Source organism: Delphinapterus leucas, chromosome 17 (assembly GCF_059928025.1).
Source record: "Delphinapterus leucas isolate spDelLeu-1000000601 "Yukka" chromosome 17, BTC_Dleu_Yukka2, whole genome shotgun sequence".
Taxonomy (NCBI): Eukaryota; Metazoa; Chordata; class Mammalia; order Artiodactyla; family Monodontidae; genus Delphinapterus; species Delphinapterus leucas.
Genome location: NC_143145.1, coordinates 85142489 through 85285169, shown reverse-complemented (window position 1 = coordinate 85285169; position 142681 = coordinate 85142489). Strand labels below are relative to the sequence as shown.

At 50.6% G+C, this 142681-nt stretch overlaps 1 protein-coding gene and 1 long non-coding RNA gene across 2 annotated transcripts; one reads left to right on the top strand and one right to left on the bottom strand.

Moving 5' to 3' along the window:
• Positions 1 to 41845: 41845 nt before the first annotated feature.
• On the top strand, positions 41846 to 118807 carry LOC111165824 (uncharacterized). The gene is made up of 3 exons (XR_016388572.1): positions 41846 to 42429; positions 113013 to 113480; positions 114100 to 118807. It is a non-coding gene; the product is annotated as an uncharacterized LOC111165824 (long non-coding RNA).
• CLXN (calaxin) lies at positions 56181 to 65787 on the bottom strand. Its single transcript, XM_022556803.2, has 6 exons — positions 65632 to 65787; positions 61444 to 61602; positions 60616 to 60720; positions 59798 to 59949; positions 59424 to 59528; positions 56181 to 56799 (listed from the first exon to the last, which is right to left on the bottom strand). Exons 1-6 carry the CDS (start codon positions 65687 to 65689, stop codon positions 56740 to 56742), a joined length of 639 nt encoding a protein of 212 aa, XP_022412511.2. The 5' UTR covers positions 65690 to 65787; the 3' UTR covers positions 56181 to 56739.
• Positions 118808 to 142681: the final 23874 nt, after the last annotated feature.

Sequence of the window (142681 nt, the reverse complement as noted above, 5' to 3'; positions counted from 1 at the left end):
AAAGCAGGCTGCTCTTCTCCTGGCCCCTGGGGTCTCCTTGCTCGAAGCCCCTCCGGTGGGTCTCCCTCCCGCCTCCTGCTGCCTGAGCTCAGCCAGCGAGGCTGGTTGTCCCGGCCACCTGGTAGAGCCGCAGGGCCACTTTCACACGAGGCTATTGCCCTGTACACACCCCGCAGCTGTCTGAGACTTTCACAGAAATATCCAACTTGTTATCTGCTGACTTCAGTTGGATGAGAGGGGGTTTGGGACCACTGTGGACACACATTCGCTTCTCAGGTGTCCACTGAAGGGAACGCACAACCTGCAAGTTTGAGCTATGTTTTATTCGGGGACCTTCCTGAGGACATAAGCCTGGGAAGCAGCCTCTCAGTAGGTGGGAAGGACCGCTCCAAAGAGGTCAGGGAGGAACCAGGATGTAGAGGAGTCTTTGGTGAAAGAAATCTAGTCAGACAGCAAAAGATTTCTGCTAATCCCTGAAAACAGACATCCCCAGGTAATGATTTTAGTGCTTTTCTAGATATGGGAAGGTGCGAGAGTCTGGGCTCATTGGAATTATTCTTGAGATGTGCATCTTCACTTTCTAGGGCCAGTATCCGGAGCACAGAACGCTTCCTATTTTTCTCCATCCTGGGTTCCCCTCGGGAATTCACGCACCTTTGGGGACCCGACGGCAGGCAGCACGTGGTGTTTACTGGAAGGGCAGAGGCAACATTCTTTGTCCGCACAGGTAAAGGGGCATCAACAGGACTGTAGGACAGGAGTTTTGGGGGCATCAGGCCTGGTTCGGGATGTTTGGTGACTGTCCCCATGGAAAGTTCTTTAAACCATACCACGGAGGCACGTGGGGAGAGTTACACTCATTTCACCTCACAGGAGAATGAGTTTGGAGAAAATAACAGCCCTGGCGTGAGAAAACTGAAACATTGTTCAAGGATGTGGCAGGTCTGTTTTCTGCATTTTCCTGTTGGCGTATTTTGGTTCACACAGGCGGGGTGTTAGGACTCTGCCCTGTTGCCTGTGGGCTTGCGTTTATTGAGCCCACTGCCTTGGCACTGGGGGGCCTCGCGGGGTGCAGGAGGTCAGGGTCTGGGGGTTGTGAGTTACGAACCTTACTTCATGCTAACGGATCATTTGTAGCCTCCGTAGAGAAGACTCACGTTGCCCACATGAGTGGACACAACGATGGCTCCACATTGAACTTGGGCCGGAGAAGCTGACCAGGAGACTAGCCCTCAGCGTGGCTCACAGGTCCGGCTACATTTGGGAACCGCTGATGGGGGCAGGCCGTCTCCATCCTGGAGCTGCTGGGGCGCGTGTGCTGAGGGAGCCTGACCGCTGCTATGGTTTACGTGCTTGGTGTCTTCCTGAATGTCCGTCTGCCGTGAACAAGTGGATTTGACTTCCACTTTGCAAGACACTCCCTGTGTCAAAAATCATTGCTGCTTCCCATTCGGTGCCCCCGAGGGTCAAACTGAATTTCTCCTGGGAGGGGGAGAGTTTGAACCATCTGAATATTTTCTGCCCGGTGGTCCTGAAGCCTTCAAGGACAGGGATGCTGTGACGGCCAGCCTGTCCTTCCCAAGGCATGTTGATGGCCAGATGGGAGGTGGCCAGAGGTTGTGGAAAAGCCCCCAATGGCAGAAGTGCTGTTGGGGGTCCGATCACGGTGGTGGGAGTGATTTCACAGCCAGTGGCCAGCCTCTCCTGCTCAGCTCTTCCCGTAGCCAGGTGGGGACACCTGGCGGGAACACGACACGGGCTGGTGTTGAGGCTAGGCTCTTCCAGAGTGAACAGAGAAGGGAGTGGATTTCGCCTTGAATTCAGCCTCAAGGGGTGGGCTGGGCTGGCAGGCCAGCCCGTCTCGGGGGCAGAGGTCCGGGCGTCAGCAGCATCTGCCGGGCGGCCAGGGGCTGGACCTGCCGTGCCTGCCCATGTGCAGTTCCCAAGGCTGCCCTTTATGCCTTCGAGGCTTTCTCCTTTCCCTCAGAGTAGCGTGTGGCCACCCCGTGCCGCACCATTGGCCCCGGGCCGAGCAGCCCCTGCGCCCGTGGGGGCTGGGCACTCGGAGAAGCCCTGCGGATGAGCCCGGCTTCTCCGAGGACCCAGGCTGCCGGCTGGCTGGACGCAGAGCCCAAGGTGAGTGTCACTCCCTGGGGCTGGACACGCAGTTCAGTGTCCAGAGACGGAAAGCGCAAAGTGACCTGTTCTTACGCAGCATGTAGTCCGCTGCTCAGGCTGAGGTGTTAGTGCTTTTAATGCCTCACTGTTTTACACCATTCGATGTCCACCTTCCCAGTGAGAAGCCACGACCTGTATTCAGCCATTTCTTCCCGTGGTCACAGGTGAGACGACCAGTTGACCGAGGACGGATGTGGTTAGAAGGGCTCGTCTGCCACGTGGCTTCTCGAGAAAGACCGTGCTTTGCTCACCTCCGTGGGAGCGTTGGGACCCCAGACGGTAAGAACACAGGCCCTCCAGCTCTTGTGCGTCCGCGGTGGTTGTGGAAGCCGCGCTGTGAATTTCAGCCGCGCGCACGCTCTCTGGCCCTGCTCCAGGCCCACTTTTCTTCCATCCCTCCCCGTCCACATAGGCAAGTGCACAGATATGCAGTGGAGGTCGGCACCCAGCAATGACCTCTGATGTCATTTTAGTAAATCCCTGGCCTGGGAGGGTGCTGGTGCCTCACGTGGGTCCGTCTCCTGCCCAGAGCTCGGCCGAACCTGCTCAGGACAGTGTCCCACACGGGCTGTCTTTCCAGTTCTTTTTTTTTCCTAAAAATATATTTCAAGCATCTCCTCCTTCAAATCTAAGGGGAGTAGCAGTTACATTTTTTCACAGTGTGCACGTCTTAGTTGTGTTCCAGCTGTGGACGATCTCAGAAAAGAGCACCACGTCCTCCAGACGAGCCTGTGCCTTTGTCACCCCCTCCACCCACTGGCTGCTGTCCTGAAATTACTGCTCCATGGGTGTCAGGTTCCCGCAGCACCAGGTCCGCACCTCCCTCTCGGCATCAGTCACCCTGGGAGGGGTGTGCCTTGTTTTCTCTCTTTTCAGAGGTGAGTTAAACACCCGGGAGCAGCTCACCAGGACGTTAAAGACCATCCTTCTGGGGTCATCAGCTCATCACCCGCCCACTACCACCTTTTTTGGTTTTCTTTCCTAGAAAGCAGCCAGGGGTGGGCAGCCAGCCATGGCCCCGCGAACAAGTGGGTGTCCACGCTGGGGTCCCGGCTGCCGGCACAGTCACCCTCCTGCAGCCTGTCCCCAGACCCCCGTGTCCCCGGCAGGCGCCCACCTCTGTGCCACCACTACATCAGATCTGACAGGGTCTCGGTCAGGTTCAGGGTCTCAGGGCCGACCCGAGGGCACCTGAGCGCGTTCGTGCGAGGGTCCGACCAGACGCTGGTGTGCGCACTGCCTGAGGAGGTGCGACGTGATGCCGGGAACCATCGGTGCCTGCGTCGTTCCTGCTCGGCACCTCCCCTGTCCTAACGGGCCGCATACACGCCCTGACTGCGTTCGCTGTCAGTCCCACTGGAAGTTCAATCCCACTGGGGAGAGGTCTTGTCTCTTTGGCCACGGTGCCCAAAGCATAAACCACGGCAGGCGCCCGGGACGGCTCTGGACAGAACAGATCCTGCCACATGGTACCAGGACCGGTGGGAAGGACCAGGTGACTCTGAACAGGGTCCAGGCAGAGGCTGGAGGATGGCTTTCTCAGGTGAGGGCAGCGCCTGGATGTCGTAGGTTGTGTGTTGAGACTTCTGGGGACGGGCGGGGCCTGGGGGGCTTTTCAGAGTCAGTTCTGGGGGGACATTGGCAACACCTTCAGCGTTAGTTGGAGACACAGAAGCTGGACGAAAGTCCCCTCAGGAATTCACGACTGAGAGGAGCCAGGGGTGCGGGCGGAGCGAGATCCCAGGAGAAAGATGTTGCTGTCCATTCAAACCTCCATCGCACCTGTGGCAGGCACAGAGGTCACGGGGCTTAGACAGGGTGCCCCCCACCCCAGGTGCTTATGGCCGACGTGGGAGAAATAGATCAGTTACAGCCAATGACTGAGACGCAGCTCGAGAAGAACGTCTCATAATTCTGCTAAAACTCTGCACCCACCTCCCAGAAGATGCACCTGTGAATGTGGATTTGCAGGCTATATGGGATTTCAGGGCCTCGGCCACATCCTGAAGGGTGTCCGGGCACCTCGGGGCTGTGACAATGCAGCTTAATTCACGCTCCAAAGGCGCAGAGCAGCCCTGGGTCTCAGAGCCTCCTCGGGGCAGAGGGAAGGCCTGGTTGGAAGAGCTTGCTGCGACCAGATGACCGGCCAGGTGCCACCCTTGGGGTGGACACCGCGGGGCATCCGGGGGAAACGGCCTCGGTGGTAGGGGCTCCACCGCACACAAAGGACGCCTCTGCGGAGGGCAGTCTGCTGGGCCCACTTGGTTCTTGGGGGCTGCTCGCCCACGGTCCCCCCTTCCAGGCGCCGGGCTGGCTCCCTGGAGACCCCAGGGCAGCATCTCAGGCCCGGGTGTCCCGCGCTGCCTCTGCTCACCCTGTGTTCCTGGCCTGGCTCACGTGGCCACTACGTGGAGGGGCCCAGCCAGGCGGCACCTAGAAGCCCCCGTTCGTCCCCTGCCGTCCTCAGAGCCCGCCCACAGCCCGCCTGCCCTCTTGGCGTGTCCACCAGGACACCTGACGGGAATTTCAGAGGTGGCCCCCCCCCCGGAATTCCCATTTCAGGAAATGAGGCCACCACCCACTCAGCCCGCTCGAGCAGAGACAATAGGGCAGCCGTGAGCCCTTCCGTCCCCTCCCTGCGCGCCCAGCCGCTCACCGACCCGTTTCCTCTCCCTGCCAGTCCCCCCACGCATCCTCACCGCCTGTGCGCTGCTGTCCGCGGACTCACCCCGCCGGGCCTGGCCTGGCCGGCCTCCGCCCCCGCCCAGGGGTCTCCCTGCTTCCCTCCGGCCATCCGCACCTCACGTCCGCACCCTGCAGAGGGACCTTCCGAAACCCTCCCTGATCACAGACCCCGCAGTCGGCCCACGTTTCCTGACGGCACTCGGCCTCCTTGGTGGCCTTTGTCCTGGCTTCCGAGCTCGGCACAGCCCCCGCTTCCCTGCCCAACCGCACGCCCGTTTCCTTCCCCGGAGCATCAGCTGGTCCACCTCAGCCCCCGACGGCCCTGCTCTGCCCGGCCCTTCGTGTCCCCAGGAGCCACCTCCTGGGAGTGCTGCTCCGAGCCCCCGGGGCCCCCGTCCGTGCTCTGCCCGGCAGCTCAGCACGTTCTTGCTGACTCTGCTCCGTTAGCATCTGCTCCCCGACGAGCATCCACGCACGCGGTCCTATGCCAGCCTGGCCCCAGGACGGCACCTGGCCTTTCTAGAAGGGATGGCGAACGCCCCCCGGAGGCCCACGTGCCCACCTGCTCGCCGGCTGCAGCAGGCTCCTCCTGTGGCTGGCTGCTGGAGCCCGAGGCCTCTGAGGAACCGGTTCCGGGGCCCCCAGGACCAGGCCCCACGTGGCCATGCGGTGGTGGCTGGTGTGGGCTGCAGGGTCCACACCGCCACCGGTGGGTCCGGGGGGGGCAGGCAGTATCTGTCTCCTCCGGCCCCCAGCAGTCAGGACGCAGTCCAGAGAGCCCAGGAGAAGCCCCCCTGGCTCCAGTCCACTTTGTGAGCAGGTATTTACATCTGGGGCTTGTTCCCCACTGGGGTGAAGTGCTGACAAGGGAAGACCCGAGTTTGAAACTGGGCGCCAGCCCTGTGCGTGTGCTCGTGTGCACGTGTGCATGCCTGTGTGCATGTGCATATGAGTGTCTATACATGTGTGCGCGTGTACATGCCTGTGTGCATGTGTGTGCATGTGTGTATATGGGTCCATGCATGTGTGCGCGTGTACATGCCTGTGTGCATGTGCATATGAGTGTCTATACATGTGTGCACGTGTGCGCGTGTGCATGCGCATATGAGTGTCTATACATGTGTGCACGTGTGCATGCTTGCGTGCATGTGTGTGTACATGTGCCCATGTGTGTGTGCACATGTGCTCATGTGTATGCATGTGTGTGAGTGTGAGCACGTGTGCCACGTGATGGGTGAGGACTGCGGGGAGGGAAGGGGAGTGGACAGCACAGGAAGCGGGGCTCTGGGCACTGAGGGAGGCCAGGCCTTGACGAGGGGCATCTGTGGGCGTCTGTGGGAGCCCGGGGGAGGACATAGGGGGACGGGGGAGAGAGGGGATGGCATAGACCTTGTCCTCCCCCCTCCCGCATACCTGTCTCCAGCTTCACCCCCCTTTCCCCTGGCTTCATGATCCCCAGGCAAATGCTTCATGCTTTGTCTACCTCCTCCTCTCCTTCTCCATGGACTTTATTCGATTTTATTAATCACATCCCTGGAATGTAATTTACAGTAACTCATTGACTCAGATCTTATCAAACATGGCACATTCTAACTTCACAGATGTTATAAGAAGGTGCAGTTTAGAGCTCCTGAGGTGGAGTGGAGAGGTCTGGGGTGGACACCGGGGGCTGCCCACTCACTCTGACCGGTGGTGAAGCCTCCAGGTGGGGTCTGCTGGCAGCGATGGACGGAAGGGCCCAGAGTCTCATAGGCGAAAGGCTTTTGCCACCAGTGGGCTCTTTAGAATGTCCAGTGAGCGGAGAAGATTCCGGGGGCTCCCAGATTGTTCCAAGCAAGATCAGGTTTCACCGTATCCCCTGGCATCTCCTGTCCACGTGGATCTCGCACAGTCTGGTTGCTGAGCCACCCCCGGCGCCCTGCAGAGTCGTAGACTCAGCCGTCTCTCCAGCGAGCCCTGATCCTGTCCTGGAGATGGCATTTAAGGCCAAGGTCTGGGGCCACTGGGGAACCTCTGCTTCTAACCCCTCTGCCCCCAGAGCAGGAAGAGTTGTCCGCAGTGACCCACGTACACATGCTTGTCTATAAGTGTGGCTGTGGGTGACCAGCTGTATCGTACCGAGCAGAATGGGAGCTCCTGCTGGCCTGTCCAATTCCCACCCCCGTCACCTGCAGCCTCCTGAGATCCGGGCTCCCACGGTCTGCCACCGGGCTCCTTAGCTGTGCTCCCCACACTGGATCCACCAAACTCCTGCAGACGTTTCGGCCTCAGGGTTTGTGTCTTCCCAGCTCTTTCTCCTTCTCGTTGGCCCTGATTCCAGCCTCTTTCAAATCAAGCACCTCACCCACTCATGCTCCCCACGTTTCCCGTGACTCGCTCACGAGACGGTTCACTTCTCCAGCCTCTTTGACACTCCCTTCTGCCCTGCAAGCTTGTGGCCCTGGAGCTCTCCGTCCAGTGCAGGCCCCCGGCCATGGCGACTGCAGAGCCCTGACACATGGCTCATCCAAACGGAGCTGCTCTGTGGGTGTAAAGATGGTAAAATGGCTCACTTGTAATCTTTCTATTGGTTACCTGTTGAAATGGTAATACTTTAGACACACGGGGTGAATAACACTTAAAGCTGATTTCACCTATTTTGTTTTAGCTGTTTAGCGAGGCTACTGGAAAGCTTAGGTTACACCCGTGGCTTGTGTTGTGGCTCACGTGAGATTCTGCTGGACAGAACTGCGTCCATCAGGCCAGACACGTCGGCCACCTCCTCCTTCGATACTTCCGTTCTCGGTACCCCCTCTGCTCGAAACGCACTCCCAACCTTTATTTATTTATTTACTTTGGCCTAAATTGCTTATCTTTCTAGGTTAAGTCAAGTAACCCCCGTTTGAGTTTCCAGAGATTGCGTGCTTACCTTCATCGTAGCACTTATAGCACAAAGTATTTTAACATGTTTGTCTTTCCTGTGAACAGGAGCAGGGATTGTTTTGTTTATTTTTATCCCTCACACCTGCTGCATGCACCTGACAGGCAGCAGTACGTGTTGCAGAACTGAATTGTGGAGTACAGCCCCAGGTCTTAAGTAGGAAGCGGGCAGCCTGCTATCACTTTGAAGGTCGTGAAAGTTAAACACCGAAGCAATTGAACTTTACTATCATATTAGCTCTGACGTGTAAATACATACTCACAGACTCATGAAAAATCGGTGAGAATTGATGATCCGGTGAATGAACTAAGGCGTAGGTCTTGTTTCCTTATAAGTAAGTCAGGCACCAGCATTTGTTGAGCGTCTACATTGTACACGGGGCACTCACTGGCGGATTTCACCTATTTTTTGCAATCCTTCCGCTTAGAGCTGTAGTCAATTGTGTGGGCTGATTATTCCTTAAGATAATCTTAATTCCTTTATTATGTAAAGCCTAGTTGCTATTATTTAATAACTATGTAATAAAATTTGGAATTCTTGGTAAGGTAAATGTCCAAACATATGAAAAATATTTAAGCATACAAAGCTGGTATTTTGTTAAAAGTCGCAGACCGCTAGGTGTGCATGGGAGTCTGCTACAAGGTGGGCCTCGCTGCCACTGAGTCTCCTGTGAAGCACCTTTGCTTCTCTCCTGCCCGTCCTTCTGCCTGAGCTTTGGACGAGCCCCTCCAGCTTTCTGACGGGGAGTCTGCCTTCCGCCACTCCTGTCCTTTTGGGGCCAGCCTTGATTTGGGGGGATAACAACCTCAGACCTCCCCCATCACCATATTTTGTTTGGGGATGGGCAGAGGGCTCGAGTGTGACCCGTGCACATCTGACCCTGAACTGGCATCGCAAACTCTGAGGGTCAGCTTGGGGCATCTTCAGCTGTTGTCCTTGCCGTTTACGCCGCCTTGAGTTGGGTTTCTGTCACGTGCATTCAAAGAAGGCCCGTGTCCTTCAAGCACAGGGCCGGGGTCGCAGGCAGACAGCAGAGCAGTCAAGTCTCAGGTCTGCAGACTCGGGCAGTGTCCTCGTCTCTAAACGGGGAGCAATCACAGAAGCTGCTTCACAGGTTTTCCTGGGGGTTAAAGGAGCCGATGGGTGTAGGTGCTCAGCAATGCCGGCTGCAGAGGTGATGACGGTGGTGACATTCTGATCACTCCTAGGGCCATTTCTAGGGTCTCTGAAGACCCCGAATTTCCTGGTCCAACGTGGAGACTGTTGAAGCATCAGGCATGTCTTTTATAGTTTTTTGTCTCCAAGCACCCCCGTATGCCGAGAATCAAGGCCGACAGCCCATCAGCACGTAGGTCTGGAAGTTCACGCACACCGCAGGTCGAGGCTCAGATGGCGAACAGTACAATCTTTAAAGTCCCTATGATGATTCTCTCTGCAAAATCCAAGCCCAGAGCGATATTTCAGTCATACGGACCACCTTCTGAAGATACTGAGTTGTAAAGTCTCACAAGTGACCGATGGTTCTGGCCTCTGTAACGAAAGGTTTGTATATAAACTGCCGGGTGGGTTTTGGGGACGTGAAGTCCAGGCTTTCTCCTTTTGCAGGGTCCCACCCTGAAGACAGGCAGCCGCTCCCTGCCTGAGGATGGGTGACGGTTAGCATCCTCTTTGGGTGTGAGGTCTCTGCAGTACCGGGGGCTGGTGCAGCACAGGGATGAAGGACATTTTTGCTTCAAAATGTCCAGTTAGACAACAGCTGCCTTATCACAGGGGAGGCCCGGGGACTGACTGTGGGCAAGTAGCTGTGAAACGCACCCTTTGGAGACAGAACCGTTGCATCATCCCTGCTGACGGCAACCTGAATGAAAGCTCTAGAAACCGCTTGGTTTGAGAAAGACCAGCCCCCTCCCCAAAGCTGCTGAACTGCCTCTTTGTCTTAAGTCTGTCGTCTTGATAAAGCTAAGCAGGAATTCAGACTTTTCGAGAGTTTCGTGTTTTTATCTTTCGAGTGATTGGAAGCCCTCTGGAGTGTACGCCTGGCCTTGCTCTTTGAAGGCTCCACGAAGCCTTTCCTCTGCTTATCTCCCTGGGAAATGTCAGCTGGATTTCTCTGGGCTCTGGGATCCCTCAATGTCCGCCAGGCACCAGGAAGAACGTCCAGCGCTGCAGGCTCTGGGCTCTGCTCTTAATCCCGTGGGGCCGGGAGCGCCAGCCCCGAGGGGCTGTGGCAGGACCACGTGGCTCCGGGCCGTCCCCGGGTTTGGACCTGGGCTAACATGGCAGCATCGTCCTGTGACCCCCTCATTCCTCAGCCGCGAGGTGGGTCCCTGGCAGACGTGCTGGATACAGCTCCCGATTTCAGGGCCAGCCCGCTACCTGGACGAGGCTTTAGGGACATTTCCTGATGAGCAGAAACAAAGGGGGACGGAAAGAAAATACACACAGGGGAGTTGAGACTTTGGCAAAGGACAGATGCTCTTCTCAGAGTGAGAAGGAGACAGCTACCATTTCCCCTGGAACCTGCAGTGACACAGACACTGGTGCATCTTTCACTTTCCAGACCAGGAGTGTGTCTTCTCCCCCCGTGGAAATGCGAGCAGAGAGCGGCCGGGCAGGAGTCCCCAGGTCCACGCAGCCCCGCGTGTTTCTGTGTGCAGGACACAAGTTACCTTACTCCTATGCACCTCATGCTAAAAGTTAATTCACTTTATCAGATTCTGTTTTCTGCTTTTTAAAAAATGATTATTAATACAACTGTTGGGACAGAAATTACATTTGCTCAAGCTCTGAATTCATTTAAACTTCACGAAGAAAGTCTAGAACTAAAGTGAGAATAAAATCACAGTTTTAAAATTCTTAAGACAGTAGAGCAAATAGGGGATCTCCTGGAAGCTGGGCCCTGGTTTCTGAGACAGAAACCAACTTAGGGAAGAATGAATGACAACAATTGTGCATGATTCAGATGACTGACCCTTGGTGTGAGAAGTGTGGTGAATGAGCCTCGATTTCAGTGAGTGCCTAAAGCATGAATGAGGTCCGCTGGGTGAAGCCCCAAACGGAGGAGGTTTCAAGTGCAGAGGGAAGGCTGCTGCTGTCTGTTTTACACTTGATTCCTCCCTGGTTTCCTTTTCTTTTTTTTTCCAAACCAGATTACTTTTGCATCCTTACTTGACTCTCGGTTATGGTAACAATGCTTGCAAAAATACAATTTTCATTTTATAGAATACTTCCACGTATATTATTTACTTAATTCTTACAGGGGTTGTATAATGCAGGTAGTTTTAATCTTATTTGACAGATTAAAAGCCAAATTCAAAGAGAAGCGCAGGTTAAAAGCGCAAGACACAGAGTCGTACACTCTTCACTTTCTGGGCTGGTCAGGGGATTTGGTTGTTCAAGGCCTCCGTTTCCGCATCTGTAAGGTGGGCGTCACAACACTGCTTCCATCCTGGGCAGCTTAGGGGCGGTGAACCAGACAAGCGGCTGCCTGGCTGTCCTTGTCCACAAGCGTCACCGTCCTTTAAGAAGATGCCCTGCACGACTTCCAGGTCCAAGGCTGGGCTCCTTCCGACGAGGTGCTTTCCCCCGACCCCCCGCTTCCCTGTCCTGGACCCTGGGGCCGACCTTCCTCTTCCTCTGCTCTGGGAAAGGGTGTGTGTATCTGTGGCAGCCACACCCCTCTGGAGACTTTTGCTGCGAATAACTTGTGGGATAGACCCCACAGGCAGCAAGGCAGGGTTTTGAACACAGGCGGCGCTTTTAGGACTCGGGGTCCCTCCAGGGGCTTGGCTCGCCCTGTGGGTGGGTGGGCTTCCCGTCGCATCTGTGTCCTGGCCTTGGGGGGAGCCCAGGCCTGGGTGGGGTCAGAGACACCCCACCTGGACATGTTTATGTGGAGACGATTCAACTCCTATCCAGCGGCTTATGTCCTCACAGATGAGGACGGTGCACAGGGACACCTTAGCAGCCGAATAATCGCATTTCGCTCGGGGCCTGATCTCAGAAGGGATCCGTTTCCGCTGACGTCAGAGGAGGAAGTTAGGGAAACGGGGAGCACACGACGCACACCCCTGCCCGTCTGTCCCCCAGGGTCCTCGCGGGGATGGCACAAGGCTGCTCCCAGGACAGACGCAGCTCATCCGCGGTTTCTGGAACCGTCCCCCGCCAGCCCATCTCTCCCAGGACTCAGCTCTGCGTGGGTGCTGTTTGCACAAGCTGCCCACCTTCCACACGGAGGGAGGTTAAAGCCGGGTCACGGGAGGGGCTGGGCCTTAAACCTGCTTGCATCAGAGCAGTGCCGTCCCCAAAGTGTGGAGGAGAGCGGTCGTCTGACCTTCCTGATGCCCAAGGAGAACGGCGGGAGGTGGAGGCTGGCGAGCCTCGCTCCTCCAGACTCGGCTCAGGCCCGTCCAGCCCCCGAGCAGGGGGGGTCGTGTGCCCAAGCTGGTGTGCGGGGTGAGATGCCCCAGGCCCCCTTCTCCTGCCCAGCCCTCGCCCCAGCCTGAACCCTTAGGCAGTGACGACGGCCCTCTGACCCTCTGTCCCTAGATCTGTCCGCCTTGGCCCCAAGCCTGGGGTGGGCAGCTTTGAATGTCCAGCTGTTGGCATGGTGCCCGGCCCACAGCTCGTCCTGGAAGGTGTGGACAGAAGGAGTGTGTCCAGCCAAGTGACCGACAGGTGGCCCAGGGGGATGAGGCCACCTGGCTGGTGTGGGAGGGACCCGCCTGGCTGGTGTGGCAGGTAAGAAGGGGCTGGCACAGGCGCAGCCATTCCTCTGGGGACCTGGTCCCCTCTTCCTCGGGAAGGTGACAAGAAGAAGGTGTGGCAGGTGCCCGTCGTTCGAGATGTCCCTTCCGCTGCCCCCCCGGCCCACCACTAATCCCCACACAAACCCCTGTGAGCTTTGGTGGCACCCTGGCATCCTCAGGACCGCATCTGGGCCGTGGGGAGTGCACGTGTGTGTACGTGCAGGGGTAGGTACACGAGGCGAGGCCATGGGACAAGGGGAAAGTCGCAAAACTGGTGAGTTTTCACTTCTCTTCTGATTCCTCTGCTTTCCTCTGACTCTGGGCCATTCGTGGGTGTGCAGGTGTCCCTCTGCCCTGGCGGGACTGTGGCCCCTGGAGCCTCGGGTCAGGCAGGTTCCCTGCCTCTCCTGGGTCTGGCCCACTCGGTGGCCTGGGGGCCTGTGTGGGAACAGGGGCCCCGCTGGGCGAGCTATCCCCCCGATTTTCCCTCCGTCAGGGCTGGCGTGTCCACCGCACGTGTGATTCTGAGAGCTCTGTCCCCTCCTGTGTAAGCAGCCAACATGCGGTGCACAGTTACACAGAGGATCTGCACAAAGGCTCGGAAGACGAAGCTCGGGCTTTGCATGTGGATTGCTTTTCTGATGTTGTAGCATGTGACTTGTGCAGCTGCTGTTATATTTAGAAGGTGATGCCACGTTTGCAGGACCCTCTGCAACAGGGGGGCTGTAAGGAGGTGCATCCAGGGAGAGGTGGCGGTGTCTTAGGGTGCGGGTGAGGACAGAGGGACACACTGGCGGTGGTCCTGGGTCCTGAGGAAGCTGATCCCCTCCTGCCCCTGACGGGACGCCCGAATCATCTTGACTCCACTTTCAACTTCCGCCCTTTCTTGCTGGTTTCAGGTGGTCAATAGCAGAGATCCAAAATTCATCCCAGAAGTGCCAGGAAAAAAGCTGGGGGGTGTGCTCACTGGCCAGTTCATTGCCGTCTGGTCACGGCAAGAATGTGGGCGAGGGGTGCAGTTCCAGGACTCTTTCAGACTTCAGGATTCATTGAAAAGTTTAAAATCACACGAGAAGGCTGCTTATGGGAAAAGCCTGTCTCACGCCGATGCCAGCTCCAGCCGGGAGCCGAGGGGAGCCGGGTCTTCCTCACACACACGCGGGGGGGCGGGGGTGTCCCGGACACTGTGCTTCTGAGGACAGACACAGGAGGCAGGGTGGGTGCCGCGCTGCTGTGGAATCCAGAATACAGGCTGCTGTGTCGGCTGCTAAGTCTGTAGACTGTGGTCCTGCAGGCGGGAAGGGCCGTCCTCCATCCCCGGTGGGGTCGGCGGGGGTGTCCACACCTTGTGATGACGGATCGAGCTGAGTATAAAGGGTTTCCCCCTCCTCCCTCCCTCCTGCCCAGATCCCGGGGGCGGGTGGCCGGAGAGGGAGTCCCGGGGCTGCAGGTGGTGGGACTTTATCTGCTTCCTGAGTCAAGGACAGCAGGTGGCCTCCTCCTGCACAGATACTGGAACCCAAATATTTCTTTTTAAGGAAAGCTTTCAAAGCCAAGCCGATTTGCTTCCGTCCCCCCGAAGGCCGGCGCCCTGTGTGCGTTTGTTACAGACTTTAATCCCACAGCCTCACGACAGCAGCACAATCCCTCGATTTGTTTTGGCTCAAACTTCCCCCTCAGTCAATAGTCTGAATCTTGGCAAAGAAAAGGGAGCCGGAGTCCAAGCCCTACGACTCGGAGTTTGCCACGCGAGGAGATGTGAGGTCTGTGTGCACAGCATGTGCATGCGAGTGTGCGCGCACGTGTGAGTGTGCCCACCTACCTACCCCCTTTCAAACAGCTCTGGAAGCTGGGTTAGAAAATGCCTACTTTGAATATCTTTGGGGAAACGTGGGGGACAGGATGGGGAAGGACTAGGTGTCTACACTGGCTGCAGCAGGAGCGACCCTTGCATCAGGCTGGCGGGACTGGGCCGCCCCGAGCAGGGGGACTGAGGCGTCGAGGGGAGAGGAGGTCCACACGCTCTGGGGTCCTTCACTCCTGCCATCAGCTCTCCAAGTCCCACTGTCACCTGCCGACCTCTGTGCCGGTCAGACGCTGATAGGGACACGATTGCAGCCGATACTGGAGTGGTTCCCTGAGCACTCGATTGAGCCACCGGATCCAGGAGAGCAGAGACGCTGTGGACACAGTCGCCACTGGGATGGAAGTCGGGGACGCTGGTCCAGGCCCGCCTTCATGAGGACCAGCGGCTCAGCCAGACTCAGGGACCGAGGCCGCGCAGAAAGGCGTTTGATGGAGAATTGACGGTGTGACAATTACGAAGGCCTTGGCTTTTTAGTGCCTCAAGTTATCAGCAAGCTTTTATTATCTGGACTGTTTGCACATGCCAAAGTACCTTTGAGGGAGCAAAACAAAACTTGCAGAGCTGAGGTTTGGTGCGAAATTACTAAAAGTGAAAAATACTTGGGAGTTTTAGAAGACCCGTCAGAAAGCGGTCCTGTAACAACTGGTTTTATAAACCACTTTTGATCAGAAAGAAACAAGTATATAGAAATCCCAAGAATAAATTCGTTATTTTGAAATAATTTAAGGTCTCCATACCTACTTCTAAAATGTATCCAAATACAAGAAACAATGTCCTCCAGTGAGATGAGAGGGTCAGGAAGGATTTCAAAACACCCATGGCTGAGTAGACCCACTAAAATCAAAGTATAAAGTGAATAATAAAATTACTATTACTTGCATTCCACTTTAAAGTTAAACATTCTTTAACATGCAAGTAGACTTGGGTCCCAAAACCAAAATTAAGTGGCGGACCCACTTCTCTTGCTTTGTGAAGCTGTTTTTGGTGGTGCTTGTTCTTTCTGATTGTAAAAAAGTAACATGTACTATTGAAAGTTTAGGAAAAGCAGCATCAAAAATAAGTTCAAATTCACTTCATCATTTTGAGAAAATGCACATTAGTCACACTCGGGGGATATTAATTCTGGACACACACACACGCACATTTTATTTGCGCCGAAGCGTGAACAAGCATGTGTATGTCTAACTATGGAATAGGAGTCTTGCTTTGTCCACTACATCAGGCACAGTGTTTCCCGGGTCACTAGGTCCTGCTGAAGGCCGGGAGTGGGAAGTGGAGAGTCAGGACTCTGGTTTGTGGTGAGACGGAGGCCAAGCCCCCCCTCCCCACTGCTCTGCGTCCCCTGCGTCCCAGTGTCCTTGTGAGGGGGCCTTGTCCGTGGAGGTTGTGGAGACGCGGTGTGGTTGGGCGTGAGAGGCTCAGACCAAGCCTCGGACACTTGGTCTGGACGCTTGGCTGCGGCGACAGGGTCAGGGGGCTGCACCAGGCCCACCGTGTTGCACGGGCATCGTTCACTCTTCCTTCTCCAAACCCCTCTCGGTTTCTGATATTTTTCTCTAAAACAAACAACATGCTCACTGCTTTGCTTTCTTTACTGACCCAGAATGGATTCTGACACAAACCCACTGCAGGGAATCATCTTGGCTGAGCGTCCTCAGGTCACCTGCGTGGACAGTTCTTGTGTGATGACCGACTCGGACTAGCCTGCTGCCTCTCGTTATATTCCTGACCCTGCGTTTAAACGGCCTCACCCCTCTTCCACAGGGCCTGCTGGGCTGCTAGGGCTAAATTCCTGCGATTTACACCTGGTTTCAGAAGTCGGTGGTGAGTTTTCTAACCCTGTGGACACACCACCGAGTTGGGGTCAGAGGTTTGTCCCGAGGGGAGTGCTGTGACCCCGTGGAATGGGTTCTGCGGCCATGAGGGAGACGCTTAAAGGCCTGACCCAAAGTTTGTGCGCCGTAACCTTGCACTTTACTTTTCAGACAAGGATTTCCGGGACGAAGGAAATCCAGTCAGTATCTACCATGACTTGACCCTTGGAACTGTGTCATCTGAAGAGATCCGAGTCTAGTATGAGATTCTCACTGATGGTGAAACAAACAAAGGCTGAAGCAAATAGATGCTTAATAATATTAACCAATTGATCATTATTAATTAAGAATATTGATAAGAAATCCTAAATAACAATAAATAAAAATAATTGATATTGGTAATAAATAACATGCTAAGCACTGTTCTTTTGAAAATAATTATTCTTTTCATAAACTTTTTATTTTAGAAAGATCTAGTCTTAAGTTTACAGAAAAGTTTCCAGCTGGGTCTGGATGACCCCGTAGACCCTGCACGCGGCGCCCCGTCACTAACACTGAGCTGATATTGGCGCGTTCTTCTCTGAAGCCCGTACTTTATGCAGGTTCCCTTAGCTTTTGCGTAATGCCCTCCCGTCTACAAGACCCCAGTTGCTCAGACGCCCCTTGTTCGGTGGCAGCTCTGGGGAGGGCTGGTCAGGTATTTTTGTAGACTGTCCCTCTTTCTGGATTTGTCAGGTGTCTTTCTCATGATTAGGCTGGGGTTGTGGATTTTGGGAGGAAGACACAGCAGGAAAGGGCCCGTCTCATCCCGTAACACCAAGGGCACACCTGCGGGATGACGGACAAGCCGCCCCTGAGGTTGAGCTGAGTGCATGGGGGGGCGTCTTTGTTGGGTTCTCTGCTGTGAGGTTAACTCCCCGAGTTCTGCACTTTCCATCCCGCGCTCTCTGGAGGGAACTCACTCTGCAAAGCCCACGGGGAAGGACGGGGATCTACTCCACCCCACTGAGGGGGAGGTACCTGCATAAACTCCTGGCAATTCTTGTCTATGAGGCGTCCATCTGTTCTCCACTTATTTAGACCTGCAACCACTTTTTTACATCATTGGGGGTCACGGACGTTTGGTTTCTGCTTTGAGTTGTTCTGTGGTTTGAATCGTTCTGGCCACTGGGACTCTCCACGGGCTCCTGTGTTTCTTTCTTCAGAGCCCGTCATTGTGTCTTTTGTGCTGTCTTTTGTTGTTTTCTCACTTCGCATGTCCTTACTCTCTGGGACACAAGAAGCTCGTGGCCTCGAGGCAGCGTTTCTGACGATCTCTGGCTCTTTCACTGAGATGTGAGAAACCAAGGTCTGGGCTCTAGGTGCACCCGGTGCTCCTGGGAGGTTACTGCTTCCAAACCCTCAGCTGCAGAGTAAGGAAGTGTGAGCGTGTAGTAACCCATGTCTGCAGACACACATATTTCTATATGAAACGGTCTGCATCTCGTTGAGCTAAACATGAGCCCATACTTAGGTCTCAGTCGGTCATCCTTTACCGCATGGAACATTCTAGGCTTCTCCCCTTGTTTGTCCAGTGGTGAGAAACCAGCCCCACATCTGCCACCCACACTGTTCAGCTCCAGGCTCTGTGTGTAGCGCTTTCAGAGCTGTTAACCTGTCTGGGCTTCACTTCATCAACCAGAGCTCAGTTCTGTAACCAGAGAGTGTCTTTTACGTTTTGTCTTACGGTCTCCGCTCATTAATTAGGTGAATTATGTGAGCGCCACTTTTTCCTAAGCTCCTTTCACTGAAGTTGTTTTATACGTTCTTAAAACACTTAGATTTGGGGGGTCACATTCTGTATTTTGCCCTGAGATTCCCTGACCTCCTAAAGAGGTTTTTCAAACTTCGCATAAACGTTGCCATGTGAATGTTCACTCTTGGTGCTATGAAATTAATTCTGTGGGTTTTGATACGTGGAGAGGATCGTATACCCGCCAACATGGCACCATGGAGAATTCGTTCTCCACCTCACAGCACCCCTCCCAGGATCCACAGTCTCACCTTCCTACGGTTCCTCCTCCCAAACAGCTGGGATGACTGACTTGCTTTCCGGGGCTGTAGGATTACTGCCTTTGAATTGCATGTAAAAGGAACTCCAAAGTCTACAGTTTTCAAGCTGGCTTTTTTCACTTAGAAACTCGAGTTTCATCCATGTTGCTGTGTGGGTTGATACTCCGTTTCTTTTTATCACAAGTAGTATTCCCTCGGGTGTTTGCACCACGTCACCTTTGAGGAACATCTCGGCTGCTTCCATTTTTGGCGATTATGGTTAAAGCTGCTGTAAATGCTTGTGTGCACGTTTTTGTGGGCTCAGTTTTCAATTCAGTAGGAGAACAGTTGCTGGATTGTACATAACACTGTGTTTACTTTTATGCGAAATTGCCAGCTATCTTCCACCGTGGCTGCGTCGCTTGCATCTCCACCTCTGTGACGTGGAATTCTTGTTGCTCCACAACCTAACCCTGGGTTGTTACTGTTAGTTTTTGTTTCTTGTTTTTTTTTTGGTTTTAACCATTTAAATATGTGTGTAGTGGTGTTTCGCTCCTGCTTTAATTTTCAGTTTCCTAATGAAAAAAGATATAGAACATCTCTCCAGCACGTATTTGCCATTTGAGTATCTTCTTTGGTCAAGTGTTCAGTTGTTTGTTTGTTTATTGTTGAATTTTAAGAGTTCTTTGTGTACTTCGGGAACAGTCCTCTGTCAGACACGGATTTTGCAAATATTTTCTCCTAGTCTGTGGCTTGACTTGTTATTCCCTTAACAGAGTATTTTGCAGAGAAAAGGTAATTAATGTTGATAAAGTCCAGTTTAAAACATTTTTCTTTCATGAATCATCTTGCATGTCTATTGGGTTTTGTCTCATGTATGTTAAAGCCCTTTTACTAGGTCCATAAGTATTTGGGATTGCAATGTTCCCTTGATGAACTGAGTGACTGAAGAACATTCTTTATCATTTCTTGTGAGGCAAGTTGGCTAGTGATGAGTTCTTTCAGCTTCTGTAGGTCTTAAAAGTCTTTGTTTAGCCTTTATTTTTGAAAGGCTGCCCTCCCCTCCCCTGAATAGAATTCTACGATGACAGTCTTTTGTTTCAGTATTTTAAATATGTTGCTTCACTGTCTTTTGCTTGCATTGTTTTTGGTTAGAAATCTGCTCTCATACTTATCTTTGGTCCTCAAAGTAACATGCCTTTTTTTTTTTCTTTCTCAGTGCTTTGAAGATTTTCTCTTTATCAGGCAGCTGGGGGGCAGGTGGCAGCTGGGCCTTGGTCCTAATGGCCACACATGGCCACGGGAACTGGGGCATCTCGCGATCCGCGGCCTTTAAATTCAGTGAGTCGTGGTGTGTGCAGTGCACGTGGGGCAGCAGTGGCATCTCCCTGCTTGGTCGCAAGGAGGAAACGCTCGCTCCCCCAGGACTGGAGAGGAGCCCGAGAGAACTGGGGGGTGAAGCTGCTGGGCTTTGGGTGTGGGTGCAGAGCTGTGCCCTCTCTCCCCATTTCTTTGCACTGCCTCCAGGGATGCCATTTTGTTTAACTGTATGATTTTGGAAACTAAACATCCCATGTAAAATTGGAGTCTCTTTTATCCCTTTTAAAATATTGAATTTTGAACCTCTAGCATCCAGTCTGCGATCTGTAAATACTATTTCCTAACAAAGGAGACCAGAGTTTCTTGGAGGATCAGCTGATTCCAGGTCTGGGGCAGGAAGAGCACGAGGTGAGGCCAGAAGACGTTGGTTGTCACTGAGGAAATCAAGGACATAAAGTCCCCCGGGATTGTATTGAGGGGCCCAGGGTCCAACCTGAAGATGGATGGTTCTTGGGTGGTTTGGGGTAGTAACTGTGACAGATCGGACCTTACCAGGCACTGCTCACGCCTTCTCCCCGACACCTGGGCTGTGACAGAAAGTCCTACTTGTTCTCTCAGTGGCTGAGCTTACTCCCCATCCTCTCTTGCCACCTGTGTCCCCAGATTAGCCCAAGAGCCCTGAAGGCAGGGATCCATCACTGGACCCTACATAGTCACTCAGCATATATGAGCTGAATGATAAGTAAGTGCACAGAATAAGCCAGGATGCCCTGAGATAGTGACACCGAAGGGTCGAAGGGCTCTCACTCTTCCTTCAGGTCAGGGGACCCCTGGAGAGTGTCAGGGAGAAGCAGTCCTTTCCCTGCAGAAACAGTCACACGTTCACAGCACAGACACAAAGCTCCCTCTGCACCCACGGAAGGGTCAGGACTCACTGTGATCTGTTCCCAGCATGGACCCACCAGCCACTTTCATAAAACAAGAGTCACTGTGGCAAAGCTCTCCTACCCAATCAAGCTGACACGTTAAAAAATTACCAAAAGTGAAAGAACCTGTGGAACCGAATCTCTTATGGTACGATTAGAAAGCATCTTATAAAAATGTCATACTTTACCTTATGTAGTCCATAGTTTTGTCACATTTTGATGGATAGGTTAAAACTTGGAGACTCTTTAAGTAACAGAAATCCCCACTGATCTAGTGTATTTATTTTTCTGCAATAAGATTTACTTAATTAAGCCTAAAGTTAAAATATGAATGCTTGTCCAGAAAGTTTTAGCAAGTTCCATTTCAGCGAGGTTTTTTAAGCTACAAAATGCTCATGTCTTAAGTACATTTGTAGCCAGCTTTTCAACACACACTTAGAAAAAGGGTGTGGTGTAACCCCCTAAGAGAAGCAGACTCATTCAGTCTAAATACACCCCATTCCTACTCTTTCACCCACATCTTGCCCAGCTTTTTCCTTTTTCTTTTGCATCCGATGGTTTATTGCTTAATTTTGATCTTGAGGTGTCAGCTGTGTCTGACAGCTGAGTCTTTCCATGTGCAAAGCTGAAAGCGTATCTCGTTGCCAGGTTTGTACTCACAGAACTTTATCTATTGAATGCGGTCTAGCTGCTGTTAGCTGCTATGGAAGTGACATCAGAGAGAAGGGGCTTATTCACATCCCAGAGGCTCAAAGTAGGACGATTACACGAAGCCGGATGACCCTTTGGGTGTCTGTGCAACACCCAGCAGCTGGGCCCTCGGGTTTACATTTCATTTACATCAAAGGCCTAGCCAAACCCAGAGCGATGTTCCCGGATGGATGGCTATCCTTTGATAAGGGCGTGTGGGGTGTGTCCTTGGCTGTTACAAAGTGTGTTTCAGTGTGGTTTTATGGAAGAAAATTGTATTAGAACATTAGAGGACGTGGTTTCAAGTCACATTAGAAGATTGTGACTTTTCCGGTTAAAGCTGGTGAATGCCTTGGGCGGCCCTGAACCCAGGTGGGAGGTGCTGCTTCGGTGACCCGTTCACACAGAGCAGTGACCTTGACCTTCACCCACTCAGTATCCAGGTCACTTGTGTTGGGTTCTCTGTCACAGCGTCACCTACAGACAGGCCCGGGAAGACGCACGATGTGTTGAAGGAGAAAACTCAGCACGGTGATGTCCCGCTGCTCTTTTGTTTGGGGGAGGGGCGGGGGTCAGATCAGCGAGACCCCCCGCCCCAGTGCCTGAGGCTGTCGTGTGTTGGGGGGAGGACGGAAGCCGGTATGAGACACCTACCTGCGCGTGGCTGCCTTTGACAGAGGGGGAGGGTCTCCTGAGCCTCACGACCGTGCCTGGGCCTGGGGGTTACTCCCCCCGCCCCCCGACTTGTCCGTCCTGCTCTTAGAGGCAAACTTTGAATCTGCACGAGATTAGCGACGTGCAGTCCGAGCACTGAGCCATGAGGGTTGTTTTCTGACTGTTTCTCTCATGCTGCACCTCCGTGCTGGGCCCAGCAGTGCGGCCCCTCACGTAGTGCCTCTGCCCTCCGGCCCTGCGATGCTATGGGAAAGAACCAACATTCTTCCCGTTATTTTAATTTTTTCTTTCATGTTCAGCATGAAGATTATGTTAGCTTTCGTTTTGCCTTTGCAAAATGAGCCTTTCTGTTTTCCTTCAAGGAAGATGTGTTACAGTTGGAAGTAAACTGATTTCTCATCATGTCGCCTTTCTTTTGAGAAGGGGGACTGTGGAAATTTTCAGTTATTTATTTGCTTGGGCAACTTTCAGTCTTTCCTCTTCCCCCCATGTCTCCCACAGAGAAGGCTGACAAACTCTAGGGAAAAGACACATAAAACTTTTCACATTAAATTTCTGAGTTTCCCCTACACTTAAAAATCTTAGGATTGTTATTCTTCGTGGGTTGATGGCCAAATAGTTCTTTAAAATTATAGCCTTTGCTTCCTGTTTTCCAGGGTTATCTGAAATCAACTCCTCAAATATAGACCAGTTGCAAAACACAGGCTTAAATTAGTCGGCTCGGGGCCCAGGGACGGTACTGTCCCAGGCAGGTGGCCCCGCTCGTGTGCGCAGCTGCCGGACCACGTGGAACGGCACGTGACCTGCCGAGGGCTGCGTCTCTGGTCCTGAAGCTGCAGCCGACTCCCCCCACCTGGAAGGGGGGCATCCCCTCCTTCCTTGACAGTCGTCCTGTCTGGTACAAAGAAGGAGGATGTGGGAGTCCCTTCCACGTGCTCCCTGTGACGTGACCCTCCCTGGGCTGGAGGCGTCCTGGGGGTCCCCTCCGTGATATGTGTTCGTGGGGCCTCCTGCTGTGTCGGTGCCACGGGCAGGACACGTTTCTATGTCACTAGACGCCCCCATGCACAGTCTCAGTCCCCGTCCAAATACAGTAGCTGAACAAGTTCCTGTGCTGACGATGCCAGAGATGAGAGGGAGAAGCGGTCGCATGCAGGGGAAGCCTGAGGACGCGGCTGGGAGTGAAGCCGTTCTCTGACCTGTCTCTATAGCCAGACACAGAAGAGCCAGCCGGTTACCTTCCTCCATTGGACACGAGAGCACTGGCGGGCTGGTGGAGTGGATGGGCCCACACCACTCGTGGCAGCTCCCTTCCCTGATCGCACGGCCGCTGGTCCAGCTGCAGACGGACACCACCGACCAGGGACGGAAATGCACCTGCGGCCTTGCGGGCTCCTCGCCAGCTGGTCTGCAGCGCTTGGCTGCTCTGCGTCACGGGCCGCGTGCACCTGGCTGGGTGGTCCTCACACCAGACCCCGCCTGCCCATCACCAGGCTCAGGGCTCGGCGTGATGTGTGGAGGGTCCACTGGGCCACTGCCTACCCAGCACCCCTCAGCCTGGACACCCCACCCCCAGAGGGGCGTCCAGGTCCCTCATGGTCACAGAGCTGCGTGTGTCACAATGAGCCATCCTCAGCGGGGCTCTTGGCTAATTCTGGGAGATGGCGCTCAGCTGGGGACTGTTGGCAAGGCCAATGGCCATGCTGGTGGCCCGATGGCCGTGCTGGTGGCCTGATGGCCGTGTTGGTGACCCCATGGCTGTGCCGGTGGCCCAATGGTCGTGCCGGTGACCCGATGGCCGTGTCGGTGACCTGGTGGCTTGATGGCCATGCCAGTGGCCCGAGGGCCATGCTGGTGGCCCGATGACCGGAGCGCCCCTGACTCTGCCCCTCGGTGCCCAATGGTGACATTTTCACTTATTTCCATGATCTTGGAATCTAGCGACGGAACGCTTGTGTCCAAGTCTTTGCTTCCGACCCCTGGTTCATTTCTGGCTGAAAGTCTCAGGCCAGGAAGCCAGCAATAAACTCTCATGGTTCTGGGGGCCGCTTGGCCGTGGACGTGCCTGGCCCGCCCTGCAGACATGGCCTCCCATGACGGGGGTCGTCAGGAGCTGGCTGCCCCCCGAGGGCTGCCTGGAGGAGGAGGCATCTCCTTCCCTCCATCTCCCTCTCACCTGCCGGCCTTTGTGCCGCCTCTCAGGTCCCAGCCCAGCGGGACTCGGGGCCTAGGCAGGCGAGGCTGGGAGGGCCTCGCAGAAGAATTAGGAAGCCCTTGTCACCTCTCATCACTTTTAAGCAGTCCATTTCCCTGGAAACCCACGCATGTTGGACCAGACAAGCTGTCAGCCTCTGAGGGGCCTTTCTCTGATGTGCACGGCCTCTCCCCTGTTTACTTAGACCCTGCCCGATGGTCAGATTCTGTCAGACCCACTGGTTCACGGGTTGTCTGCAAACCCTGCCACTCCCCTCAGGGGCATCACTGAAAGAAATAATGGTGAGAAAACACTCAAGGATGTGCAGGTTGACTGACCCCACAGCTGGGAGGGAACGGGGCTGTGGCGTCCGGGACGAGCCGCCCTGCCACCCCGGGACCGGCCTTCTTCTGCAGATGGAGGGGGGCATCCAGCGTCTGGGAGGAGAAGCAGGCCATGTGCCGTGTTTACACGGAGGTGGGAGGTCCACCTAAAGGAGCACGTGTGTCTGGAAAGAGAAGGAGTCGCTTCTGAGTACCACGGCAGCGTTGCTATAGTTAAAAGGTCTGGCAGAGTTTCCACTATAAACTCATTTTCATGGGTTTAGAACTCTGCCATAAAGACTTCAGGCTAGAGCTTGGCATCCCGGGTGCACCTGGGAACAAAGCTCTCTCCCTGCCGTGTCCTTGCAGCCCAACTTCTGCTCTGCTCCCACCCTGTCTGCATCCTGGGGAGCCAGGGGCAGGCCAGAGTCCCCACGGCAGGGAGAGGGCTCCGGTGCCCAGGAAGGAGAGTCTGGCCAGCAGCCCTTTACTGGATGTGAAGCTTGGTCTGCATACGACGCTTTCTCAGACGGCGTTAAGTGTCTCCTGGGATCCCAGGGACTAAGGTCCAGACACCACCGGACACGGACGTAGGTGGGAAAATGCAATTAGCCCCAAAGGCTGGTGTCTGGGAGCTGACGCTTGGTACAGCCAGAGCCTCCGCGGCCCGTCCCCAGCAAGGCTGCCGCCCCGAGAGACTAAGCTCCCCGAGGAAAGAGCGGTGCTTTGTCTTTGATCCAGAAAGTGAACGATCAAAACAAAATTAGCAAATTCGGCACAGGGTTACAGGAAAATGATCAGAATACGAGCAGAGCGCTTCCAGAGTTAGTCTGCAAACAATCTTAGGCTAACAAAGCAAATTTCGAGGGAAATGTTTTTCTCTCGTTTAATAAGAGCAGCATGTGGGGAATTTAATCAGCAAACACTCATGTTTGATGGGCATCAGCCTAAACTGAGGGCCAGTCTGACGGTGAGCAAACCCTCGGCTGGTCTCTGGGACTAGCCCCCCCAACCCCCGGGTGGGGCCCCTGGGCCCTGCAGGTGACCTGCTGGGACCCCTGAGGTTGTGCTAGTGTGTGAGACCGCATCTCTTCTGGTCCCAACAACTTCTGCTCTCCCATCATTAGATCATCTCTGCTTCTGTCGCGTTCCTGCACCAGCTACAAACGGTGCCTTTTCCTTGAGTAACGGGCTGTCACCAGAGACATCCTGAGTAGTTACGGAAGAAGAAAGATTCTTCAGACAATACATCAGGAAGGTTAACAGAGCCTAGAAAATAGAGCCGAGGGCTTTTAAATTAGAAAAGAAAGCCACGGTGAACTGGAGGCCGTGCCCAGTTGGACGGGCACTCTGCCGGGAGTTGAGGGTCCTGGCCGTCCACGGGTTCAGCGGCCATGGTGAGTGGTCGGGGTGAGTCCAGAGGTTAAGGAAAGGCCTCAGTTCTCAGTCACGGATCGTGCTGGTCTCCAGCTAGTGTCACCTCAGCATCACTGTGTCGTTCCTACACTGGTCGATTGAATCTTACCAAAGGGAAAATGACTAGCCATCACCACTTACTCAATTTTGTCAGAAACAGGCCTTGCCTGATGTGCAGGACACAGGCTGGGCTCCCTAAGGAAGCAAGTCGCTGAGAAAATTGGCCCTTCAGTCTCAGCCGAGCCTTGAGCCTAAGAAAGTAAGAAACAAGAGGTGGGTCTGCTCTCCACAGCCCCGGCCTCAGTGTGGATCCCAGGGAGCAGTGAGGGCTGGAGATGTTGTTTTAATTGCACGTTTACCTTCCTCCCAGGGCGTGTAAACCAGGTGAGCTTCAAAACAGTGAAATTCACAGTTCCCTTCCAAGCCAGGGTGTGATGGTCGGATGAATCAGAATATTTTAAAAGAAAATTAAGTGCATTGAAACACCCTCCTTATCTCATCAGGCACAAGGCTTTCTGGAGCAGTGAGACGCTGGTCGAGTGTCTGTTTAGTTTTGTTTTGGAGACGAGTAGACACCAAAGGGGGGGCCCTGGGGAGTTGGCCGGACCCTCCCCTCTGACGACGCCTCCCGCACAGGGGCAACTTCCTTGCCCTTCTCTCTGCTCTGCAGGCCCCTCATCATCCCGTAGGCACCGTGGGCAGTGAGACCCATAAAGGCCCAGTAACTGTTACTTACAAGTGAAACAACAAGCCAGTGGACAAGGAGATGCCAGGCCTCGCCGGGGTGCTCGGCCACTTTACAACTTGAACCGTCTCCTACCCCGGTGTTAGAGGCCTGGGACTTGAAGAGACTCAGCAGTTTGCAGACGCTGCCCTGATTCGGAAAGACAGCATCACTGCACTTCCTTTGCACTTAACGCTTGGTCGAAGCTTGCTGCTCATTCTGAAGGAATACTCTTCAAGAGGGACATTAGGAACCTTCGATTTCATCTTTAAGTCCTACAGATTTATATCAGCTCCTTGCAGCCAGTAATCCTTCTCTCCCAGGTTAAACGGGGCATGTGTGCGTTACTCAGCAGAGCGGCGAGAACACACAGAGCTCCTCCTACGAGCGGGAGGTTAACAGCTTCCAGACAATGCCTGCATTGACTTTTCCTCTTATTGACGTTGCTGGTTAAGCTCAGTCACCATTGGTTTCTTTTTCTGTTTGGCTTTAATCCTGAAGTGTCCAGGGTCTCAGGCCATCCACAGTGGGGAAGATCCACTTAGGATTTTTTTTTTTTTTTGGTGGTACGCGGGCCTCTCACTGTTGTGGCCTCTCCCGTTGCGGAGCACAGGCTCCAGACGCACAGGCCCAGCGGCCATGGCTCACGGGCCCAGCCGCTCCGCGGCATGTGGGATCTTCCTGGACCGGGGCACAAACCCGTGTCCCCTGCATCGGCAGGCGGACTCTCAACCACTGCGCCACCGGGGAAGCCCAGGATGGTTTTAAAATACATTTTTTCTTGTTAAGTCACCAGGCTGGGCACAGGGTGGGTAGTTTCATCGGGGATAAAGTTTTAGCAGTTGTACGTCTGCACCCAGTCATGGGTAGGGACTTCTCTCCGAGTAGGATGACGGGGTGGGGAGAGCCGTCTTGCTTTCAGGTAGAACTGACTGACTTTGGGATTGGATAAGAGTCCACATTTTTCACCCAAGAGCTGGGAGGGTGAGGAGGGGACGGGTGGGACATCCCAGTGCTTGACCAGAGGGGGCTTGTGGGTGTCAAGTTCCCACAGCGTTTTCTTTTCAATTTTAATGATTCTTATTTCTACTACACAATACGTCCCGTTTCACTTTGAGAACCGATCTGTAATTCTGTAATAAAGTGAAGCCCTTGTCCCAGGAAGGTGGCCTTGATTCCCAGAGCCCACCCCAAGCCCCCAGGGGCTGTGTCCCCTGCTCAGGACCCTGGCCTGTAACACAAGGGTCGTGCCACCCCCCGCTCGGCAGGTGTGGCTCAGCACCGCCCTGGATCCCCCTCGTGACACCCGGATGCTCTGGTCCCCACAGGGCACGTGGCCCTGCAGCACGCCGGCTCCACCAAGGCCGCCATGCAGTTATCTCCAGGGGCAGGTCCCCGGCGCCCAGGGCATGGTTCTCACGCCAGTGCCAGCGCTTCCTTGTATCTGGACGGGACTGTCCGCCACTGTTCTCCCAGGCGTCACCTCCCCCTGTCCCAGCGCTGACTGGTGGCCATGTCACCTGTTCACCTGTCTCTCCCCGACACACAGGCTCCCAGGCACTGACGGCAACTTGGGCAGTCACAGTCCTGCCGCAGTTAATTTTGTGCGGGTTTCTTTCCATCGCTGCCACACAGCCATCCTGTGCCCAATGCTTTGTGGTCACTGTCACCTGTCCAAGACGCAGCGTGCATTTGTGGAGCAGGTGCGGAAGGGACTTCTGGGCGGGACGGGGTGTGGGAGCTGGGTCCCACATCAGTGATGGAGGCGCTGGACCTGGAAGGTTGAGTTCAGGTGCTCGGGCCCTTGGGAGATCTGGGCTGCGTTGTGCGGATGTTGTCGATAAATGTCTCAGCAGAGCTGGCTGCACCCGTGAGCTTCGTTTTCTCCTCTTCTCGGACCCAGGCCTAAGTAGGGCAGACGCTCGGTTGGTTCAGCTGCATCTCTAGGAAGAAATGGTCCACACACAGCTATATAAAATTACAACATAAATGCTTTAAGTTTTCAGATATGAAATGTAAATTGCTTCCCTGGGAATCAGAGTTGAGATTAAGGATTGCATATTGCTAAAATCTTGTGTTGTACCACGAATGTTTAATAATAGCTAATAATAGTTATCATTTATTTAGCCCCTTTTTTTTTGGTGGGTTGGGACTTTTTTCTTTATATAACATCTTTATTGGAGTATAATTGCTTTACAATGGTGTGTTAGTTTCTGCTTTATAACAAAGTGAATCAGTTATACATATACATATGTCCCCATATCTCTTCCCTCTTGCGTCTCCCTCCCTCCCACCGTCCCTATCCCACCCCTCTAGGTGGTCACAAAGCACCGAGCTGATCTCCCTGTGCTATGCGGCTGCTTCCCACTAGCTATCTATTTTACGTTTGGTAGTGTATACATGTCCATGCCTCTCTCTCACTTTGTCCCAGTTTACCCTTCCCCCTCCCCGTGTCCTCAAGTCCATTCTCTAGTAGGTCTGTGTCTTTATTCCCGTCTTGCCCCTAGGTTCTTCACGACCTTTTCTTTTTAGATACCATATATATGTGTTAGCATACGGTATTTGTTTTTCTCTTTCTGACTTACTTCACTCTGTATGACTGACTCTAGGTCCATCCACCTCACTACAAATAACTCAATTTCGTTTCTTTTTATGGCTGAGTAATATTCCATTGTATATATGTGCCACATCTTCTTTATCCATTCATCTGTTGACGGACACTTAGGTTGCTTCCATGTCCTGGCTATTGTAAATAGAGCTGCAGTGAACATTGTGGTACATGACTCTTTGAATTATGGTTTTCTCAGGGTATATGCCCAGTAGTGGGATTGCTGGGTCGTATGGTAGTTCTATTTTTAGCTTTTTAAGGAACCTCCATACTGTTCTCCACAGTGGCTGTATCAGTTTACATTCCCACCAACAGGGCAAGAGGGTTCCCTTTTCTCCCCACCCTCTCCAGCATTTATTGTTTGTAGATTTTTTGGTGATGGCCATTCAGACCGGTGTGAGATGATATCTCATTGTAGTTTTGATTTGCATTTCTTTAATGATTAATGATGTTGAACATCCTTTCATGTGTTGGTTGGCAATCTGTATATCTTCTTTCGAGAAATGTCTATTTAGGTCTTCTGCCCATTTTTGGATTGAGTTGCTTGTTTTTTTGATATTGAGCTGCATGAGCTGCTTGTAAATTTTGGAGATTAATCCTTTGTCAGTTGCTTCATTTGCAAATATTTTCTCCCATTCTGAGGGTTGTCTTTTTGTCTTGTTTATGGTTTCCTGTGCTGTGCAAAAGCGTTTAAGTTTCATTAGGTCCCATTTGTTTATTTTTGTTTTTATTTCCATTTCTCTAGGAGGTGGGAGGTGGTTCAGAAAGGATCTTGCTGTGATTTACGTCATAGAGTGTTCTGCCTATGTTTTCCTGAGAGTTTGATAGTGTCTGGCTTTACATTTAGGCCTTTAATCCATTTTGAGCTTATTTTTGTGTATGGTGTTAGGGAGTGTTCTAATTTCATTCTTTTACATGTAGCTGTCCAGTTTTCCCAGCACCATTTATTGAAGAGGCTGTCTTTTCTGCACTGTATATTCTTGCCTCTTTTATCACAGATAAGGTGACCATATGTGCATGGGCTTATCTCTGGGCTTTCTATCCTGTTCCATTGATCTATCTTTCTGTTTTTGTGCCAGTACCATACTGTCTTGATTACTGTAGCTTTGTAGTATAGTCTGAAGTCAGGGAGCCTGATTCCTCCAGCTCCATTTTTCTTTTTCAAGATTACTTTGGCTATTCAGCGTCTTTTGTGTTTCCATACAAATTGTGAAATTTTTTGTTCTAGTTCTGTGAAAAATGCCATTGGTAGTTTGATACGGATTGCATTGAATCTGTAGATTGTTTTGGGTAGTATAATCATTTTCACAATGTTGATTCTTCCAATCCAAGAACATAGTATATCTCTCCATCTATTTGTATCATCTTTAATTTCTTTCATTGGTGTCTTATAATTTTCTGTATACATGTCTTTTGTCTCCTTAGGTAGGTTTATTCCTAGATATTTTATTCTTTTTGTTGTAATGGTAAATGGGAGTGTTTTCTTAATTTCACTTTCAGATTCTTCATCATTAGTGTATAGGAATGCAAGAGATTTCTGTGCATTAATTTTGTATCCTGCTACTTTACCAAATTCATCGATTAGCTCTAGTAGTTTTCTGGTAGCATCTTTAGGACTCTCTATGTATAGTATCATGTCATCTGCAAAGAGTGACAGCTTTACTTCTTCTTTTCCGATTTGGATTCCTTTTATTTCATTTTCTTCTCAGATTGTTGTGGCTAAAACTTCCAAAACTATGTTGAATAATAGTGGTGAGAGTGGGCAACCTTGTCTTGTTCCTGATCTTAGTGGAAACGGTTTCAGTTTTTCACCATTGAGGATGATGTTGGCTGTGGGTTTGTCATATATGGCCTTTATTATGTTGAGGAAAGTTCCCTCTATGCCTACTTTCTGGAGAGTTTTTATCATAAATGGGTGTTGAATTTTGTCGAAAGCTTTCTCTGCATCTGTTGAGATGATCATACGGTTTTTCTCCTTCAGTTTGTTAATATGGTGTATCACATTGATTGATTTGTGTATATTGAAGAATCCTTGCATTCCTGGGATAAATCCCACTTGATCATGGTGTATGATCCTTTTAATATGCTGTTGGATCCTGTTTGCTAGTATTTTGTTGAGGATTTTTGCATCTATGTTCATCAGGGATATTGGCCTGTAGTTTTCTTTCTTTGTGACATCCTTGTCTGGTTTTGGTATCAAGGTGATGGTGGCCTCGTAGAATGAGTTTGGGAGTGTTCCTCCCTCTGCTATATTTTGGAAGAGTTTGAGAAGGATAGGTGTTAAATCTTCTCTAAAGTTTGATAGAATTCGCCTGTGAAGCCATCTGGTCCTGGGCTTTTGTTTGTTGGAAGATTTTTAATCACAGTTTCAATTTCAGTGCTTGTGATTGGTCTGTTCATATTTTCTATTTCTTCCTGGTTCAGTCTCAGAAGGTTGTGTATTTCTAAGAATTTGTCCATTTTTTCCAGGTTGTCCATGTTATTGGTATGGAGTTGCTTGTAGTAATCTCTCACGATTCTTTGTATTTTTGCAGTGTCAGTTGTTACTTCTCCTTTTTCATTTCTAATTCTATTGATTTGAGTCTTCTCCCTTTTTTCTTGATGATTCTGGGTAATGGTTTGTCAATTTTGTTTATGCGTGTAGGTCACCTGAGGGCATCTGTTCTTCGTTCAGACAGGACGGGGTTAAAGGAGCAGCTGCTTCAGGGGCTCTGGCTCACTCAGTCCGGGGGGAGGGAGGGGTGTGGATGCGGGACGAACCTGTGTGACGTTGCACCAGCCTGAGGCGCGCCGTGAGTTCTCCCGGGGAAGTTGTCCCTGGATCCCGGGACCCTGGCAGTGGCGGGCTGCACAGGCTCCCTGGAAGGGAGGTGTGGAGAGTGACCTGTGCTCGCACACAGGCTTCTTGGTGGCGGCAGCAGCAGTCTTAGCGTCTCATGCCCGTCTCTGGGGTCCGTGCTGTTAGCCGCAGCTCGCACCCGTCTCTGGAGCTCGTTTAGATGGTGCTCTGAACTCCCTCTCCTCCCGCACCCCGAAACAATTGTCTCTTGCCTATTCGGCAGGGCCAGACTTTTCCCTGGACTCCCTCCCTGCTAGCCGTGGTGCACTAACCCCTTTAGGCTGTGTTCACGCCGCCAACCCCAGTCCTCTCCCTGCGCTCCGACCGAAGCCCGAGCCTCAGCTCTCAGCCCCGCCCGCCCCGGCGGGTGAGCAAACAAGCTTCTCGGGCTGGTGAGTGCGGTCAGCACCGATCCTCTGTGCGGGAATCTCTCCGCTTTGCCCACCGCACCCCTGTTGCTTGCTCTCCTCCGCAGCTCCGAAGCTTCCTCCCTCCACCCTCCGCAGTCTCCGCCCGCGAAGGGGCTTCCTAGTGTATGGAAACCTTTCCTCCTTCATGGCACCCTCCCAGAGGTGCAGGTCCCGTCCCTATTCTTTTGTCTCTGTTTATTCTTTTTTCTTTTGCCCTACCCAGGTATGTGGGGAGTTTCTTGCCTTTTGGGAGGTCTGAGGTCTTCTGCCAGTGTTCAGTAGTTGTTCTGTAGGAGTTGTTCCACGTGTAGATATATTTCTGGTGTATCTGTGGGGAGGAAGGTGATCTCCTCGTCTTACTCTTCCGCCATCTTGAAGCTCCTCTCCCGGGTGGGACTTCTTATCTCATTTTTACACAAGAAAACTGAAGCTTTTTCTGGGTAGAAACTGCTTAATTAACTCTTTGCCCAGAATGGTGCTTGACATACGTAAGGTGCTCAGTAAGGTAGTTAAACAAAGGATGGGATTTTTAATCACTGTTGATCCTGATGTACTGTAAGAATTGAATTTTTTTCCCCTTGAAGTCTGCCTGTGTCTCCAGATAGATGGCCTCTTTGTAACATCTCAGGCCCTGGTTCTTGGAGTAGAAATTCAGTATTGATCTTCAAGTTTTATGAAAGATATGTAAAAAGTAGAGAAGATTATCAAAGAAAATCATAAGGTAATATGAATATTAGTAATCTGAATATTGGAATGTAGGTTGAGCTAATTGGAGTTGTTTTAACCTAAAGGAGGAAAGGCTAAGGTTGCTTTCAAATATATGGATAACAAAGTAATTTATTTTTTGCAGAAAGTAGATTAAAAGAGAGAAGAACAGATCAAAAATTAAAACAGATTGTTTAAGAAAATCTGGTGGGGCTTCCCTGGTGGTGCAGTGGTTGAGAGTCTGCCTGCCGATGGTTGAGAGTCTGCCTGCCGATGCAGGGGACATGGGTTCGTGCCCCGGTCCAGGAAGATCCCACATGCCGCGGAGCGGCTGGGCCCGTGAGCCATGGCCGCTGAGCCTGTGCGTCCGGAGCCTGTGCTCCGCAACGGGAGAGACCACAACAGTGAGAGGCCCGCGTACTGCAAAAAAAAAAAGAAAGTCTGGTGGAATCTTCAACCTGGGCCATAAGAAGAGAAGATACGCGATGGTTTGTCATTCTAATGAGGCCTTTCTGAGGTCTGTTCCAATACTAGAATTTGAAGATAGTTTTTGGTTAAATATTTTTTCCAGAAGAACAAATACAGTTTTCTTACATGTGGGTCACAGGCGATGATAAGTATTTGGTGGTTTCAAGACACAACCACAGTTACATTAGTAATAGTGGAAAAGTACACTTTTCTTACCCGAGTCATAAAAGCTGGAAAACTGCCAAGTACCTGTTAGCTGAGGAGGGAAGCTGATCCCAGGGCTCACTTCCTGCCGTTGATGCCGAAACAGAAACAGAGGGTGCTTCCCCCTGCACGGCTTCTGGGCTGTCACATCAAGTCCGGGGCGGAAACAAAGACGATGCGCTGTTTGTTGATTTCTCTCCATCATCAAATGGCCAGTGGCCAGAAGGCGGCCCTGGCGAGCACGAGGAAAGGTTTGTGGTAAATACTCCCCTTCCCTGCCCTGTTCTGACAACAGTACTCGCTGGGTTATGCTGGGGACGCTCAGATGAATAAGGTGTGCGGTCTGAACTGCTTTGAGTTTGTCCGAGGAATGCCACAAAAGTAAACTCTTGCTTAGTTGTTGTTGTTTTTTCTTTTCTTTTTTTTTTTTTTTTTTTTGCGGTACGCGGGCCTCTCACTGTTGTGGCCTCTCCCGTTGCGGAGCACAGGCTCCAGACGCGCAGGCTCAGCGGCCATGGCTCACGGGCCCAGCCGCTCCGCGGCATGTGGGATCTTCCCAGACGGGGGCACGAACCCACATCCCCTGTACCGGCAAGCGTACTCTCAACCACTGCGCCACCAGGGAAGCCCATTGCTTAGTTTTTAAACATTTTAAAAACTGATAACAAAATTTAAAACAAAATACCTACCTTAAAGTATACAGAAATCATCCACAATTTCAACATCCCATAACATTTTCTTTTTTTAAAAAACTTTAATGTCAGATACTAAGTTCTGAAGAAAAAAGATAATAAAATAGCTCAATGTTGGAGAAAGATTGCATAGACATTCAACGGATATGGCTGTGGAAGGTTCAGGGCAAGAGAGACTCTGGCCAGTGTTGTGTCCTGCTCTCAGCAGCTTCCTGGGCTGGGTGGGTGGCCACCCTCCAACCTCGGGTGCTGCTGGGCTCACCCGGGCGTCGGGGCCGTGACGGAACGTGAGTGGACGAGGAGCCGTCAGGGGACGGAGCCGTCCAGATCCAGGCTGGCCTAAGGCTACACTGAGGCTGCACAGCTGGCCCTCAGCATCTGTCCCAGGGGATTCACAGACCACCTTTGACTAAAGAAACGGGCAAGACGGAGCGCCTGACACGTGGTGCTGGGGAGTGACTTACAAAGAGTATCACATGTAAGGAGAAAAACTCAAGGTCTCATACAAATACGTTTCCATTTAGGCTCAATTACTTTACATAATTGCCTTTCTTGTCGAGGCATGTGAAGAAGTCATTGGTTTGCTTTACCGTTTAGGGACCTGAAGTTACAATGAGTCAATAGCTTTCAGGGACAAGAATATTGTCTTGTGCTCCCTCCACTTCTCTCCTCCCTAAAAGCCAAAGCCCTCGAACAGATGTTACTCAGATTTTTCCAAAATGTAAATAAGTGACCCCTGGAGAAGGAGAAAATCATAGCATGGAAAGTTTTCAGGGAAAATGCTTTGTTTTTCAGAAAATTATACATGAAGGAAAAGAATAAACGGGATTTAGGGTGAAAATATTTATGCAACTTTATAACATTCTCTTCCCGGCAGTACCATAATAATGCTGATTTATCCTTTTGCCATTTTTGCTTTTGTGATTTTGGTCACATCAGAAACTAGTCTGTGATCATTTGTTTCTGGCTTGAAACTCTGTTTTACTTTATATTAAAAGACTTGAAAAAACTCTCTTGCTTCTCACCATATTCCTGTTTCCATGACTACATCAGATTTTTTCTTAAGAAGTATCAGTATTTCTGAAAGTTGTACAGTGTTTTCAATTGCACACCTAGGAAGCAATTATTGTTTTGGGAGAGGATTTGAAGCTTAAACTACCTTAATATTTGCCAGTAGGTTTTAAAATCTATGAATTCACTAAAAGCCTTAGATATCATCTCCTCCTTCCTGAACGTATAATTTTATTTTATTTTATTATTATTTTTTTTTAAATATTTATTTATTTGGCTGCACTGGGTCTTATCTTTTTTTTTTTTTCAGTTGCGGCCTGCAGGATCTAGTTCCCCGACCGGGGATTGAACTGGGGCCCCCTGAATTGGGAGCATGGAGTCTTAACCACTGGCCCACCAGGTAAGTCCCCTGAACATATAATTTTAAACTGTAGTCAAACTCATGTTCTCCATAACCTGCCAGGGAGCATGTGTGTCAGCATCTTACCTGTGGAGAGATGCTGGCTTGTAAAAAATTCCGAGGGAAATAGGAACTCGGAAAGACAAGCCGTGGTGAGGGAACCTGTGACTAATCTGTACCAAAGTGAGTCTGATGGTTTGAGCTAACTTGCGTCTGTCCTCCCACTGCCCCGAGAGTTGGGCCACCAGGAGACGAGGACAGTGGGTCCAATCAGGAGGCAGGAACTCAGCGCTGGACGCTGACCACGCCGCCCTCACTGTGGGTGGTGTGCGCCCCTCGGGGGTGAAGTTGGAGGGACGGAGGGGAAGTAAAAGAAAGACACAGAGATACAAGAAGGGAGGAACCAGTGCAAACGAGCTGCAGATCACGCTGGCCGTCCCAGGTCTCGGTGACCTCGGCAGACTCGGAGAGTCATATTTTATGTAGACGAAACTTTTCAACTTCTCCTGCGTCTCAGGAAGAGGCAAATGTTTTCCCTTGAGGCTTGGTCAAGGCATTCTTTATATTCCTCAAAGTTTTATCGTATTAATAGATGTCTTGTGGTGTGCTTGAGTTAATCTCGACACTGTATTTTTCATTGTTAAAGAAAAAGGCATCTTTAGTTTTTGTCTGAACGTTTGACCCTCTGGCCTCTGATGTGGAAGCTTTCCTGACGCAGTCTGCACACAGCCCCGCTATATTTTAGAAGTAGAATAGCATAACTAATTGAGTGTATGGGAAGTCACCCGCGTCAAATATCATTATTAAACTGGATGGAGCGCCCTGCGTGCCCCTTTATTGGTGGATTCCTGTAGGGAGGGGGTCACCCTGGTGGTGAGTCCACGTCTGCACCAGGCAGACATCGTGGTGATACCCTTGTCCTGACCTCACTTTCCCAGTCCTTATTGAGGGTTTTATTGACTTAGAAAAGCACACTCAGATGGAGTTAAAGATAAAGCGAGGGGATGGAAACACACTGCTCAGAGCTGCTCTCCTGATGACGGGTGGGACGGGGCAGCTCCCCACACGTCGGGCGGCCCTGGGCCCTCATCCCCCTGTGCGGCCCCGGGAGCCCCGGTGAGGTTGCAGGGACCCCGGTCACCTGCCTGTCAGGCTGAGAGCACTTGCTGGACAATAGCAGACAACGCTCCTTATCACAAATCCCCTCTCAAAGACTGCTTTCACTGACTTTTCCTGCGATCTTTCATCTGTGGACAGATGTGACCGTGGGCTGGCGTCTTCCTACTCATGCTGGCTCGGGCGGCCGAGGGGAGTGACGGCGGGGGAGCAGGACTTCACTTGTTCTTGGGCGGCGATGCGGCTTCTCTCCAGACTGGACAGCAGGTGGACGTGGGAGGAGCAGGCGCTCCATGTGTCGTGCTTGTCAGACACACGCTTTCAGGTCTCGTTTGCATCATAAATGCTTTGTTCCTCCTTTTCTTCACCTGGGACTCAAGCCCTGCTCTGTGACGTCTGCTGCTGTCCGTGGTGTGAACGCCCCAGCTTGGAGCAGCCCATTCACCCACAAGACGTGAGTGACCTCAGAGCTGGCTGAGCCCGGGAGCCCCTGGCCTGCCACCGGCCACCTGCTGTGATCCACACGCGGGCTCAGGCACGCCGGGCACAGCGAAACGGAATAAAATATTTAGGAAGTGATGAATTTTGAGTTCTTACTATTTTCGCATTGAATATAATTTATTCAGGTGTACTTTTCTATAATTTAAGAAATTCAATCATGGTAGAGCTTAACAAGCAGCTAAACGTCTCCTGAAGATCTAACACGAGTTTCCTGCGAGGCTCCCTGAGCTTGTCCGAGCCTCCTCTGCTCCTGGCAAGGCGTGTGCTTTCCGTGGTTACGGTTAATCACCCAGCTGGGTCTGGTGACTGGCTCAACAATTAAAATTAATAAGTATGAGTGTGGGTTTAGAAAAGCCTTTTAGAATGGAATATTTTATTTGCTGTGTCTCCTGACAAGATCAGTCCCTTACATTCCTTTCACGGAATCACCTGTGAAACTCATGATGTCTGTGGTGACTTTTATTGAAATATAGCAAAACCGGTACACATGTTGCAATGGTGAGCCAATTGATTGCCCGAGTTACTATGTTAGACATTGTGAATTGCATATTGACAGTGAACGTGGAACTACTCAAAATGTGGACAGTAAATCCACGGGTCTGGGGACTGGCCCCTCTAAATTCTTGTGAAGTAACCAGTATTATTCTGATCATTTCTGTCTAGAATGATGATAGTCTATCATCAGGATACTGTGTCACCCAGACTTAAACCACGTAACAAAGGTAAAACCAATCCTGAGGTTAATATATAAGGTAGAACTTGGACCCACAATCACTGGATGAATTCAGATATGAAGGCAAGATGGGAAATGTAATGAGTGTGAAATCTTTGAGCCTCTAGGTTACTTTTAAAACTGTCTAGGGGATTCTCTAATTATTCAAGTGAAGCCAACACAAAATAGTTCTCTCAATACCTGCTTTCCGTTCTGCTCCCTTAAAGAACTTTGCTCCCCGATCCTGAGCCAGGATCATGTGCTCCCTTGTGGGTGGCACGGCTGGCTGGTACACATTTGTGTGACTTTCCAGAAGACGGGGAGTAAAGGGTGAATAGGTAAAGTGTACGAAGCAGATGGACCACTGGAGGTGTGGCTGGAGGAGAGGCAAAGGGGAGCCCCATGTCTGGGGCAGAACTCCCCACCGACCTGGCTGGGGCCGGGCGGGCTCTGCACCCTCGGGAGCCCATGTCTGGAGCCTGGATGGGGCGTCACTCCTTCGCCACCTGGCCACCCGGTTGGCTGTGCAAGGGTCCTGTGCAGTGAGATTTAAATGCCTACCTGACTTTTTAGGCAAAGGTAAAGAATTTTCTCCCTAACTTAAATCTCTTTTTTCCCCACACGATCCACTTGTATTTATAAAATTGGGTCTCACCTTTACCAGCAGTGTGGAAAGCACCGGGCAGGTTTCCCTGGGCTGGTTGGTCTGTTGGGAAGAGCTGGGACCCGGGAGCTGCTCCCTTTGAACCCGAGGAACAAGGGCTCTGTCACTGAGTTGACACAGGGGACAATGTGCACCGTGGACAGTTACTGAGTCCGAGGCGCCGCCCGCCTGCAGCTCCATCACCGAGAAGCCCAACTGCCCCGTCCACAGGATACAGGGGTTCCGCGTCCTTCCAGGGAATCGCAGCCTCCTTTCCTGGGTCTGCACATGCACATAAGCACACACTCCAGTGCCTGTCACGGGAAGGAAACGTGGAACCTTTGCAGGAATGGGGTCCTGTTCCACAGCAAGCGACTCCTTGCTCTGGGCCCAACTGCCAACCTCCCCTTCAGCCTGAGACAAAACCCACAAATCTAAACACTGGCACCAAGCTCGGGCACCCAGCACGCGCAGGTCTCCGAGGCCCTGCAGGGTCATCTCACGGGGCAATGGCCACATTTCATTCAATGACTGTGGTGTCTAAGTGGGACTAATAAAAAGAAAGTTTGATTACTTAAACTCGGGCCAAACGTAGAATTAACAACCTTCCCATGAAAACAACATGGAGGTATAGAAACAGTGTCGAAGGAACTAAAACAGAGCAGAGAAAATGATATCAGAAAAGGATACACTGCTAACGTCAGTGGTAACACAGATGAGAGCTAACAGCAGGTGCTGTGCTGAGGACACACCAAACCCCGTGTATCACTGACTCTCCCCACAAAACAATCCTGGCAGCTCAATTCCATCTTCCCCAAGGTGGAGGCCCTCGCGGGGAGAGGAGATGGGGGCGGAGGGAGGGTCCTGGAGACATGGCCTTGGGCCCGGGCAGCTGTTTCAAGGCTCTTTCCAGGTGTGTCACCTTCTTTCTGTCCTCAGGAAGGGGCTGCAACAGACCGTCCTCTGGTGCAAAGCTGGCCCTGCCAACGTGCTGGTTGTTAATATTTTGATGGTTATTTAATTTTTTTTTATTGTGTTTGCTTATTTTTTAATCAATGTACTTCCAGAGTCTTCTTGAGTTCTGCAGGTTTTCTCAAGTTCCTGTCCCTCTTCCTGAGCTAAGAACCAGGTCCTTGGACTCCATTCCTGCCTAGATTTTCTTTTACGTCTCCACATGGAAAAAAGAGCAAAGCATGGAAGCCAGGAACCCCTCACTAAGACCGATTCTCCACGACGTGCTGCTGTGGAGCAACCCCCATCCCCCGTCCACTCCCGGGTGCCCCGCGTGGCAGCGGGTCTCAGCTCTGTTCAAACAGAATCTGCTCTCCTCTCGTGATTATGGCAAGGTTTTTTTCACTTAAAAAAGCCTGAGAAGCGTTCGCTGCAGTTTTGCGGGAGACGCTCCTCTGCGCTGGCGGCTGTGAGAAGAGAAGCTAGGGAAGCTGCTCTGAGTAAGCAGGCAGAGACTTTGTCAGGAGGACGGTTTCTGCAGAGAAGCCTCGTCTTTCTAGGCCTCTCCTTCCAGCACGCTGCTTATTAAAGAGACAGGTGTGTGTGTGCGTGTGTGCACGTATGTGTGTGCATGTGTATAGGAAACAAACTAAGCCTTGGAGACCCCGCTTCCAGGAAACCTCCTTGCTGTGCTCAATGCCGAGAGAAAGTGACCTCTGATCACCTCTCCGGCGGATTTTTCAGCTCCCAGTGTCTAAGTGCTGGTAATAATGATGCAGCCAGTTTCTCAGCCTTTGAACTCCCCACAGCCCTTTGTGTCTTCCTGGCTGCTCCTTGCCGGGCGGGAGAGAGGAATGTGGGCAGGCTGGTGCCTGCTCCGTGCGCTGAGGTCTGCGCAATGGCAACCGTGCTGTGCAGCCCCTTCTCTGTGGTTTCCTGGTGGTGGCAGCAAGAAGCTGGACGGGTTTCTGGGTACATCTTGCGCTCCAGTCAAATGAATGATTCCCTTCCAGCCCTGTAGGTTTGCAGGAAGCTCCCGACGCCGGCTCTGGGTCTGGATGGGAGCTGTCCATCTGTGTGAAGCTGGGCAGCCCATTCCTCTGCTCTGGGGGCAGCTCCGCCTGGTCCGTCCGGGAGCTGGGAGCGGGCGCTGTCTGCCCTGCTGCCCCGCCTCCCAGACACCTCCAGTCACCTGGGCTCTGATGTCCTAGGACACATGGGGAACGCTCCTGGCGGGAGCTGCTGCTGCTTTTGACGTGTCCTTGTGGCCAGGCCTGGTGGGCCGATGGCGGGGAGATGTGACTTTATAACATCTGGTGTCGTCTCTGCCGGGTGGGAACTAATGGCTGCGCTGGAATCGTTAAGCCTTTGTACCAGAGCACACGCTGCACCATTAAAACAAACCTAATGATCCAGTGCACGTTTCCAAGCCCCTGTCACCCCAGAAGCTGCAGCGCTTGGGAAGCTCTGTGTCTCTTGCCCTTGAGCCAGACCCCTCCCAGTGGCCGTCCACGCTCCCACGTGGTTGCCTGTGAATGTTGTGGATCCTACAAAGCTGCAGTGACTCCAGGCCAGTGCTGGGACCCTGTCCGTGGGCGCCTCCCCACGTGGACCTTGCAGCTGAGGTCTGACCTGTCCGTGCCTCAGTTTACTCACCATTAATCATCCCGTCTGCCTGTCCACTTCTGGGAAGGCTGTAAGATCACACGAAGTCGTGGGTGTAAAAGTGATTTGCAAAGTATAAAAATGCCACTCAAATAACAAAAAACCCACAGGTGCTGGGGTCAGGGCACGGGGTCAGGGAACCAGCCCCGCCGACTGTGACTGAGTGTGTGGAGCCTCGGTGAGCACTTCGGGGAACAGGCTTTGTTTCCTGCTGGCCGAGGCACCTGTGTAAGGAGCGTAGGTGCGGGGTGCTTGGACTGCAGTGTCCTCAGACCAGCAGCGGTGCGCCCTCCTCACCAACACACACTGGACGCCTGTTACCTGGACGGCAGGTGCCTGTCGGTGCTGAAGCCGGTGAATACCAGCCCCTCACAGCCCTGTGTCCACCAGGCAGCGCCAATCTGGGGGTCAGGACAAAGGTGGTGTCAGGGATCCAAAGGACGGAGAAGGGAATCCCTGCCCACCCTCACTTTCAGTTTTGGTTCTTACTGATGCCTCTAGGGTCGCGGACCATATTTCACGCATACCGTCGCGGACGGCTCAACCCTCCGCGGACAGAGGGAAGGTGGCTGAGCTTGGAGGACGGCTCACTGCCAGTGCCGATGTGAGTCACACTTTGGGGTGTGCCCAGGACGCCCTATTGCTCTGCAGTGTGCTCTGTACCCATAGTACCTGGGATGCGCATGCGTGTTGACTGTCGTTGCAGGAAAACCCCAGATCAACCTTAGATGCAATGTGGTCTTCAGGGAGCTGATGGCCGCCTTGCGCTGCAGGTGGACGTGGTGGAGGCGACTTCCTCACGCGTATCAGCCCCTGAACGAAGATGTGGCTGGTTCTCCCATTTGGAGTTTGAAGCCTGTAGGGAAGGACCCAAATGGGTTTGGTTTTCTTTAGATCATAGCAATACTCTGGGTGCTCCGACTTTCCGAGGATCCAGACAACTCGCTACCCTCTGCAAGCCCTGCCAGGCTGCTTCTAGAACCTTCATACCAGGTGAGAGATTAACACAGTCACTTACCGGCCTGGGGTTGCAGGTGAATGAGGTACATTTTGTCCTTGGGGAGCCTGTCTTTTGTCGGGTATGGGCACACACCAGCAGGAACTTGAACTCTGACGGGTTGCAGGTGACGGGGTGATGGGGGCCCCCGGAGTTTCCTGAGAGACCCGAACAGAAGCAGGTCTGGGGCATGAGATGGAGTGACCCAGGCGGAGCAAGGGCGAGGGAGGAAGAGAGTAGACAGTAAGGTCAGAACCAGCTGGTGACCTGGGAGAAAAGGAGGCAGTAGGATCCGGTGGCAGATGTATGGCCAGCGTGGAAGGTAAAGTGCAACGAGATGCGGTCTGAGAGGCAGGCCCTCAGGAGGCCGCGTGCGGAGGTTGAAACAGGTGAGGTGAAGACTCCGGAGGAGGGGTGGTGGCGCTGCTCCCCGAGAGGGCGAGAGGCTGGTGGAGACAGACCGTCCACACGAATGTCTGTCATTCTTGGGGCAGGAGATCTGGATTCTGGGAACATTGGGGGAAATGTTAGAGTCCCCCGGAGTCCGTGAGTTTGGTCTGAGGACAGTCTTCATGCATCCGTCACGTCACTGGGGGTGGTCACCCTCCAGATGAGTGCGCTGCCATGAATTACGGGCCTAGGGAAGTCAGTTGGCAGATGAGGGCAAAGCTGAGGAGTGGGCCAGGCAGCGGCTCGGGGCTGACCCCTCTGCAGGACCGGGTAGGTCCACAGGGAGGGGGACCCCGGCGGGAAGGGAGGGGAGGAGGCGTGAGGCCCCGCAGGCCCGCAGGGGTGTCAGCTCCAGGGGCCCCTCGTCCTGGCAAAGCCCTGCCGCGCGGCCTCTCGGGGGCCCCAAGTTGCCGGAACACCTTCTAACCGGCCACAACAGTGCGTATTTCTGAGAGAGTAACACACCCGCCAAGGAAGGGAGGCTGCTCTCAGGACGTGTGGCTTCTAACCAGGTGATTTTGTATCTTGTTCACCTGCACATTCTCTGCCTTTAAAAGTTAAGATTTTGTGGCCAGCCGCATGTTGAAAACGTGTGAGTTTGAAGCCCTTGACCTTATAACTTTACCCGGGGCCTGGATCAGTGGGATCGCCGCCCTGGCGGAATAAATCCTGCAGTGCCCTCCCGCCAGGCGCAAGGCCTTTAAGTTTCATAAGGATGCTAGTTTCTTAGCAGATTGTCCTAGGTTGTTCTAGTCCATAGAATAATCTTTATTGAACTCAAGTCATACTTACTATGTACTTTACTTGGAGTCTATTTACTTTTGCTCCATTTTTGAAGATGCATTCCATGTAATAAACTTACACTGTGAACGTCAAATAAAGGCACTGAATCAGCTAGTATTCTTCTCTGGGCAAAGACATACATACTCATCCTAGTGAATTTTCTAGGTACCCAAGTGTCCCTGGTTTACTGCTTTTTGTCTCTGAGGGACCATTTTTTAATAGATTAAAAAAATTTTATTTATTTATTTATTTATTTATGGCCGTGTTGGGTCTTTGTTGCTGTGCATGGGCTTTCTCTAGTTGCGGCGAGCGGGGGCTACTCTTCGTTGCAGTGCACGGGCTTCTCATTGCGGTGGCTTCTCTTGTCATGGAGCACGGGCTGTAGGCGCATGGGCTTCAGTAGTTGTGGTGCATGGGCTTCAGTAGTTGTGTCACACGGGCTCAGTAGTTGTGGCTCACAGGCTCTAGAGTGCAGGCTCAGTAGTTGTGGATTGAAGGCTCTAGAGCACGGGCTCAGTAGTTGTGGCGCACGGGCTTAGTTGCTCCGTGGCATGTGGGATCTTCCCAGACCAGAGATAGAACCCATGTCTCCTGCATTGGCAGGTGGATTCTTAACCACTGTGCCACCAGGGACGTCCATGAGTGACCATTTTTAATTTTGTTTGGTGACCACCATGAAAGGTCACTGCTGACTCCCCTGAAATGATGGGCAGAATTAACCACTGACCTCTGGTCCTGGTCTCCCACAGTGAGTTGTGGGCCGTCAGGGCTGCCTTGGACCTCAGGGAGATAATTCTGCCATACTTTATGCTGTTGGGTACGTACTGGTTTCCCAACTACTTTCTCAGGAATCAGCGTCACCCTGGGCACACAAACTCACACAGAAAGAGGTTTTCCAACAACACAGGCCTTGGGATTTAGTCATCGACTCATTCAGCAAATATTTATTAAGCGCCAACTCTCTGAAAAGCCAGGAGGACAAGAGTGAATAAGACTGGTGAGATCTATGTGTTCATGGACGTACATTCTTGTAGAATGAAAAAAACAAAAGATAATTAAATAGGAAATTAGAGAAAAGCAGAGATGGGCGGTGCGGTGATGTGCGGCGCGCTAAGCCCTGGCTTCCCTTCGGGGGTGCTGAGGGGGGTTAGTAACTACTGCAGCTGCAGCGAAGGGGTGGCTGATGGGACACTGTCTTCTAGGTTTTCATCCCTCCACTTAGCGCTACGTCTCCCATTTTCTCACAGCATAACTGATAGAAGTGGGAAATCCTGCCCGAGGATCAAAGGCCTTTTGGAGGCAGCAGAGGGCTGGATGCACATGTGCATCAGGAACACGGGTCTCTGTCTGGTTTCTGATGTCACATCAGGGAGAGGAGAGCCCTCCCAGAGGGCTGAGCGGCCCTTCAACAAAGAACCACGACTCACCCCCCCCAGGGTGGGTGGGTGTGAACACGCGGTGGCTCCTGGGCCCGCCAAGGGGACTCGGGTGGCAGCTGGAGGCTCTGGGGCTTCTGAGCACGGGGCCGGGATGCTGGGGGAGCCGCGTGCCCAGGGATGGCCGAGGGTGGACGGGAGGGTGCCAGTGCAAGGGCTGGGCGGGCAGCACCGGGGGTCCGGAGAGGCCTCTGCCGAGAGGAGCCCCGGGAACCCCTCCACCCGCACCCCGTCCCGGAGCCGCCGCGGGCGTCACCCCCGCTGCACCCCGGAACCTGCGGGCGGAGGGCGCTCGGCTGTTCGGCAGCCGCGTGGCTTTCCTGCAGACCTGGGACGTGTCCCGACCGCACCTGCAGGGCTCCCGTCCCGGGGCCGCGGCACTGGCTGCGCTGCACCTGCCGTGGGTGCGCCTGCCGCGGGGCCGCATACCTGGCGCTGGGCTGCAGGCCCTGGCCTGCTCTGCATCCTGCTGTACCCACGGTGGCGAGACTCTGCACGGCCAGGATTTCCTACCCGGCACGGAGCGGGGGGGCTCCCCCTCTGCCTCCCCCCGTGCATGGCCCATTGTGACCTCGCCTTCGTCCTTCTGCTGCTGTCAGCTCCTCTGCTTATCGTGGCTTCTCAAGAGCAAACTGCTCAGACCCTAGAGGGTGGCCCTGGAGGAGGGGACACCAATCGTCAGGGAAGCAGGGCTTTGCTGAGGCTCTTTGGGGGCAGCTAGTTGTGCTTTCCTATCAGAACCCACACACAAGCTTTATGTAAAGTCAAGTGCTGTTTGCTCCTGGACCTTGAACGTTTTGGTAATTTTTCTGGGCTCCGAGAGACATCTCCAGGCATGGGCTTGTTCGGAGCGACCGGGAGAGGGATGCTGAGATGGGAGGAACAGCACACACTTGGGGGCAGCGTGCACGGCCGGAGGGGAGCGGGGACTCCGCTGAGGCTCCGAGGCCACTCCGAGCGCCATCCACCGCCTGCCCCATGGACCAGGATTTGACTGCAGGGTTTTCCATCGTCCTGCTTCTGTGATGTGCCACCAGTGACAGAGCAGCGGGAAGGATTTCTGCTGATGACAGAGCACCTGCCACTAGCTCTTCTGACCACAGCAGTGACTGACTTGCACAGAGTATTCGCCAGTGGTGGGAGTTTAACATCTCGTTTCCTGGTTGGAATTTTCCATGTAGGCATTTGTATGTCCTTCGCGCTCGGTGGATTTGTTGGGGCTGCAGGGTGCTAGAGCCCGCGGGGGCTGGGCGGGAGCTGGGGTGGAGCTGTGGAGGAAGCGTCCTATTTCACCCCTTTCTCCAAACGTCCTCTTGCTGGTAACCCCTCACACAGGGACCCTGTGTGTGTGCGTGTGTGTGTTTGCGTGTGTGTCGTGTGCGTGTGTGCGTGCGTGTGTGCGTGTGTGGCTGGGCCATGTGGTGGGGGCCATGCAGGCCGATGAGGCTGGAGGGGGTGAAAGTCGACACCATGATGTGTGTCTTGGGGGAGGAGCATTTTCTTGCAGGATTAAATCTCGGCCGGAGGACACAGCAAACGCAGGGCCCTGTTGCTCGGCTCCCAGGGGAGGTCGGGACAGTGTGGGGACGTGAAGACACACGAGGGGTTTCTGGGGCGTCTGCGGAGGCCCCAGCATCTCCGTGCTCATCTGTGGCTGCACCTGCGGGTGAGTGGCCACTGGGCCACCTCGTCCATGTGGTGCTCTATTGGGGTGAAACCTCCCAGTGTTGGGTTTACTGGCAGCCCCTCGAGGGCACAGCAGCTCCACCCTCCCCCGTCATAAGCCCCCATCCCCCCACCTTCCAGTCTATCGGGACCATCCTCTTCGCTGTGTCTTTATTTTTGGCTGCGTTGGGTCTTCGTTGCTGCGCGCAGGCTTTCTCTAGTTGCGGCGAGTGGGGGCTGCTGTTTGTTGCAGTGCGTGGGCTTCTCATTGCGGTGGCTTCTCTTGTTGCGGAGCACGGGCTCTAGGCTCACAGGCTTCAGTAGTTGTGGCTCACGGGCTCAGTAGTTGTGGCTCATGGGCTCTAGAGCGCAGGCTCAGTAGTTGTGGCGCACGGGCTTAGTTGCTCCGCGGCACGTGGGATCTTCCTGGACCAGGGCTCAAACCCATGTCCCCTGCATTGGCAGGAGGATTCTTAACCACCGTGCAGGGAAGTCCCCTCGCTGTGTCCTGACATAATTTCTGGCTGTTTTGCTTTTCAGAAAACGCCTTTGCGTGTGTGTACACTTAGGTTAACGTCTGGATGACTGCCCCCCGCCCACATTTTCTTGTTGCTGTTCTTTTAGGGCCCCTGCGATCAAATCAAACCTCAGTTTTCACTTCTCCAGGCCAAATACGTGATTCCTTTTGCCGCCTGTGGCGTGTTGTGAAATCCCCCCGGGGCCCCACTGGTCTCCAGGCGTGAAGCCGAGCGAGCTGCCCACACCTCGTGCGTCACTGTGGGACCAGCCCGGCGCGTGCGGCCGCGCGTCTGCATGCTAAGCAGCTTCCTGAGCTGTGGCCGCACCGGGGGCCGTGCAGATGCTCTGCGGCCTCATTCCCCTTGCAGGCAGAGGGGCCGCCTCCCTCAGACTGGCGTTCGCTGGACCCTGGATGAGCCCCCGGGCCCCACACATGGCTCCCCGCACGGCCAGGCGCTCTGTCGTGCTCACCTGGGCCACTGCCCGTCACTCCTGCTGGTGCCGAGGGAGGGGCACATCCACCCGAGAGCTCTGTGCCACCTGCCCTGGGTTATGAGACGTGTGCCCGGGGTGGGGGGCCTGGGACCCCACTGAGCCAGGTGGCCCCGTCCTGCTCCCCGGAGCCTGTGCTTAGCTGCCCCTTCATGTCCCCCAGGACACGCATGTCCTCCCCTCCTGCCTCCCCCTCCCCCCATTCATCCTGCCCACCGTGGGCTCTGGGGGACGGCTGTGCCCCCCCCGACCTGTTCACACTTTTCAGGGTTGAGGATTCTTCCAAGCAGAGGAATTCAAGGGACCAGCTCAGGATGACCCTGTTTGTGAGCCTCACTTCACGGGGTTGCCTTGTCCATCCTCTCTGAGATTGGCAGCCCTGGGTCCTCGCCGGGTGGCACCTCCACCTAGGGGTAGAGCCGCTTCTGCGGGATGGCCTTGAGGGCGGCGGCTGAGCCCCAGCCCCCAAGGCTATGTGCCCCTCGCCCTCACCCTCTCCTAGGGGGACACAGAGAAAGGCGGGAGGGGATGCCTCTACTCACCTGGAGGTGCCACCAGGACGCCAGGCGAGGGCACAGCAGGCGGGGCTGAGGGCGAGGGTGCCAGCGTCTGAGGGAGGAGGCCTGCTGGGGGAGTGCAGGTGCATGTGCGTGAACAGGCATGCCTACACACACAGACACACGTGACACACAGACCACGTACACACAGACACATGCACACACGCATACGCAAGACCACAGCTCACACTGGGACCAGAGACAAGCGCTCAGACCCACTCAGCAGTGACAGGGTCGGAGGTCAACGGCAGGTGCAGGAGGTTGTCCCTGGATGTCACCTGTCACCTGTGTGCTCCTGGGACGTGACAGTGCTGAGGAGGGAGCTTGGGGAAGGAGAGTGTATCACCGTGTCGCCGAGTCACGTGCGGGGAAGGCATTTTCCATCCTGTCCGAGGATCCCACTGCCCCCGACACCAGCTCCTCCAGGCACCCCCCCGAGACGCCCACCCCTGCAGGGGCCCCTGCGAGTGGGTCTGCCTGCTGAGGGTGACCGAGGAGTCCCGGCCTCACTGCCCCTCCCGAGAGCCCGGCGGGTCCAAGTCCCTGACACGCAGCCAAAGCACCAAACCTTCCTTCATGGGAAATGTTCTGTGTGGCTGAGTCCAGGGCCGACCTGGATGGAGCGTCTGTCCTGTGCCTGGTGCTCTCCAGGTGTACCCCATCTGCCCCCTCCCTGGGTATCCACGCCCTGCGGGCGGGCATCCCTGTGGCCCCCACTGGGTGTGTGGGGTGAAGTGAGGTCCGGAGGGACCTGGGGCCCTGGGACCGGGTGCGCAGAGGGGCTCCTGCCCGGTGCCCAACCAGAAGCGCATCTGCTGACCCTGGGGATGCAGGGGAGCCCCGGAGCTGGCAGGGCGGGGGCTCAGTGCCCCTCCAGCTCACCTGCATCCCCCCCGCCCAGGCCCAGGCACAGGGCTGCACCGCCTGCAGCTCCGTGTACTCCGGGAGAAAAGCCTCAGACCACAACCTCTGGATCCCGGGGTCTCAGAATCGTCCCGATTTTGATTTTCTGTGACTACTCACCCCATCTGTACCTGAGGGATGTGACCGCCTGGCATTCCTCCCCCGCAGCAGCAGGTCCCGACAGGGCTCGCCTGGAGCAGCCGCCCCGGGTGGACCGCGGGCACCAAGATCACAGGGGGCGGGTGGGGCTGCCGGGAGACAGTCACCCGACGGGGATGCAGCCCACCACCCCCGCCCTCCGTGGGTGCCGCTCTGCCCACCTGCCCAGGTGCAGCCCACCGCCGGGAGCTCAGGGGAGGCGTGGCGTCAGAAGAGAGACCCAAGAAGAGCGTGAGGCCTCCCCGGCCGGCGGGCCGCAGGGCGCAGGGCCTGTGAGGGGCCGGCTCTGCCCCCCCCCCTCCTGCAGGCCCCCTCTGCCCAGCAGGCCTGCCCCTCTCCTGGGCCTCTCCCGACACGGCAGACACAGGGCTCTGGGGCCCTGAGCTGGGCCACTCGGGTGGTTTGAAGGCACTGCGGCTCCTGCCGCCTCGTCGTCACTCGCTGCCGTTGGGCGCCTTCTTTGCGCCCACACTTCCCTTCCCAGCCACTCCGTCCTGCCGGGGCCCTGGACCCAGCCCTGGAGCAATTCCGCGGCCTCAGAGCCCCGTGGGATTTTTGACGGTGTAAGGTGCCCTGGCCATGCCCGCACCCTGCCCCTAGAGTCTAGCAGCCTCACCCCGGGAGGCGGGGAGCCCCGCTTCCAAGCGCGGGGGGCCTGAGGGCGTCCCGCGCCTCCATTCCCGCCTCCTGTCCCCTGCTGCACTCGGCAGTTGCTTATTTGCAAAACGGCCTCTGATTACAGGTCGGGATCGGGGCTGAGCGGCCCTTCAACAAAGAACCACGACTCCCCCCCCAGGGCGGGTGGGTGTGAACGCACGGTGGCTCCTGGGCCCGCCAAGGGGACTCGGGTGGCAGCTGGAGGCTCTAGGGCTTCTGAGCACGGGGCCGGGATGCTGGGGGAGCCGCGTGCCCAGGGATGGCCGAGGGTGGACGGGAGGGTGCCGGTGCGAGGGCTGGGCGGGCAGCGCCGGGGGTCCGGAGAGGCCTCTGCCGAGAGGAGCCCCGGGAACCCTCCGCCCACGCCCCGTCCCAGAGCCGGTGCGGGCGTCACCCCTGCTGCACCCCGGGACCAGCGGGCGGAGGGCGCTCGGCTGTTCGGCAGCCGCGTGGATTTCCTGCAGACCCGGGACGTGTCCCGACCGCACCTGCAGGGCTCCCGTCCCGGGGCCGCGGCACTGGCTGCGCTGCACCTGCCGTGGGTGCGCCTGCCGCGGGGCCGCATACCTGGCGCTGGGCTGCAGGCCCCGGCCTGCTCTGCATCCTGCTGTACCCGCGGTGGCAAGACTCTGCACGGCCAGGATTTCCTACCCGGCACGGAGGGGGGGACGTGCCGCCCCTTAACTCTCCATCTTCCCTGTTTTCTTTAAAACAAATTCACGCGGTGAAAACGGTGCTCCCAGTCAGGGAATGCCCTCCCCCAGCCCCCTTCTTCCTGGCCCTCCTATCCCTCCATCGCCCCCTCCCCACCTCCTTCTTTCCGAGACAACAGCGGCTCCGATTTCCTGGACTCTGTGCTCCCTGCAGGTGGGACAGTGGGACTCTTCTCACCTGGCTTGTGGTCTGAAGACACCGGACCTGGGGCACCGTGCTCAAATCCAGCAGGATGGTTTTCAGAGTCCTTGGCAAGAAGGAGGTGCATCCACTTCCCAGCTGATGACTGACCCTAGTTTCTAGGGCTGCTGTGTTCTTTCCTGAATTTTACGAGTCAAAATCAGCACCAAGTCATATTTAGAAATCCAAGGAGGCAAGAAGCCGGTTCTGCACTTAGTCAAATTTACACTGTCCCATTTAGGAACATGGGAAGCAGACCCAGGTATGAACTTGGCCAGCTCGAGCTCACATAACTTGGACGCAGCTCGTGTTTACTCAGTGGGCTTTTAGGCTCTTGTGCTTTCATGCAAACCCTACAGCCTGTTAATTCCTCTGTAATATTTCAGCACCTTAGAGCCAGCACACAAGCACATTGAGCGTTGAGTGTGGTTTGTCAGGAAGAGACGTTAGCCGGACAGTGCTTGTTGCTTTGGGGTTGGCGGCGTCTTGGGGTGAGAGGAAAATTCAAGGAACTCGAATGTTCCTCTTGAAGGGAATAAAGTGCTGTATGTTTCTGTGAGTCTGTGATGAGGGTGGTGTGTGTGTGTGTGTGTGTGTGTGTGTGTGTTAACAAGGGGGCAATTTCATTAAAACAGACTCCAAGAGTGTCATGTTCATGAAAATCCTAGTGATGCTTCCTTTGGAGTTTTATCCTGGCTCCATGAGATTCATTTCTCTAAATACGTTAGATTATTGAAGGTATTTCTAGAGACATCCTTCATCTGCCTTTGGCTCCGTCACTTAAGCGTTGCCCCACATTTGTCCACAGGGAGGACCCAGAGCTGGATTCCTCAAGTCAAGGCTGCCTTTATTTTTTTTTTTTTATAAATTTATTTATTTATTTGTTTTTATTTTTGGCTGTGTTGGGTCTTTGTTGCTGTGCGCGGGCTTTCTCTCCTTGTGGCGAGCAGGGGCTACTCTTCGTTGTGGTGCACGGGCTTCTCATTGCAGTGGCTTCTCTTGTTGCAGAGCACGGGCTCTAGGCGTGCGGGCTTCAGTAGTTGTGGCTCACGGGCTCAGTGCTTGTGGCTCGCGGGCTCAGTAGTTGTGGCACACGGGCTTAGTTGCTCCGCGGCATGTGGGATCTTCCCGGACCAGGGCTAGAACCCGTCTCCCCTGCGTTGGCAGGCGGATTCTTAACCACTGTGCCACCAGGGAAGCCCTGCCTGTGTTCTTATTTATTCATCACCTACGAGCCCCTGGTGAGAACACTGGCCCTCATGTCCACCACATACCTTTATTAATCTCGTATTCATATCACACTTTACAGTTTACAAAACGGCACTGTAGGCTGATCCTTATTCATTCTCAAAGACCCTGTGAGGTGAAATGGAGGCAGAGAGGGTAGGCGCTTTTCCCACTTTACCTGAGATGCACTTGTGGGGTAATCTGTAGCCTGTGGGTAGGGAGACCGTGGGCCCAGCTTTGCCAGGACAGCCCCAATCACATGGGCCTGATGGGACCACAGCTTCCCCTCTCAGTCTCGATGCACGGTGCACACTCTGGCCCCCACCGTCCACAAATCACTCTGCACTTCTGTCAGACGTTCAAGTCCACGTGGCCCGTGTCGGGCCGTCAGAGCATGACCGCAGTCGGGGCCTGGTGCAAACCCGCCCTTCCCCATAGCTGGGGTCCTTGGGCTGCTTCCCGGCACTTGGCGAGAGCCATGTCACCACTTCTGCGTTTGCTGCTGGGTCCCGTGGCCTCGGCTCCTTGGCATCTGCTTCTCCAGATGGAAACCTCTCTGATGCTGCCCTGGCCTCTGTGAGGGGTCCAGCCCTCCCCATCCCAGAGGACTTCTGCCGTCCCCCCAGCAGCCCGCAGTGGCCTCACCTCTCCTCCCACCCCACTTTGTGCGTGGCTGCCCTCATGACTGGGCGGGGCCCAGCCTAGTGTCCTGACTGCTCTTTGTTCCGGAAACGGGCACCTTTACATGCAAATTGGAAATTCAACGAAAGAAAGAACATTCCCAGGTGTTTCTGACGTGAAGAGCCCTGGAGAGGCCCAGCAGCCCCCTCTGTGCACATAAACCACGTGGCGGCCCGGCCGCCAGGAAGGGAAGCAAGAAGCCTCTGCAGGGAGCTGTCCTCGGTCACCCTGAGCAGCAAGGAGAGTAGGCGTCCCCATCCGCGACCGTGAGGGAAGGCCTTTACCCTTAGAACCAGGCAAGGGCTGAGTGTGGCCTGGCTCTGTATCACTTTGGTGCGTGGAGGAAGTTTCTTGATTTCCCTAAACCCTGACTCCCTCCATTGGAGGGACAGTGGATCTCGGATGAGATGGGAGGTCATGCCCTTGGTTGCCCCCAGGACTGGGTGGGAAGCGTGGGGTGATCGCGTAGCATTTAGCGTGACACCTCAAGCAAAAGTGCTCATTGGGGTTTTGTATGATGTGTCACTGAGATCACAGGGACTGTTATTCCTCTTCTGACCCCATTGTATTCTAAAGGTTGTTAAGGACCAGATGGTTTTCATTAGCCTCTGGACGGGCCTGAGCTCCAGGCTGACTGCTCCCACTAGGAGGCGGTGGCTCGGCCCCTGCTGCCACTGGAGAGAGGACGTGCCCATCCCTCTGCCTGCTCCGTCCCTGCTTGCCGCCCTGGGCTCTGAGCCACTGTGCCGTCGTCCACACCGAGACTTGGGGGTGGGGACAGGAAACGGGTGCACAAGGTCCAGGGCAGGATGACCTGGACGCCACCCAATTTTGTCAAATGCCCTCTGGGTGGACAGCCTCTCCCGCAGGGGCGCCGAGTCCAGCAGCAGGAAGTGGAGACAGACAGGAGCGTTTTCCTGGCGGATTCGGTGGGCGGTACAGGGCACAGGAAGCCACGCTTAGGATGCAGGGACCTTGAGCGCTGCATGCCTGTGGGGATGCGATGTGGAGTCCCCAGCCCGTCCCCAGCCCGGCCGCCCCTCCTCTTGCTGGGAAGTGGGCACCTCCTGGCTGGCTCTCAGGTGTGTTGGGGGACGGCTCCTCCTTCAGGGGTGACCGAGACTGGCGACGCTCCAGGAGGTCCTGTGCTCCACCTGGATGGAGCGCGGCCCCTGAGGTGGGGGACACATGCGACTTCAGCCCTTTCTGGGCATTGCCAGGCGATTGCACAGTCAGTGTGTCGTAACGAACGCTAGTCTGGGGACAAGTCTATTCCGTTATGTATCTTTTATGGCAGCTGCATGTGAACCTTGACAACTGGGAGGGTTGGGGGCGGTGAGAAAACACATCAGGAAAGATGCACTTGGAGGAACCTTCTCTAGACACGGCTGTCTTCACAGTTTCCGAGCGTATGCGGTGGGGATTCCCTTGAACGATCTCCTTTCATTCAGTGACATAACTCGTGCTGGGCCGGGGGGAGGGGCTGTCGCAGGGATGCCTGGTGCTGGGGGGATGGCAGGGGCGTCGCAGGGCGCGGAGCCCTCATCGACACTGCGGACCAGGTGAGGCCAGGGGCTGACTTAGTCTTAGGCTGGGTTACCACCCCCTTCCCGGCTTAGCCCGAGGTGGGACTCGTGAATGTTTTGGATGATTTTATGATGCAGGCAATCGCAGGCTTGACTTCTCACAAGTGCAATCTTGTTCCCAAAGATATTTGCAGGTTAAGAATGCAGGACTACCAGTTTTCAGTGATAGCTTTCAAATCCTGTAGTTGAAAAACAAAAGGATTGTTTCCCAAACAGAATCTCTCTGTGCTGCGTGGAGGCCACGCAGCCCCCCAGAGGGGCCTCCCACTGCGTGGGGGGCTGGTGGGAGGGGAGGGAAGCCCCGCTTAGAGGAGCCAGTGAGAGGAAGGCTGCGTTCAACTCTCCAGGTTATGACCGCTTCCCGCAGCCCGACCCCGCTGCCCGAGGCAGGCGCAGTGCCGAGCGGGCAGGATGGGCTGAGCCTGGGCGGAGGTCAGCAGTGGGGCCCAGCGCGGAGCTCGAGGACACAGGGGTCCTCAGAGGGACGCGGGTGCTCGGATGAGCTGCCCTGGAGTCGAGTGACTCCTTGGTGCTAAAATCCTCTGAGTTACCACAGCGGCGGCATGAAGAGAGGCCGGGACTCTCGAGCAAGGTGCAGGGGGAGGCGACTGGGGCAGATCCTGAAGAGAGGCTCAGGAGGCAGGGCGTGCTCTGAGCTGCCCGGGGAGGCTGTGGCTTCTCCCTCAGGTGCTGGCATCCTCTTCAGTTCCACCACAGTTACAGAGAATTGTTTTCAAGGTTTTTTTAGTTTTAAATAAAGTCAAGTAATAAAACAGGGTTATCCACGTGGAAGTCAATTTGTACCCAACCTACAACACGATGTTTAGGGACAGGCACAAAGCCTTAGTTCTTTGCATCATGAGTTCAAATCACGGTCAGTTAGGGCCCACGCGTTGGCAAAGAAGTTAAAAGACGGTGCTGCACAGGGACGGGATCTGTCCTCACGCGTTGGCCCAGCCGGCCTTCCCGGAGGGTGTGAGGTCACATGTGCTGGAAATCTCAAAATGATGCAGGCCTGAAAGCCAGCATTCCTACTTCTACAAAGTTACCCCAAGTAAGTAAGCGACGATGCATGTGAAGAGATTTATCTACAAGGACAGTTCATTTCGGGAAGTATTTGTAACAGCAAAAATGTGGGAATATCCAAATGCGAACGGCAGGGAAAGAGCCTCATAAGCCCTTCTTTCTCAAGCTGCTACCTGATGCCCAGGGGCACCTGCTGGAGAGTGGGGGGCAGGGGGAAGGCAGAGCTGTCTTCAGGGCTTCCTGGCCAGTGGGTGCACTGGGATGTGACCCCAGACGAGGGGCTGCACAAGGGGAGTCCCAGGTGTGGGGGGAATGCACTGAGGGGCAGGGCGGGGGATGGGGACCAAGAATGGGGTCCAGGTGGAGACACAGCGGAGCCAGACAGAGAGCGAGCTCCGCATCCGCCGGCAAGGGCGGCCTCCGGCTGACTCCAGAGGGAAGCTGAGAGCCGCACCTGGGCCTCACCCCTCAGATCCAGGGAAGAGCACTTCTTGCCTCTGCCCACCCACAGGTGGGTTTGCCTCCTGGTGCCTCGTGGTACTGTGCATCCCTGGTGTTTACCCAGGGCCGCTCTGGGCAGCGGGCTGTGCCCTCAGACGCCTCAAAACAGTAACACAGATCGTATGCAAACAGGCTCCGTGTCTCTGAGTCTCCCTCAGGGCCCAGCAGAAAGACGTTTCAACGCTAAATGCCAGAACCATTGTGCTCTGGGCGCCATCTTGATTATTTACTGCTCCAAAGGAAACTCAGTAGTTTCAGTGATTTTGTTTTCACATCTTTATTGGAGTATAATTGCTTTACAATGGTGTGTTAGCTTCTCCTTTATAACAGAGTGAATCAGCTGTACGTATACATATATCTCCGTGGGATAGGGAGGGTGGGAGGAAGACACAGAGTTTCAGTGATTTTTAAACGCGTGCCCAGCATCTTTCTGACGTGAGGAAAATAACTCATGATGATATAGTCTCTCTATTCATTTCATTCATACAAACATTTTATGACAGTTGTGTGTCAACAGACAGTCTAGGTGATACCTTGTCTCTGCAGTGTTCACTCGTCTGGCCAAACCCAACCACGGCTAATAAGGAACCCCTTGTCTTCATCTATCTTAGTGGCATCTTACGCCAAAGTTGAATGATATACGTTAGTCAGCCCTGACCCCTCTCACCAAACACGCAATTCACAATCACCTTCCGAGCTAAGCAGGAAAAATACACAACACGGATGAGACTCCTTTTCTACTCACTTGAGACAACAAGACATTTAGGAATTCACACCTCGTTGAACTCGTTTGGATCTTTGAATACTTGGGCTTCAAATTCTTTCTGGCTCTGCAAAATGAAAGTGTTCAAATTAGTACAGACTTTCAAAAAAATAAACAAAAAATGTTCCTTAGGCCTCCTAACATCCGAAGAGACAGGCAGTGACCGAGGAGGAGTGGGGTCGGGGACCTGGGAGGGGCTGTGTGTTCACCCGCAGGCGCGGACTCTGCTCCAGCCCAGCGCTGGTTCTGGGCCCACAGGGTGGGCGAGACCACATGGCCTGGCTCCCAGGAGCCCCTGCCATGAGCTTAGGCTCTCGGCCAGGAGCCGGGAGCTCAGCTCACTGCAGTGGGGGCTGCAGGAGTGTGAGCGCATCGGGGGTCCAGGGGGCTCAGCACGAAAGGGAGATGCCTCCTGGCTCCGGAGGCTCTGGATGGAGAGCAGGGGGTGCGGGAGGTCGAGCGAGACAAGAACCCAAGGGCCTACCGCCTGGGCTTTCTCAACAAGGCGGGGGTGACCTTGGCAAGAGCAGTTGCAAGAGGGGACGGGAAGAAGCGATGGTTGTGTAGGTCATAAATATGGACAATTCTTCCAAGACGCTTGGCTGTGACAAAACAAGCCTTGGACAGGAAATAGAAGCAGGTGTGGAATTAGGGGAAGTTCTCTCCTTTTCTTCCCTCCCTCCCTCCCTTCCTTCCCTTTTGTTTGTCACATGTGACAGGTTTAGGTCTGTTTAAATTCTGATGGGAAGGTTTTAGTAGTGAGGAAGGAGGTTGAAGATGTAGGGTAAAGATGAAGGTAAATGATGGAGTTTCTGAGGAGATGGAAGGACATAGATCCAGGACTCTCCATCAGGCACTTCTGAGATCTCTCCACCCATCCATCCACCCACCCGTCCATCCAACTATCCACCCGTCCACCCATCCACCCACCCGTCCATCCATCCACCCGTCCATCCATCCACCCATCCACCCACCCGTCCATCCACCCACCCGTCCATCCATCCACCCGTCCATCCATCCACCTGTCCACCCGTCCACCCATCCACCCACCCGTCCATCCATCCACCCGTCCATCCATCCACCCGTCCACCCGTCCACCCATCCACCCGTCCACCCATCCACCCACCCGTCCATCCATCCACCCGTCCATCCGTCCACCCGTCCACCCGTCCACCCATCCACCCGTCCACCCATCCACCCGTCCACCCATCCACCCACCCGTCCATCCATCCACCCGTCCACCCGTCCACCCGTCCACCCGTCCACCCATCCACCCACCCGTCCATCCATCCACCCGTCCATCCATCCATCCATCCATCCACTCAACATTTACTAGGGGCCCACCATGTGCTACACACTACATGTCAGGAAATATGGTGAAAACCTCCCAAGTTCCTGCTTTAGGGACCTTACATCTACATGTCGAGACAGACAATAAGTGAGTAAATATATTCTGTGTGACGATAAGAACTGTGAAGAGAAAGAAGCAGGGTCGGGGATGGAGGGGAGGAGAAGTTAAGATGATCAACAGCATCTGAGCAGAGACTGAACGAGGCGAGGTCTGGGGGGAACGTTCTGGACAGAGGTCACGGCGAGCACAAGGGCACCAGGGAGGCAGGGCAGGTGGCCGGGGGGCCTCCAGGGGAAGAGAGGACAGGACACAGCAGGAGACGTGGCTGGAAAGAGAGAAAGGGGCCTCGTGCAGACTTCAGGGCCCGCCGGGGAGGGGCTCGAGCACAGAGGGGCCTGAGAGCCTTTGTGTTTTTGCATATCCTGGATATTGTGGAGGGCAGTCAGTAGGGGGACAGCAGCGGAAGCGTGACCTGGGCTGGGTGACTGATGACAGCGACTGGATGGGGGCTGGTGGCCAACAGACGTGGGAGAAGAGGTTATATTCAAGGGTTTATTTTGAAAGAGTAGCGAAAAGTGTTACGAGAGAGGTTAAGGATGACTCCTAGGGTTTTGACTGAACACCTGAGTGGGGGGGGGGGGTGTCATTTATTGAGTTAGGGAAGACTGGGGGAGGGGCAAGTTTGGGGGAAAAATCAAGAGTTTATTGAGATCATCTACTCCGTATGTTGAGAAGGCAGCTGGAGATACAGACTAGAGACTGGGGTGGGTGGGTTAGGGTAATATTTATATATCACATCCCTCCACCTGCCTAAAATCTTCCAACAAATCCTCGTGATCTTCAAGACAAAATCCAGCTCCGAGCTCCATGGACTTCGCCCTCTGTGTCTTCCGGCTTCATCAACAGTCTCATGAACCTAATACAGGTTCCTCTGTGTCCCCCGCTTCCCTCGCTCATGTGTGTCATTCTCTCTGCTTGGGGCCTTCTTCCCGGCTGACCGCTGTGTCCGCAAAGACCCGGGGACACTTCCTTGTCCCTCCAGCCATACCCCCATCTCCCTGCAGCCTGTTTCCATGCTCCTTCTTTTTTTTTTTTTTTTTTTGCGGTACGGGGTCCTCTCCCTGCTGTGGCCTCTCCCGTTGCGGAGCACAGGCTCTGGACGCGCAGGCTCAGCGGCCATGGCTCACAGGCTCAGCCGCTCCGCGGCATGTGGGATCTTCCCAGACCAGGGCACGAACCCGCGTCCCCTGCATCGGCAGGCGGACTCTCAACCACTGTGCCACCAGGGAAGCCCCCTACATGACATTTTGGTCACTGTTCTGTGAACGTAGTGCCGTTACCTTTGGGTCAGGAAGACACGGTCCAAACGCTTCCAGCAGAAGAGTCTCCTCCCTCACAGCCTGTTCATAGTCTGCGAAGGACAGCTTCCCGTCGTGGTCGTGGTCCTGGGGGCGACCGGCCACACCGCAGTTAACATGGAAAACACATCACAAACACACACTGTCTTCTCATGGCCCAGCGTTCACAAAGAAGACGTCAGAAAAGTATGAGGCTAAGTACTGAAATTGAAAGGAGCTGTCATATTATGATAAAAGAGCACAGTCCGAGTGCTGTCTTTCACCAGGCAGGAAACTGAGACTTACTCTAATTTGAGTTCTTATTTCTACCCCACATCTGTGGATTTCACGAGAAAACTCTAAATTACCCATCGTACCATTTTCTTCAGGGTTATTTCCACCAGGTCTTTGATCCCTTCGTCGGGGTCCTCCTCGGACGGCTGCTTCAGGAGGCTATCCTTCAGCATGTGGAACATCTCCTCCTTCGAGATGAAGCCGTCACCGTTCAAGTCAAACACGTCAAAGCAATCTTCAAGAAAGAACCGGTACGAATGTGCTGCGGCCAGGAAGGCAGCCTTTGCTCTGATGGTGTTCAAGGCCCAGGGCTCCAGTGGTGTTTACATCAAGCCTCGGGCCTCCGTGCAATCAATTCCCCTAACAAATGCCTGATGTCCGCTTACTGAATATACTCAACAATCCTTAGAAAGTTTCCTGCACTTAGCTTCAAAGAGCAGGCCAAGGAGCAACGACTTAACATTCTCGTCGTGAAAACCTTGGAAAACGGATTGAAATGCGCCTCTTAAACAGAGTTCATTGGGATGAATTAGGAATTAACTAAGAATCAGAAACTTGAATCAATGTTGTATGATGACAATTTGAGTAACAAAATATGTAAAGCACTTACCACCTTCATACGTAAACGCATGCATACGTGGTCCGCACGTGCACCACCCGCCTGTGCGGTCTGCTTGGCATGGATTCCGCCTCAGAACTTCTTGATTTGCCTTTTTATTAATTTTTTTCAACCCTTATTATTGATGTGAATTTGCTCCATAAAAGAGGCTGATGGGAATTCACACCAAGCTAACAACACACAAACCCACCCCACTGGCTGGGCTGGAAGACATTGATGATTTTCACTCTTTCGAGGTACTTATCATAAAGTGCAAACCAATAGGATAACATGAAGTCTTACATTTCATTTTCTCTTCCAGAGTTCCTCGAAGAAACACTGATAATCCATAAACCCACTCTGATACAGTTATGCAACCATCATTGTCTTTGTCAAATGCTCGGAATACTAAAAAAAAAAGAGAGACATAAAAAATATGACACTTGTGCTGCGTTTCTATTCTCGGTGATGGACCCGCACGGGGCTATGCACTCCTGAAATTTAGGCGAAACCTCACGCCCATATGGTCCCATGTTCTCATTTGATAAACGAGGAAACTAAGATGTCGTAACATCGGAAAACTCTTTTACTTAAGCATTCACATTTCCCTTCATACTTTGTGGGAACAATTCTGAATAGCTAAATACATGAATCAACAGTGAACATATACACATATAGGTACATTAAATTTGTTGATATATTAACATAAAACATATAATTTTATATTTTGTTACCCAAGAAAAGTACTGCTATTACATGATAGATAAGATTTTATATTAACTTTTATTGGAATACTCTTGATGATGTAAGGACATTTAAATGTCCTTTTAAAACGATTATTTATTGTTCTATTTACTAAGTAGAAATATAAATAGCTTGGGTTTTCTGATGTAAAGAAAGGAAACCTAGTTATTCAAGTTGACTTTGTCCTCTTCCTAAATCCAAAGAAAGAGTGGTCGCTACCTTCTTCCCTACCATGCTTCCCTATGAATATAAAAATTAAACTTTTATGTTCAAATGGATTTGGGAACACAGAACGTGAAGCTTCACGCCCAGAGTTTGTCCAGACTCCAAACTGTTTTTCCCAGTTATGGCTGGATTTGGCCCGTCTAGACACTGACGTCCGCTCACCTCTGTCCATGATCATGTCGTCTGTCATCCCAAATGTCACGTGCAGGATGTTCCGAAAGGTGTTCCGATCCAGCCCGACGGCCAAACCCTGCCGCTCTGTCACATCACCCACCAAGTTACAGAAAAGATTGATAAGGCATTTCACTTCAAATTTATTAACTGTGAAAGAATGAAATTGAGATGTAACAAAAACGCCTTTTAATCTTTAATGTCCAACTTAAACTTTGCACAAATGAGTTTTGTAGACAAGCAACACTGGAATCATGAATGGGCAGCTGTCAACAGGAGACGATCCTCTTTTGAGATTCATGACCCTCAAGTTGCCAGAGGATGGTCACTACCCAGAAGTTCCCACTGAAGTAAGGGCAGCAGCCGTCCCTCCAAACAGATGTAAGTGCAGAGTCACAGTTAGCAAAAGGACGATAATATTAGCCAGGTCACCTGAATGCGGATTGTGGGGTCTGATTCTAAGTAACCATGGTGATGTTAAAAATGGTAACTTTCCCCCAGCATTTTGATTATAGGCATTCGTGAGATTTACAGTTTAACTTTTCCCTGGAAATAGATACCAGCCTCCCCCAAACCAGGCAACAACTTTCATCTCACATTAGCCTTCGTGAAGCCGTGAGCCAGGTTTTGGAAATCAGAGTCGCCTATTTTCCAATAAGGAAGGAGTTAAGCATATTCTAGCACCCAGGAAGGTTCTCGCTGTGAGGGATGGAAATTAACAGGCAGCCATGCAGCAGCACTTTGGAGGAAGGACTTTTTTGTCTAAAGGGTGTGCACACACATGCATGCTTGCATACACACAACTGCATAGAGGGTGGTGCTGTTAACACTGAGCTAATTGTGTCCCCATCGCTGTCCGAGGTGTGTAGGTGGAAGGATTAGTGTCTGGCATTAGAACATAAAGGTGAGTTTCAATATGAGGTAAAGGTGGAAGATGGGGAAAATCTTATTTCAAAACAAGACAAAATTAAGGTTGAGTATTTTTAAAAACAAGGACGGAAGCTGTGTGCATGTAAAGGAAAACAGCCCAAAGAAATGGATAAATCCCACCTCATCTTGCAGGCCAGGATAGGCTTGAGAGCGATTTCCAGTTTGGGGTGCCACAATTTAAGACGAACATTGAAAACATTGGAAAACAAATGATTTAGTAAATAAAGTGATAAATAGTAGAAAATAATGTAATGGTTATAATTTTAAAAAGAGCCTTTACTTGCCACAGAAAACGGTATGAATGGTATGTCACTTCTTCAAAAAAAAAAAATCACACATAGAAATACTACATAATCCAGTGATTCCACTTCTGGGTATTTGCCCCAAAGGATTGAAAGCAGGGACTCTGATACTTGTACACCATTATTCATAGCAGCAGTCGTCACAACAGCCAGAAGGTGGGAGCAATCCAGGTGTCCATGGGTGGATGAGTGGATGAATAAGATGTGGTCCATCCATACAATGGACCATGATTCAGCATTAAAAAGGGAGGAAATCGTGACTCATGCTACAACCTGCCTGACTCCTGACTACATCATGCTGAGTGAAACAAGCCAGACGAAAAAGGACAAATATTATTTGATTTCACTTATATGATGTACCCAGAGTGGTGAAATTCATAGAGACAAAAAGTAGACGGTGGGTGCCAGGGGCCGCGGGAGGGGGAAGTGGGGAGCAACAGTTTAATGGGGACAGAGTTTCAGCTGGAAAGATGAGAAAGTTCTGGAGATGGATGGTGGTGACAGCCGCACAACGTGAATGTACTTAGTGCCACTGAGCGGTGCACTCAAAATAATTAAAATGGTAAATTTTATGTTATGTCTATTTAACCACAATAAAAAACTCTAAAAATAAAAAGTGATGTTAATGGTTGGGGAAGAAAACTTTGCATGAAGAATGATGCAGTCTGATCACATATATGAAATGCTAGCTGAGGGGATGTTGATTAGCCATTTTCCCATCTCAGCTGAAATAAAAATGAAAGAGTATTAGCTTAATTTATTCCCCAAAAGATCCAAGATGGGTAATTTTTCCATAGGAAAAATTCTCTTGCTGAAATGTTTCTTATATCATGCCGCAACTAAAAGATCCACGTGCCGCAACTAAGACCAAGCGCAGCCAAATAAATAAATAAATATTGGGAAAAAAAGAATAGTAAATGAAATTAAGGAAATTCGAGGATGGATTTTCATCTTTTTGGATTGGTGTAAGTCTGCTGTGCAGATCAGATCTGCAGAATGGTGGGTTAACTAGACACACATTTAAGATACTTTCTTCTTTGATTCTACAAAATCTACCCATTTCATCTTGGTGGGATTATCACCTGGCAACTAAAAGGAAATATGACTTTAGAAGAAAGGTCCTCTGTTTAAAGAAACTCAAAATTATTATAATGCCCATGATTAGTCACTATTTCTATAGAATTTAACTGGTAATCATCAAGGTTCTTAAGGTTCACTTTAAAATTTTTATGTAGGACAAAAATCAAAAGAGTTGACTGGTTTTCTTGCCGTGTTTTCACTTATCTTTCCCTTTTATAAATTTATTTTATTTATTTTATTTTTGGCTGCGTTGGGTCTTCGTTGCTGCGCACAGGCTTTCTCTAGTTGCGGCGAGCAGGGGCTACTCTTCGTTGCAGTGCACGGGCTTCTCATTTCAGTGGATTCTCTTGTTGCGGAGCACGGGCTCTAGGTGCGCGGGCTTCAGTAGTCACGGCGCGAGGGCTCAGTAGTTGTGGCTCGCAGGCTCTAGAGCGCAGGCTCAGTAGTTGTGGCGCACGGGCTTAGTTGCTCCGCAGCATGTGGGATCTTCCCGGACCAGGGCTTGAACCAGTGTCGCCTGCATTGGCAGGCAGATTCTTAACCACTGAGCCACCAGGGAAGCCCTCACATCTTTTAATATGTTCACAGAATATCTGCAATACATTGCAAACTCACTTGAACAGGAACTAAATCAAATTCAGTGTTCGTTGTGTATAGCAGTTATTGCACTGTTTATTTAAAATGTTTACTAGATGTTTAAGATCTGGCCTCTTCCCAGAAATGAAAGTATTTTAAGAAAAACAACACAACAAAACTCTCATCAGATTGTAATAACCATGATAATATCTTAAATTATAGGATGACTTTTTTTAGACGTTTAAGATGCTCATTCACAGCCTAACTTTTATTTCCAGCACCATCCTGACAGGATTTCCTACCACTCATCATAAGATACTAAGTATGATTAGAAGGCACTAGATCCCATAATCTCTAGGACTACATCAAAACATGTTTGTTCTTTTTTTGCACAGTGGGAGTAGTCTTGGGGTTATGGCTTCTATTTTTTTCAAAGGGGCAGTAGTTTTGCAATAAGCACTCAACTTCTAAGATTGCTCGTCAGATATCTCCCTCATCTAAGCCATATCCATAGCTTCCTTGCCCAAGCACAGTCCTGTTTTTCAGTCTGAATATAATTCTAAAGTTACCTGTGAAATTCTAGGACCACTTTTCAGACTATGTGTGAGATGGGAGCAGATGTCTTCAATAGGTGTCCATCTTGCCACCTGCCAAGTCTAATCCTTCACTTTGCTGGAAAGTTGGGTCTAGAGTTGGGAACAGATCCTTTACTGTGTGTTTAGCTTTGTTGAGCTCCTTGGATTCCAGGCACATTTCCTTGCTCTGAGATACAGGTTTCTGGGTCACTTCACCGTGTCTGTCCTAAGGATGTTCAACCACTGATAACCATTTTCTCTTATAGGTCTCTTGGTAATTCCCAAAACTTGGACCTTGCCAGTTGATTTGCTCTAAGAAGAGCTGTTGGTTGGGCTACTTTTCTTGAGTTCGGTGGTTTTTAGTGCTTGTTTTCCACCTGTGTCTGAAGCTAAATCCACATGTGTCTCCAGGGTATATAAATCACGTTTCTATAACGTAAGGGTAAGTTAAGAGAAGGTTTGAGAAGCAAGTGTGTGCGTGTGTGCGGGTACAGCACTAGATACCTGGATACCTGGAAATGTGCCTTAATATCATGGGCGCCGGGGGTGCCCGCCCCAAGGAGCTGATGTTGGTGTTCCCTTCCAGACTCCTCTTTAGGGTCGGGCGTGGAGAGGGCTCCGACTGCGCTCGGGCTCTGCAGGCGGGACAGCAGCACCGGGCAGGACAGGACCTGGCCCAGGAGCCTCTGCACACCCGGCACCTGATTCTTACTTACAGTGCTTGCAATTTTTAGTTAAGGAGTCCGTCAGCTTCTGCAGCTTCTTGCGGTTCATGCCGGCCGCTCAGGGAACCGGGCCGCGGCCCGTGTCCAGTGGGGCGGCTGCCGGGACCCTCGCGAGGCCTGGGCCGGGGGCTGCCGGCGAGTCTCCCCTGTGCGCGTGCGCGGTCCTAACTCGCGACGTGGCCATGGCAACGGCTTGGCGGCCGCCGATTGGCTCCGAGCTGGGGTGGGCGTGGTCCTAACCGGACGACGTGGCCATGGCAACGCCTGGGCGGCAGCTGATTGGCTCCCGGGCCGGCCGGCACTGTCTCTCTGGGAGGGCCGGCCAGGCGCGCTGAGACCGCGTTCCGACTGTGACGTCGGCGGGTGACCCCCCCCAGGTGTGGCTGGCTCGAGTTCACAACCCCTTTCATGAGATGCACCGTGAGTCCTCAGGGCTGAATTCTGTGGGGATGTCTTGGGTGGTGAGCGCGACACCAGGGAGGCTTCAGATCCTCAGCGAGGTCTGGGAGCCCGGGGGTTGCAGGAATGAGCACGTGTGGTCCAGACGACGGCTTTGCGGGTGCGGGAGGGTGAGGGGCTCGCTCTCAGGTTGCCAGTCCTTTTGCCAGGAGGGAGTCTGCCACAGGATATCTTCAAGTTTTTGGTGATGCTACAGAGAGCAAGAGGCGCTTGGAGTAGTTCCCCGCCCCCCCATTCATTCTTGAGGTGGGGCTGGAGGCTGTCCGTGGAGTCTGGGGAGAGTCCCTGGCAACTTTTCAGCTTGTTAAAGAGGCAACCTCCCAAATAAAGACGAGCTGACAGCTGACACTAGCTCTGGGATACAGCCTGACCTTGCTTTTCTGGAAAATATCCCAGTAAAATGGATCTTCTACTTATTTGAAAGACAGGTTCTTTGACTGCAAAGGCTAGCCCTTACGTCTTTACTATGAAAGGACTTTCTGCTCTTAACACAGATGAAACACCCTCTTTGAATTAAGACAGCGATAACATGGGTCAGCTCAGCCAGGAGCAAAAAACCTACAATATTCTCCCACATGTCACTTGTTTCGCTTCAGAAGGCAAAATGCTTTTGAATACAAATTATTCTATAGCGTGTGTACTGTCATTGTTAAACTGAAAGCAGAAAAATTCTGCCAACCGTATGTAACAACCCCACATGAGGTCTCTGATTCTCTTTCCTTGTTTCATTTGTTTGTTGAATGGAGGACTGGGGTGCTGCTTGAATCCAGGGTCGAGGATGCTTGGGGAAGGCAGGCAGGCACTGTATGATCCTGAAGCAAATTCCCTGAGAACTGTTAACTAATATGAAGTGATAGTGAATGTGAGATTGCAACAGTTAACGGTTAAGCGGTATTCCTGTTCATGCCCTTGTCCGGCAGGTGCGGCGTTTCTAATAGGACTGTAGGGGACAAATGGGGATGGATGTATTCTGATACACGCGCTGCGAGACCTTAGTGATCTGTCAGATGCCAGAGCCGTGGCAAATATTTAGTCCTTAGAGATTGTTGGGGTGCTCGTTAGAAAGGCAAGCAGCCCAAAGCATGGCTGTCCGGGGCTAATAAGGGGAGCCACAGGCCGCTCCCGTCCCTACCAGGTGTGCTGAACAGACTCCCTGCTGGCGTGTCTGGGGAGCAACCTCCTCTCTGGGCGAGTTCAGGCGTCTGGGCAGACCTCATGCACTGGAAGCTTCTCGAGCACCTTTGGGGAGCAAATCCATTCTTCCTTCATAAGCTTCAGGCCTGGGCCCCGCCATGTGTGTTCCCTTAAAGTGGAAAAGCTAATGGAAGGGCAGTGCCACAGAAGGCTGATTAGAAGTCAGATCTGTTCTAGCAGCAGAGATCCCGCACCTGCCGAGAAACCTTGGTGACGCATCCTACTCCCAGCTCCCCTTCCCCCCGGTCTTTCTTCTATGTTATTCTTTTAGCCAAAACTTTACAAATTCACCATAGCGTCTCTCCCATGTCTCTGAGAGCATTGTGGAACTGGCCTCACCATATGGTCTTGCAAACCTTTCTCAGGGAAAGCGGGTATTTACTAGGGGCTTCTTTTGTCCACATACTGGCAAACCTCAGAGCGTTCTCTACATCCTTGTGACATTCTGAACTTAATATTTGTAGACCTTAGAGCGAGCTGTGGGCCTGATAGAGTCTGCTGAGTGCATCTCAGAGCCGGTTGTAATTTCTGTCCATAGATTTTGTTGCTTGTGTGGAGGAGATGCAGCATTGCGTCCCAAGGGCTTTTTCCAAGAGAGGCAATTAGGCCTGAACAGTTACCTCATATCAAATCAATCAGTAATAGAATAATCAAAAACTGGGCTGAATTTGTGCTGTGCATGAAGTGATCATAGAGCTTTCCAAAGTTCAAGCAGCTTTGAGATGGGTGCTTTCGTGAATACAAAAGTACGTTAAAGTGACTATGAAAGTTATAACTGCTTCCTTTAATTTTGTGTGCAAACAGCTTTCTCTTAGACTCACAATTAATTAGAATTTTGCCATAATAAAGAGCTTGGACGTCGAATTGATGAAAGTGTTTCCCTCAGTGTGGACCTTTTATGATGGAGGCGTTTGGAAGCTGTGGGAAATGACATCACAGAATTGATTTCCAAGTATATTACTAGTCTATTATGAAATTACTTTAATGAAAGGAGAATATAAAGGTTAGTTATCTACATAATTTTTATTCATTTGTACCAGTTTTATGTTGTAGGGCGAGTAATGGGAAGCTCTGTGGGGACTTGAGCCAACCTTTCGGGCAGGTGACCCTCCTCTGGTCTCTCACCGCTTTCTCTCCCCTGTGCCGCTCCCCCAGCCCCCTGACAGCACGGGGCGTCTCCCTCTAGGACTGCTGCCAGGCCTTCACCCCATCCCCTGAGGCCCTTCTTGTGAGTGAATCCCTCCTGCCTCTGTCCTCCTTCTTTGCCTCGGGACTACTCTTCCAGCGCTTGCCACATTGAGTGATGACTTTCCTTCTCTGATCTCTCCTCCCCACTGGACTGTGAATTACATGATCCCTCTCTCCCCGCATTTGTGTCTGTTTTTACCTCTGAATCCCTTTGTCTGGCACCTGTCTGCCATCCTTCTGCGCTTGCCAGCACAGCCCAGGCTCCGTGGTCCACACTCAGGGAGAGGAGTCGCCTGAGTGGGAGGAACCCCGAGCCCCTTCCTCCGCAGCCCCCGTCCTGGAGACCCCTGTGAATGTACAGCAGGGCCTTTAGAGGGCTGGGGAGCGAAGAAGACATTTTCCGAGTATACACACCAAACGCTCACTGCTCTTAACACATCTCTAGGTAATTTTTGGGAACCTTAAGCAAGTGAGTGGTGGGGAAGGCAGATACCCGAGGTCCACTGAGGTTGGGGCCCTCACGTCTTACATATGCTTCTGATGCTGGAAACTACGGAGTGGCCTGTGATGAGTAATTACTGTGACAGCAGTAATCAGTCAGCAGGTTGAGTAAGGGAGCTGACCCTCCAAGCCTCACGGAGCTGCCCATGATGTCCTGAGGAACCCACTGGGCTTCCTCCTGTGGCCCGCTGGGTCCCGGGCCCAGAGCCTGGCTCTGGCCACTGTGCTGTCTGAATCACCCTCCAGGGACTTGGGATCTGCCCAGGGCTCCCTTGCACCCGGTCCTACCAGCACTCAGGATTGCCATCCTTCTTAAGTTTGGTCATTAGTGGGTGTGTAGTGCAGACTCCTTGTGATTTTCATTTGCATTTCCCAATGACTACTGAATTGAATTTCTTTTTAATATTAGGTTGTAAGTGTTCTTTATGTATTAGGAATGGAACACCGCTATCAGAATAAAGTCTGTGACTTTTATTCTTTTACTATGGCCTTTGAAAAGCAAAAGTTTTGAGTTTTGATGAAGTTCAGTCTACCACAATTTAATTTTATGGTTCATGCTTTTTGTGTGCTGCTTAAAAATATTTTCCCAATCCAAAACCATAAAGATTTTTGTCCTGTATTTTTTACGTGGTTTATGGTGTTATCTCTTACATTTAGACCGCTGGTTTCCTTCAGTTAATTTTTGTATGTGTCTGAGGTAAGGGTTAATGTTCCTTATTTTTCATATGGGTATCTGATTTTTATACAAGATTCTTCGTTTTCCATTGAATTATTCTGGCATTTTTGTCCAATACTTACATCACGTGGGCTTAGTTTTGGACTATCTATTCTGTTCCATTGATCACTGTGGCTGTTCTTTGGCCAGTATCACACTGTGTTCATTTCTGTAGTTTTATAGTGAATCTTCAAATCAGGGGGTGTAAATTCTGTAATGTTGTTCTTTTTCAAAATTGTTTTGATTAATTAACATTCTTTTCATTTCATATGACTTTTAGAATCAGCTTGTCAATTTCCAAAGAAACAAAATCCTGCTGAGGTGTTGCATCACATCTATATAGCAATTTGGGTACAACTGACGTCTTCACTAAGCTATTGATTTTTCTGATCCGTGGGCATGGTACCTCTCTCCATTTATGTAGGTCTTCATTACTTTCTCTCAGCATTGTTCTGAGGTTTTAAGTGTACACATCGGAGCATGTGTACATGTATTTATAGTATTTTTGATGCTAATATAAATGCAATGCTTAATATTGCAACTGTTCTTTGATAGTACATAAAATATAACCGATATGTGTACACTGATCTTGTATGCTGGAAACATGCCACACTCATATATTCTTCTACTAGATTTTTTGTAGATTATTTAAGATTTTCTACATTGATGATCGTGTTCTCTACAAATAAAGGCATTTTTACTTCTTCTTTTCCAATCTATGCCTTTTTAAATCAGCATTGGGCACGTTCCCTCCAACACAGGGAACAAAGAGAGGTCCCTGCTTTTGCCCCCTTCCAGCGTGATGCTGAAGAGCGGTGGCGAGAGCGGACCCTCGCTTTGCTTCCTGTGTTGGAGGGAAGGTGCCCATTGTTCCGCATCGCACGTGCTGTTTGCTGTAGCTTTCTCACAGATGTCCTACATTAGATTAGGAAGCGGTCATCTATTCCACATTTCCTGAGCGTGTTGTCGTCAGTGGGTTGTTGAGTTTTTACTGCTCATCCACACCTCCCCCTGCCGGAAGTGGCACCAGCATCTGTTAGTTGAGCTGCACATCACAGAAAACGCAGGCAAAGCTGGAATGCCTGTCTCTGAGGAAAATAGATGACTCACAGCTCATCCTGGACCTTGAGAGTGTTTGCAATCTCTGCGGTGCTCTGAGCAGTGAGCATCGGTGCAGCACAGAAGGGTCCACCATCATGTCCCCACCCTCCCTCGTTGTGAGTTATTGTCAAAATTCCGTAGCATTTTAAGTCTCCGTTTTTATGACGTTGACTACACTACTGGCTTTGGTCACTTTGAACCGACTTCCTCACTAAAGCCTACAAATGACTTACTTAATTGTCTGGCGCTGTCTCTATAGCCTCACTCAGAGGTTCTTGTTTTGTTTTGTGTTTTCACTGTGGTCAGAGCTTCACAGCTTCACATTTTATTTTCAGTAGAACAGTCTTTTCATTTATTACTTCCTTTTGTGTGAGAATATACTTTCTTTGGTGTCTCTATTATTTAGAGACTCAGCATTTTTCTCTTGAAACACTGTTGATCAAGCACCATAAGCTTAGACGTGTTAGACATACATGGCGATGGTTAGCAGCGCACCCTTAATATTCCTCCTGGTCCTGTGGGGAGACCACCCTTCTCAGCCCTTCGCATCAAGACAGGACCATATCACCGGGTCCTGGCTAGCGGGACGCAGGCAGAAGTGAGAGGGGCTGCCCCGGCCTGGCCACACCACTGATCTCTGCGTGGTCCCCTTCGAGCAGCTGGGCAGGGGGTGGGGTACACATTTCTGGAGCCTGGGGCTCCGCGGTAAATCCTTGGAGGACAGACACTGCTTAGCGCGTCCTGGTCAGGGGCACCTTGTGTGGACACTGAGTGAGTGGAAGATCTTCACTGCTCTACAGCGTTGGAGCTTGGGGTCGCAAGTTACACATCGCCTACCTGAGCAATACATACCATCCAGCAAAGTGGGGCAGCCAGTCGCCCGACTGGAACGGGGTGCACTCCATCTTTAATGCTTCAAACGAACATAGCTATTTTATGTGCATCTTCCAGTTGCATTTGCTGAAGAATGAATGATTTATAATCTTGACATACCGTCTCCAGGAAGAGCAAGTGTTGCCCCAAAGCTATTTGGCTTTTTTTCTCTTACTATGAAGCAATAGACCCCAAGTGAGATTTACAAATATTTCTCGTTAAGTTAATTAAAAATAAAGTACTATGTTGAGTATTCCCAACCCTTAAATATCTTAAAAAATTGTAAATATTATTCTCTCCATTGTATGCGCTTACTTTTAATTGTCTTACGCTCATGCTGTCATTAGTTTATATTGTAAATCCCAGTGCACTGTCAGTTCAAGCTTCCTCTCCAACGATTCATTCGTAATCTCATAAATGGGAGAATCTTTCTAGTTTATAAATGTGTGTTTCTTTGTGGCCAGCTTCTTGCAGATCTGACTAGATCGTCCTGCTCTCCGTGGGAGAGCTCCATGGGAGGGGGCCGGGCTCCTCTGTTCCCTGCTCGTGGGCTTGTGCCTTTTGTGTCACTGTTACCCTCAGATCGGGGTTTCTGCGAAGAAATGATTTCAACCTACTCGTCCTTTTTTTTCAGGGCTAGTTCAGTCAAAACCAGAGAATTTAATCCCCAACTCCGCTTAACCAGGCACACGTTTAAGGGCAATGCCCATGACACTCTGGAAGCAGAGAAACGAATAAAGGGTCACATCCTCTCCTGCACATCTCAGAATACTGCTCTTAGGACACGCATGTGACTGTCCTACAAACAGGAGAGCACATGGCCTTGAGAGCCTGCCCTGGAATACACGTTGTCACTTAAACAACAGCAACAAAAACTCATTCTAATAATAACTCACGGTGGGACAGTTGTTTCTCTCAGTGACTTGTGAGAGCTGTTGCTACTTTCCTTTGTCCCTCTCGATGCTCTGAGGTGTCACATCTGAGCATGTAGCCTCGCCTATTACTTCAGACAGAAAATAGAGGTCATCCTTCACGAACTTTCTAAATTTTCACGTCTTCCCCAGCTACCGTCAGGGAGTCCACCTACCCTTCCTTCCTGTGTCAGCAGAGGAAGTGTTTTCTCTCGGACAAGAAGAAGAATCTTTATAATGTTTCCAAAAAGCACACCAAATTCCCTTCAGTTTTTTTAGCTTAAACTCACGTGTCCTTTTCAATGACATCCTTGAAACTTTGGAAATAGGTTTTCTATTTTTTTCATCCCCATTGTTTCTGAGCATCTGCCTACCTTGAACCGTATTGTATTCTGCGAGGTGATATCACATCCTGTGCTGAAGAGAGATCCAGTTGAACAATAAAGAGTCCCAGCTAGAGCTTCAGTTATAATGACATCATTCGACATGTCAGAGTTTGGTTCGAGTTTGTAGATAATTAGTTTCCTACAATTTTCTGGCTGTTCGTCATCACTTTTTAGAGCTCGGTGGATTTCAGCCTCAAGATGAGAAGAACCTTCACTTTCTCTTTTACATCCCACAGTGGGTTTTACACCGAGTAGAAATAGCACAGTTTGCTACACTCGGAGGGTTAGAGCCGACGGATTCTTTCCTTTAATAAGATTTTACACATTTGAATTTACTTTGTTCAGGGAGCGCTTAGGAGGAATCAAATACATCCTTCTTCTCCTTCTTCTCCCCCTTCTCCTTCTCCTCCTCCTTCTTCTTCTTGGTTCATCCCTGGTGAAATCAGTTCCTGACTGAGGTCAGGTTCTGCTGCTGGCAGATCCCTTATAGCTCGCCTGACTGTTTGGGACTCACTGTAGGCAAAGGGCTCACGGGACCAAGCCTGCTGTTGATTCTGCTCCTTTCCCCAACGTCTCCAGCATTCGCCTATCAACTGACTCCATGTCAGTGAAACTTCATGATTGTTGTACCTTTTTGGATTCCCCTGAAACAGAAAATTCAGTTCAGACCTGGGAACCCATGAAACGAAGTGTGACTAACGCTGGTCTTAGAGCATGTGGTTAATGAGACCACTGTCTTAGGAGAGACAGGCTAAATCCCCGACTAAGCAGCGTTGTCTTATAATCACCGTGGCACTGATGGATTGCTTTTCTGGGGAAGGCAATGCTGCATTTGAGAAGCCGGCTTTGTGGCTGGGAGTGTGGATGCTGCTGGGATTAGGGATGGGGTGGGACCAGCAGGAACTCGGGAGAGGAGAGGAGACGTCAATCTCAGTAGAAAGAGAGTGATTCAGGTTGTCTCCTTGCTGTGGATGGAGGGCTGTTCTCAGGGATCGGCCGAGCTCTGGCGCATTCATTTCTCATTCAGTCTGAGGACTGAGGTGTGGCCTCTCTTCGGTGGTCGGAGAACCTTGCATTTAAACAAAAGTGAGCCAGTTTGCAGAGCCTTGCACATTGATTCAATTCTGCAGTGTTTCTTCTTGTTCTGGAAATCAAGTTCTTAGAAGCCTCTGTTCCAAAGTCTTGTTTCAGTCGTGGATGTGTATCATTACGTGTGTGTGTCCACATAATCTGGTAATAGTTGGTCAAGTCAGTCCTTATTTAGATTTAAAAATGGTTCATTTCCCCACTTCCTTTCTATGAGTAAAGCTCTGGGTCATGGAGAAATGCAGTGCAGGGAAGGGACTCGGAAACGCCCTTGGTGATGCCAGGGTCCTGGTCCCGACTTTGCGGAAGGTCTGGTGTGAGGCTTTGCTGCGCAAACAATGCCAGCTCTAGTAGGGGAACTGTGAGTTTCGTATAAACAAATATATTTTGAGGCACTTTCGGAGTTATTCTCTTAAGAGTTGCTGAAAAATTGCTCTTTGATGAGAACCGCAAAGGGCAGTCTCCGCTCCCACCAGAGGGGTGTCCTCTCCAGCTGGCCCTGGGCGCCCTCACCGTCTCCCTCTCACGACAGGGCCCCGGCTTTCCTTCCAAGTGGGCGGTGGGTTGAACCCGGCTGGTCCCCCGTTCCCCTGCCACCTCTGACTTGCCGGGTCATCTCTGGGACAGAACTGCTTGGATGCGGGCCCTGGTCCTTCTCCTCTGAGGCCGCAGACTTCTGAGCCTGCTGGGTCTTTGTGAGGCATCGCACAGATGTGTTTACATTTACAGCAGCGTTGGAAAGAGAGAAACTGTGAAACAGTCCAAATGTTGCCTCTAAGATGGTCACGAAATGCCTAGGTTTATTTTTCTCCTTGGCTCACTCAGAGAAACGCAGATTTCCCCCAACCCGTGTGCCCTGAGCTGGGGCTCGGTGCCTCCTTTGTCTGGCCCGGGTCACAGCCACGTTCCTACAGCCCCTGGACCCCAGTCTGCTTCATAGTCATTACTTTATTCCCTCCTCAGCGGTACCCTCGGAAGCATTTCCTGATCTTCTGGGGGGAGAAGCCCATGATCAGAATAATGCACAAACCAGCCAATCAGAGGCAGGGCTGGACCTGAGCCAGGACTGCTCTGCATCCGTTACGCTGTCCCCGGGGCCACAGCTCTGTCATCCCGACTTCCTGCCGGACGCAAGGTCGGAGGCTCGCGTCCCCTCTGCTGACCTCAGCTGGCCCCTGTGTGGTGTGGACCCACCAGCCACTCCTTCACGGCTCAGCTGAGCCTGGGAGGCCCCCCAGAAAGTGGTGCATGCACAGCACCCGTCTCTCCTCTTTACTCCTTTTCTGGGATGGAGAGTCTTCCTGTTGCCTGGACCCAGCTCTGTGGGGATGGAGGGGAATTCACGTGGAGGGTCTCAAGTCTGAAGGGTCCCAGCTCTGCGGGGACGGAGGGGAATTCACGTGGAGGGTCTCAGTCTCTGAAGGGTCCCATGGAGCAGAGCTGCCTGCGGCTGGGAGCTCACCTCGGATCCAAGGGAAACCACCGTGTCTGTTTTAACCCGGCGGGTTGTTTCTGGGTCTCTGCCAGCTCAGCGTGCGGGTGGTGCTCTAAGACCTGCGGGAGACCAGCCACGAGTCACACGTGCACCGTGTGAGAGCCTGACGGGCACCAGGGGTCAGGGGAGAGGCCTCCCGGGAAAAGAGGCCCCAGGGAACAGGAAAGGCATCTGGAGGACACTGCAGAGAGGGGCAGCGGCGGCCGAGGCCCAGGCCTGTGGGGAGCGCTGCCCGGGGGCCGTGGGTGACAGCAGGGCTGAGCCAGCTGTGCCCACGACACCTTGCCCACGTCGCCATGGCTGAGAGCCACAGCCAGCTGTCAGCTCCCGGGTCTGCGTTTGGTGATCTGGGCTCAGCTCAGCTCAGCATCCTCCCTCGTTTGGAAGAGCTGGAATGGGCACCGCTGCCCCCAGGCCGTGGCCCGACCCCCAGCCCCGGCCACCCTGTCACAGCAGGTCCGCGACAGCACAGACCCGGAGGAGAAGTGGCACCTCTTTCTAGGGGACTTGGCCCTGCGGGGAGGGAGGAGACAGGCTGGTGGCTTCCAGGGACCCCGCGGGATGTGGTCCCGTGGGGCTCGGCCACGCACGTTAGGAAACCCCCGAGGGCGAGGGGAGATAGGCGGCCTGGGTGACTCTTACATACAGGGCGCTGGGCGGCTGCCCTCCCCCAGGGCCGTGTCCAGGGCTGAGACCCTTTCGGCCGCGGCCCGTGGTGCAGACCCGCTCGCCGGGCGGGAGACTGATTCCCGCGCCGCCCTGTGACCCCCCTGGGACCGTGTGGCCGCAGGAGCCGTGAGGTCACACCGTCGCCCTGGGGACACGCTCACTTCCTCCCTCTGTGGGCTGGTGCGGAGAGAGGAACTGCTGAAAATAACCGGGAGGGAGGTCACCGAGGGAGAGCCGGCAGGCGGTCCCCGTGCTTTTACTAATGTGGACTTTCTCGGGCTTGAGGAAGTACTTTGTCTCAAAAATAGCTGGTGCTTTTCCAGGAGGAGCCTTGGAGCAGAGCGGTCCCCTGGGCCTGTGAGGCATTGCTCTTGCGGCCGGGCTGCCTCGGTCCTGCCCTGCGCTGCCCAGATATTTGTGCCCGGGGCAGGGGACAGGGACCAGCAGGAAGGGAGAGCCCTTCCTCTCCTGGAGGTGGAATCAAGGGTGCTGAGCATCTGGAAACACAGCCGAGGGCCTGGACAAGTCGGTTAAGGATAAAGATTTCCTGAGAACAAATTCTGAGCTTGACTAATCGGAGTTTGCCAGCACTTATAACCAGGGAAGCGTGTTTTGACAGGTAGAAGCCTGGAGGTGGAGGGTAGGCACCAGAAAGGTGGCAGGAAACATCTACATCTTGCTTTCAAGAACAAGCTACGGTTATTCAGTACTGACCGTGTGCCAGACTGCACTCTTGGCATTTTATCTGTTTTACAGCATCCGACCTCAGGTGAGCCCTGGGCGGTAGGTTGTTTTCCCCTCTGAGCTGCACTGGAGGAAGCTGAGGCCCGGAGAGGTGTGGTTGCTTCACGCTGGGGGCAAAGGGTGAGCTTCACCTCACAGGGGCTTTGTGTCCTTTCCAAGTGCACTGGTGGCTGTTCCTGTGCCACATGCGTGTGCGTACCTGTGCGTGTGTGCACGTGGATGCGTGTGTGTGTGCATGATGCACACTTGTGTCATGTTTTTGATGGGCGTGCATATGCCGGCATGACTGCAGTCACAGTTTCACTGGCTTACCCATCCCCAGGGGCCACTTGTTCTCTGATGCTGGTGCCTCGTGTGTCACTTGCCATTTCTTATTGGCCTGTGGTCTCTGGAAAGCCTTTCTCCTGGAAGAGGGATGTGGTGGATGGTGCCTTCTGGGTAGAGAATGCTGTTTCCACAGGACGCACTGTGGAGTGTTTCCAGCGTGGGAGCTCGCAATGCAGCCCGGGTCCTGCTCCGAGGCTGCTCTGTAGAGGCTTTGATATCTCGGCCGAGGACAGATTTAGTTTATGCTATTATATGCCTTGTCAAGCAGACTTCTTCCTGCCAGAGAAGTTCAAGGCGAAGACCAGAATCTGAAAAGTAAACATCTATTTGTGAGGGCACATGAGCACACTTGATTACTTTGTATAGTTGATCACATTTCATATGATGTTTTAGACTCGACCTCACTTCGTGGCAAGGAATCCTCTTTTCTCAAAAAGATCAAAAATTCATTGGTGTTTATAGCAAAACCTCATCGAGTCAGGCTGCCCCATGTCACACATCCTACGCAGTTACAATTTAAATTTCTAAAGATATGAAGAATTATTTGCTTAAAATGAATAACACACCCAAGGCTTGGGGCTACATAGACGTGTTTCTGTGTTCCGTTATGCTTTACGTGCAAATCTATGTGCTAATTACAGCACAGACTTAGTTCTTCATTAATATCCTCCAACCTTTTAATGGTTCAGATTACTACATGTGCAATTCCTGAAAAGATCTGACAGGAAAGCACTTTAAAGTTTATTATAATCCAAAATGTTTGTGTTTTGTATCTTACCCCTGCCTGTGGCCTCATCGGTGCCCTTCATATGTCTGCTTTGGAATGCTTATCAGATTCTATACTAATTATTTTCTTCTTACCTGCTTTCTCATAAACACTGTGACTCTGTCAGTTATTCAAAAGGCCTAGAACAGCCCCTCCAGATGCTGGGGGACTCAGGGATCCTGCATCTTCTTGGCCCCTGGCAGTTGCTCAGACTTGGCTATTCATTCCGCCTGGAGGTGTAATTTGGTGCTTCTATTTTCCAGAATAGATTTTATACAATCAATGTCAATTCTTCTATAAAGATTTGGTAGCATTCCTCAGGGAAACTATCTGTGCCTGAAGATTAACTTTTGGGGATGCTTTTAGTTACAAATTGGATTTCCTTAATAGTTAAGGAATAGTTTCCTTAAAAAGCTGCTCAAATTCCATATGTCATAATGGGTAAGTTGTGCTCGTTTGTGCTTTTCAAGGAATCAGTCCACTCATCTAAGTTGTCACTTTTATGTGTGTAGACTTGTCCATGTTACTCCCTTATTATCATTTTCATGTCTGCAGGATCTGTAGTAACATCCCCATTTCATGCCTGATATTGGTAATTTGTGCCCTCTCTCTCTCTCTTTTATTTTTTGTAAGTCTTATAGGAGGTTTGTCATGGTTGTTGATTTTTTAAAAAAACAAAACTTCTTATTTCATGGGTGTGCTCTATTGTTTTCACGCTTCTAATTTCATTGGTTTCTGTCATTTTCCTTCCATTCGCTTTGTTTACTTTGCCAGGTTCTCGAGGTGGAAGCTTAGATCATTGACTTGGAAATTTCCCTCTTTTCTGAGGTGAGCATTTCGTGCTATGAATGTCCCTCCCAGCGCTGCTTTAGCCACATCCCACACATTTTATTATGTGGCATTTTCATGCAGTTCAATGGACATTTTATTTGTCCTGAGATTTCCTCTTTGACCCGTGGACTATTTAAAAGTGCATTGGTTAGTTTCCAAGTGTTTGGAGGTTATTTTCCATTTTGAATTTCTAGTTTGGCTCCATTGTGGGCAGCAAGCATTCTGTATGATTTTAATTCTGTTAGATTTGTTGATTTTGCTTTCTGACCAAGATATGGTCTCTCTTGATGTGTTGACTGGATCCTGTTGGTTGATGGTGCTGCTGAGTACTTCTGTATTCTTGGTGGTTTTCTGAATAGCTGTTCCATCAAATGCAGAGAGAGGTATGTTGAAGTCTCCAAATACTGTTGTGGGTTTGCTCTTTCAGTTCTATCAGGTTCGTTTAAAAAATTATGCAGTCCTGTTGTTTGGTGCATACACATTTGGGATTGCTGTGTCTTCTTGGAGGCCTGACCCTTTTATTGTATTGCACTATTCCTCTCTGTCACTGGTCATTTTCTTTGCTCTGACATCTCCATTAGCTGATATGAATATAGCTTTTGAGAGCTCCTTTCTTTTGATTAATGTTTGCATGATACATCTTTTCCTATATAGTTTCTTGAAGGCAATATATAGTTGTGTCACAATTTTCAATCCACTGGGCCAATCTTTGTCTCTTAAGTGCTGTATTTACATCATTTCACTTAATGTAATTATTAATTGTTATGGTTTAAACCTACCATTTCATTTTTCTTTTCTACTTATGTATATTTTTTCTTTTCTCTGTGTCTTTTTTTCTGGCTTTCTCTGGGTTAGTTGAACACATTTTGGAGCTCCATTTTGATTTATCTCAGTGTTTTAAAATGTATCGCTTTCTGTAAGTTGTTGTTATTGTTGTTTTAATCCCTGTCTACTGGTGTCAATATTTTCCAGTTTGAATAAAGTTTGGAAACTTTACCTCCCTTTATATCCCATTTATAACCTTGTTTAAAATACAATTGTATTGTATATTTTCTCTACATATTTTTAGAGGCACATCAGAAAGTGTTACAACTTTTTGTTTTAACCATCAAGGGTAATTTAGAAAACTCAGTAGGAGAAGGATCTGTATTGTCTAGATACATATTTTTACTCTTTGCATTGTTCTCATTTCCTGCCCTTCCAAGTTTCCCTCTTTCAGAAATTCCTTTCTGTCTAGAGAACTTCACTTAGCTATTCTGTTGGGTTAGTTCTGCTAGTAGCAATTTTTTTCTTCATCTGAGAAAGTCTTTGAATTCCCTTCATTCTTGAAGGGTATTTTATGAGTATAGCAATCTAGGTTGATAGTTCTTTTACATCTTAAAAAATACTGTGGACTCTAATTTCTGGAGAGAACTTCACTCTCATTCAAATTGTTTTTCCCCTAGAGAAAAAGTGTTCTTTCTCCTGCTATTTTCAAGATTTTTTTCTTTGTCTTCACATTTTAGTAATGTGAATATGATGTTTCTTGGAATGGATGTCTTAGGGCTTATCCTGTTTGGGATTTTCTCAGCTTCTTGAATCTGTAGGATTATGTCTTTTGCCAAATTTGGAGATTTTGGAGTCATTATTTCATTGAATAGTTTTCCAGACACTTTCTTCCCCCTTTCTTTCAGGGACTCATGCCATGAATGTGAGAATTTTCTTTTAAATCTGCCTACAGTTCCCTGTGACTTTGTTCATCTTTTTCTTTTCTTTTTTCTACTTTTTATGGTATTGTTCAGATTGGGTAATTTCTGTTGTTTACTGTCCAGTTAATGGATTCTTCCTTTGTCCTTATGTTGTTGAGTCCATGTACTGAGTTTAAAATTTTTTTTCAGTTATTGTATTTTTCTATTTTAAATTTCCCTTTTGTTTTACTTTGTATCTTCTATTTGCTAAGACTTTCTGTTCTTTCATTTGTTTCCAGTGTGTTTGTACTTGCTCATTGAAGCACATTTATGGTGGCTGCTTAAAAATCTTTGTCAGATAATTCTAACATCTTGGCATGTTGGTGTTGGTGTCTGTTGACTGTCTTACTTTTTATTCAGGTTGAAATTTTCTTGATTCTTGGTATAATGAGTGATTTTCAACTGAAATTTGGACATTTTTGGTATTATGTTATGAGATCTGAATTTTATTTAAACCTTCCATTTTAGCTGCATCACTCCTCTGCATCACTCCAGCAGGGGGAAGGGGCCTCTGCCTGGGTCCTGCCAGATGAGGTTAGAAGTTCAGGGTCCCCCCTTGGCCTTCACTGGCACCTTCACTGGCACCAAGGGAGGAAAGGCTCCTTGTACAGCTGGTTAAATGTGGGAGTCTGGCTCCCACTAGGCCTCCAGCGACACCAGCCTGGCCCGGATGCTGAGGGTGCCTTGTTACTGCTCCCCACTTGGCTACACTGGCATCACCCCACTGGGGAGTGGGGCATCTTCATACCCCCATTCAGGATGCAATTCCCAGCCCACTCATTATTTGGCCTTTTGTGACACACCCTGGCAAGGTGTCCAGGGCATCTCATTACACTTGGATGGAACGGGGAGCAGGCCCCTCCCTGTGCCTTTGCTGGTGGGGTTGGGGCCACAGTTTTCCTCTGGCATTTGGCAAGAATGGAGCACTTGTTGTCTAGACACTTTCCTTATTGACAGGCTGTCCCTTTTCCAGCCCCTTGGCTGGAGATGGCAGGCTTTTCTTGGGGCTTTTCTGGTTTGTGCCTGTTCACACTTCTGGGTGGCCGGTTCTTCAGCTCCGGGGCTGGGATACAAGGCAAAAAGGAAACCCATGGAATTCGCCACCGTTTCCTTTGGGTCCTGAGTTCTTGAGCGGCGCACCTTCTCCACTCTACCTTTAGGTTTGTGTTGTATATGCTGTTTATTTTTATATGTACTTAGCAGGAAGAAAAGGGAAAAACATGTCTATTACATCTTTCTGGAAGCAGAAGTCCAATGGAAGGCTGCTAGATTTTTAGTTTCTATTTTAAAAATTTTACAAGCATCTTACTTATAGAAAGATTTTAGGACTCAGTATATTTGTGCGGTTTTCATAAAATGGCAACTCTCTTTTTCACACTCATATTTCCTCTGTGTGTATATATAATATCATGCTATGTAATGCATATAGTATTATATTACATAATGTATTACTCTATATGTATTACATAAATTTATGTATTATATACATTATAATACATAATATATAATTATAATATGTTATACATTAATTATATAATACATAGCTGTATTACTTTATATAATTCTATATGTATTTTATGTAATATATACGCCATTACATGTATTTACATTATTGTGTATTATATATAGCAAACTGAGTCACCAATAAGAAAGTTTTGAGTCCTCCTTTGCCCGAGCTAGGAGCTGGGTGTCACAGAGCATGAGAGGCCATTTGTTTGCCGGGAGGCTGTAACAATTGTCACAGACGTGTGTTTTCTCGCAGTTCCGGAGGCGGGAGTCTGAGATAAAGGGTTGGCAGGGCAGGTTTCTCCTGGGTTCGTGGCCGGCTGTGTCCTCCTGCATCTTCACACATCTCCCTCTGTGTGTCTGGGTCTGAATCTCGTCTTCTTACAAGGACACGGTTCATGTTGTGTCAGGACCCACCCCAGTGACCTCACTCTACCTTAATCATCTCTTTAAAGGCCTGTCTCCACGTCATCCCCTTTGAAGTCCTGGGGTCAGGACTTCAGCACTGAGTGTCCAGGGCACCCCCTTCGGCCCCTGATGGGAGCCTGGGACACAGACAGCACAGGGAAGGCCGCAGCCTAGCCCGCTCACTGCTCCTGACTTGGACGCGGCAGCCAGGCCCGGGCTGCAGACAGGCTCCTGGCGGAGGTGGCCGTCAGGGCCGGGGCTCGAGGGAGGCCGGGCCGGCGTCACGAAGGGGCGAATTCCAGGCTGGAAGGGGCCTCTGCTCTCACTTGGTTCCACTTCCTGCTCCAAACAAACCACGACTTCTAACCTCCAGAGAAGGGAGCCGAGCCCCCAGGGGGTGTCCCCCCTACGGCGAAGGCTTCTGGAGTCCTTGCCTGTCCAGCAGCGCTCACGAGTGTGTTTCATGAAAGAATGATGGCTTCTTTTCACAGATTTTTAAGGAAATTGATTCTTACATTTTAATGAAAGAGAAAACAAATGATATGGTAATTTCAATAGACCTTCGTGTTAAGAATTCACATATCCTGGAGATATATTCTTGGTTGGTTTTTTTAATTGTTGTTTTTTATACTTAACATATGCTCTGAGATTTACCAATTGAATTTTCTTTGACCTCAAAAACCCACGTAAACCAAGACTCCGAGCACGAACTGCTTTTCTTCCTCCCCACTTCAAACAAATACACATCTTCTGTTGAATTCCAACAGCCCAGTGGATTCTCCGAGCAGCAGTTGGTAGGAAAAAAAGAGCGGCATGAAAGCCTCCTACCAGACATGTTTAGCAAATGCTTTCTTATTTTAATTTCATTATGATTTATTGAAGCGTTCAAAGTTTGTCCTGGCGATGGGTCCCAGCCACCCCAGCCCAGGAGATAGGTGTCCTTGCTGACTCCCCCTGCATTTGGCAACCTGGTCGTGGCTCAGTTTTACTGCCCCCCCTGCCCCCACCAAGGAAATAAGAGCACTGTGTATTCTAGGAAAAAAACACTCCTTTCAGAGTCTCCTCCTCCTGCGGCCTGTGCAGCGCGGGTGCTCTCGGGGGCCGGGAACAGAGTGGCCTTCTGTGGGCCACCAGCCGCAGACTGGCTGTCTGCGTGGGGAGTTCCTGCTGCTCCGGCCCAGCTGCCAGGCCCCTCCTGCTTGGCTGGGGAGCTGAACTGGCAACTCGGGAGTCCAGAGCAGGAAGAAAGGGGCTTTCACTCCCTCCCTGATTGGACACACAGCTCGGCCTCTGGACGCGTGCTTCCCTGACGGCTCTCTGAGCAGCAACGGAGCAGCAGGCCTTCCTCCTGAACCAGCTGCCTGGGGAAGCAGAACCCAGAGGCGGGGCCATGGCTGGGGGACTGTGCGCGTGCCTCCCCCTTGCTGGGGGTTCTGGGCACCGGTGGGGTCTTGTTCATGTTGGGTCTGCACGGTCCACCCTGGAGCCTCGGCCTGATTTCCAGGGCTGGCCGCCTGCGTGAGGATGCGGGGCTGCAGGGATGCGGGGATGCATGGATGCAGGGATGCAGGGATGCAGGGATGCAGGGCTGTGGGGATAGGGAGATACAAGGATGCGGGCCTGTGGGCCCTGAACGCGGCCCTGCTCCATCTCCATGCCTGGGGCTGGGGATGAAGCCCCGTCAGCCCCTCTGCAGATGCCCAGCTCTGGGACTTGACCTCAGCCCCGATGGCTGTGACTCTGAGCCGCCACTGGTGCTTAGCTGGCAGCTCCCCGGATTCTAAGGAACTGGTGGGACCTGCATCAGAGCCTTCCTCACTCCTTAGAAGCATCAAGGCCCCCAAGCCCTGACCCAGCAGGAGCTGCCTCTCACTGGTGCTGGGGAAGCCTCAGGAAGGGCATGTCTTGAAAGCTCCAGGTGTGGTTCTGGAAGCATTTATTTGGTGAATTCTGGTGTTCCGTGTGGCTCTGATACACGGGTGACTGGGAAGGAAAAGGCCAGAAGAGGAATACTGAGTCCAGCCTTGCATCTTCCTACTTGTGATGACACCGGAGCCCCACGGGGTGTGACCTTCATTCCCACGGGACCCTCTCTGTCTGGACCTGAGGCCGGAGGAGGAACCAGAGGCAGGACCCTCAGCATGAAGGCTGAGCACCTTCACGGCTCAGCTAACAGTGCACCCAAAGGAGTCTTTATCCTGCCAGCCTGAGAGACCTAAATTCCAAAATTCTCTGCAGAGCCTGACACCTTGAGTGTCGAAAACACCTTTGTTAAATTGAGTTCTTCCCCTAATCTCGTTCACGCACGCTCTGGGGAGGCACCCATGTCACATGTGCTGGACGTTTCTCTTACCTGCACGTGGAGATGAGGTTGTGTCTTGGGCAGGAGCCTCGTTGCTGGATGTGAATAAGCACATATTATGTTCACTGGTCAAATTTTAGTAGGAAACAGAGTCATTTATACCTGCCCTTGAATGCCCAGGCAAAAATAAAAGAGGAAGAAAAGGTGGCCCTGACCAGGCATGTTACCTGTGAGGCCCGCTGGTACGTGGGGACCCCAGACCTAGGGCATCTTGGCTCAAGTGTTTCACTTATTTATTCATTTTCTCTTTGTTTATTTGCATATTGCTTATGTGACTTGTTTGTTTAGGGGAGCTGGGCTGAGCTAATAATGAATTTGAATCATTTATTTAGGATAGATTGGTTGAATTATTAGCTCATTTACATGATGCCTCTCTGCTTCACTCAGAAAATCGGGAATTCATTCTGAGACTGGGAAAATATTAAGTCTTTACTTCTCAGAAATGCTGTGATTCTTGTTTGCAAAAGAACAAACTAAACCAGACAATCAAAAAGCAAAACCAAAACCTGCCCTGACTGTGACCAGAGGAGAAGGGTGGAGAGAGGAGGAGGCACTTTTGCTTTCAGGATAAATTAGACGCACTTTTCCTGTTCCTCCCACAAAGTACAGCTGAAATCGATGGGCTTTAAATGTCTAATACGTGAAGGGAGACTGAAAGTTGGAGACAGGTGGGTGGACAGGTAGGGACTTGGCATCAAGTCTTGAGAGCATCAAGGAGCAGGGGCCCCTGGTTTCCCTTCTCCTCGTATCCCAGACCTGGGGCAGAATAATCCAGAACCTGAGATGCAGATGAGGATCAGGGATGAGAGCCTTGCAGATCAGAGAGCTTTTAGAGGACAACCACTGATTCCGCCCACACCCACACACACCAGCAAATGCTGAGAAGGGAGTCCAGTTGGAGGGGCCAGTTCTGAGTCATCAGAGTCCCAGGAGGACTGGGAAGCAGGGCAGGATGGAGGAGAAACAGTGAAAATGTGAAAATACAGTGTGTTTTCCTTCTCTTATTGAGTTCTCCAAATTGTATTTGACGGTCTAAGCAAAAGTTATAAAACTTCTGCATGTGGCATTAAGTGTGAGAAGAAGAAATATTTAAGATGATTATATTTTTAGTGAGGGAGGAAAGGGGATATAAAAATAATGTGACCTTTTTACACGTCACTCAAAAGTAAAACATCTACCCCGGGAGACTGTGGGAATTTCTATACGCCCACCACTGAAGGGCATACAAAGGGATACACTCCCATTGGAATTCTAAAATTAGGTTTAAGTGACCTACAGGAAGGCAGAAAAGGGAAAAAAAAGAAAAGAAAAACAGAATAAACTGAAAGAAATAAAATAACAGGCTTAAGGCTTAACAATTCAATAATTGCATTAAATTTAAATGATCTAAGTGCATGAATTAAAAGAGATTGACACTGATTTTTAAATGATCTAATTATATAATCCCTGCAAGAAACTCATTTCAAATGGGTGATATAGGTAAATTGAAAGAAAAAAGATGTATCATGCAAACATTAATCAAAAGGAGCTATCAAAGCTATATTCATATCAGTTAATGGAGATGTCAGAGCAAAGAAAATGACCAGTGACAGAGAGGAATAGTGCAATACGATAAAAGGGTCAGGCCTCCAAGAAGACACAGCAATTCCAAATGTGTATGCACCAAACAACAGGGCTGCATAATTTGTGAAACAAACTTGATAGAACTGAAGGGAGAAACAACAACCCCACAACTGTATTTGGAGACTTCAACATGCCTCTCTCTGCACTTGATGGAACAGCTATTCAGAAAACCACCAAGAATACAGAAGTACTCAGCAGCACCATCAACCAACAGGATCTAGTCAACACATCAAGAGAGACCATATCTTGGTCAGAAAACAAAATCAACAAATCTAACAGAATTAAAATCATACAGAATGCTTGCTGCCCACAATGGAGCCAAACTAGAAATCCAAAATGGGGGATATCTCCAAACACTTGGAAGCTAACCAGTGTACTTTCAAATAGTCCATGGGTCAAAGAGGAAGTCTCAGGAGAAATAAAATGTCCATTGAACTGAATGAAAATGCCACATAATAAAATGTGTGGGACGTGGCTAAAGCAGCACTGGGAGGGACATTCATAGCACGAAATGCTTACCTCAGAAAAGAGGGAAATTTCCAAGTCAATGATCTAAGCTTCCACCTCGAGAACCTGGCAAAGTAAACAAAGCGAATGGAAGGAAAATGACAGAAACCAATGAAATTAGAAGCACGAAAACAATAAAGAAAACCCATGAAACGAGAAGGTTTTTCTTTGAAAAGATCAACAATCCTGACAAACCTCTAATAAGTCTTACCAAAAAAAAAGAGAGAGAGAGAGGGCACAAGTTACCAATATCAGGCATGAAATGGGGATGTTACTACAGATCCTGCAGACATCAGGATGATAATAAGGGAGTAACATGGACAAGTCTACACACATAAATGTGACAACTTAGATGAATGGACTGATGCCTTGAAAAGCACAAACGACCACAACTTACCCCTTATGACATATGGAATTTGAGTAGCCTTTCAACTATTAAAGAAATCCAATTTCTAACTAAAAGCATCCCCAAAAGGTAATCTTCAGACATAAATAGTTTCCCTGAGGAATGCTACCAAACCTTTAGAGAAGAATTAACATTAATTGTTTAAACTCTATTCTGGAAAATAGAGGAGGAAAAAATTCTTCCCAATTCATCATACTTAAATCAAAACCAGACAAAACAGTACAACAAAAGAAAACTACAGACCCATATCCTTCATGGATACAGACTGAAAAATCCTTAACAAAACTGTAGTAAATAAAATCAGAATTATATAAAATGAATTATACACCATAACATAGTGGACAGGCAGAGCTGGTTCAGTATTCAAAAATAGATCTGGATTATACACCATACTAACAGGCTAAAGAAGAAAAATCACGTGATATATTAGTTGATATATTTAGAAAAAGTGGTGGTTTTGTGCTTTGGTTTTCCAAGATGTTGCATTGGAGGGACTGCCTAAAGGTGCACGAGAGCCTCCACGTTATTCCTCAGAACTGCATGTGAATCGACACTTATTTCAAAATAAATATTGGCATTTAGTCAAAGACTGGTATTCTGATCAGTGCCAGTCCTTCAAACTCTGCTTTCTGGAGAAGCTCGGACTCACGTGTCCGGTGCAGGTACCTTGGCCGCAGGGACAGTGTGTGTTTTCTGAGTCATTAGGGAGCTTTTGCGTGCAAGTTAACCCTTGATTCAACCCTCATACGATGAGAATTCCAGAGGTCAGCTGCACTGACACTGCAGGTGTACCAATATCCAGGCTGTTTCCTTCTCCCTGATCATTCTCAGCATCCGTGTGACAACGTTCATCCTGAGCTGTCAGGTCCGGAGGGAGTCAAGGGCTGATGCACCCTCCCAGTGTCTTCCTCTTAGGAGACAAACTCCTGTTTCCAGAAGCTGCCCCCGACCTGCACCCAGTGGCCGCTACGGGCTCACGAGCCCTTGCCGGATTAGGCCAGCGGCCGTGTGCAGGAGGGTGGATGTCAGAAGTGCCTCCTGGGTAGGCCAAGGAGGAGTTTGACGAGACAGGGGCCTTCCCCGGCCATGGCCCCGGTGCACACTAAGTGCCTTGCCTTTGGGCCTGCAGCAGTTTCGTGGGTGAGCAGGTGGACCGCCCAGTTTAGGCAGGAGAGTGAGTGTCACCGTGGGTAATGCAACAGCCTCCTGGGGCCAGTGAGTGCAGAGCTGGGGTCTGAAGAGAATTTAAAAGCAGAACCGTCTTTTCTTTCAAAAGCCTCACTTTTGACAGGGGTTATTTTGTAGATCTGCACTGTCCAAGTAGCTGTTTTATTATATTAATTAGTTTGTTTGTTACTTATTATTTAACGGAAGGTAAGGCTTTCGGCCAGTGGGACTACTTGCTCTGGTGTTGGGATGGCGTTCAGGTGCCTGGCCGGGTCCTGGGATGCTCAGCTGTTCGGAACCCAGGCTTGTCCTCTGGCCCGTGAGTAGCCTGGCAGCACAGACACGGGGCCAGGAGTCTGGCTGGGGCTACCTGCCCTGCAGAATCTCCATTTCCCTCTTGGTCTTTGAGATTTGTGGGCAGGGCCCTGACCACCCACGGATTCCCACACAGAAGTCCCTTTGTGGGCAAATAGCTAGTTATTTATAACTGTGGTCACAGATTTCTCAAAGAAGAATGCCAAGCTGTAGGACCCCTGTCTGGAAGAGAGAAAGAAAACTGGGAAGCATGGGAAACGTGGTGAAAACCGTTTCCTTACACTGCATGTTAAGCAGAATATTGCATTTTATTCCACCTGTATCCCAAGCATTGCCTGTCTTAGAGATCCCCAAGGAGTTGCTGGTCGGTTGGTTTGTGCATGGTATGCAGTAGGCACTCAATAAGTGTTTGCCAGGCAGCTTGGGGGTGGGCCTGGCGTTTTTCTTATGGCACCTAGTTATTATGGGGACTCAGAAGTGCAGACACTGCAGACTAACCATCATTTAAAAGCAGCAAAACCCAAAGTTAACCCAGTTTTCTCTTATTATGCTCTTCAAAGCAGTTCTGGTTTGGCATCAGCATCTCTTATGGGAAAGGGTTTGGATGAAATCGTATTTTATCTGTAATTCTCCCCCATCTTAGGTTTGCAGGCAGGGCCCCCAGTCCCTGTGGGTCTCTGCCAGCCTAGCCTAAATAGGGCCTATTGTAGGTTTAAAACATGCATCAGAGCTTCAAATACAAGAGGAGCGGGAGAGACGCTTCTAAATTCTCATCAGTGTCTAAATGCATTTCAGTTTTTAAAAATAAATATAATGTGCGTGTGCATGTGTGCGTGCGTATGTGTGTGTGTGAGCTTGTGCGTGCGTGCGTGCACCTGAGGAAGGGGCGGAAGGGACAGCCCCGAGACTAAAGTCATTGGATCAGTCACCATTCCGTGTACCTGGTGATTAAACTATCACAGCACGACCCGTAGGGCGAACGCTCACGTCAACTTCACAGCAGTTTCTTTCTGAAAGTTTTCATACAAGGAAAAGTTGTTTAAGGCTGAGCCAGGTTGCCCGGCATATTATGTATTTCTTCAGTTTTATTTATTTGTTTTGAATTTCATAGCTCCAGGGACCTCAGGCATTGGGCTAATTCCTAAGAAGGCCCAGTGTGTTTCTCTGAGGGTTATTTCATGGTGGGAGAAGGTTCTTAATAAATGGCGCACCCTGTGAAGTGTCTATGTTGTTGGTGGGCATTGAATAGTATTTTCACCCTCCTCAGAACTTGTTTCTCCTTTCAAAGCTGCAGGTCAGGCGATGTGCCTGATTCTCTCATCTTTTCACTCGTCTCCCTGCTTCTCAGGTAACACACAGGGGCCTTTGTCTTTGTCCTGTTGGTTCTTATCAGCACCTTAATTATTTAAATGAGAAACAGCAGTGTTATCTGGAAGGGACTTGTCAGGGTGCAATTCTTAGGCAAACCAAGGAAGGACAAACACTTCAGGATCCTGGCCTAAGACGAATTTTACACAAAGGAATGCTTCTAGTCAAAGAATAGAAAAGGTATGTGTATGTGTTTTCAAAGACACGTGATTGTTTTTAAGATTTAAAAATAATTTTTAATTAATCTATAAAAGGACAGTGGTTCCATTTTACAAATACAGAGTGTGGGCAGCATGATGTCATGTGACTTGCAGAAGGTCAAGCATGCACCAGCCCTGAGGGGGCGGCCGCTGGGTCTGTGCCCACCTGCACCTGCCAGGACCCTCCTCAGGTTTGCTACCCTCTGTGTAGAATACCGAGTCCCTGATTTTGTCCTAAGAGCTGTCACTTCTACCATAGGGGTGTTTATTGAAAAGGCCCACATTGCACCCAGAGCGCAGCCTGGGCTTCAGATGCCACCTGAGCCCAGGTGACCGGCGTCCGTCCACAGCCCGCCCCGTCCACCCAGTACCTGGGGATCTGTGCCGCCAGTGGCTCCCCACTGCCTGTGTTCCGCCTGCTTTTCTGCTGCGACACACAGAGCCCTCTGTCATTGGGAAGGCTGAGCTGCTGTGGACGGTTCCCCGCCTAAGTCGTCAGCTGCAGAACAGGGGAGCTGCTCATCCCTGCTCCTCAGACGTGGGGTCACTCACGGAGTGACCAGCACAGGACCTGGAGCCCAGTGAGTGACTGACACGCAGCCCATCGCACCTGGAGGCCCTCAGCTCACCTCGCAAAGAAATGCTTCAGGCGGTGACATTCCATTCCAGAGATACTGCAATTCAAGTTCTAAACGTTTTCAAACTTCTCAGCATCCGTAGCCTCTTTATTGCCAAACAAAAACATTACACACGGAAAAGTATGAAATTGAAAGACCATAGCCAATAAAAATGACAATTTGTATGTCATTATTCAATAGTTTCGAAAGATGCTATCATTTTAACAGTCAGTGTTTAAAAATATCTTTCTATATACAGAGAACTCAATTTTTCTAGAGGTTTTAAAAGGACCCATAACTACAGTTTCTTCCTTATGTGGCTTCGTCAGCTACGTTTTGGTCAACTTATAGATGATGTTTTTCAAATTATCATAAATTCTTAAAATTGTTTCTTCTCTTGTATGTATGTCAGAAGTTTAGCAAAATAATGCATATTCAAGTTTGTGTGTGTGTGAATTTGTATAAAAATACCAGGAAGGAGACATCTGTGTGTGTGTGTGCCCTTTTGAATTGTAAAGATGTCACATGAGCTTAAACCTCAAACTAACTCAACAGGTGTTATAACTTTTGGATTATTCAGAACTCTGACTGCATTTGTAAGCCGTCTGATCCATCGTTATACTCATTACAACATCCCAGTAGAAGCTTTAATAAGCTCTGTATAACCTGACTCATTTCTTTCTTAAGGGCTATGCAGCGAATCGAAACAATCCTACAAACTCATTTTGACGAGGTTTGAATTTTGTATACATTTTCAATAATATTAAGCCGTGACTTCTTTGCACATTAAAAAAGTGTTTTAAAAACTTTTTACACACCCCAGGCAGATACCCTGGGACTATTTTGCAAACTTTCACAGTACAAATTGCCTCGAGGACTAGGTTTTCTTCCTCCCATCTTTGGGTATGTTTTGCCATCCTTTCTTGCCGTTGACTTGGCTGGAAGGCCAGCATCCAGCCTGTCATTTCACATGTTGTCACTGTGGTCCACAGCAGCAAACATTTAATTTAGTTAATTTAATGCAGTTAATTTCATATTAAGCTAGTCAAGAGCATCATGTCTGTTTTTATAATGTCTCTTAAATATTGTTTTTAACCAGCAATTTGTTACTAGTTTCGAAAGGAATGATTTTGCACCCAAATTGACATTTCTTTTTTCTTCCTTGCTGGTAAGTATTTATTTATTTATTTATTGGAGTTTAGTTGATTTACAATGTCGTGTTAGTTTCAGGTGTACAGCAAAGTGAGTCAGTTATACATAAACATATATCCACTCTTTTTTAGATTCTTTTCCCACGTAGGTTACTACAGAGTACTGAGTAGAGTTCCCTGTGCTTTACAGTAGGTCCTTATTAGTTACCTATTTTATATATAGTAGTGTGTATATGTTGACCCCAATCTCCGAATTTTTCCCTCCCCCGTTTCGCCTTTGGTAACCATAAGTTTGTTTTCTACATCTGTGACTTGATTTATGTTTTGTAAATAAGTTCATTTGTACCATTTTTTTAAGATTCCACATTTAAGTGATGTCATATATTTGTCTTTCTCTTTTTACTTCACTTGGTATGATAATCTCTAGGTCCACCCATGTTGCTGCAAATGGCATTATTTCATTCTATTTTATGGCTGAATAATATTCCATTGTATATGTGTACCACACCTTCTTTATCCATTCATCTGTTGATGGACAGTTAGGTTGCTTCCGTGTCTTGACTATTGTAAATAGTGCTGCTCTGAACATTGGGGTGCATGTATCATTTCGAATTATGGTTTTCTCCAGATATATGCCCAGGAGTAGGAATGCTGGATCATATGGTAGTTCTATTTTTAATTTTTCACAATACATTTCATGAATATAATATAGGCAAAATGCAAAGCCGACAATAAGCATTAAAAGTGCCTTTCATTTGATCTTGATTTACTCTAGAAGGTTGTGTGTTGGCTGGTTATTACACAGGCCGCTGCTCAGAACATGCCTGGAGAAGGTTTCACTCCTGAGAGCAGCAGGGTGAGGACGTAGACTCTCAGTGCCTGGGTGTCCTCCTGGTGGGCAAGTGGGCAGTGGGGCTGAGCTGGGCAGGGACTGAGGGCCTCGAGGGGCCCAGGGCAACCCACCAGGGTCCCCAGCGTAACCTACCAGGGTCCCAGGGCAATGCACCAAGGAAATGCACAGCTTGAAAATTGTAACCGGAGTATATCAATTTGTTTCAACATGTCAACTAAGAAAAACAACTGGTTCTACTGGAATCAGCAAAGGCTGGGGCATCAGATCCAGGTTCAAATCCTGCCTCTGTCACTTCTAAATACAACGAAATGTTTATATTATTATAATTGTTTTAGTTGGTGGATTGCATTTACCAGCCCATCCGAAATTTACAGGGTTTGGAGTATCAAATGAAGGCTGGCTATTCAAAACAAAAAACAAAAAACATAAAGTTAGAGTGGTTTTTTATTAGTAAACAGAACTTTTGAGTTTATTAATAGCCAGGTCTCTCTAAATATAACTGCTTCTTGTAGATACTTCGTCTTAAGACAAGCATTTAGGTTGTTTACATTTTGTGGGTTATTTTCTTTCCATTTTAGACTTGAGTTTGTCATAGAAACAGAGCTAGAATGGTGGTTACTAGGGACCAGGAAAGTAGGGGAACAGGGAGAGGCTGGTAAAGGGCATAAACTTCCAGCTAAAAGCAGAAGAATTTCTGAGGATTGAATGTAAAGCGTGGTGACTACCGTTGATCACGGTTTTGTATCGTTGAAATTTGCTAAGAGAGCAGAACTTAAAAGTCCTCACACACGAAGATACACGTGAGGTGACGGTGGCTAGTTAACTGCGTGCGGGAAGTCCTTTCACAGTGTACACGTGTATCAAATCACCACAGCGCACACTTTCAATATCTTACAGTTGCGTTAATTGTACCTCAATAAAGCTGAAATTTAAAAGAAGACCAAGTTTAAACATCAAAAGAGAGATGAGCAGCAGTATTGAAGCTCCTTCAAAGAATCGATGTTTTACATGAGATCCTCACTTTACAGAATGGCTTGTAAACACCAGCTAAAGCAGGAGGCGTCTCTTTTAACTATTCCAAAAATTGTCTTCTTTGTTGTTTTTGCTCTTTGTTTCAAAATTCTGTCCTCTGGACCGACCAAGGTCAAAGAGCACCAGGGAACAGACCGGCACTGGGAACTGGCTGGAGGAACACGGCTCGGTCCCAAGATTCACGGGAAGCTTTGGTTTCTTACACCTCTGTCACCCTCTCTGTCTTTCTTCAAGTGCTACCGTAAATACTTTAAACCTTGTGTCCTTCCTTCTCAAGTTCGCCCAGTTCCCACGATTTGTCACCTTCTGCGCTTGTTTTGCTGTTGACCTTTGTCTCCTGGACTTGGGAACAAGAATCTAGGAACTCGAAGAAAGAACACAGATACGTTATTTTGCATCTTTTATTTAAAAAAAAAAACCCTCAAAACATAATCTACTCTGTTGTTCCCCTAAAAGTTTAAGGTGCAGTTACTATAATTGAATTTATGTAATTTAAATTAATCAATACATTGGTTTTTCAAAACGTAGTCCATCTAAGTGGCATGTGGTCTGCAAGGCACTAAAGGAAATGGACATTTATCTTTCAAATGCTGTGTAATGTTCCCCTGTAACAGCTGAGGAGTGGCCCCGGGCAGGGCTCCTGCGGCCGTGTTTAATGCCTGGGCCCTCAGATATACCTCTTCTACTATGCGGCAGAAGAAATACTGGAAAATTCACGTCTAGTTTTGGGGGGACTACGAAATGGAAACTGTGTCTAACCGTTCCTCTTATTCAACCACAAAGGGTGTGGATCGCTATTTCATAACGGTCTGTTTGTTGGGTCAGAATCCCGTCTCCGGCAAGGGAAACATAAAATAAGAGCCATGGAGCATAGCCACGGAGTTGATGTGTTTATTCTGTGTAATACAATCAGTTCAACAAGAATTTTGAGCTGTTTTGTAAAATGTGGCCACTGTTTTCTTCTATTCCAAGTCTTCACTTCGGGGCTCTGTTTCCCCTCTAGCCGGGGTGGGGATGGAGTCTCTGCCGGGGGACCTTGGGCGCGTCACAGTGCTGTGCGAGGCTCTGAGCCCCTTCCCGGTTTCCCGTGTATCCATGCGCCCTTGCGCATCTGCCCTGTCTCGCGGCGGCGGGCACCCTGGCCTTTGCGGTCGTCACCGCCGCCCCCAGAACAGTTTCTCCTGCATTTCCTCAATCCTGGAATGAATCCAGGGGGCCCTGGGAGCCCTGGGAGCCGCTGTCCTCACAGCCGCTGCTCTCTCCAAATCGGAAGGCTCCCCATGGCCACACCCCACACCTGGCACTGCCACTGCCGCGCCTGGCAGGAGCCGCCAGGGTCCCCTTCGGAAGCTCCCCCTGCCCAGCCCGACCGCTCCCTGCAGCTGTGCTCCGGCTCCGAGCTGGCTTGGCTTCCCCAGGCCACGCTCTGCCGGGCCGCCTGGGGTCCCCTGGCCCCGCGGAGCTGCGCCCCCTACCCCTGCAACCAAAGTGCCCCACGTGAAGGACGCTGGGAGCACCGCCCTGACCACCGGAGCAGGCAGAGTTCCTGGTAATTTGGTCCATCTGCCTCTTTTCTTACAATGAACGTACCCATTTGGAATAATCGGATGGTCTGCTCTCTTGCTGAGATTAGATCTGCTGGGGTGCTGGGCGGCCCTCAGTGTAGTTTGGATTTTCCAGGTGGTGGATAAGGAGACTCCAGGCGCTGTGGAGTCTGAAAGTTTGGTGGACAGGGTGGTACTGGCAGGTGCCAGAGGCGCTGAGGGCTGGGCTGCGGCTACGGGGCGTGAAGGAGGCTGCCGACCCCCTGAGGTCAGGGAAAGAGGGTAGCAGGTCCTGCTTTTTCTCCAGGGTCCCCACCTCCCCGGGGGACCCAGCTGCCAGGGAAAGTCAGGGGTCCAGGCGCTCGGTTAAGGCACGCAGTTGTGGCCTTTCCCGAGCCACGATGTCTGTCCTTCGAAGGTGAAAGGGCAAAGGGAGTGGAGGCCTGAATGGAAAGCAGCTCTGCTCCTCAGAGAGCGGGGCCCAAAGGATTCGCCAGCTCGAGGGGACACAAGCGTCTTAGCTAGAAAGGAAACGTATGGTTAGAGGTTTGCCTGGCGAGTCCTCTTACAGTGGGAAGCACATTTATTTCACGCTCAGGATTTCTCATTTTACTGTCCGTAGAGATTTTTCACAATGACCTGATGTAATCGTGGTCATACTTTCCTAGCGGGTTGGCGCCTGGAGTGAAGTTGCGCACAGAATCATGTGTTGGTTTATGCGTTCTCTCCAGATTTCTCATTTGACAAACTCCCACTTACAAAAAGACTATTCTTTTGCCCAAAGAGCCAGATACTCTTCGAAATACCACATTTTCTGTCCTAATCACAGGCAGTCGGTCTTCAGGAAGAGGCAAGAGAAATTAATGGAGACTTTACTTGTTTCCCAGATATAGACACACACTTAGGGCTTTGCAGCGTTCAAGGACGCAATGCCTGGCAGCTGTGTGCATCGTAAGCGTAACCCTGAGTTGCTTTCATGCCAGGGCTGTCTTCCAAGTCACTGTGTGTTGACCATCCATCCTGCTTCATATTTGTTCTGCTAGTTTTAAAGCAACATCCTCCTTGGAACATGCACTCGAAAATTTAAAAGGCAAAGGACATGTGCAAAGGAGAAAGCAGCTGATCTGGATTGTCATAAGGAAAACAGCATGCACGTCACAGCCATGACACGGGCAGAGGCTGGGAGCCTGGGTTGAAAACGTGACCTGCGCGTTCTGAGTGCGAATTCAGGCTCTCGGCCCGGGGAAGGCAGCATCGCAGTCTCAGCCTGTATCCCAGGACAGGTGTGCGTGAATCTTCTCTCTTGGGGGGTGCTATAAAAGTAGTTTTCTTTTCAATGGAGACTTAAAAAAAGAGACAAATTTTCTCCCCTTGTCACAGAAAGACACTGCTGACATGTGACTTTTGGAATTAGGACCCAGAAGAATGAACAGAGGTCAAATGAATGGAACTGGAAGATTCCATTCTGGCCTTTTTGCCACCTGAGCCATTAAAACAAATCCTTTTTTCTTAAAATTATTTGCAATAATCCACTGACTTCATGGAAGTTCAGCTGCTCACAGGCTTTATGGTGCTGTAAGAAAACAAGTTCATCACCTTCCTCCTTCAATATCACCTCATTTCCAGGGTCTTGTTTTCTTTTTCCAAACCTCCAGAGTGACCCAGGCAGAGACGTTTGTACTTTGCTAGGTCACGTGCAGTCTCTCTTTAGCTCTGTGGTGCATTGTTACTTTCAAATGCAATGCGTTGTAATTTCCTGCCTAATTCAAGTTTTATGAACTTTTCGCAGTCTTACTCTTTTGTTTCTCAGATATTTCAAGTGTTTCTCAAATAAATAATGTTAGAAAAAGAGAGCATGCGCAAACTTAGCTCCTTTACTGTCACCGTGAGCGTTCCTGCTGCAAGTACAGCTCTTAATCCGGAGCAGCTTCTCTTTCTCGTCTGGAGAGAAAACCTGAAAGTCTCCAGGTCTGAGAAACTTCAGGTCAAACATTTAAGAAAGAGTCTCCATAAATATATTTTGATGAAGAGTTTCTCAAAGCTCTTTATACGTTTTCGAGAGAACCATTTCTTACAGTCACTAAGGCAGACTTTGTTCAAAGCTCCTCATAACTTTTCAAGACAAGGAAGTCGCTTTCATAGCCACGGAGGGAGCTCCCGGAAAGGCCTCTGACTTGGAGAGTATCACAGGGGCTTACTTGGCACCGGTTGAGGGCTCTGGTTTTAAGTGGACTCAGACAGGGCAGCCGGATTCATCCCAGGTGCACACTCTCCCTCTACCTGTCCCCCACCTGTGTGGCAGCAGTATTTCGTTTGCTGGTTCATTATTTCACCTGGTTCCAGCGAGGGCTAAGGCGGACAGGCAGGCCCTGGCAGGGCAGGTGGAGGGGCCCGGTGGGCTGGCCCTTGTGCCCTGCTCACTGGCGATCGCTTCTCGGACCTGGGCTGGACTGGACTCTTGGCTGAAGCCACCAAAAGGGCACAAACCTAAGAAGCCAGTGATGAGAAAACGAGTCCAGCCCGGCAGACGGCAGCAGCCACGGTGGAGATGGGACTGAGTCAGCCTGCGACCTGCCGCCGTCTCCCGGCCATGGGACCACGGAGCTCAGGCTGGGAGAAAAGTCTGCTCAGACATTGATTTTGCTTTTCTCCCCAGTATTTTTTTTCTTCTTTTTCACGTTGTGGATTTAATTCAGGGGAAACACATGTAAAAGTTCCATGAGATAATTTATTATACAATATGCAAAACAGATACTATGTTCTTTTTCTTGCTAAAGCGCTTGCATCTCTTATCTAGACTCATTGAAGATCCTCTGCAGTGTAATAAGTAATTACTTTTTAAGAATCTACAAGTGATCGTCTATAGCTGCATAGTTGCACATATGTACCTATATGTATAGAGTTAGTATCTGCATGCGTGTAATTTCAAGGAAGAAGAATCTTCTAATCACGTTTATAAATTGAAGGCAGTAAAAGTTGTTTAGCTAAGTTATCAAAGTGTCTGGCTCACCATACAGGAACCACTTCAGAAGGACTTACGAAATGAATAAATATAGTCACCGGTGGAGATGAGACAAAGCATAAGCATTTCTGTTTTCAATTGAAATTTTTCTGTGGTGTTTATTTGATGACATAGGAAAGCTTTTATGCTAGAATAAACAGTTAAGGGGGTATATTTGCAGGAAGAAAAAACATTCTACTTATTAAATGATTTTCAAGGGTCTAGAATCTCACAGGATAAAAAACATAGAGACTGTTATTCAAGAAAGACACCCACACCCTCTAAGTTATGTGTTTGCTGAACAGCTTCTTTCTGACGTTAAAATAAAATAAAGCAAAAAACACGTGTAACAAAAGAGAGCGGAAAAGCAGGCAGACGGAGAACAAGACGCCACCTGTTGCTTAGGGAGCTGTTCCTGTGCGTTTAGCCCAGAGCACGTCTGCTGAGCTCGACTGCGTGTGACAAGAGTTTGAAAGATGCAAGTTCACTGCCTGGCTGCTGTACTTTGTATAAATGTGCCACTTTTGTTGGAATCTCAAGATTATGCATGAAAAGGAACCTAAAATATGAATGAAAAGGTTTGACATGGAGGCCTGTCTGGCACAAGGCTTAGTGCCTTCAAGCATGAATGAGATACTTACCGAGTGACGGAAGGAAGGAACGGCCGGGCTGCCCTCCTTTCACTCCGTCCACCTGCTGCCCCTGCGTGTGGACGTCACCCCCGCAGCCCCCCACCAAGCCTGGCGGTCATCCTGGGCGTCTGCGTCCCTGAACCCTCTGCCACCTTCAAGTTCCCCCAGAGAATTCCTCCCCTCCCATTGCCCAGCCTGGTCGGGAGCGGCCGTGATGCTTTCCTGCAGAGCACAGATCATACTTTGCAGTGAGGCACTGATGTCCGTGTTATTCGAATAATGCCATTTTACTAGCATGCGAGTCTCATGAAGGCAGGATGCTTTGCTCTCTGTTGTATCTCTGGCACTTAGCACAGAGCTAGGCACGTAGATCGTGCTCAATATGTATTTAAGAACGAATGAATGAATAAGATTGTTGTACCATTAGGGTCAAATTACAGTGGCCTGAGGCTCTTGCTTTCCCAGGCCCCTGGCAGAGCTACCTCAGCTCGTGGGTCTTAGCCCTCAAGTCTGTAAAAAATATCGACTGAAAAACAAGCTACAGGGCTTCCCTGGTGGTGCAGTGGTTAAGAATCCACCTGCCAATGCAGGGAACATGGGTTCGAGCCCTGGTCCAGGAAGATCCCACATGCCGCGGAGCAACTAAGCCCGTGCGCTGCAACTACTGAGCCTGCGCTCTAGAGCCGGCAAGCCACAACTACTGAGCCCGTGAGCCACAGCTACTGAGCCCACGTGCCACAACTGCTGAAGCCTGCACTCCTAGAGCCCATGCTCCGCAATAAGAGAAGCCACCACAGTCAGCCCGCGCACCGCAAAGAAGAGTAGCCCCCGCTCGCCTCAACTAGAGAAAGCCTGCACGCAGCAATAAAGACCCAATGCAGCCAAAAATAAAATAAATAAATTTATTTAAAAAAACAAGCTACAGCTAACACCATACTTAGTGATGAAACATTAAACGCCTTCTCCCAACGATTGAGACTAACATGAGGATATCTACTCTCATTACTTATATTCAACCTATTATTGGAGGTGGTAGCCAGTGCAGTAAGAAATATAAACACAAGGCGTATGATTGGAAAGGAAGAAGTAAAATTCTTTCATTTGCAGGTGATGTGATGGTGGTTTACACAGATATGCTAAAACTTCTCTGGAACCCATAGTGAATTCAGCAATGCCTGGTTTTCAAAAATCAATTACATTATTTACCAGTAAGCAAAGAACTGGAAAACAGAACACAAATATCCCGTGTACAACAGCAACACACCAAATACGACACAAAAATGAGTTTAGGAAAAGACACGTGAATCCACCACTGAGAGGAATGACAGAAGCCCTAAGTAAGTGGAGAATAATGCTTATGTTCATTGATTGGAGGACATTCTGTTGTTGATTTTCCTCAAATTGATGTAGCGATCACACAGTCACAATCAAAATCTCAGGGGGCACTTTTCAAAAGAAATAGATCAGCTGATTCTAAAGTATATTTGGGAAAAGACAGCACCTAAGAAAATCAACACAAAGCCGACAAGTGAAAACCATTGGAGGACTGACACTGACACGATTTTTCCTGTGTCTCTGTATTAATCATGGTGGTGTGCTGTTGGCTTAAGAGTAGACAGATCAGTGAAGACAACAGAGAATTCAGGAGTGGGTCCGCCTGCACATGTCAACTGATGTTTCACAGAGATGTCGAGAATATTCAGTGGGGGAAGTGAGCACTGGGGAGGGGTCTCCTGCAGGGCTGGGCAGTTTTCTTCCTTTCCACCGTTCAGCCCGCCCCCAAGCACTCACGCCAGCCGTGGGGCAGCTCGGGAGATTTGGGCCGGAGGCAAAGCGAACCGTCAGACCTGTTTCCGTTCTGTTCTCCTTCCGTGTTGCTGACTAGGGCAGGTCTGGGGGTGCTGGCCACCCCTCTAACAGGGTCCTAAGCAGAGGCCAGGACGTGTTACTCTTTTCCTCTTTCTAAAATTCATCAGATTCTGACGGTTTTATTTATTTATTTATTTTGTTAAATTTTTTTATTGAAGTCTAGTTGATTTACAATGCTGTGTTAGTTTCAGGTGTACAGCAAAGTGATTCAGGTATACACAGACATATATTTTTCAGATTCTTTTCCATAATAGGTTATTGCAAAATACTGAGTATCGCTCCCTGTGCTCTAGATTCTGAGAGGTCTGACCTCATAGCTTTCCTGCCTGGGCTGTGTATGCCCGTTCCATGTGCTTCCATGACCCCAAGCTGCTCCTTTTGGTGAAAATCCTTATGTTCCTGCTTCCTCTGAAAAAATCACCCTGATTATATTTCTCTAAATACAACTTTATTTATCCTGCTTTCTTTTTAAAAAACTGTATTTTTTTTCCTAAATGCAACTCAAAATATCACGTCTGTCAAATCCACGTGATCCAGAGTCAAGCTGGCGTCCGCTGTATTCACTGCTTTGCCCCCAGCACCTCGGCTGCCTCCCCAACGTCTCCTCTCCTGGTCACTCACCCACTCCCTCACCCGTCACCAGCGAGTCCGTTCCATCCTCACCTCGCGCACACCCTGTCGCCCAGGTGGCGACGGGGTGCCTGTCTTTGTGCAGAATCTCAGCTTTCTCAGGATAGACCAAGCCGTGATGACTTTGTTAGAAGGCACCTGCCGTCGTGTAAACAGTTAATGAGTTTCCACTGAAGGAAGGAAGGCAGGCAGAGTACTCGGCCGACGCCACCAACGCTGCCCGTGGAAAAGCCCTGGTGTCCTGTCCTGTGTGTAGCACGAGCTGGCAGCCTCTCTTTCCCTCCTTTAGAGGCCAGGTCTAGGCTCCTCTGGGGTCAGTGGCAGGCTCTCTGTAACCCCGAGAGCCTGGCATGGTGTGGATTTGCCCAGAGGTCAATGCCCTGGTGCAGCCCTGGAGTCAGCTTGTCCCGTGTGGGGAGAAGGAAGGATGCTGACCATCTTCCAGGGAGCACGGGGGCCTGCGGGGAGACCCGCCAGGTGAGGAACAATGACGGGCACTTGGTAGCAAGCTAACATCTCCTGAGATGCCGACGAGGGCTACTGAAAAGCTTCTAAAGCAGCTTTGGCTACTCTCCCAGGTCGTCCGTTAGATTGAAAAATGAGGGTATTCACCCATCGTTGACTCACCAAAATGGTAATTTCATAGACTTTACCCTAATTTTTACTTTTTATTTTTAGACATATTTGTAAATAAACTCATTCATTGTAGTTGATTGATTGAAGTAGAGTTGATTTACAATATTCTATTAGTTTACTCTAATCTTTACTTTTCAGGGGTGAAACGACTCACAGAGTACCTGAGCTATTTTAAGGCTTAAGGTATAAAAGTCCCTTTATCTTAGAAAGAAAAAAAAAGAGAGAGAAGGAAAGAAAAGACGAAAAGAAAGAATGAAAGTGAATCGTTAGAACAGGAGGGAGCTCTGGTCCTTTTCCTGCGTGTGGCTTGGAGTGAGCTTTGAGCTGAGGCAGGAAGTTCTAGCGCACGCTCTAGGGATGGGGGCACACGCGGCCTCCCTGCTTTCCCCGCCGCCCTCCTGGGCCCCAGCATCCAGGAGGATGTGTGTCCTGTCTTCACATCTGAACTGTTTCCTCGAGTCTAGGGGCCCGAGCAGGGTGGCTGGGAGTGGGCAGAAGTGCCAGGCCAGCCAGGAACCGGGTGGCGGCGGGGCCTGGGTGTGTCCGGCATGTTCCCTGATGGCTCCTGACACGGGGCCTGGTCTCGGTGGGTTACCCTGAACTGTGCCATCCTGGCTCACCCTGCAGTTTCCTTTTTGAGTCACTTTTCAGCTCAGAATGAATCACTCCCCTCCCTGCTTTCTCAGCCTTCCGTGCCTGCAGGCTCCGTGGCCAGTGGGAGGCAGAGAGTTTTCTGTGTGAGGAGAGCAGTTCAGCCAGGAGCCCCTTCCTCAGCTGCCAGCCGTCCAGGCCCCTGCACACACGCCGTCCATGCGCGGGGGTCAGCCTGGGGACAGTGCAGGGGCGGGTGGCCCAGCAGGCTCTGGGCGGACAGGAACACTCCCCTTCCCGTCTGCGTTTTTCTCTCGACTGAAAAGTCAGAAGCTCGTCCCCTGGGCTTTGTGAGAGGCGCTTTCAGTATCCTGGTGCCCCCGGGTGCTGGCTCTGCTCTGTCATCAGAAAAACAAGATGTCCCTAAAGTCAGTGGTCACTGGATTTGACCACAGGAATCTCCAAAAGCCTTGTCCATTTTCTCACAGTTTTAAAAAGTATATACTTACGAAGAATTTGGCTTTGAGTTGCTGCGTCCAGCTGCCTTTCTTTTATTCTGTTTCTCTCAGCTTTTAGCCACAGACACTGGTCAAAACTAAAACTGCTGTTTCTACAAGGCAACTGCAGACAGGGATGCTCGCGGCCGGGAGCACAGAGGGCTCTTTGTGGGTCCCCGGCTTGGGTGGGTGTGACAGGGCGGCAGAGCCGGGACGGGCCCGGCCCTGGCTCGGCCCGCGGCAGCTCTTCCAGCGCCAGCGTCCTCAGGGAGCAGGGCCGGGGCCTCGGGCCTGAGAGAGGATGTGACTCATCCTTGGATCTGGAAGCTGGTGCCTCTGCCCTGTTGTTTGGCCAGTTCACGGGCTTTGGGGCTTCCCGGGGGAGCCGTCGGTGCTGAGAGGGAAGCGTTCTCGTGCTCTCGGCCCCGGCTTTCTCTTCCGAGTAACTGGGGACCCCCAGGAGGAAGGCGGCCTGCAGCTGCTGGGAGGGGAGCAGGGCACAGAGTGTCCAGACCAGGCTCCCTCTCCTCTCCCACCCGCCGATGACATTCTTTGGGTCCTGGGGAATACTCCATTTGGGCAGGTCTCCAGGGGGTTGTGTACTGAGCGTGGGGCAGGCTGACCCCCAGGTGGGAAAGCCCGGGACACAGTGCCCCGGGGACTCTGAGTCTCGCTTCCAGCGGGTCCAGATCATCTCCAGCGCCTGTGCCCCCCAGCAGACCCTCCGTGACCCCAGCGCCAGAGGCAGAGTTGATTCACGTTTGCTGGACTGGATGGGAGCTCTGCATGCCTGCGTCCTCGTCTCCTCCCTGCCCCTCATTCTTCGAGCCTGACCTCCTTTCCAGTTATTTCCATTCCCCCCTCCTTTGCCAGTTGTTGAGATCTTAACCATTTCCCAAAGCCCATCTACTTCACAAGACTGTCGCCATTGCTCGGGTCAATGCGATCCTGTATTTGTTTCTTCCCCTTGGCGCCCGGGGTGGCCGTGCTCGCATGGGGGCAGGTGCGCCACAGTCAGCTAGGTGAGGCCCCACATACCCACCTCCTCTGTTGCTTGGAGCACAGGGCCCGGAACCTGGGAAGAGCTCCATCAGTGAGCATCCATGTGCCGGCCCAGGTGGCAGCATCCCGAGGACCGGCCCCAAGGAAAGACCAGATTTTAGCTTCAAAGAGGCAGCTCAGAGGCAAAACGAGCCTCAGGGCGCTAAGAGAGAGGGACCAGATCCTAAAGTGGCCTCCTGGCCGGAGGTGGGATGCTCACACGCACACACACACACACACACACACGTGAGCACACGGACCCCAGGCTCCTCCCTGGCTCTGAGATCCGTGGTGGAGGACCCCTGTGTAGGAGGCACATGGTCCAGCTGTGTGTCACCCGCTGGGATCTGGGATCTGCCATTTGTCTTGAAAGGCCAACACGATAGAGGCCTGGACCCCTGAACCTTGGGGGGCCCGACAGCAGGGGCACCGAGTGGAACAAAGGGCCTCCAGACGTGTGCGGGGGCTGCATTTTGCCCACCTGGTGTCACGTTCCAGCCACAGCAGGACAGACAGATGCCCGGCCAGGTGAGGAGATGCAATCTGCTCCCCCTGGTGCGTCTGTCCCTGGGTCGCGTGATGGGAACAGATGCTGAGGTAACACGGCCGCAGGGGCAGAGAAAGGGGGAAAGCCCAGACCCTGGGGTGAGTGCTACGGAGCCCAGGGCCTCCAGGGTGGCTCGGTTTTCTAAGTGATGGATCTGAACTTTCTCGTGGCATAAACCCTCATCTGAGGGGCACTGTGTGTAAGAGGAAGCCTGGGCGGACCTTGGCGTCCGCAGACAGTTGCCCCCCCGGACCCCTAGTCTTTGCATCCTCCTGCACGAGGGGTCTGCCCTGAGGCTGCCCCGCTCACCCTGATGCTGACGCTGATACTGTTGCTGCGGGTGGGGCCTGGCCGGACCCCCCTGGCAGACGGCCTCGGTCAGGCAGGGCTGGGGGCTTATGATTCCTCACGCATCTCACCTGCACAGGAGGCCTGAATTTGCTCCTGAAGCAAGCCCACGGTTGCATCCATGAGGGGTTTCACGCCCTGCCCTTTCCCTCGAGACGGCCCAGTGTCAACTGTCCTGCACAGCCCTCGGGATCAGAGTTCAAAAGTTCCCCGATTGTCCCTCTAGTTGCTTTAATTCAAAAATTATTATTTAGCGTCCCCTGTCGCTAGTCAGCATACTGTATGCTTAGGTGAGACGGCTTCCCTCTTGCGCCACTTAAAAATATGAGTGAGATTACTGAAAATAAGAAGCTGTTCCTGAGGCAAACCCTGGCCTCCAGCAGTTGCTGGGAACCCTCAGAGGGGAGATTCTAGCTCCTCAGAGGTGTTGCGTCCGGTCCCAGCAGGAGCGCGGCCGCCTCCTTCTGCCTCTCCGCATCCTGCTTCTGTTTATGAGGGTCATTGCTCTGCTGCAATGAACTGGCCCGTCCTTCCACCGTGAATTCACATAAAGGCTGCGCTCAGGGCCGGAGGCTGCTCAAGCCTGCCTTCCTTGCTGCTCCCGAGGGCATGCTCTTAGGAGCTGCTTCAGATTTTTAAATGAAAATTCTTATTTCTATGATTGTAGACTCACATCGTAGGCCTTATCCAGTTTCCCTCAACTTATAACATTTTGCAAACTATAGTTCTGCGACATCACAACCAGGGTGGTGACGTTGATACAACCCACCAGTCCTATTCAGATTTCTCCAGTTTTACTTCTGCTCGTGTATGTGTGTGTCTGTCTGTATGTGCATCTGTGCATGGTGCGTGTGCATGTATGTATGTGTGTATATGTGTGTATGTGTGTGTGTATGTGGCTATATACGTGTATGTGTGTATATGCATGTGTATGTGTGTGTGTTTGTTTAGGTCAGGTTCAAAAAGGTCACACCCGTGAGTAGAGAGATGACATGAACAAGGACAAATATAAAAGAAGGACAGGACATAGAACGTCAGATTTAAAGGTGACACATACACCGAGGGAAGAAAAGAGGAAAAATGTCAGACGAGCCCTTAAACAAATATGTGAATGCAAAGTGGCTTATGAACTGCACTTACTGGCGTCCACCAGCGCCAGACTGTGTTTCTATTAATTCTGCAGTGGGTTTGCGTCATCACCCCCATTTTTCAGAGCAGAAGATGGAGGCCGAGAGAGCCAGGTCTCCTGCCCGTCGGGTTCACTTCGAGCCCAGCTCTGTTGCTCTAATGCGGTTCTGAAGCTGCCCTCTAAGGACCAGAAGAGCCATAAGGAGAGCTCAGCCAGAGTTCAAAGTCCTCTGTGGTCCACCTGGTCGTCCTTCCCTCTCCCCAGCCCCTGATATTTTTACTGTCTCCATAGTTTTCACCTTTCCCAGGATGTCATATTGTTGGAACCATACCGTGTGTAGTCTTTTCAAATTGGCTTCTTTCCTCTGTGTCTTGCCACGGCTTGAGAGCGCCTTTCTTTCTAGCGCTGAATCACATTCCATTGTGTGGACGTCCCATGGTTTATTTATCTCCTCACCTCCTGAAGTTCAGTGAACATCCATCATCTCATATAGAGCCGGAAAAAAAGTACTTTTTTTTCCCGTGATCAGAACTCTTAGGATTTACTTTCTTAACAGTTTTCATGTTCCATAACGCAGTGTTAGCTGTAGTTACCATGCTGTGCATCCCCCGTCCTTATTCATCGTATAACTGGGCGTTCGTGCCCTTTGACCACCTTCCTTCAATTACCCTCCCCCCACTCCCACCTCTGATAACTACAGATCTGAGTTCGGATCTCTTTTTCTATGGATTTGGTTTGTCTTTCTTTTCTTCCATTTTTTCAAGATTCCACATATAAATGAGATCATACAGTGTCTGTCTTTTTCTGTCTGACATTTCATTCAGCATAAAGCCCTCCAGGTCCATCTGTGTTGTCAGATAGCAGGATTTCCTTTTGTATGGCTGAATAATATTCTGGCACATACTATCATCTATCTGTCTATCTCACATTGTCTGTGTCCATTCATCTGTTGATGGACACTTAGGTTGTTTCCGTGTCTTGGCTATTGTGATTCACTTTGAGTTAATTTTCATGATGGTTATAAAGTCTGTGTCTGGAATCTTTTTTTTTTTTTTTTTTTTTTTTTGCACACGGATGTCCAGTTGTTCCAGGACCATTTGTGAAAAGACTATCTTTTCTCACTGAATTGCCTTTGCCCCTTTGTCAAGGATCAGTTGACTACATTCATGTGGGTCTATTTCTGGGCTCTCTAACCTGTTCCAGTTCATCTATTTGCCTGTTCTTTCACCAATACCACACTGTCTTGATTACTGTAGCTTCACAGTATATCTTGAAGTCAGGTAGTGTCTATTCTGAGACTTTGCTCTCCTTCCGCACTGAGGTGTTATTTCAGATCTTTTGTCTTTCCATATAAACTTTAGAATCAGTCTGTGAATATCCACAAAATACCTTGTTGGGATTTTGTTTGGGATTGTATTTGGCATGGCCTTTTTCAAGTGCTGAAAAAAAGAATTGTCATCTGCAAATTCTTTATCAACCAAAACTACTCTTCAAGAATGAAAGCACATGTTCAGATATATCAAGACATATTTGGAAGAAGTAAAACCTAGAAGAATATGTTTCCAAAATATAGTGGCCACAACCACTGTGGAAAACAGTCTGGAGGTTCTTCAAACATTTAAAAATAGGACTACCTTAAGACCTAGCAATCCCACGTGTTGGTATAAAACCCAAGCGAATGAAGACGGCGCTTCAAAGAGGTGTCTGTGCTCTCGGGTTCACTGCAGCATTATTCACAATAGGCAAGATACGGAAACAACCTCAGTGCAGCCAGTGGATGGATGGACGGATAAAGAAGGTGTGGTGTATATACAATAGAACATCAGCCATGAGAAAGGAGGAAATCCTGGCTTTTGTCACAGCATGCAAGGACCTTGAGGACGTCATACTAAGTGCAATAAGACCGACAGAGAAAGACAAATACTGTGTGATATCACTTATACGTGGAATCTGAAAAAGCTACACTCATAGAAATAGAGTCTGGAATAGTGGTTTCCAGGGACTGGGGTTGGGGTGAATGGGGAGATGTAGGTCAAATTGTACAAACTTCTAGTTTGAAGGTGAATAAGTTCTGGGGATCTAGTGTACAGCACAGGGATTATAGTTAAGGATACTGTATTATAGACTTGAAAGTTTCTAAGAGAGTAGATCTTTAATGCTCTCACCACAGAAGAGAAATGGTAGTTGTGAAACATGATGGAGGTGACGGCTGGCACTATGGTGGTTATCATTTTGCCACATGTAAGTGCATCAAATCAACACGTTCTACACCCGAAATGTATGCAAATGTTATATATCAATTGTGTCTCAGTAAACTGGGGGGAAAAGGCATATCTTGAAGCATAAAACTAGAAGAATATGTTTTCAAAAGACATATCCTAAGGAACGACTATCAGGAAATTCTCTAAACAGAAAGGAAATGATAAGGAAGGAATCTTGGGACATCAGAAAGGAAAGTAGAGCACGGTTAGAGCAAAACTATGGGTAAATACTATAGACTTTCCTTCTCGTCTTGAATTTTGTAAATTATGTTTGATGGTTGAAGCGAAAACTTTACCACTATCTTATGTGGTTCTAATTCTATGTAGAGTACACGCATCAGATAATTAAATTGTGGAAACTAACACAACATTGTAAGTCAACTATACTTCAGTAAAATTTAAGAAAATAATTAAATTGTAAACGGAGGATAAATGGAAGCGACGTGAAGCAAGCTTTCTCCACATCACGGAACTGGGGAGGTAATGACACCAGTGAACTGGGACGGTGTACAATATGACACCTGCAATGACCATTAAATAGATACACTCAAAGCCACTAAAGATAAATAAAACTGGATTCCTAAAAAATGCCCAAGTAACCCAGCGGGACTCAGGAAAAAGAAAACAGAGAAACGGGCTGTTGTGGACTGAGTGTTTGTGTCCCCACTGGCCCCGAATTCATACGTTGAGATCTAATCCGCACCGTAATGGTATTTGGAGGTGGGGCCTCTAGCAGGAAATGAAGTCGTGGCTGTGGGGACTCCTGGTGGGATTAGTGCCCTTGTAAGAAGAGGCAGACAACCTGCTGCCTCCGCTCCTCCCTGGTAGGCACACAGAGGGAAGCTGGCCGCCTGCACCCTGGAAGAGGGTCCTCACTGGAAGATCACCATGCCGGCACCCTGATTTTGGCCTCCCCGCCTCCAGAACTGTGAGAAGTAAATAAACAAATAAGCCACCCAGCCTATGGGACTTAGTTATACCAGCCTGAACCTACTAAAACACAGACAGTCACCAATGACAACAGGTAACCAGAGAGAACAAACAGAAAACAGAAAATAAAATGTCAGACTTACCCTAAGAACAGAAATTACGTTACAGTTGATTGGTCTAAATACACCAAAGACAGACATTGGCAACATAGATGAAAAAACATGACCAAACTATACACTGGATACAAGAAACCTACTTCAAATATAACAATATAGGCAGGTTGAAAGTAAAATGATAGTAAAGATATATCATGCAAATAGTATTTGAAAGAAATGAGGTTATATTAGTGACAGATATTATACTAATATCAGATTATATTATATTACTATCAGATATGTCAGACTTCGGAACAAAGAAGATTACCTGAGGTAGAGGGAGTCATTATATGACAGAAGAACCAGTCCACCAGGAACACATCTCAATTCTGAATTTGTTTTCAATTTCACCAGTGTTGCTAATAATCACACAGCATGTCTTTTTCTTGTCAAAGAGAACTGAAACCCTTTTTTCTTCTCCCTCTCTCTCTCTCTCTCTCTCTCTCTATATATATATATATATATATACACATATGTATATATGTAGTCTTCTATATATGTATCAGGATAAGCCTGTTTTTCTATGAAGGAAGTAGGCATAAATATTAGATCAGTTATCTATGTATACTTAGTGTGTTTAAATAATTTTGAGCTCTGGTTTTACATCTTTAGAAAATGATATTGTTTCTGTAGACCAGCATTTTTTTTTGGTTCCAAATATTAGTATAAGATATTTCTACTACTTCGATCCTGTATGGGGGTATGGTATGTGCATGCACACACTCTCACACCCACATACTGGAGAATTCTTTGAGTTCCATGGTTGCTACCAAGATCCAGGGTCCAGACCACATGGGGTCTATATTATGCTGGCCAAGTGGATTGCTGGCTCTGACAGTAGGAAGATTGACTTTTAAAGAGAAAGACATCAAAAGACATGTGGTCCCCTTCTCTCAAAACATGTGGAATATAGTTAGTGCACAAGGGATGAATGGAAATGAGTTTCGGGACTGATTTACCTTCAGTCTTTCTAGAAAAAGAGACATTTAGGCCATATTTGAATTGAAGTTAAATCAGCCCCACTCCCAAAACTTATTCATCCCACACACACACACACACACACACACATACACACACACATATTTTTATCCTCTTAACAAAGATTTATACACCATAAGCCTTCTTACCTAACAACTAACCTTGTCATAGTTTCCTAGTCATTTATTTGTGGATCAGGTTACCTGTTCAAGGTAAGACTGGATCAGGATGTCTTGATGAAAAATTGAAACTTGACTCGATGTATTTGAATCAATAAAGGAACAGGCATCAACAAGAATGTTGATACCTGATGTCACTGCAAATTTACGTAATTTTCCTCCTAAAATGCCACTAATAACTTGATAAGTATGTCATATTATGTGATGACAATGACGTCCTTACTTTCATTAAAAACAACCAAACTTCTTTATTATAGAATTGTCATAATATTGCCATTTTCGCTTTTACCTCTTAATCTCCCTCACCTGTTTCTCTCCTCCCCTCCCCCTCTGGCAACCACCTGTCTCTTCTCTGTTTCTGCTCTGCTATGTTTGCTTGCTGCTTTTATTTCTTAGATTCCACATGTAAGTGAGATCATACAGTATTCGTCTTTCTCTCTGACTTATTTCACTCAGCATAATACCCTCTAGGTCCATCCATGTTGTTGCAAATGGCAAGGTTTCAGTCTTTTTTATGGCTGAGTAATATTCCATTGTGTATTTATACACCACATCTTTATCCATTTATCCATTGATGGACACTTAGGTTGCTCCCATGTCTTGGCTATTACAAATAATGCTGCTATAGGGGTCCACGTACCTTTTCAAATTAGTATTTTCATTTTCTTTGGAAAAATACCCAGAAGAGGAACTGTTGGATCGTATGGTAGCTCTATTTTTAACTTTTTGAGGAGCCTCCACACTGTTTTCCACAGCGGCTGCACCCATTTACATTCCCACCCACAGTGCACGAAGGTTCTCCTTTCTCCACACCCTCGGTGACATTTGTTGTTTGCTGTCTTTTTGATGACAGCCATTCTGACAGGTGTGAGGTGGTGTCTCATTGTGTTTTTGACTTGCATTTCCCCTGATGATTAACCATGTTGAGCATCTTCTCATGGGTCTCTTGCCATCTGTGTGTCATCTTTGGAAAGATGTCTATTCAGGTCCTATGCCCACTTTTAAAATGTGTTCTGTACACGGTTCACTAACAACAAACTATCAGAAAGAGGAGTAAAGAAAACAATCCCACTTACAATTGTACTGACGGGAAAAAATTACCCAGGAGTAAATCTAACTAAGGCGGTAAAAACCTGTACTTGGAAAAGGATAAGACACTGATGAGAGAAATTGAAGGCAACCCTAATGGAAAGATATACTGTGCTCAGTATTGGCATTTATTATTGTTATTAAAAATGTGAGAAGAAACAAAACTGGAAGGAATATTTCTTTCATCTTTTGAAGAGAAAGGTGATATTAACCTGCAGAACAACCCAGAGTTGGAGTTGACGTCAAGAACCGCCTTCTCCCTCCCCCTTGTGTGACCTTGACCTTGTGCAGGTCACCTGACCCTGTAGGTGACAGTGACGGTGCTGAGGACGCAGACAGGACAACCATGAGGACTGAGAGAGGCCGGGCAGCCCTCATCACCAGATTTATCACCGCTCTGAGACGTGCAAAAATTGGTCCTTCTTTCACCTATTTCTACCCAAGCAACTATGGTGGCAAAACCCCTTACTTTATGTTTTTTCTTTTTATATTACTGACCTTGATTTTTCACCATTTTTACCTAATTAGGGTGGCTTTACCTGATTTTATTCCAGCTTTCTGTAGACTTGTAATTTTCATTTCCGGTATTGCTTACATATTCTTCACCCTCTTGGCTTCGCCGTGCATTTAATGGCTACCTTACTGGAAACAGAACAATCAGCCAGGGAACGGTAGTGGATGGTCAAGCAGTTTAGAGACTGACTTTCTACTGCATTACCCTGGTAAAATGTCAGATTTTCTCAAGACACGCAACACTTCCATTTCATGGACTATTAAACAGGAAAATGTGCTTTCACTCATCCAGTTTCCTGTGTCCTCTCGTGCAGGCATGTCGAGCCATCGATCATTCCCTGCGGACGATCCCGGGTGGAAAGACTCGTGGGCGCTCAGGGACGTCCATCAGGCCGTCAAGGGTGAGGAGAAGGTGGGGGAGATGAGGGCCCAACACCCTCCGCTTTGTAACAGGGTATGACTTCTCACGGTGTAACAGCGCACATTCATCCTGGGATGAATTTAACTCTGCTCTTTGTAGCAAAGAGGAAAGATAGCCGTGGCGTGCCCCTCGCGTCTCCAGTTCCCAGACAAGGATGAGGCTGGCAGCTCGGGCGGGAATGTGGTTTCCTGGCCCCTTTACCTCGACTCTAGGGAATAACAGGAACATGGTGTCTTATTCACAGCCCGTCATCCAGGTTGTAGCAGGAGATTTCTTCCGTAGAGATGGCTCCTGGAGGAGCCCCGACCCGTCAGCCGCCCTCTGGAAGAGCTGAGTGAGCTGCCGGCTGGAAGGCTCCTAGGTGAGCCATCGGGACCCTCCGACGCCAGTGCCGGGGTGGCGCACGGTGGCCCCTGGTATGTGTGTGCTCCATGCACGGAGACGGATTTACTGGTGTGCGGCACCCAGCGTGGTGCTGGCTGCTGGGGCTGCGCGTGCCTTTCCTGCATGTCCCTGAGGAGTCTGAACGATTGGAGTGGAATTAGGGGCCAGGGGCCAGGGACCTGCTCATCCTCTCCAAGAAGCTTATACGCTCATCAGAAAGGTGGAACAATGTGAATGGTTAGAGATCTTCAACTTTCAAAGCCTCCCGTCCTCAGCAAGGTCAAGCAAGGCTGTGACAGACAGCGGCATCTCCAGCTGGCCCGGCATGCACCAGTGCTGCCCACACCTCCCCGGGAAAGGTGTCCTGGGAGGAGAGGGCAGAATTGGCTGCGGGCCCTGCAGCCCTGTCCCGTGCCCCTCAGCCCTCCCCTGCCCGGGACAGGGAAGTGGTCCCGGAGGTGTTGAGTCATCACCAGGTGCTGCTGTGCAGGGGCGGAGGGTGCCGGTGGCCCAGGGGTATCGATCCCACCCTTTTCCCGTGGGAAGTAAGTTCATGTTTGTGTGGCCAGCTTGCCTTGTCTTTCTCTTCCTTGCAGCCAGACGCCTTCCTAAGGGTACAAGGTCCTGCCTCAGCTGCTGCTTGCCCTCCTGTTCATGCTGTCTCACTGCAGTGTAGACGATGTGAGTTGTGCAGAGCCCTTGCCCAGTGGTGTCTGGTGGCGCTGCCAGCCACTCTGGCCTTGGTTCTGTGCCGTTTGCAAGCCCATATCAGGCGGTGTCTTCACACGCGCCTCTGCTGTCTTGGAACGGCTTCTTCCCGCCCCTCTCACCCCCGCCCAGCCAGCACTTCATGGCCTGGACGACTCCTCCTGATTCCCCGGAGCCTCAGTTTCCCTGTTGCTGTCAGGAAACGTAGACACAGAGCTCCCTGTGACCCTTGCTTTAAACTCTCACAGCAACATTTATTTTCCTTCAACATGTTCATCATAGTTATAAGCAAATAATCCTTTGGGTGGTGGAAAGGTGATTTTTTTTCCTTGTGCTTGGCTGCAAGAGAGCATGGGGCACGTGTTTTCGTGGGTGTGTTTGTCTGGCACGTGGCAGGGCACAGGGCACGTGAGGGGGACTTGAGAAGTACATCAACCCGGGAGGAGTAGTGGATCAGCTCGTGTGCAGTGAACTCGGCCACGTGTTCCTGAAACGCAGGGACCACTGGGCGGACCTAAGAGCAGGAAACCAGTGCGAGTCACTCGGGCTGTGACGTTCCTAGTCTGCCCCCAGCGGGGCAGCTGACCTCGCCAGAGGCCGGCAGCCTGGGCACAGGGACAGGGCTCTGGCGGCAGGGAGGCCAGGGAGCGTGGGTCAGGGAGCTTCACGGGTGCAGTGGAGGAATACTAGACCCGGGCAGGTTCTCACGTGCTCGCCTTGCGCCCTCCTTCCTGCTCCCTTGCTGAAGCCTCCACAGCTGGGGCCGCCATCTGCACTCTCAGCTCAGCTGGCAAGGGGGCCGCGGGGCCGCCCCGGGGCCACCATCGTGATTTACACCGCCACACTTGTTCCACCTTCTGGGGAAAATGGGATGGGGTGAGACATAAAGAAACATTATTTCCCGAAGGTGGACTCCATTTCTTTAACCATTCATAAGTGTCAAAAACTAACTTACGACCCCTCGGGGGCTGGTATTATATTTCAGTGACTCTCCAGCTGTGATTGCTGCGTACATTCTAGAGCATCCCTCTCCCCCACGGGCACACCCTGTGCACGCACAGCAGTGGCAATGCAGCCACAGCCAGCTGTGTCCGCGAGCGGCCAGGGCGGCGGGACACCGTCACGCCGGGTGAGTGTCAGCACGCACCACACGGGGTGAGGAAACCGTCCCGTTCGTGTTGTTCTTGTGATTGATTAAATCTGGCTTTTGTGAGCCCATAAAAAGTGAGGCAGTCGGGGGACTCTGGGCTCGGTGCAAATGTGAACTACCTATGGCAGGTGCTTTCAGCCCTGAGAAGTCTGCCCATTAACACGCAGGACGGCCATCCTGTGATGTCGCGATGCTCTGTCTGGGCCCCAGTGAAAGAGAACGGGGCCTCGGAGCATCCAAACAGGCGTGGGGACCACGGCGAGTCCTCTGCTTCCCCACATGCAGGAGCCGTCAGGGAAGCACGAGATAATATAAAATTGCATGTTTATTCGTTATTAGAAGAGACCAAAGAGTATAGTTACCGACTGTATTTTTTATTATGGTATGGCAGTATCGTTTAGCCTTATTATATCCGCTAATCAAAAGTTTTCTTACGTTTTCTGAAGGGGCAGCCCCAGAGAGTGCCTGGCCTGGATGTGGGACCGCAGGGGAGGCCTGGGGTTGTGGAGGGATGGGGGGGTCACGCGGTGTGCCCGGACAAGGGTGAGGCACGGTATTTAATGGGACTCCAAAGAACAGACAACCCCCCTCAAACCTGGTAGCCAAGATAAATAATAGTTAATGCAATATTTAAAAAAAAAATCATGTAGGCAAACTACGGTGCGCTGGCCAGTCGCCTGTGTTTTTTTTTGTATTTTTATTTATTATTTTTTTTCCAGTCACCTGTTTTTGTAAATAAAGTTTACTTGGAGCCCCAGGGCTGGGATGAGGGTGAGGCAGGGCCCTGAAAATGCAAGATGGGAGCCTGTCTTTATTCTAAGTAAATAGAAAAAAGTTTTCTTACATTTTCTGCTCTGATGGTTTTGAAAACAGGGGCTCTTCTGAAATTTTTGTAATTTACTTTAAAATAACCATGGGACAGAATCAAGAGCCCAGAAATAAACCCTAAGCATCTATAGACACAACTAGTATTTGATCAGGGAGACCAGAACACTCAATGGAGAAAAGACAGTCTCTTCTGTAGATGGTGCTAGGAAAATTGGATATTCACATGTAAAAGAATGACCCCATCTTACACAAAAATTAACTAAAAATGGATTAAAGACTTAAATGTAAGACTCGACACCGTGAAACTCAGAAGAAAACATAGGAAAAAAATCTCCTTGACATGGGTCTTGGTAATGATTTCTTGGAAATCACGCCTAAATCACAAGCAACAAAATAAAAAAGAAACAAGTGGTACTACATGAAACTAAAAAGCTTCCGCACAGCAAAGGAAACCATCAACAAAGTAAAAAGACAGCCTACCAAATGGGAAAAACATTTGCAAACCATATATTTGATATGGGATCATATCCAAAATATATAGAGAACTCATACAACTCAATAGCAACAAGTGAAATAATCCAATTAAAACATGGGCAGAAGATCGGAAGAGACATTCTTCCAAAGAAGGCATGCAGATGGCCAACAGGTACCTGCAAGGACTCTCAGCATCACTAATCATTAGGGAAATGCAAGTCAAGACCATAATGAGCTGTCACCACACACCTGTCAGGATGCTTATCGTCAAAAAGACAAGAAATAACAAGGGTTGGCGAGGAAGTAGAGAAAAGGGAAGTCTTGTACAACGTTGGTGGGAATGTACATTGGTGCAGCGACTGTGGAAAACAGTGTGGAAGTTCCTCGAAAAGTTAAAAATAGAGCTACCTTAGGAGCCAGCAGCCCCACTTTGGGGTATTTATCCAAAGGAAAGGAAAGCACTAAGTCGAAAGTATATACGCACCCTGATGTTCACTGCAGCACTGTTGACAATAGCCGAGACATACAGACAGCCTAAGTGTCCCTCAATGGATGAATGGATAAAGAGGGTGTGTGAAGAGCACGTACACAACGGGACGCTGTTCCGCCACGAGGCAAAAGGAAATATTGCTGTTTGTCTCAACGTGGATGGGCCTTGAGGGAACTGTGTGAAACTAAGTGAAATAAGTCGGAGAGAAAGACAAATTCTGTGTGACATTACTATATGTAGAATCTAAAAAAAAAAATTAAAAACCCCGCCGAACTGCTAGTGAGATGAGATTTGCAGTCACCAGAGGCAGGGGAGAGGAGAGGGGTAAAATTGGAGGAAGGTGGTCGGAATGAACAGATGTCCGGTTGCAGGAAGAATAGGACGAAGGCTGTGATGCCCAGCGCGGTGACCATAGTTTACACTCTGCCCAACGGTGTACAGGAAAGCTGCTAAGAGAGTGCATCCTACGAGATCTCATCACAAGGAGAAATGTACTTTTTCTTTTTCTTCCTTTTTTGTGTCTGTATGAGATGCTGACTGTTCAGTAAACTTATCGTGATGATCATTTCACAATATACGTAAGTCAGGTCATCACTTGTACACCTCAAACTTACACAGCAATGCACGTCAACGATTTCCCAGTAAAACTGGAAAAACTAAGATAAAAAGGAAATCTGTCCTGTCCCCACGTCTAGTCCCTTCCTCTCTCCGCAAAGCATCAGACCCGGTCCCCTCCTCCGTCAGCCCCGCCAGCCCTCCGCGCGCCCTGAGCAACCCCAGGAGGCCCAGGCCCCTCTGAGGATGCGCACCGGCAGGCTTGAGCCCTGAATCTCTGAAAGCTCCACATCTCATCTAACTTTCACAGAACACGAAATATCACGTGGCTGAGAACTTGGGTCTGAGCCACAGCCCTGGCGTTAGGGATTCCACGCCGTGACAGAGGGAGAGAATTCCACCGTGAACGCGCGGATTCTGAGCAGATGCGGGAACAGCTGACCCGGGAGCCCCGGCTCCAAGCAGGTGGCGGATGCTCCGGACGCAGGGAGCCTGGTCGGTGGCACAGTGTGAGCAGCGGGTCAGGCCCTGCAGCGCCGGGCGGCTGAGTCCACGCCTGCAAGCCGCTCCCCAGTGGAGCCCGGCCAGGGCGGATGGCTGCCAGACAGCCGGGCGGATGAGTCAGCCCCGGAAATAATCCGGTTGGGACCCAGTGGGACAGCAGAGAGCAGAAGGGAGTCAGGAGCAACAGGTGGGCCGGCCCTCAGGAAGGGTTCAGGGACTCACAGCAGGTGGCGGGGGAATGAGGGCGGGGGGCGGGGGGATGGGCACGTGGTGGGACCCCGGGAGAGGGAATGGGCAGGCGGCGGGGGGGTGGGGGGGCGGCAGGTGGGCGGGCCCAGTGGGTGTGGGACCTGCAGGCTTTCCCCGTGATTCTGGCTGCAGGTGCCGTTCCGGCACGTGAAGGCCAGTGGGGCCAAAGTGCACCTCGTTCTTCCAGGTTATTGATCTGCTTTTAAAGGAAGGGGCTTGGGACACTGGACCGATATTCACTTTAAATTAACAGTTTAGGGCTTCTCTGTGTGATTTTCAAAATGTCAAAGGGAAGCGCAGAGGATCAAGTTGTTCCAAAGAATGATGGGGCACCAGAAGAGCATAGGAAGGGCGGCCTGGACGGTGGCGGGGGTGGGCACTGCGCGCAGGTGCGCTGGCTGCTGGGCGGGCCGGGACCGTCCCGCGTGGGCTGGAGCTCAGGCGAGCACTCCGGTCTGCCTTCCACCCGAGCGGCTGCACGTGGCTGAGGCCCCCAGGCTCACTCTGGGGAGGGGCTGGCCCCGCCTGGCCCCATCGGGCAGGCCCTGCCTCGCCCTGGGGGGCGCAGGGCTGGGCAGGAGTTCGGGGCACACGGCCCTCAGCGGTGCTGTCTGCTCCGCCCCTGGAGCCCTTCCACGACCTGCTCAGCCCTGACTATGGGGCAAGAGTTAGTCTGCACCCGAGTCCCGGCATTTGTTCAGGCTTGCGACCTGCATGAGCTCCCCTGTCCTGGGCTGACTCCGTCTCTGCACTACAGTCGGGGCAGAGGAAGGGCTGGTGTTACTGGAAAGAAACCCTTTCCGGATGCCCAGCCCCGGCCCAGAGATGGTGCTGGTGTTGTTTCCTCTGCCTCGAGTTCCATCCACTTCAGCACGTGGCCCCTGGGGGCGGTCCAGGCCCCTCTGCATCCCTGTTGTAGCGTCGTCAGCACTGCCCGGGGGGCAGGGGGAGACAGGGTGAGGACGGTGGGAGAGCTGGTCCTGGGGCCGGGAGAAGGGGAGCGGCAGGAAGGGATGAGGCTGGGCGTGCACACATCTGCCAGAGGTGTGTGTTCTGTCTTCCAGACGCCTTGAGTCTGTGTTATCCCCATGGTGCCAGGCGAGGGCTCCAGCTTCAGGCCTCGCTGACCAAAGGGTTTGAAGGATGCTGCAGCCCAAAGGAGGCCACTTTTCCAAGGAAGAACGAGGGGACTTGGGTGGCCAGCAGCGTCTGGGGTCAGGGGTGTCAGAAATGGTACCTGGGGGGCTTCGCTGGTGGCGCAGTGGTTGAGAATCTGCCTGCTAATGCAGGGGACACGGGTTCGAGCCCTGGTCTGGGAGGATCTCACATGCCGCGGAGCAACTAGGCCTGTGAGCCACAACAACTGAGCCTGTGAGTCTGGAGCCTGTGCTCCGCAACAAGAGGGGCCGCGATAATGAGAGGCCCGTGCACTGTGATGAAGAGTAGCCCGTGCTTGCCGCAACTGGAGAAAGCCTGTGCGCAGGAACAAAGACCGAACGCAGCCAAAAATAAATAAATAAATTTATTTTTTTAAAAAAGAAATGGCAGCCAGACCAGGACTCCAGGGAAGCTCTGGACAGAGGCCGGGCCTGGGTGGCCCAGAGGGAGGAGTGGCCCGCAGGGCTTGGCCGGGGCGCGGGCAGGGCCAGAGCCATCTCCTGGGGCAGTGCTGGGCCAGCTCTGTCTCGGACCCGCCTGCAGATCCAAGTTTGCATTTTGACGGAACACAGGCCATCTCCTCCACCACGCAGTCTTCAAGGTCCCGTCCTCTTCACGGGTGTCCTTTCCACACGCTCTGTCCCTGTGTCTGGCTTGTATTTACTCCTTGGACCCATCCTGGTGATGAGTGAGTTCAGCGAGGTGGTGGAGCTTCCATCCTCTTTCTTTGCTTTTCCTGCGTGAGGCGGAGTTGACGTTCAGCTTGGACCCGTGCGCCTCTGCGTGACTTTCTCCAGGTGATCGTAGCTAGGCTTGTGGGATATCGGAGAAGAATGGAGAAAGACAGAAAATCCGTGTGGAGTCCCGAGGTGCGTTCTGGGCTGCGATGTCGGCGGCGGCGCCACTTCTGTCCCTGAAGCCGCGGAAGGTGTTACAGAACCTCTTCCTTCCCCCTTGTTCCCACCTGCTAACGGCCTAGTCTGTGTCGGCCGCATCAGTAGTTTCTGAAGCATCTTTCCACTTATGACCCCTCGTCCTAAAGCCTGTGGAAGGGGTTTGACGGAATTAATCTTCCTTTGCGTTTTGAAGGTTTCCGCCCTTTCCTGTCTTGTTTCCTGTTCTGGGTCCACGTCTCTCTCCCCCCTTCTTGCCTTCGGCGTCTTCTAGGCGGTTTTCGGCAATTCGTCTTTGCTTCCCAGTCTTAGCGAGCGTGACAGCGCACGGGGGGATGTTCAGGGAGACTTCGGGGTGGAGGGGAAGAGGCTGGAGAAAGGAGACAAAGCATCGGGAGGGATGAGGCGTGGCCACCGTGGGTGGCAGAGGAGGGACGGCCTTCCGGGTTTGCCACGTCTGGTCGCAGAGTCACGTCGGGGTCCTGTGGGCCGTGGGCTCAGCCCCGGGTGAGGTGGGGGACTGGCACCTGCCAACGTTCTCTTTGTTCCTGCTGCCGACTCCATCTCCAACCGTAAGAAGCACAAATTTTTAATTAGAAAGAACTGCATTAAGTAATGATCCTTGTGGGGGAAAATATCCTACTTTTGATTTTCATACATTTTCCAGAAGCTTAATTATAAGGAGTGTTAGCTCTTTGGGAAAAAACTTAGTAAAAATTTGAAAATATACCGAGTTTGCTCCCAAAGGCCCGGATGGAAGGGGCACGGACGTCAGCTCACCCTGACGGCCCCTCCCGCCCCCGGGGGCCTGTCCGAGATTTCCGCCTTCTCGGTGCTCCGGGGGCAACCCGGAGAGAGGAGGCCTTCTAGACCAGCTTATAAAATGTGGATCCGCTTTACTGATCGATGAGTTTAAGGATTTTCTGACCGCCCGCGTCGAGCGTTGAGACCGCGTTTTCACACCGGTGGTGGGTGGTGACTCACTCAGGCACAGGGGGGCGGCTCCAGGACGACAGCTGGCTGAGCTGTATTCCGCAGGGACACCGCGCGGGTCCATCTGGAGCGCGGCTCAAGCCAAAGTGGAGGGAGCCAGGTGTGGCTGTGCCTGGGAGCCAAGCCCCACGTTCACACGTGTCCGTGAGCTTCGGACTGGAGCGGGCAAGCTTCCTTCCCACCACACCTGGCTACGGGGCACAGGAAAAGCTACACCTTGTCGCACAGCTGGGAGGTGGCGGCACACGCTGTTGCAGGACGTGGACCCGGCAGCGGGCACCTGGTCATCCCTGACCGCAGGGGGTCTCTGTTAGACTCTCGGCAATTATGACACAGTGACTTCCCGGGCCAAACTTGATGCCAGAAATGTTCAAAATAAAGGGTCTGGAAGAGCCAGAATTTGATTTAAAAAGACCCGTGAGATCCAGTGGAGAGCACTGAGCAGGGACCTAAACGCCCCTAGACTTCTCCTCCGGCTGCCCACGGTGAGCTTTCATAATAAACGAGTGTATGTAGCAGTGCCGTTCCATAATTTTACCTTAAAGTCTTAAATATATTTTGTGTAAGGATGCACATGAAGGACACCTTGACAGAGGAAGGTGACCTAGTGGAGGATCCATGAGGAAAGGAGGGGAGACGCTGTGCAGACGTGCCATCTCGCGCGGGCGTGTGTACCTGCAGGACTACTGTGCTTCTGTCGCCTGAGATGGGGGAACTGACAGGCTGTGTCCTGTCACCCCTCCCCTCGTGGCACCGAATGCACGTGACTGTCCCCGCAGGACAGAGAAAAGCCCCCCGACCCAGGGCACCTGCCTGCAGAGTGACGAGGCCACGCTGAAGGGCCCCCGGCAGGATAATCCCCCCCCAGGGCGACATCCCCGCTTCCTCTCCTGAGCCCGCTGCTGCCAGAGGAGATGCTGGGTTACGCAGGGGTTTGGTACGATGTCCTGACACCTTGCTCTGAAGGCTTACTGGCCCCTGGCCGCTCCAGGTGGCTGGGAGGACGTGGGTCAGGCAGGGACAGGCATTTACTGCAAGACATCGAGGGTGATGTAGACGGAAACGTGGGCGGAAAGGGGCTGGGCGACATGGAGGAGATTGATTTTGCCTGCTCCAGAGGCTGCAGAGTGGCCCCGGTGGGCGGGGACAGTGGCCCCAGCAAAGCCCATTCTGGGAAAATGTCCCGTCCTCTCCAGAGTCACCGGCGTGCCGGCGGGTCTCAGAGCAGTGCCCTGGCCAGCGCCCAGCCTTGCGGCTAGACCAGCAACGTGGCTGCGACCTCCTGTGCATTTGTACTGGGTCCCACTGACTTGCCATCCAAGATCGGGTTTGAAAATGTATTTTTACATAATATCATCCAATCACTGTCTTCTTAAAGGTATGCAGCATCAAAGAATGCCATTGACTGTGATTTATAGCATGACATTGAAAAAATGCAAATGTATCTGTACCTCTATTACTGGCTTGCTCTTTTCCTTTACACATAACGAGGGGTTCCGGGGGTAAATGAGGGGGAGTCTGAACAAGAGACGGACCTCAAGGGAAGCAGAGTTTTCTTGATAACCAGAAATATTAGAACTTGGATCTGGGATTAATTGTCTGAATCTTTTGAAAAATTATCGGTTTGATTCCTCATCTGAAAATCCTGAAATTCTACGGTCCCTTGAGGGTGTGAATCAAATAAGCAAAATGAAGTGGGTAAAACTCTTTGGATTTCTTGGGGAGAGAGGGCTGAGAAGGGCCTTCTTCCTGAAGACTCAGCCCCTCGGGGAGCGGCAGCCCTGATTCACAGCTGCCCTGCACCTGCCCCCAGCTGTTCGTGCTGGAAATGGTATGAACTAGCGACACTCAGATTTGTAACCTGGAGACTCGGGGGTGGGGGGTTAATTCTGTCCCTTGAGGGCTGCAGACACACCTTTTTCTCATCTCCTAGCTTCCTTTACACTTAAGAGAAGATCACCATGCGCTTCTTTAAAGGAACCCTGGTCCAGGCGACGTAGCAGGTTCCCATTATGTGGCATCCTTCTCTGAGGCTCCTGTATCCCCAGTCATCATTGTATCTCTAACCTGATGACTTGATGCCAAACTTCCTAAAACGTGGCTTTACTCCCAGAATTTCAATGCAGTTGGGGCACTTAATATCTCTTAACTCTGTTTCTACCATCTTCTTGTTCATCTGTTTTTGCCAGTATTTAGGAATAACAAAGGGTAATTCGAATGAGTGATGCTTGGTGTATACACATGCAGGGGAGGAGAAATGGAAAATAAATAGAACATGGACAAGAGGTGACAGGAACAGAAACATCATTCTTTACCTCATGTGACGGTTTTTGACACCAGCGGCATCAGTCTGAGACCTTGGACCAAGGTCTTGGATTCAAGGTTCTGTCTGCAGTTTCTAGACATTTGGATAGGTTTTATGATGTTATACTCTTCAAGGAATCAGGTCAAATTTCTTTCTGTGCCACAGAGTCTATATGGGAGTAGTTTATTCCCAAATACTTGCAGAGTGCCCAAGACAGCCCTTTCTTTTACATCTTAGAGTTGGCATTTGTATCTTAGAGATGGGTACGTTGAGGAAGGACAAAGAGGAAAACCCAGCTGATTGGCCTTTGTGTGAGAGTGTAGAGCCTGTGTTGGGAGGAGATACATGTATGTAAAGCTATAAATATTCATGTTTTTTTTAAGTTTATGCCGTTTTTTTGTTTGTTTGGATTTTCCACATAGTTGATCATGTCAACTGTGAACAAGGTGGTCTTATTTCTTCCTTCCTAATCTGGATTTATTTCCCCAACCCCTTGGGTCAGGCTGGCTGGAGCTGGCTGGATTTGGGTCTTTCCCTTCCCCCGGGGCAGTTAGTCTCTGATAAACCCCAGCTGGTTAGACTCTGGTTAACTAGTTTTCCTTGAGGCCAGGCCTTGTTGAGAAGAACAGGGTGCTCTGGTGTTTTTCAGAGAGCTTTCGCCTCCCCCTTCCAGAAGCCCAGGGGACTTTTCTCTGCTTTTTACCGTGGGAACCCGGCCAGGATTCCACCACATCATGAGGCCTGGGGCTGGGGCCCCCTGGAGCGTTAACTCTCAGACTTGCCCAAGTGGGGCCCCGCTGTCCTTTCCTTGCGGTCCGGGTCCTACTCTGGATCCACGGCAGTGTCTGCTCCTGTGCTCTGCTCCGGGAAAGAATGACCACCACGCTGGCCTGGACTTGCGCCAATCCTGTGTCCCCGCAAGGGATCCACGAGTACTTATCCTACAGTCTGTTCGGGTTGTCACTTGTCCTGAGGATGGAGCCATGACTTCCAAGGTCCTCATGTGGGAACCTGAAGCTGGGAGGCCCGGGAGGGGTTTTTATGTGGATTCCTGCAGCTGGTTAGTTTTCTGGACCTCACCCAGGTGACGCTCCCCTTCCCCAGAATTTCTAGGTGTGTGTCAAGTGCAGGACTGGTTCTTTCCCCACGGAAGCACGAAAACAAGTTCAGTTAACACAGTACTGAGCACACGTTCCTTCCTTCCTCCATCCGTGGAATGTGGCTCCTAAGTGCAGGCGCCGTTCTGGGTTCTGGAGTCATTGTGAGCAGGAGAAACACAACTTTGCCCTCCAGAGGGGTCGCCCTGTTGGGTGGTGGGCAGCGATCACGGCGAATGAGGAAACACAGAGCATGTTAGGTAGTGACACCTGCTATGAAGCAGAATGAAACACGGGGAGAAGAGCAGGTTGGAGGCCAGGGCTGTTCGGACAAGCCAGCCAGTGACACTCTGTCCACAGGATGGCTCAAGCCACTCCTGAGAGCACGGAGGGGAGTGGGTGTGGTTGGGGGGAGATTGGTCATGAGGCTCATGGCCGGTGCCAAGACAGCCCGTGTAGGCTTGGAGCAGAGCGGAAGCAGTGAAGGTTGTAGGAAGAGGACAGACTCTGGACGAACGCTGGTGGTGAGGATGGTTGTCAGGGATGCAGCTGCCGGCAGGGGCAAAGCCGTGCAGGTAGGGATGGGCAGGGACGGACTGCCTGGTACACACCTGCTCAGGTGGAGGCTGCATGGTGATCGGAACTTTGGAGAATTCTGCCCTTAAACAGCCGCCCAGTCACGCAGACCCGTGGACAGCAGGCCTCTCCTTGGATCCACGTGCAGGATCATTTCAGACGACGTGACCAGCCGGGGTCAGGATGCCCCTCCGGAAACCGGCTTCAGCGTGAGTTCTCCAGGACGTAGCTGTCGTCTTCTTGTTCTGCACGCCCTGCTGTCCTCAGCGTCTGCCCAGGACCAGCAGATCTGGCTGGCTCTGAGTCCTGCTGCCAACGAGGCTGCAGCCTTTTCCCTCCTTTTAGAGGGACTGGTGTGGGGGGGCATTTGTCCCCAGGGCATTGTGTCAGCTTGAGTGACGAGCCCGGGGGCTGGTGACCTCAGAGGAGGACCCTGTGCTTGCTTCCGCCGCGGGCATGTCTGGGGTTGTCGCAGCTGGTGAGGGCTGGCGCTAGAGTACAGAGGTTGAGGACGCTGCTGACCACCCTGAGATGCAGGACAGCCCCCTTGAAGCATTACCTGCCCCAAAGGCCAGAAGGGACGAACCTGAGAAAATCAGGGCTGACCTGAGACGAGGTCCCTGCTGACCCCCTCGGAGGACAGACGGACACCTGAGACTAGATCCTATCTGGGAGGAGGGCGGAAGGGGGGCACCCACGTCTCCTACAGGCCTTCCTGCTGCTCCTGGCCATGTGGTCATCACTTCTCTCCGGACCACTGGGCAGCCTCCGCTGGGCCCCCCTTATGCCCACCCCATAGGTGCCCGACGTCCACTTAGGAGGCAGGGGGAGACTCCCTCAGGTGCAGCTGAGAAACATTGAATAGCCTTCCTTTGAAGCTTCGAGCTTGGTTTAATGTCTACTGTGGAAAAGTGCAAGACAGAGACTCGGACCTTCAGCACCTAGGGCGTCTGTAGATGTTCCCAGGGGGATTCTCTCCAATCCAGGGGACGCAGTCAAATTCCCGAGGGCTGATTTTGACCCATCCCTCGCTGGGTGTGACTTCACCAAAGCCAGGAAACAGCTGCTGCCTGTGGTGCCTGGTGCCTGGGGAGCTCTGGAGAGCAGTGGGGAGCAGTGGGGAGCTCTGGGGAGCAGTGGGGAGCTCTGGGGAGCAGTGGGGAGCTCTGGGAGGCTCTGGGGAGCAGTGGAGAACTCTGGGGAGCAGTGGGGAACTCTGGGGAGCTCTGAGGAGCAGTGGGGAGCTCTGGGGAGCAGTGGGGAGCTCTGGGGGGCTCTGGGGAGCAGTGGGGAGCTCTGGGGAACTCTGGGGATCAGTGGGGAGCTCTGGGGGCTCTGGGGAGAAGTGGGGAGCAGTGGGGAGCTCTGGGGGGCTCTGGGGAGCAGTGGGGAGCAGTGGGGAGCTCTGGGGAGCAGTGGGGTGACCGACTTCACCTCCTCTTCAGCGCTTAAAGGCTAAAACCTGTAAATGGCAAGACTTTCTTTCTCTTTCTGCTTATTTTTGAAGTGATGCCATGATGAGCACGCGGGGCCTGGGAGAGGCTGCTGGCTGGAGGCCGAGGGCGTCTCTGATGCAAACCTGAGGGCCTCCAGCACCTCACGCCCTTCTGCAAACATCAGCGCATGTCCAGGACCATGTGCCCTTGTTGGCTGGCTCTCTGTGTTTGTACTTTCTCACTCTCAACTGTGTTTTCTATTCTGCTGCAGGCACGGGGCTCTTACTAGCCGAAATGGAAGGAAACTATTCAGTAAGTGTTTCTACCCCGGTTCTTCCAGAAGCAATTTGCGTCTCTGTGCTATTAGCTCGAATTCAGCTGAAGTCATTTGCCATCGGGGTTATTTTCCTGTTAACTCAAGAGAAACCCAACACTCCGGGCCCCTCTGGGCTCTACACACCCCACTCCCCTGTTCCACGTTTAAAAATGTCAGATAAATCGCCCCGAGATCAAAAGAAATCAGCTGATGTAAACAACTCGATTTTGGTGAATCAATCCGTATGAATGACACAGAGAAAAATGCTAGGCTTGAACATTTCTTTTCAGGATTTCATGTTTCTTCCCTTTTTCATTTCCTAGGAATTCTCATCATGCTCTCGCTGCCGTAACATCATGATAATCGTTCTCATAGAGATGAGGTTTTATATCCAGGTCAGCCAAAACTCCCAAGCCAGTTGTACATGCAGATGTTGTCCAAATTGTAATAGATACAAAAATAATTAGAAGGCGAAGCATAAGGTCTCAAAGACAGAAAAGAGGAGTGCAGAGGACACAGTGGGCAAGAAGGGAAGGCTTCTGGAGATTCTGTGCGAGCTCTGTCTCTCATCGTCACATCCTGGGTTTCCAACATCTGGAGGAAAGCTACTTTTCAGAGATTTATGTCTCTCCCTCTTTCTCTCTCTCCCTTTCTTCCCCTCTCTCTCTCTGTCTCCGTTTTTATATATATAAAAAAGAATTAAAAAGGACTTGAACATCTGGGTTTCCAACATCTGGAGGAAAGCTACTTTTCAGAGATTTATGTCTCTCTCTCTTTCTCTCTCTCCCTTTCTTCCTCTCTCTCTCTGTCTCCTTTTCTATATATATAAAAAAGAATTAAAAAGGACTTGAGATGACACTTTCTTTAAATAGTTTTATTTGTTACTTTGGATTTGAGAAGAAGAGCTGCGCTAAGCAGGACTGGACAACATCTTGGAACAGGTGTCAGAGGCCGTAAAGGGAGAAGGTTCACAGCAGTCTGATGGGCAGCGCGGGGCCCCACTGGGAAAGAACAGGGAGGAATTGTTTAAAATCCCAAGAAAAAAAATAAACCTACCTATCTCAGGGGACTCAGGGCAAGTATTTCATTAGCTTTTTTTGTTCAGAAATATTACTTCTCACTCGATTTTATTCCCACCACTTTATTTTTGTTCAAAGTTGAAAGCAAACGAGTGCCTCTCAGTGTAGAGAAATGGAGTAGAGTGTAAGCCCCTGGATCCTGAAACAGTGCAGGTGGATTTCTCCTCCGATGAACTGTTCAGAAGAACACTGACACCTCACCAGGATTCAGCGGGTCCCCGTGAGCCCCGAGGGCATCAGAGCTGCGGACGAGGGCTCTCTTACCCTCAAACTGTCATGTGACCACTGGATCAAGGAAATCCTTCAAAGAGATAGTCATTTAATAGCTGTAATTACAATTTAAAATGCAATAACACTGGGATAGTTTCTAAGAGACTCAGTTAAACGTATGCTAAATTAATTGCATAAGTTGTAAGACTCTGAGTGCAGACTTTTATGTAAAATCCCAGTGCTAGGAATTTTGGGGTGATGGTGGACAGATGCAAAGAAAAAAGGCATAATGTCTCTCATTGAAGGAAGTTGGGTCCAGCAGGCTCAGGCCTGGGGAGGGGCCTCAGGGGTCTGGCAGGAAGAGACCCTCCCTTTCTGCTCTGTCCTGGGACAGCGTCCCACCCAGAGGCGGGTGGACGGGAGTAAAGGCCGGAGGTAAAGACAGGAGGTCTGCACAGGGCAGTTGTCAGCCCCTTTCAGCCCCCAGTGTGCTGTCCTCCTTGGCTGGGAAAATAAAGCCTCAGAATGGCTGGAAATGAACACTTGGCCATCGAGTTGAATGAGAACTCTGCTGAAGCATTGCCATTTTCCTCAATAATGGAGATTCCAAGTTATAATAAATGACTTTCCATTGCATACGTCAGTGGGAATGCACTGGTCGAAACTGGGTACAATAAATAAGCAGCTGAGGAGGGACGTTTGACAGTCAGGCCCCAAACCGAAGAACTGTCTCACCAGACTACAGTTCCGTTCTGCGCGGACATTGTAGATTTGTGCAAATCATGATGGATAAAATGTGCCGAATGAGACACCTTCAAATTTGTGTAAACCAAGCACATTACAAAAAGAAAGTTTTGGGGAGTTTTGAAATTGTCTTTGTGAACAATGACTAATGACAGGAAAAGGAAAATGGCGGTTGGAAGGAAATACCCTCATTTGCCCGGTGATTTTTCTTTTTGGTTTGGCTTGAAATATTTCCTTAATATCACCTATAAGATGTTAGAAAATATCTACGTCTGGTTAAATTCAGATTTATTCGTGTGTTCTTTTTCAGTTTCCATGAGAATCTGTGTATGTAGAAAAATGCATGTTTTCCTAAGCACGCATCACATCTGCTCTCTCCGCGAGGTCTGTTTCTCAGTGATCTGCTTTAACTACGAGACTAAAAGTGGGAGGTTTCAGAGCAAGAGACTCAAAATTTCCTCCTCTTGACCTTGTCCCTTGACGAAGGCCTTCGTGGTCTGTCTACCAACCAGCATCCTCGTCTGGTCTTTAGAACATCACATGGTTCACGTTAGGACCCTTGACAATGTTCCTAAAGCCTGAGAACTCTTAGGCCTGGGTGTTTCTCTGAAAAGCAATACACAGCCACCTCCCAGAAAGGCCCTTAGTAACTTGGGGCAAAACTGAGCTCGGATAGGGACCGCTCTCTCTGTCTCTACCAGGCCAGATGCCGCTGGGGAGCATGAGCCAGTTCTGATGCAGAAAAGTGAGACCCCTGAGGACAGTCCCCGCCCCCCCCCCCCACAACTGAGCTTTTAATCGCTGTTACCCAGGGTCACCCAGCAAAAGGCAACCGCTTCCCCTCAGATGCTGCACACTTCCCTCTCCATGGTCCCTCCCCCTCTGGAATAACCCCCTCAAGGTTTTACACATGCTGTCTATAAATCTTGTTTTATTAGTTACAGTAACTAACATGTTTTTACTTTAATTGAATCTTTTATAGAGATAATTATAGATTCAAATCTGGCTGCAAGAAACAGTACAGAGAGATCCTTTCCACACATTTGTTTTTCCCCAATGGTACCATTTTGGGAACTATAGTCTCTTATCCCAAGCAGGAGAGAGTGACGTGGATGCAGTCACCCGTCTTACTCCCACTTCCCAGCTTCACCCGTGTTCCTGGTGTGTTTGCGCTAGGCTCCGTCCCATCCTATCGCTTGTGCGGCTTCTCAGCCCCACTCCTACCTGCCCACCGCCGTCATGGACCCACACGACCCCTCCTGTGGCTCTCACAGAGCCCGCATGACACCCACAGCCTCCTGCACTCCCCACTTCTGGCTCAGCCTGGGAAACAGCCATGTGCCCCACCTTTTTCAGGGCTATAAAAACGGAATAGATAAATGGCTTGTACACGTGGGTTGTATGATAGCTGAAGGTCCGGTTTTATAAGAAGACGACACGCTGTGCCCCAAGTGGCTGCACACCCTCACGTTCCACTAGCAAAGTGTAGGGGAGCACCCTCCCTGGGGTTTGGGGTTGTCACTGTTTTTTATTTTAGCCACTCTGGTAGGTGACCTCTCACTACGGTTTTAATGTGCGCTTCCCTGAGGGCTAGGGATGGGCTGATCTACCATCTGTAGGTAGTCTTCAGTGGAATGTCTGTTCACGTCTCTCACCCAAACAACTTGGATTGTTTGCTTTAACATTGAGTTTCGAGAGCTTTTTATATATTCTGGATACAATCCTTTGTGGGTTATGTGTCAACATTGCTTCCAAGTCTTTACCTTACTGTTGTCAGCTCCCTCCTGGCTGATTGTAACTCACCTTACAAGCTGAGTTAGGCATGACCTCTCCAGAGAAGCCTTCCCTGACCCTCCAGGCTGGGGAGGTGCCATTTCTCAGGGCTCTCCCGACGCCGTGCCCACCGTGGTCTCTGAGCCCCGCCGACGTGGCCGGCTCCCCCAGGGCTGGTGCCACAGCCGTCATCCCCGTCGTGTCAGTTGCTTATTCGCTTATTTCCTCACTTAGATTATAAACTTTCCGAAGGCAGAAATTATGATTGACTCATTCCTACATCCCCAGAACTCTTTAACTATTAGACATGTAATCTTTGTTGAATGGCTAACTGAATTAATATAACCTCTCATTCAGTTTTTTTCTTCCCTTTCAAATTTCTGTCTTTTCCTGATTTGTTCTTTTCTTTTTGAATCTATTTCCTTTTATTTCCTCGTTACTGAATAAGGAATTCAAGAGAAGAACGAGATAGATATTTTTTTGAAAACCATTCTTCCTGTAGGAACTTGATTCAGGGAATGTATTCCCTAAAGATATACTTCCATTTACGCACAATGAACAGTGTTCGCACCATTCAGATAGGAAAGCTGGATTCCACGGGAGACCTTCTCAGGGACAGTCATCCAGGTGGGAAGGGGGTCTGCGAAGAGACACAGCCACGCGTCCATGTCAGATGTGGATGTAACGTAAGTCCGTTTACTCAGAAGTACTTGCTGAGTGCCTTGGTAAAGTGGAGGTTAGAAAGGAAACGAATATATACATTGTCTACTAATGACACTTATAATGACTAAGTCAACTTCAAGCAAGTTTTACAGTCATATTCTTCAAATATGCATAAAGTCAGGTTAATTTCTCACCACTTCACATAAATTATGCCCAGAGGTCTAATAGGCTAGTTCTTACTAAGACATAGCTAAGAAAAGCAATAAAAGAAAACAAGGTTCTCTCACACAATAAGTAAGTTTAAACGATAAACTTAAGCTGTCCTTTGTTTTCCTCAGGAAGGTCAAGGAGTGATGATTTGAATCTCCTCTCTCGTGTCCCTTAAGTATTCCCTTTATCTGTGGAAATGTTCTGGAAAATGACTATAGCCAGTCATGGAGGGCACTCGAGGATGGTTTGTGCTACTTCAGTGAAGAACCTGATTGGTAAACTTCACGGGAGGACCCTGGCCCGGAACTTTGAGGGCCGTCACTTCCCGGCCTCCTGACCTGCTGGGGCAGTGGGTCCAGGAGGCCCGAAGCCAGCTCTGGGCAGATGGGAGACAGTCCCAGAATCCAGGGCTCCAACCGGGCTTGTGGGCCCTTGGGGACCCCCCAGCCCCGTCCTCGCGCCCGTCAGCTGAGTGTCATCAAACGCTGGGGGGGGGGCTCTCCAGGGTGGCGGCGTGGAGGGGGCGTTCCTGCTGCTCACGTGAGGCCCTGCCGGCCGGAGCCCCGCCCCCTACACCAACTGTTGGCTGTTCTGAATTAAACTCACGCACGATGTTCCATAGACGCTCAGGGACCCCGGACAAAGTCGAGTTTGGGGGACTCGTCTCTTGATTTTGCAGTTGGAAGCATTTTGCAAACGTAATTTAAAACTGCAAGAAGCAGGCGATTCCTTCCTAACAAGCCTGAAGCTGTGCTGCTCCAGGGGACGCAAGATTCCACTAATGACAGAGGAATTCTGGCATCGCTTGCGGTATTTTTCAGATTTTTGGACTTAGAGCGAATTCCTAACAAGTTGCTAACCTATGGATTGTTCGCATCCTGCCGTTCAGGAGAGAAATCCCTCCAGAGCACCCACCCTGGCCGTCCGGGCCCCGTGGACACGGCGTGGTGTTTGTCGCCGTCGCCTTCCTTCCACGGGCCCGGGGCCAGTCCCCCAGAGTTCGCCCGGCCGGGCGCTGGCCGCCCCACCTGTCACCCGGAGGCGTCCTTGGAGAGAAGCTGTCAGTGCACCTGCCCCTCCCCCCAACCCTCCCGGTAATTCACCTCCTAACCCAGCAAGAAAGGGCCTGAACCAACCGCCAGACATGCCTGCAGGCCATGGCCCCTGTCCTAACACAGGCTTTGAAACGATTCCCTGACACAGGGTTCCCAGGCTGGAACACAGCCAAGTGACTAAATTCATATAATTTAAAGAGCAGCGTGAGTGACTAACTGCAGCAGAGGTCGGAAGACAGCAGCCCACACTGAGCTGCAAAACCCAATGAGATTCCACTTCCTGGGTGAGTGAAGTGAGCATCCTCGGGCAGGGCTAGCCTGCTGCCGCTGGGCTCTGAGAAGCATCAGGAAGGTCTGGGGCAGACGGGCCGGTGACGGGGCCCAGGGCCTGCCGGCCACACGGGCACCTTCCTCCAGGGAATCACCGCCCTGTCGGGATCTGCTCAATGGCTCTTCCCGCCCAGCGATAGTAAAATAGCTGAGAATTATTTTCTAAAGCGTTTAGGTGGAATTGAGCATACGTCGTTCCCGTGCTTTTAAAGGATAATAAGCGATTCGATTTTGTGTTGGACGTCGGGCTGCCGTCACCCCGAGATGCCCCCTGCTTGGGCACCCGAAGCTTGTGCGTTCTGCCTCGTGTTCCCGTCTACTATAGAAGGCCTTTCATTTTCCCGAAGTAGGCTTCCCTCCCCTTTTCAGGCAGGTTGAGACTTTCCCCTTCTCCGTTCCCCAAAGGCCTTGCAGGTACCACGTGTCAGCACTAGAATGGCACCTTCCCCTGTGCCCTCCCACCCACCCAGGAGGGATTTGGTATCTGCAACAGTCAGCAGTGTTCAAACACTGAAGAAAGGGAAAACGTTGACATCTGATCCTTAAATATCGATACTCATTTGTTGATTCTACCTAGATTTCATAGTCTTTAAACTTCAAACCTAGAGAACCAGAATAGACTCCCAAAGAAGACATACAGATGGCCAACAGGCACATAAAAAGATGCTCAACGTTAATCACCAGGGAAATGCAGTCAAAACCACACTGAGACACCACCTCACACCTGTCAGAATGGCTGTCGTCAAAAAGACAGCAAACAACAAGTGTAGGTGAGGATGTGGCCCTGTGCACTGTTGGTGGGAATGTAAACTGGGGCAGCCACTGTGGAAAACAGTGTAGAGGTGCCTCAAAAAGTTACAACTAGAACTACCATACCGTCCAGCAATTCCACCCTGGGTATTCATCCAAAGGACATGAAAACATCGTCTCAAAGAGACGTCTGTATCTTTGTGTTCCCTGCAGCGTTATTCGCAATAGCCAAGGTACGGGGACAACCTAAATAGTACTTCCTAAAGTGAAGATGAAAAAACTTGGAAGCATAACTTTTACACAGAAGTCATTTTATGAGCTGCAAAGCGAGTTCACCACGGGACCACCGACCTCTAAGACTGTAGATTGAATTTGAAGTCATCTCTTACTTACGTAGTACTTTCATAACATCTCAAACACATTAGGAGAATGAAATTAAAATGGAATCAAAGCTTCAGTGATCACCCAGCTGTTTTAATACATCTAAACAACGTGCTCCTTCATTCCTGTTAACAGAAGGGTGAAGGCTGCTCGGTTTTGGCCTCGGAGGAGGGGTGTTGCTCCAGCTGAGAAGCAGGGGCTGTGAGCAGAGCGGAAGGGGACGGGCTCTGGTTTTGGACTCGTCAGCTTCGAGGTCTCTGCAGGCACGTGCTCTGTGTGGTCGGGGGCCCAGCGGGTTGGGGTGGAGCTGGCCACAGCCCAAGGAGACAGACAGGCGCCTGGGGGCTTTGTCAAGACAGAGCGGACAGAACAGAGACTCGAATTGGAATTTGCATACACTGAGAAATTTGACATGGACGTGGAAAACAATTCACTTTCCACAGATTGCACTGTCCATGAAGAAAGGAAACTGAAAGAGCGTCAGGAGTTCATTCGTCGAAAGTGGAGGCCGGTGTCCTGGATTCACTCCCTGGGTGACAGTTCTAACCTCCCTGCAGGTCCAGCTCGTTGTGCGAACTGACCGGTGTGTGGCCAAGACGAGATCTCCGTCAACCTGAGCCTCTAATCAGTGATATATTGTGGGGTTTCTGGGGGAAACTGAAAGAGAGAAGGTGGAGACTGTAATATTTTAAATGCATCAAAAAACTAGGCCCAGGGATCTCACTGACGGTCTCAATAGTCTGCTTCCTCTGACCAAGGAAGCGATTCTTTAACCCCTCAGTGGCTCATTAATGTAACAAGAAAGCTAAACTTGACATTGCAGAGAAAAAAAGGCATTTTTAAAGGAAACACAGGTATTATGCTTTTTATAATACTGGACTTACTTGCTAATATATTGTTTAAAATCTTTATGTCTGTCCATGGGAGAGATTGGTCTGAAAATTGCGACACATTTGTCGGGTTTTGGTATGAGATTTATGCTGGTCTCATAAGATGAGTTGACCGCTAGTCTCTGTTCTCTATTCTTTGAGAAAGTTTACGTAAAAACTGATGTTACTGCTCCCTGAAACTTTGCAAGAAATTACCGGTAAGTGGAATGACCATCAGCCTCAACTTGGGCCCTACCTGGTTCTTTGCACTGAAGGAATTTGCCTAATTTCTGTGAGCCTCTGTCTCCGTATCTGCAAAGTTGATTTGATGCCTAGTCAATTTCTGTTTAGACTCGTTGTGGAGATAATGAGTCCCTCTTGCTTTCCCTTACCTGTGTAAGCTTGCAAAGTGCCACGGAAACATGTCATAAACCTCTGTGAGGTCCTTGATAGTGTTTTGTTTTTAAACATCTTTATTGGAGTATAATTGCTTTACAAAGGTGTGTTAGTTTCTGCTGTATAACAAAGTGAATCAGCTATATGTATACATCTATCCCCATATCCCCTCCCTCTTGCATCTCCCTCCCTCCCTCCCTATCCCACCCCTCTAGGTGGTCACAAAGCACCGAGCTGATCTCCCTGTGCTATGCGGCTGCTTCCCACTAGCTATCTATTTTACATTTGGTAGTGTATACATATGTCCATGCCACTCTCTCACTTCGTCCCAGCTTACCCTTCCCCCTCCCTGTGTCCTCAAGCCCATTCTCTACGTCTGTGTCTTTATTCCCTGACAGTGTTTTACACAAGAAGGCAAGTGAGTAGACAGCAGAGGTCAGGAAGTCGACTCAAAATCTACGGAGGGAAAATGCGTCCTCGGAAGGAGATAAATAGGAGTCGAAAGGGACCCTTGGCAGCAGTCGGCTGAGGACGCCGACGGCCTTCTTGCAGGGAACTGAGCCGGGTCCCCACTGTCCTGACAGGTTCCTGAAGCCGACGCCACCCCCTCCCACCGAGAAAGGGGCCCGTGGGGACGCGTCTAGCCTCCGTGGCCCTCACGGGTGCTGAGCTGTCTGTCCCCCCGGGTCTGCGTGGAGGCGACCACAGGACCACCGGCTGCTTCCTCTTTTGTGACTCTCCTCTTTTTTCTGACTCGACTTCCTACCTCCTCAGCATGTGTTGGGATCACATCCCAAGTAAACTCCACGCCCCAGCCCCGGCTCTGGGTCTGCCTTTGCGGGACCCGGGGTAGGATGAGCATCCGCCCAGGGCAGGGCCGCCTTGGGCTGGGGACAGGGCACCCCGCGTGGCCTTGCCGGCCGGCTCAGGATTTCCTACTCTCTGCTCCGAGGCCACCCGAATAAAGGCGGCCGACTTGGGCGAAGCCTTGGTTGTTAAGGGATGTTTAGATTGAGCTCAGACTTGATTTCAGTTGGAGTGCCCCATCTTTAAACAAGTAACAGCTGAAAAATTTCCAAATAGATTGTTTTCAATAACTTGTAAACTATATCTCACAAATGCAGTTTGCAAAGGAATTTGCTAAACAGAGGTCTCTTTTGTTACCTCGGGAAAAGCATAGAGTTCACTCTGTAGAGTGTAAGATCCGTGAAATCGAAGCACGCCCCCCCCCAAGTTTCCCTGCAAAGAGCTGCCCTTTTCGCCAGCTGCCCATGATTCAGCCTGGGAGGGATTATTCCAGAAAGCGCGTGCTGGAGGGGAGAGGCTGCAGGGAGCATGTCGAGGATATCTGCTCACTCAGTTGTTCATCTGTTCACAGGGCATTAACTGAACTCCGAGTGTATGAAAGGTTTTGTTTCACTCAGATTGTGGGAAGATGGTGTGACGTAGTTTTGGGGACTCAGCTGGTTTGATTTATGTTGTCTGTTTTGTTTCGTTCTGTCTTATTTTCTGACCCACTAGTAAGCTGACTTGGAGGACCAGTCGTCCTGCAATTTGTCGCTGGACCGGAGAAGGGAAGGGGGGCCCTTGGCCCACCAGTTAGTGAGAGGGCATGAAAAGGGACCCTGCTGCGAGGACCGCCCCTTCCACTGTCGGGGTACGTGTGCCTGCATGTATGCACGGTGCCCTTCTGTGGTAGGGTGGCATCGCAGAGCAAGCCATGTACAAGTTCTCGTGAGTTTGGGGCTGGGGTTGAGAGGATGTGGTTGGTGCCCTGCAGACCCGGCACCAGACTAGACTGGGGGGCCACCCGGCTGTCCCCGGTGCAGGGGTGCAGGGGCTGGGACAACGGCCAGCCCGGCTCACAGTCCGGGAGGCGGCAGCTTGCCCCAGACAGGCCGGGGAGTTCCCCAGGGGCCCTGCCACGCTGGGCACTGGGGCCAGCAGCAGTCCTGAGATGTCAGCTGTGGGTGACAGGGAGGGAGAGCCCTGGCAGGTCTTGTCCTAACAGTTACATGTTTGTCTGGGACTCATGACTCAGAGAGTAGAACAATTACGAGGTCTCATCCGCCTAAGAGAGTGTCAAAAGTGCTCTCCTCTAAGGGGCAGGAACTGCAAATAGTAAGGGCCACACCAGAGAGCTCTCTCTCTCTCTCTCTCTCTTTGTCTTTTCTGGGGGGTGGTGCTGCGAAGTTGACCAGAATGTTGGGCACCTGTTACCATGAGGGTGCACGTTACAAAAGGTTTTCCTCTCTGACCTCTGGAAAGATAGTATCTGTTGATAATACAGAGTTTCTGGAAGCATCTAGGTCATTCATTTGAAGAACAAGATATGATTTACAGCATCATTTGGACATGAGCAAGATATGTAAGAATGTTAGAATTTTTATTCCTGTACATTTTTCCTTTTAAAGGTGAATAAGAAAGTCTCACTGTTCTAAGGGAAAGAACAATGTTTGCTTTCAGTAATTTGATAAAATCACTTGATTCCTTTTTCAGTGCTGAGCTAGACAACATGCCAAGAAGCGTAATTAACTGAATCAAGGGACACAAAGGGAAAGAATAAACATTTGTTCTGAGCAGGTGTTATGCAATCTGGACGCGTGCTGTCCACCAGGCGGGCGTGATGCGTCTTGTTGAGGTGGGTGCAAGGAACAGACTGTGGGTCACCTCGAGAATGCTGCTGTGCTCACACTCCAAAAACTGCAAGTATTTGCAAGGTACCACTCTTGGGCTACGTACGTAGCAGCAGCATAGCTAGACTTGGAACGGAAATAAACCCTTATCACACAAGTACGCGTTAGTAAGGCCCAAACATGTTGTCGCGTGTTTATTTGGTTTTAAGTCAGTGTGTGTGTGTGTGTGTGTGTGTGTGTGTGTGTGTGTGTGTGTTCGTAGGATCTGAGATTGCCTGACAACCTTTGGAGATTTAGATTTTTTCCAGCACGTTCTGTAGCCACGCTCGTTCGAAGCAATGGCTTGCTTTCTTCAAGAGGTGCCTTTCTGCTGGTTGTGCTGTAAGTTGGGCCCGGAGGACCTCAGCGCAATTGTTCTGTCCTGCAGGGTTACATCTAGGCTTTTCATTGCAGGACGTTTTGTGTGCGGACCTTGTGTTGGAGAGCAGTCCGCACAGGACTAGGCTCCTGGCTTCTGAAGGCCGGGGGGGCTGCCCCAGACGCCCCGTCTGAAGGAGGCCTCACGACTTGGCATTGGAGCTGCCCTTGGCCCTGGATGAGTCGACGGGACCCAGCAGAGTGTTTTGAGCGGACCCCGTGTTTCTGTCCCGGTCGACTGTGAAGTGTTCATTTCAGGACAGAGAGCCTTGCTCCTAAGCATCTCTTTCCAAAATATCTTTTAGTGTTTGGCAGGCGGTTGTTACTGACTCAGGGCCCTCAAAAGAAAGTCGTCACCGACCCAGGGCGAGTCCCAAATGGAACCGAAGCGTATTTCAGCATTGTTCTCCTTCCGAGAGGAGCTGGACGGCCTAGCACACGCATGTGGACAGCAGCTTGAGAGCTGAACCCGGGAGGGAGCTGGGGTCCCGGCAGCCGCGCCCCGTGCCTGGCCCCTGACATAGCCTCTCCCTGGGCAGGTACCACCCAGGTCCCTCACCCAGGCTTTAACACTTCAGGTGCTGGATGTGACGAGCAGCTTCCCCCTTTACTCGCTGAGGAATGGAAACAAGGTTTTAGCCTCACCTATGCCTCTGCGTCCTTATCTGAAGAATGGGTACGATGACAGCATCCAGCTGATAGGACGGGAAGTGCAGTAGAATACTCAGGAAGGGCAGGTTACGAGTATTATTTATATCATTATTCTAGGGAGAAATGTAGTGTGACGCCTGATACTGGGCTGCAAACACCTTCAGTAAATAGATAATCCCCGGCTCATGATGACGTGACTTAGGACTTTTGACTTTATGATGGTGTGAAAGTGATAGACATTCAGTAGAAACCGTGCTTCAAATTTTGCTCTTCTCCAGGGTTAGTAGCGTTCTGTGGGTGCTCTCACGTGAACCTGGGCGGTGGCGGCCACGGCTCCCAGGCAGCCCGTGGCCGCTTCGGAGGCTCTGAGCACAGTTCACGCGGCCAAGCTGAGCTACGAGGTCCCAGAGGTCGGGTAGTAAATGCATTTTTGACTTACAGCATTTTCAACCTTTGATGGGTCGATCGAGATGTAACCTCATCATTAGTTGAGGACGATCTGTACAATTATGACCTTTCCCAAAGCTCACTCTGCACTGTCAATCTTTAGATCTTGTAATAGATAACATTTAAGTTCAAATGTGCATTTATATTTTAAAAAATACTTCATATTGATGGGACAACATATAATAACTTGCAGGTGATTAGACTATTTAGTAGATTTACAAACTGTACATAAATCTTACATTCTATCGGTCCGAAATGTTAATGCCCAGTCAAAGGAAATTCAGAGAGATTTGCACCTGAACTAATCTAAAATTTAATTGCTTTGAAAGATAAGATATACTAGTTGGAACTAATACTAACTACACATGTGCGGTTAGTACTCCACTGATATTAACTATACTAATATTAGTATGAGGGCTTCCCTGGTGGCGCAGTGGGTGAGCGTCCGCCTGCCGATGCAGGGGACACGGGTTCGTGCCCCGGTCCGGGAAGATCCCACATGCCGCGGAGCGGCGGGGCCCGTGAGCCGTGGCCGCTGAGCCTGCGCGTCCGGAGCCTGTGCTCCGCAACGGGAGAGGCCACAGCAGTGAGACGCCCGCGTACCGAAAAAAAAAAAAAAGTTAGTATGAATACTTTGACACCAGAAATTATTTTCTTTTCCTTTCTCCTGGAGTCCTGAAAGCTCTGGATTGACTTCTTTATATAGAACTAATCTTAACTCCTGGAGGCGATGGAAATTGCAGCACAAACGTGAGACGCGGAAGGTGAGGGGACACGGTTTGAAGAAGCAGAGAGGGTACTGCTTCCGTGTCCCCAAGGCCGCAGCACACGGAGGGCAGAGGTGGCGAGAGGAGCAGAGGAGATGATGAGGTCTGTGGGGCACACCGGCCACTGCAAACAGGAGCTCAGTTTGCCCGGATGGGAAGTGGGTGTGTGGGGAGGGCGCAGAACAGCCCACGATCTCCGCCAGATGGGCAGAGCCCAGGGCTTCAAGTCAGCAGGTGCACGGAGGATGTGGACCCAGTTGTGGGAGAGGAAACCTCCCACAGGTGAGAGCCCTGACCTGATGGACTTGCCTGGCTGTCATCATAGAAAGCACTGCTTTCCAAACCATTGTCATTGCTACTCCTTACTTGTATGTGTCTGTTTATACCTGGATGGTCACCATGAAGTGAAACAACAGCAATTCACATAAGAGGATGTGAATTAAGAGGGATTAAGTTGTAGGCTTTTTTCTCGCGGGTTCTGGGTTGTGTAAGGGTCTTACTTTATAATTCCTACACGTTGACTCTTAAAATGACAAAAATCTACTATGGGGATTAAATCAGTGTGGGACATATACGGTAGATTTCAGAAGAACCCAGTTCCTCGATCTTTAAATATACATTCAAATCTAATATGTGAAGGGGGGCCTCTCTGTTCTGACAGCCTCCCAGTTATGGGGTGGGAACTTCTACTGTGTAGAAAAGACATTAGATTAACGAGTGACATTTTTTCTCGCTCTATTTCCTTTTCTCTAACTCCTCTGGCATGGAGATGCTGACAGGATATAGTGATGTCTTGTGATGGGAAACAACCAGGGCTAACGTTATCTCTCCTCCTGAAATACAACAGAAAAATCTCACCGTGGAGTCTTTCGGAGCAGAGCTTTGGGGCCATGTCTGCACAGCAGAGAATGTGACCCCTGGGGGGGATTTCCAGCCCGGGGACATAGCAGTGCTGACCCCCTGCCCTGCGGGTGACCAGGGCCACCGGGTGATAAGACAGTCGCTCTGCACAGAGTTCTCGCCTCTGTACCCACCTCTGGACTGTCCCCTGTCACCCTTTACGCTCTTTGCTTGGAGAATTTTGAACCCAGAGCAATTTCCTTTTAGCGGAAGTTCCCTGAACCCCTCTCTCTCTTTCACTCCTGAGTTGCCTCCTGAGGCAGAGGTGGGGACACTCTGGCCACGTGTGTTCCTGTCTCGCTGCCCCCCTCAGGGCCAGCAGCTTCTACCCACAGCTTTTTGTGTGTGTGTGTGTGCGGGCCTCTCACTGTCGTGGCCTCTCTTGTTGCGGAGCACAGGCTCCGGATACACAGGCTCAGTAGTTGTGGTGCACGGGCCCAGCCGCTCCGCGGCATGTGGGATCCTCCCAGGCCAGGGCTCGAACCCATGTCCCCCGCATTGAAAGGCAGATTCTCAACCACTGCGCCACCAGGGAAGCCCAACCCACAGCTTTTAAAATAAATTCTCATTAATGTTTTGATAGAAGCTCCAAAAGGAGGAGGTTGGTGTCACCAGCAGAGAACATCCGTATTTGGCGAAGGAAATAGTTGGATTTTTCTTTTTAAAAATTGTTTTGATGGTCTAGCGGAAAACATGTTACTATCTTAAGAGAATTCATTATGTTTTTCATATCATGGGCTAGTTTTGTTAAAGCATGACGTGTATCAGGGTTTTTTTTTCCTGATATGACACCGTTGTTAAAAGCACAGCCTGCAGGTCTGCATGGATCTGAGTTCGGTTCCTGGAGCACCTGCTTATGTCTTGTGTGAACGTGGGCAAGTCACTTCCATTCTGAAATGGGATGATAAGAGATTTTATCCTGCTGGGATTTAGGAAATGAAACAGGATAATATCTCTAAATTGTTAAGCACGGATTCTGGCACATCATAAGCCACAATAAATGTGAGACAACGACAACAGAACAGTTTCACTTTCCTGCCTTTTCAATAATAACCTGTATCTCCACGACGATGCTTCATAATGACAAGCATTGTCATTATGATGCTTCTTTGCCTCCAGAGCAAGTTACCATGACACCGCTCATCTCTCCCTTTTATCTCCTGTGGTG

Bases quoted from the DNA above. Each gene is read 5' to 3' on its own strand.
- CLXN (XM_022556803.2), bottom strand. From the start codon at position 65,689: ATGAACCGCAAGAAGCTGCAGAAGCTGACGGACTCCTTAACTAAAAAT. The intron at 61,603-65,631 runs GTAAGTAAGAAT...ATTCTTTCACAG, and splicing joins AACTAAAAATTGCAAGCACT to TTAATAAATTTGAAGTGAAA. The intron at 59,529-59,797 runs GTACGATGGGTA...GGTCGCCCCCAG, and splicing joins AAATAACCCTGAAGAAAATG to GACCACGACCACGACGGGAA.